Below are 144,179 nucleotides of genomic sequence, written 5' to 3'. Positions count from 1 at the left end.
AGCATGGAGCGGTGGCTACACGGCTGACAAATGGTTTAAAAATCCAAGACCAGAAAGCATGGAGCGGTGGCTACACGTTGAAATGGTTGCAATTTAAATACAGACCAGCGTGACCGACAGCGTGAGTTGAACATTACAAAATGGTAAGACCCTTGGAAACTCAACAGAGAAGAAAAAGACTAGACTAAGACATGGACCGCCTGCAGCTCTGCATGTAATGTAGTTTTGGAAACTCGACCGAAGACGAGAAAAGAAGAACATTTCCCTCTCAACACCGTGCGGGAAGTCTGATGTATCCAGTCTAACGAACACTCATGAACAAAAAGAGCCTACTACTACAACTGAGGACATTGTGACTTCTGGTGGACAACCAGAGACTTACACAACCAGAGACTTCTGTCGAACTGACTCCCCATAGACGGACCGGGCGATTTCAACAGAGAGATGACAAAGACATACGTGTAAATATGTGTCGCATTTCTAAATCTGAATGAGTGGTGGTTAGGGTGCTAAATATCCATATTTACGCTAAGTGTATTTTCCACATGTATGTACAATGGGTCACCTCTCTGTCTCTCCCACTCTTTCTTTCCCCACCCCTTTCATTGTGTAACAAGCCGTCATATCGGGTAAGTCCACTAGGGACTTTTCATTATATTATGTTAGTAATCAACGTATAATCTATCCTGTGAGTGTGTGTGTTTCTGAAATTCTGTGTGATTATTTAGTTCATCAGTAAATAAATGATTAAGCCAATTTGTGTATCGCTGAATCATCATTTAGACTAGAGTTCATGCAGATTTGAAGTCAACGATGTTCAGAATGAGACTGATGAGAGGTAATAATAATTAATGGATGACTAATATGATAACGATATATTCTGATATATTCTTGAGGCAATTCGGGAAACGGTAACTCATTAAACAAACTTTTTCCGTGGTGCCCCAAGATTGCTAATGAGTTAATTGTTACATGATTAATTTAATCACGTAATAATTAAACATTGTTAATTGATTTGATAAAATAATCGTCACCACATTAATGATAGTCACGTCACGACACGTCACTACAAATCTGCCTCTGACTTCACTGTAACATGAACGACATTGAAACAACAGGGGCTTTATTAGGAACTGCATCAGGAACTGCACCAAGCCTGTACCTTGCAGACCACTGAGCCCATGCTCCAGTCATGCTGCTCATTGTAGATGATGAGTGGCAGGGTCACGATGAACAGCAGATCTACCAACGCATTGCCACAGAGACCGAATGCACAGATGAAGGAATGGACGTAGGTCTGTATGACTATCTCCATATCACGGTTGATATTCAGGTTACAGATATATTCTATTTCGCTTTCATCAGGATAACCGTCAGTGTAGTCTTTTGTGTAATAATAATCATATTCATCTGTTTGCGTCTCATTACGCACCTCCATGTTTATCACCTGTGGAGAAAAAATATATTTCTGCAGAAAATAGTAGGCCTTCTATCATGATTTAGTTATTGAATGTCATGATGTACAATCAAGTCCATGACAAAAAAGAGAAGATATAAACATCACAGTAACTGTGAACTATTGTCTGTAGCTTCAATGTGATATGTCCTATTTTACACATACAGCAGTGAAAGTGTTCAACTGCGTAGCGCAAACCCTATTTACTGAGAAACCAACATGTCTGAGAGCTTGAGAACATCCGTTGGTTGTGAATGACCTCATTTTCTGTTGTGACCGAGAGTACATTAACCTTTCACGGCTACTAACCCCGGATCCGGGAGCACCCCCCACCCCCCACACACTGATTAGCATAGATAGCATAGCTTCACAAGTAGATAGTAGCATCTAAATATCATTAAATCACAAGTCCAAGACACCAGATGAAAGATACAGATCTTGTGAATAAAGCCACCATTTCAGATTTTTAAAATGTTTTACAGGGAAGACAAAATATGTAAATCTATTAGCTAAACACGTTAGCAAAATACACCACTATTCTAACTCCATCAGTTTCTTACTCCTTCAGGTGCTATCACCAATTCGGCTCAACTAAGATATTGATAGCCAATAACCTATAAAAAAAACCATCAGATGACAGTCTGATAACATATTCATGGTATAGGATAGTTTTTGTTAGAAAAAAGTGCATATTTCAGGTAGAAATCACAGTTTACAATTGCACCGACCATCACAAATCCACTAGAATTACTAGATAGAGCAACGTGTATGACCAATTTACTCATCATAAAACATTTCATAAAAATAGACAAAGCATAGCAATGGAAAGACCCAGTTCTTGTGATTTCAGACCATATTTCAGATTTTCTAAGCGTTTTTCAGCGAAAACACAATAAATCGATAAGTTAGCATACTACATGTTCCAACGTTACCAGAGCATCGATTCCAGCCAAAGAGCGCTATAACGTAATCACCGCCAAAAGATATTAATTTTTTCACTAACCTTCTCAGAATTCTTCCGATGACACTCCTGTAACATCATTTTACAACATACATATACAGTTTGTTCGAAAAGGTGCATATTTAGCCATACAAAACCGTGGTTACACAATAAAAATACTAGGAAATCAAGCCTCAATATGTCTGACGTCATCTATCAGAGTGATCTAGTTTAATTGAAAGCTAATCATATACTTGACTAAAAAATACAGGGTAGACAGGAATCGAAAGACAAATTAGTTCTTAATGCAACCGCTGATTTACATTTTTAAAATTATCCTTACTTTTCAATACAGGGTTCGCCAGGTGAAGCTATACCAAACAAAATGGCGAAATATGCGTTTAAAATATTTCGACAGAAACACGGTTTATCATATTAAATATTGCTTACTTTGAGCTGATCTTCCATCATATTCTTGGGCAATGTATCCTTTCTATGTTATAAACGTCTTTTGGTCGATAGATGTCCTCTGTCCTTCGAAATGTCCAGCACCAACGACCGACACCCTAAAACGTGTCCAAACTTTCAGAGTGCACAACAAAGAAATTCCTCAAAATCGCACTAAACGGATATACATTGCTATAAAACGGTTCAAATTAACTACATTATGATGTTTTTAACAACTATAACGACTGAAAACATGACCGGAGAAATTTTGCTGGTTAGAAAACGATTTGGAACGAGGCAGGTCCGATGGCCTTCACGCTTGAGGCGCACGTTGAGAAAGGGGGGTCTCTGTACATTTTGGGCTTTTATAATGGCTGGGAATATCCCATCGAGTTCATTGAAAACGTGATGACGTACAGACACCCAGAGGAAGACGTAGGCAGTGTCGGTTTCTTCATAGCATTCACTGTGGCCTTATAAACAGACCCCAGATCAGAGGTAAAAATTTCTGAAATCTGAACCCTGTCATGAAAAGTGCTGTAGAAATTGTTCTGTACCACTCAGAGACAAAATTTCAACTCCTATAGAAACTATAGACTGTTTTCTATCCAATAATAACAATAATATGCATATTGTACGATCAAGAATTTAGCACGAGGCAGTTTAATTTGGAGACACAAATATGCTAATGCGGAACAGCACCCCCTATAGTTGCAAGAAGTTTTTAAGGCACGTGTAGGTGTTTAACAACTGTATTTGTCTTATCTAAAGCACTGATCAGATCCTTATCAGACCCAAGGCTAGAGAAACTGAGACACATTGTACACAGCATCTCAGATCTGTTCCCACATCAACACTGAGAATACAGAGGAAGGTCTTAATGTGTCTTGTGGTGATGATAATGGACATGGGGTAGTGAATGGAGTACTATGTCTGCTTTAGTAAATATAGTGTACTGTTAGCCAATAATATTCCCTCCAATCACCAATAAGATCACACCATGTTATTGTTATTTTATTGTGTTACTTTTTATTATTCTTTACTTTAGTTTATTTAGTTAATATTTTCTTAACTCTTCTTGAGCTGCACTGTTGGTTAAGGGCTTGTAAGTAAGCATTTCACGGTCTACACTTGTTGTATTTGGCGCATGTGACAAATAAAGTTTGCTTTGATTTGACCATGCTTCATAGTAAGCACCTGTCAGGACTTTCTGTTCGAAAGCTTTGGCATCATATCATTTCTAACGTCTGAAACCCTACTTCTTCAAAGAGTATCTTAAATAATACATCCCAGTCTTATTCCCCCCCACACAAACAACCTTGCACTTGTCTTTTCCTACTAGTACTGACCTTTCTGATAACTTCTTTATTGAGGAAACTTGTACTTACTACTGTGATATGTGGTTGTCTCACCTTGCTATCTTAAGATGAATTAACTAACTGTAAGTTGCTTGGGATAAGAGCGTCTGCTAAAGGACTAAAATGGAAATGTCAAAATGTAACTTTTACTGAAAAGTTTATGCAAATCATCCCATGGCTTTGTATAATGTGCAATATTTTGGTGAAAAAGTGTACATGCACTCTTCCCCAACAGCAATAGTAGAGGTTTGGGAGGTATCCTCCCCACCAGCAATAGGTAATAGTAGAGGTTTGGGAGATATCCTCCCCACCAGCAATAGTAGAGGTTTGGGAGATATCCTCCCCACCAGCAATAGTAGAGGTTTGGGAGATATCCTCCCCACCAGCAATAGTAGAGGTTTGGGAGGTATCCTCCCCACCAGCAATAGGTAATAGTAGAGGTTTGGGAGGTAAATCTAGTGAATTCTATGTCATGTTACTGTGTCTTGCTGCTGCTTGCTTCACTCCTTAGCACAATCAGAATACAGAACCTATGTGGTTGGTTTATGCAAGAAGCTGTATGCAATGTTGGATATAGCAGGTTTTATGTATTATGCTTTATACTTTAAACATTATTTTGTGTTTTTCTCCATTTTTTTATTGCTATAATACTTTGAACACTACACAGTGCTTTATGCAATGAACTTGTCAAGAATACAACCTCAACTCTGAGTACATTATCAGTACTGAATCCATAGGCTTTAGTATCAATATGCATAGTAACAGTTCCACCACTATTGGTGGATGTGTACCTTCCTCATGGTGCAGGAAACTTCAGTCTGGGGGAAGACCCTCAAGTCTCTACAGTATCACTTTGTCTCTCTATACTAAGGCCCTATTCCCCCTACGATAGATAAAGGACAGTCTGAGGAGTGGATTGGCGAAAGAGATTTTTACTTAACATCCTTGCCTTGTCTTACCTTTCATTGTGGCTGTCAAGACAACATTCTTGGTCCTCAGCTCAAATTGACCGTAAATATCACAATAGCCAATAGACAGTAAGCACAAACTATTTAACAATCCAAGCAACTTTTCTTCTAAAACATATTACACTATTGAATAATTCAACTAAACCATTTTACACTCTTGAATAATGCAACAATTCACAAGCATGTCCTAGCACATTAAATTAGTCGACAATACACAGCAAACTCCTGCAAGCTAGCAAGATAGATAGCTAACTAACAACATGCTTCATGATCAAGTAATGTTAGTGTGGCAATAATTAACGTTTACCCCTCCCATAGTAACAAATATAAAAGTACAGAAACATTATCATACAGTGTTATTCCTATTATAATAATTGAGGTCTGTAAGGAATGGCCAAAAGGTTATTTGAGGAATGGCTGGGAGGTTATTAAGTATGGATACTAAATAGGTGTTGTTAAATAGGACGGTCGTTTTGTACAAATAGGATAACTTTTGGTTAATTGACAGGTGGTAAATTAGCCATAGACCCAATTCAATAAGACATACCTAAATAAAGTCCAAAGAGGATATAAACTATGCTTGGTGAGATAGGGAGGTAATTATATGCGAACAGGATAACTTAACCTATTCAATACTGAAATAAAGTCCAAAAAGGAGGAGAGGGAAGCCTAATATAGCGGGTGAGATCTAATGTCCAATCAAAAGACACCTCTATAGATAATGCTTCCAGAAAGGAGAAATACACACAGGTTAGCACATACACGTAGTGTGAGAATATACCATAGAACATAGCTATAGTAATTGGATAGCGGTAGAAAGAACACACACATAGAAGGTAAAAAGCACATACACATACTAGAGAGGAGACAGAAAAAGGATTGAGCGGCTGTAAAAGGAGACGGGACCCCAGGACAGGGGGCAGCGGTAGTTTTACAGTGGGCTGTAGACCGAGAGAGAGAGAGAGCGGACAGACAGGAGTCGAATATTTCTTGCTACTCTTGGGGAAATTGCAGGAAAGAGCAGGAAAGATTTTAAAAGGAAGGGAGAAAGTCGAGAAAAGTGGACAAGAGTCAAGAGAGAGTAAGGAGAGTCCTCGCTGGGGAAAAGCTTGGACCTTTAACTTCTTGACGCTAGGAGGCAGAATTTTTATGTTTGGAAAAATAACGTTCCCAATGTAAACGGCCTATTTCTCAGGCCCAGATGCTAGAATATGCATATAATTGACAGATTAGGATAGAAAACACTCTAAAGTTTCCAAAACTGTCAAAATATTGTCTGAGTAGGCCTCCCGGGTGGCGCAGTGGTCTAGGGCACTGCATCGCAGCGCTAGCTGTGCCACCAGAGTCTCTGGGTTCGCGCCCAGGCTCTGTCCCAGCCGGTTGCGACCGGGAGGTCCGTGGGACGACGCACAATTGGCCTAGCGTCGTCCGGGTTAGGGAGGGTTTGGCCGGTAGGGATATCCTTGTCTCATCGCGCTCCAGCGACTCCTGTGGCAGGGCGGGCGCAGTGCGCGCTAACTAAGGGGGCCAGGTGCACGGTGTTTCTCCTCCGACACATTGGTGCAGCTGGCTTCCGGGTTGGAGGCGCGCTGTGTTAAGAAGCAGTGCGGCTTGGTTGGGTTGTGCTTCGGAGGACGCATGGCTTTCGACCTTCGTCTCTCCCGAGCCCGTACGGGAGTTGTAGCGATGAGACAATATAGTAATTACTAGCGATTGGATACCACGAAAATTGGGGAGAAAAGGAGGTCAAATTTTTTTTTTTAAATAAAAAATATATATTGTCTGAGTTGTCAGGACCCAGTGTGAGAAACAGTCACTAATAGTCAGCAGAACCCAGAAGATGAGGCAGACACAGCAGTACTAGAGACGGTGGTTTAATCAAGGTAAAAGATCTTCAGGCAAAAAATATAAATCCACAACGTCAAAAGTAAAGCCAAGAGAAAAAATGAATAACCTCCAAAATACAATGAAAATCCACAAAATGGTAAGAACAGCAGGGAAAAACAAACCTCAAAAGACTAATAAAAAATAAACAAGAACAAAACCAGAGTACCTCAGGAAAATCCAACTAGAGAAATATATGTTCACAGCATGGCTGGGGCTGGGTGCTATCATACAAACACAGAGCAAAGAACTGAGGAACACTAAGGGTTTAAATACCTACAAGGAAATGAGGCACAGGTGCAAACAATAACTAGAACAAGGGAAAAACAAAAGGTTCAAAAAGGCGCAATGGGGGCATCTAGTGACCAAAACCTGAATAGTCCTGGCCAAAACCTGACAGAATCCCCCTCCTAGGAACGGCTCCTGACGTTCCTACCAGCCTTCTCAGGGTGGAGGGCCCTGAACTGACGAATGAGGTCAGGGTCCAGTATGTCTTTGGCAGGAACCCAGGAGCGCTCCTCGGGACCGTAGCCTTCCCAGTCCACCAGATACTGCCAGGACCGCTGCACCCGGCGGGAATCCAGTATCCGATGGACGGTATAAGCCGACTGGCCTCCGATGACACGGGGCGGAGGGGGAGGTCTGCCTGCCGGGATAAGGGGAGAAAAAACAACAGGTTTTAATAAAGAAATGTGAAACGTGGGATTAATCTTAAGGGATCTGGGTAAGTGCAGGCGAAAAGTAACGGGGTTCACTCTCCTGGCAACCTTAAAGGGACCGATGAATTTCTGGGACAGCTTGCGAGACTCCACCCGTAGCGGTAAATTCTTAGTTGAGAGCCATACTCTCTGGCGGAGGCGCAGGGTAGGCCCGGGACGGCGACGTCTGTTGGCTTGTCGTTGGTACCGCTGTGAGGAACGCAGAAGATTAAGACGGGCCTTCTTCCACGTAAGCCGACAGCGTCTGATGAACCTCAAGGCTGAAGGCACTCTGACTTCTGCCTCCTGGTCCGGGAACAATGGAGGAGCATAGCCAAACTGACACTCGTGCGGGGACATACCAGTGGAGGAGGAGCACAAGGTGTTGTGCGCGTACTCGGCCCAAACCATGAAGGACGACCATGTGGACGGGTTGTTGGAGACCATACATCTGAGGGTGGTTTCCAGCTCTTGATTCATCCTCTCGGTTTGGCCGTTGGACTCCGGATGGTACCCTGAAGATAGACTGGCAGTGGCCCCTATGAGTTGGCAGAAGGCCTTCCAAAACCTTGAGGCGAACTGGGGACCTCTGTCAGAAACCATATCTTGCGGAATGCCGAAGACTCGGAACACATGGTTAATCACCAACTCAGCCGTTTCCTTGGCAGAAGGTAATTTAGTCAAGGGGACGAACCTGGCCGCCTTAGAAAACCTGTCGATGATGACTAGGATAGTAGTATTACCATGGGACGGAGGAAGGCCAGTAATAAAGTCCAATGAGATATGGGACCAGGGTCGGTGGGGAATAGATAAAGGGTGAAGGAGTCCTTGAGGGCGCCGGTGAGAAGATTTGCCCTGGCAGCACACGGGACAGGCCTTGACGAAAGTGGCAACGTCTTCTTTTATGGTGGGCCACCAGAACTTACGCTGGATGAACTCCAAGGTGCGACCTACGCTCGGATGACAGGTGAGGCGAGAGGAGTGCCCCCACAGAAGGACCTGGGTCCTCGCTGCCTTGGGAACAAACAACCGATTGGCAGGACCTCCTTTAGGACCCGGTTCGATGGCTTGAGCTCGTTTCACGGTATCCTCAACTTGCCACGAGATCGGAGCCACGATCTTAGCGGCAGGAAGGACAGGCATGTCAGTATCTTCTCGAATGGCAGGAGCGTAGACTTGTGACAAGGCGTCCGGTTTGAGATTCTTCGACCCGGGTCTATAGGTGAGGATAAACTGGAATCGATTGAAGAAAAGAGACCATCGAGCTTGTCTGGATTTCAACCGCTTCGCCTGCTTGATATACTCCAGATTTTTGTGGTCCGTAAGCACTTGAAACGGTTGAGAAGCCCCCTCGAGCCAGTGTCTCCATTCCTTCAATGCCATCTTAACCGCTAGGAGTTCACGATCCCCCACATCGTAGTTCCTCTCGGCCGGGGTAAGCCGGTGAGAGAAGAAGGCGCAAGGGTGAAGCCTCTTGTCTTCACCCCTCTGAGACAGGACAGCTCCAACACCAACCTCTGATGCGTCTACCTCCACCACAAAAGGTTAATCCGCCGTCGGTAGTGTCAGGATGGGAGCAGAGAGGATGCGCTGCTTGAGTCCTTGGAAGGCCGTCTCAGCTTCTTCTCCCCACAGAAACCTTGCGTTGCCACCCTTGGTTAAAGCTGAGAGAGGGGCTGCCACCAAGCTGAAGTTCTTGATGAACTTGCGGTAAAAGTTAGTGAAGCCCAGGAAACGCTGAACTTCCTTAACGGACTTGGGGGTGGGCCAATCCGCTACCGCCCCTACCTTCCTGGGGTCCATCTGGACTCGACCGGGTTCCACTACAAATCCCAGGAATTGTACTCGGGAGGAATGGAATTCACATTTTTCCGGCTTAACGTACAAATGGCTGTCTAGGAGGCGTTTGAGTACTTGTCTGACATGCTTAGTGTGTTCTTGAAGGGAGCTCGAAAAGATGAGGATGTCATCCAAGTAAACAAACACGAAGATGTTAAGCATATCCCTAAGCACATCGTTTATGAGCGCTTGGAACACAGCCGGGGCGTTGGTCAGGCCGAAGGGCATCACCAAGTATTCGTAGTGACCAGTAGGCGTGTTGAAAGCGGTCTTCCACTCGTCACCGGGTCTGATCCGCACAAGATGGTATGCGTTCCGCAGGTCAAGCTTAGTGAAGACAACTGCTTCCTGGAGCAGCTCAAAGGCTGTGGCCATAAGGGGTAGCGGGTACGGACGGTTATGGCATTGAGTCCCCGGTAGTCGATGCAAGGACGTAATCCACCGTCTTTTTTGGCCACAAAGAAAAACCCTGCTCCCGCCGGCGAGGTGGATGGACGCATGAGGCCTGCTGCCAGAGCGTCCTTGATGTAGGTATCCATAGCAGCTCGTTCGGGAGGAGATAGGGAAAAGATCCGACCCCTGGGGGGGCAGGTGCCCGGAAACAGGTCGATGGGGCAATCGTAAGGTCTATGGGGTGGTAGTCTGGTGGCCCTCTGTTTGCTAAATACCGGTTTGAGGTCATGGTAACACTCGGGAACTCGGGACAGGTCGATGGATTCTAGAGACTCGGGAGGGGAACTCGGGGAACTCGGGAAGATACAAGTGGCTTGGCACGTAGGACCCCACTGCTTGATAGTGCCCACAGACCAGTCGATGTGAGGGTTATGGCTGTGAAGCCAGGGGTATCCAAGGACGAGTGGGAACTCGGAACAGGAGATCAGATGAAAGTTCATCACTTCCTGGTGTTGGGAAACTGAAAGTCGCAAGGGGGTAGTGACACGAGTGACAAGTCCAGATCCCAAAGGGCTTCCATCCAACGTAGTAACCCTAATGGGGTCACTTAGAGGTTCAGAGGGAACGCCATTCTCCTTCGCCCAGACACCATCCATGAAGTTACCTGCGGCTACAGAGTCTACCAAGGCTTGAAGGGGAAGCTCGTGGTTGTCCCAGGAAAGGGTGACTGGAATGAGCAGGCGGGAGCTGGATGGATGGGAGGAGGTTATGTTTCCCGTTACAGTCCTCCCAGGCCTGCACATTGGGCTTGTGCGTTTCCCTGGAGCCCGGGACACGTGGAGTAGAAATGGCCCGGATTGCCGCAATATAGACAGCATCGCTCCCTCATCCGGCGGTCTCTCTCAGCCTGGGAGATGCGTCCAACCTGCATGGGTTCCGGTGGAGCCAGCGAGGATAAAGGTGGAGACTCGGAGCTGGGACCGATAGGAGCTAGGTTGAGAGGTCTACGGTTGAGCTCTCTCTCTCTCAGACGCTGGTCTATGCGCGAGGCCAACTTGATCAGGGACTCGAGGTTGTCCGGAGGTTCCCGAGTGGCCAGTTCATCTTGGATGGTGTCGGAAAGACCCTTCAAAAAGCACACTGTGAGCGCCTCGTCGTTCCAGCCACTCGCTGCTGCCACCGTGCGGAACTGGATGGCATAGTCCGTCACGCTGCGCCGACCTTGGCGGAGAGTCAGGAGCTGTTTGGCTGAGTCAGGGCCGCTGGTAGGACCTTGAAACACTCGCTTGAATTCTTCAGCAAAGGTAGAGTAGCTGGCACAGCAGGGACTTTGGGCACCCCACACAGCAGTAGCCCAGGCTAGGGCTTTTTCCGACAGCAGGGTGATGATATATGCTATCTTGGACCGGTCGGTGGGAAACGACGAGGGTTGCAGCTCGAAGGAGAGAGAACATTGGGTGAAAAACCCCTTACAAACACTCGGATCACCTGAGAACCGTTGGGGAGGCGGCAGACGAGGTTCAGCCAGGGGGTTAACTGCCACGGGCACTTGAATCTGATGTACTGGGGCAGAAGCGGTTGCCGGGGAAAGTTGATCAGAAATCTGCTTTATGGAAGTCAGCATCTTCGACAGAAGTTGAGAATGTCTAGCCATTAAGGCCTCTTGCTGAACCAGAGCAGCTTCGTGGCGTTGGACAGTCCCCTCGTGGTGGGACAGCATGGGAAGAAAATCCTGGGTACTGGCTGCCTCTGGGTTCATTTTAATGGCTCTGTGTTTCTGTCAGGACCCGGTGTGAGGAACAGTCACTAATAGTCGGCAGAACAAGGGAAAAACAAAAGGTTCAAAAAGGCGCAATGGGGGCATCTAGTGACCAAAACCTGAATAGTCCTGGCCAAAACCTGACATGAGTATAACAGACCTGATTTTGCAGGCGAAAACCTAAGGAAATCCAAACCGGAAGTGCCTCTTATTTTGAAAAATCCCTGTTCCATTGCCTGCCTATCCTCCATTGAAAGGGATATCAAACAGATTCCTTTTCCAATGGCTTCCACAGGTTGTGAACAGTCTTTAGACAGACATAGTTTCAAGCTTTTATTCTGAAAAATGAGCGAGATTTATCAAATTGCGTCAGTGTCCTTGATTAGTTCTTGCGTGCGAAAGTTGTAGCTCTACATTTTATTTCTGTCTTGTATTGAATTACTTTATGCTCTACAGGTGAATTACAGGAGAAGGTGATTCACTCAATCCAGTCCTTGAGGAGAATAGATGGGAAGCATCCCCGTTGGGAGGGGCCATACCAAGTACTCCTGGTGACAGCCTTCGCGGTGAGAATAGCTGAAAGAGCTACCGGGGCTCATATCACACATTGCAAGAGGGTAAGACACACTGACACTGTCGAACAATCAGAGTTAGGAGAAGAACCGAATACCAACAGGGTTCGGGGCTTACCTCTCTAACGGAGATTCCCTGACCCCGCCCTATCCTCCCTGTGTGCATTCATAGAAGTGAAAGTGTGGGCTGGCATATGTTCTCCGGGAAAGGGTGGGGCCTTACAGGAGTGCTGATTGGTCTGAGCTGTCTTATTGTGGGAGCCATCGTCCTAATAAACCATGACCCATCCGAGATGGAAGAAGGTGAAGGTGAGGGTTTTGGACTGTAATCCGGAACGAGAGAAAAATTGCTTTAAAGGTACGAATTACCATTAAAAACGTAAAGGAAGAGGATCTTGGGTTATGGTATGTTGGATTTGATCAGGTTTCAGTTGATACTATAGTACCATTCCGGGTAGAAGAGGTTAGGGCCGGTGATAGTTCTACAGCCAGACAGAATACAAGCAGAGCCCCTGACGAAACAGCTACTGACCGTGGAGTCGTCCAGAGCCAAGGACCGGTGCGGATAGTTCAGACGAAAGATCTTAAGGAAGTGATTGAGGTGGAAACTGGTTATGGGGATTCTAACCTATGATTAGAATGGATTTAGTATACAGCCAGATCAGTAGCGAAATAAGAATGTTATGCCTGCGCCACAACAAAACCTCAGTTGACAACCATTCCCTTTCCATGTGATGGTATTGATGCACCCAGGGAAATGGCCTGTATGGTAAAGCTGTTCATGAGGGCAGGGAAGCCGGACAATGACAGTTGCATTGATCTGCATTATCTGTATCCCCATGTGCCCATTACATCCAGACTTCCCCTTTCACAGTTACAGGAGGACATTATTATTGTATGGCTCGATACGTCACACACAGATGGGACGTAGGGGAAGTAAGAACATGCAATAGGACAGAGAATGTTACAACCGACAAGACAATGAGGGACCTGACTGGGTTTTTGAGTTCCGAGGACTTTAGTAAGATAAAAAGGCCTAGAGCGGATGTCTGGTGGTTGTGTGGAGGTATGAAGCTGTGGCCTAACCTTCCAACAAATTGGACCGGTATTTGTGCACTAGTGCAGTTAGGCATGCCCTTCACCCTTATCAAACACAAAGACCTAGGGCCAGGTAGAAGAGAAAGGAGGAGTGTTCCGTCAGGATCTTTTGAGTTTACATAGAGTTTAATAGAGTTTACATTGATAGCATTGGGTGTATGAGGTTCGGAGCAGAATGTTGTACTTTCATCCCCGATAACACAGCTCCAGACGGATCAGTGACCAAGGCCCTGGCTGGTTTAACCACCTTAGCTCACGAAATAGCAGAAAACTCTGGGGTGGATACTTCTCTGACGAGTTGGTTTGACAGTATGTTTGGAAAATGAAAAAATGTCATGATCACTGTGTTGTGGGCAACCTTCACCTGTGTGACTGTGTTAGTTTTGTGCGGATGTTGTTTGATTCCGTGTGTGAGAGGTCTCATTTCCAGGACTCTGGAGAAATCGATGACACAACAGATGGTGAGATACGGACCGATTCCGAGCTCTGACCAGTGGAATGATGAATGCATGCCCCCAGACCTAGTAGATGGACTTCACTTACGAGGAGCCTATGTTAGATGGGACCATTTTTTTATGTTTAGGTTCCTTCTTGTTTTGATGTTTAGACTGTTTTTTTTATGAAGATTATAGCGAAAATCCTGACAAGAAGAGTTATAATTGGATATAGGCCTGGAGCAGTTGATGAGTATCTGATGTAAATACATGTATTGGTTTTGTTTATTCCTGTATAACATTTATGATTCCATATGGCGTTTGATGTATCAGTGTGTATTATTTAGTCATTAAGGGTGGATTGATAAGGGAATTATATGCTTCATGGTAATGACTAAAAATATTCCACCCTGAAACCATATAATTGTATGAAATGTATTAGAATCATACATCTATAATCTGATGTTTGTAGTTTTAGTCAGAATTAGAACAAGGACTTTTTGTTCCTTTTTAGTATGTAAGCAGGGTGCAAGTGTGAAACAAATGATAAGAGGAGATATCGACAGATAAGCTGTACTACTGTGTTCCTTACAGGACATTCTGTCCCCACCCAGGGAGGGGAGAAACATTGGGCTTGTAGTAGATTATATAACAGATGGCAGGCAATGTATGAGTAGGAGAAGACTTGTGAACTATATTGTCATTGTCTCTGAGAGGAGGAGGGACATTTATGATGAAATGAGAGGTATATAAACCAATGTACAGGAAATGATAAGCAGAGCTCTCGTAAATAAACATTCTGACTATTGTAGACTGGCATCTACAATAGACTTTTCTCTCTGCTACCGCACAGCAAGTGGTACCGTTGCACCAAGTCTGGATCAACAGGACCTTGAACAGCTTCTATAATCAGTACTCAGGATAACTTATTCTGAAACATTAAATGGATAAACATGCAAAACATACTGTCAACGGTTTACCCAACTGCATATAAAACATTGACAAAGACTGCTAAATAGTTTTTTTATTTTATTTTATTTTTTATTGTTTTAAGGTGTGGATCAGCTTAATATTGCGGAAAGAATGTTGCTTCCATCAATGTAATTGTCTGCATAATTTCCAATCCCCCATATTTTTTGGGTAAATATATCCATACACGCATGCATACATATACACATATATACTGTGGCAAACCTCAAGGTAAGTCCAAAACAGTCCAGCTCATACACGGTAAATCCAGCCAATATATATTGTCTCTTTCTCTATGGTTCATAGATCCTTCCACCCTCTCTCTCTCTCTTCCTGGTTTGTCTTGACCCTTTATCTGTGGGTCGGCTCCACCTTCTGAGGGTTCCCCTTGCTTCTGGGAATTGTAGTTTTGGCAGTCGGCCATTTTGTGATCTGTAGTTCTGATCGGGGTGGCCATTTTAGTGATCGGACAGAGCCCGTTTATTAGTTTTGCTCTCACATATCTGCCATTTATCACTCGACCCCCTTCGTTGCCACACATCTCCCCCTCTGGATCCGACCCCCTAGGTCGGGCTACCGCAGCAAAATATGCGCGCATGCGGGATAACCCATCCACATTTCCCATTTCCTTCCCTGCTCTGTGTTTCAAGTCAAAGTGAATTGGTTGGAGACTCAAGAACCACCGCATCACCCGAGCGTTCTTCTCTTTAGCCCTATGCATCCAGGTGAGTGGGGCATGGTCACTAATGAGGGTGAAGTGGCGCCCCAGCAGGTAGTATTTCAGACTTTCTAGAGCCCACTTTACTGCCATCGCCTCTTTCTCAACGACTGAGTAGTTAGTTTCCCGTGGTTCCAGCTTCCTGCTTAAAAACAGAATGGGGTGTTCCACCCCTTCTACCTCTTGGGATAACACTGCTCCCAAGCCGACCTCTGAGGCATTCGTCTGAACCACGAACTCTCTCTCAAAGTCTGGTACCACCAGCACTGGATTACAGCAGAGAGCCTCCTGTAATGTCATAAATGCTTTGGTGGCCCTTTCATCCCAATTGACCATGTTTGGCCCTCTGGCTCTAGTCATGTCGGTGAGTGGGGCGGCCACTGTGGCATAACTTGGGATGAACTTCCGGTAGTAACCGGTCAGCCCTAGGAAGGCTCGAACCTGCTTCTTATTTACTGATTTCGGCTATTCTCTAATTGCCTCCACCTTCTTACGTTGGGGTTTGATTAACCCTCTTCCCACGGTGTATCCCAGATACTCTGTTTCCTCTAACCTCACGTAACACTTGGCAGGATTCGCCTTGAGCCCTGCCTTTCTAAGGGCGTTTAACACTGCCTGTACCCGGGGTAAGTGGGATGGTTCCAATCTGGGCTGTAGATCCCCACGTCATCTAAATAAGCTGCGGCGTATGCTTGGTATTGTTTTAGGACCTTGTCCATTAGCTGTTGAAAGGTGGCTGGGGCCCCGTGTAAGCCGAATGGCATGACGGTGTATTGAAACAAACCGTCAGGGGTTGCAAAGGCTGTCTTTTCTTTGGCCCTGGGGGTCAGAAGAATTTGCCAGTACCCTTTGGTCAGGTCCAGGGTCATAATGTACCGAGCTTTACCAATTTTCTCCAGTAGTTCGTCTACTCGGGGCATGGGGTAGGCATCAAACCTGGAGATTTAATTTACCTTCCGAAAGTCATTACAGAACCGCAAAGACCCATCGGGCTTGGAGACCATCACAATTGGGCTAGACCACTCACTATGTGACTCTTCGATCACTGCAGCTGTCAACATTTTCTCCGTCTCTACTCTAATTGCGGCCTGTCGAGCCTCGGGTACCCGACACATCTCTGTTTTTCTTGATCAGGGTCTTTACTTCCTGTACTTGTACTGGGGATAGAGTAGGTGAAATATTTACTTCTGCTGTCTCCTGAGTGTGTGTGGGGTACGTGATCATTAGTGTTTCTCTCTCTCTCCATGCTTTTAACTCCCGGGTGTTTCTCTCTTGCTCTTCTCTGAGAAGCTGGTTGGTGCGGTGCTGGACCTGTAACATGTCCTGATACATTCTCATTGCATCCTGATTAGCTATTTGGTGAGCTCTAGTTGCCTCTTGTTGGGCGGCCGCCGCTTGTTACAGGGCCTGTATGGCTCCCTCCATACTCATTTTCCTGAGAAACTGTCCTAACCAAACAAAGCCACAAAATAATTCTAACCTGACTCCCCTTTGGAATGCTAACTGAATTTTTTTTTAATACTTAACCAGCGGTATGGTTAGTCCATGTTCCCTCATTCTCCACCACGTGTGGCAAACCTCTTCATGGTTAGGAGCGTTTGTCACAAATTAAGTGGGAAACTGTCACCAAAATCACCCCAGAGTGAGAGTTCTTTCGAACAGGATAGTACCTGTGTGTTTGTTTCTCCGTCCTGGTCCACCCAGGCCACAGGCAAGGTCAAGGATAGCAGGGTTCGGTACACAAATCGGGTTCTCGGTAGGTCCAGGTCCAGGTCCATTTATCACTCGACCCCCTTCGTTGCCACAATACATACACATACCTATATAGACATAAATACTTTAAAAAAGAATATACCTTTATTATTATTCCGCGCAAACCCTACCACCAATCCCCCAATTGGAGTAAACTAATAAACACTTCGGCTTTTACCTCTAATTTATACATCTAATACACTTTTTTTCAGACACAGTAGTACAATAGTTCTCTCTTGTTTGTTCTTAGTCCTTCCTCTATTTCTGATGTCCATCCAGTTTGATTTCTATTTGTAACTGTGCTATTTCACAAAAGTTCCGAACCTATATACATTTTACAGATCCCGTATGTTTTACATTGTTTATCTTGTTATTAGTCCCACCCTTCAGCTCCATTCAACCCCTCCCATCTATCTCTCAACATCATCCATTTCGGATTTCTATTTGCCATATATTTTTCAACTGTGCTGTTATGCTTCACTAAATAATTGAACCTTCCTATTCTCATAGATTCTACAGATTGTAAATTAAAAATAACATTTTTGCTAAAATATTTTTTATATTATTGATTGATTGACTATGGCTTTTCAAATCACCCAGTATTGCTATCTGTAGCGTTAGTTCTAGGCAAATGTTGCAATTCTTCAGCCATTCCTGGACCTGTGAGCAAAAACGAGCTACATATGGAGAATACCAAAATAAATGATCTAATGACTCTGCCTCCTCACAGCAGAATCTGCAGATCTGGGAAGATTGTATCCCCCATATATATAACATTCTATTGGTTGCAAGAATTTTGTATAGTAATTTAAATTGAAAAATTTGACGTTTTGAATCCGTCGTTGTTTTGCGTATCAATTCATAAACCATGTGCCATGGAATGGGTACATCGAAAATCTCTTCCCAACTATTTAGCAATTTATATGGCACAGATGTCAGTTTTTTGGTCCTTATATGAAATTGGTATATGTTTTTATTTATCACACTTTTCTTTAACCATTTATGTTCTTTAATACAGGGCCGACTTACAAGTTCCTTCGTTTTTTCCCCTTCTACTTGCCTCTTCCATTTTTGTGGTAATGCTGCAATTAATTGGTTGTAATTTTGGGTAGAGCAGACATTTCCATATGTCTGTGTTAGCTGCATGCGTGACATAACTCCACCAGTCCTATTTATGATATCATTCACTAAAATTATACCATTTTTTTTTAATTCTTTGAAAAATACAGTTTTTTTAATCAATTAGTATATTTGAATTTAACCACAATATTTGTTGTATTATTTGTTCTGTCTTTTCAGGTGGATTAAACTGAAATTGCAACCAACTTTCTAAGGCTTATTTAAAAAATAAAGATATTTTGGAGATTATTTCCTTTTCAAACAACGAAAGTGAGCAGGTGTAATCTGAATAAAGGGAAAAAGGCCCTTCTTGAACATAGGATGAGACATTCGTACCAATTTACTAGAGAACCAGTTTGGATTAAAGTATAACTTTTGTATGACTGATGCCTTTAGTGAGAGGTCTAATGCTTTAATATTTAATCATTTCTGCCCTCCGAATTCATATTCGTTATATAAATAGGCCCTTTTAATTTTATCTGGCTTGCCGTTCCAAATAAAATGGAATATTTTTTGTTCATATAATTTAAAAAGCAGGTCACTAGGTGTAGGCAAAACCATAAGCAAATAGGTAAACTGTGATATGACTAAAAAGTTAATCAGGGTGATTTTTCCACAAATAGACAGGTATTTTCCTTTCCATGGTAGCAAGATCTTATCTATTTTTGCTAACTTTCTATAAAGATTTATTGGATTGAGATCATTTCTTTCTTTTGGGATTTGTATACCGAGTATGTCCACATCTCCGTCCGACCATTTAATTGGTAAACTACATGGTAATGTAAAATTTGCATTTTTTAGTGATCCAATACGTAATATGGTACATTTATCATAATTTGGTTTTAATCCAGAGAGGATAGCAAAAGTATTTAGATCCTCTGTGAGGCCGTGGAGAGACTCTAATTGTGGTTTTAAAAGAAAACATGAATCATCAGCGTACAATGACACCTTAGTTTTTAAGCCACAGATTTCTAATCCCTTAATATTATTGTTTGATCTAATCTTAACAGCTAACATTTCGATGGCAATAATAAATAGATATGCCGATAGTGGACAACCTTGTTTTACTCCTCTAGATAGTTTAAGACTTTCTGAGATGTAGCCATTATTTACTATTTTACACCTAGGGTTACTATACATAACTTTAACCCATTTTATAAGAGATTCCCCAAAATTGAAATATTCTAGGCATTATATATAAACTCCAGTCGTACTTTATCAAAAGCCTTTTCAAAATCAGCTATGAAAACCAGACCTGGTGTCCCCGATATTTCATAGTATTCTATTGTTTCCAGTACTTATCTTATATTATCTCCAATGTACCGTCCATGTAAAAAACCTGTCTGATTAGGATGAATCATATCTGACAATACTTTTTTAACTCTATGCGCCAAGCATTTTGCCAGGATTTTTGCATCACAACACTGAAGTGTAAGAGGTCTCCAATTTTTTAAATGGACTGGATCTTTACATATACCACTTGGGTCCTGTTTCAGTAATAATGATATCAGACCTTCTTGTTGCATGTCTGATAATCTACCATTTATATAGGAGTGGTTAAAACATGCTAATAATGGTCCTTTGAGTATATCAAAAAAAAGTTTTGTATACTTCCACTGGTATGCCATCCAGCCCTGGAGTTTTCCCATCCTTAAAGGCCCCAATTGCATCAAGCAGTTCCTCCTCTGTTATTTGGCCTTCACATGAGTCTTTCTGTACAGATGTTAATTTTACATTATTATTAGGGAAAAAATCCATACAATTAGTTTCAGTTAGTGGAGATGGAGGAGCCTGAAACGAAAACATATTCTTAAAGTACTTTACTTCCTCTTTCAAAATATCATTTGGTGAATCATGCGTGACTTCATCATTTGTAACAAGTTTTAATATTTTTTTTTGGTAGCATTTCTATATTGAAGATTGAAAAAGAATTTGGTGAATTTTTCCCCATATTCCATCCAGTTCGCTTTATTTTATAATATATTACACTGGATCTTTCTTGAAGAAGTTCCTCCATTTCTTTTGGTTTTTCCTCTAACTTATTCTGTGCCTCTATGGTACCGTTTTTATTGCTATCTAACTGTACTGTTAGTCCTTCAATTTCATTTGTTAATATGGACTCTTGATCTAAATTGCTTTTGTTTTATAGATGAGTACTGAATTGCATGGCCTCTAAAGGCACACTTAAAAGTGTCCCATACAATACGGGGATCTGCTGTACCTATGTTATGTCTGAAAAAGTCAGTTATAAATTCTTCTGTCCTAGTTCTAAACAATGTATCATCTAGTAGACTCATCTAGTAGATTAAATTTCCAATATCCTCACCCACGTGGAAATTCTGTAAGACTAATATATATATGCCAATTATGTGATGATCCGACCGCATTCTGTCCCCTATCAACACTTTTTAAACTTTTGGTGCCAGAGAGAATGGCATAAGAAAGTAGTCAAGACGACTAGCTTGATTAAGCCTCCGCCATGTATATCTCACTAGGTCAGGGTATTTAAGTCTCCATATATCCACTAATTCCAATATATCCATGACATTCATGATTTCCTTAAGTGCCTGAGGGTGATAGTTTGTAGTGTGATTTCCTTTCCGGTCCATAGAGGTATTTAAGACCGTATTAAAATCTCCCACCATAATAATAGAGTCTAATGTTGCTTGTAGAGTTGATCAATTCTTATATATATTTTCAAAGAAGCTTGGATCATCATTATTCGGACCGTATAGGTTAATAAGCCATATCTGTTTATTGTCCAATAACATATTTAAAATAATCCATCTACCTTGAGGATCTGTTTGGACAATTTGCACATTTGGATCAAAAATATTGTTAATTAAAACCATCACTCCTTTTGAATTTCTTTGCCCATGGGAGAAATACATTCGCCCCCCCAGTTCTTTTTCCACAAAACTTCATCTAAAACTGTTGAATGGGTTTCCTGTAAACAATAGATATTATATTCCTTCTCTTTTAGCCAGGTAAATACTGATCGTCTTTTCTTATTATCTGCTAAGCCATTACAATTGTAACTGGCTATACTTATTTCACCACTTACCATAATGAGACACACCTTTCAATTATTTTTATCAAAATATATGTTTGTAAACGTACCATAAAAAAGTAACATGATGATTGAGTGTCTATATAGCTTGTCGTGGCAGAATCAGATTTAGCTAAGTAACATAGTGTGATGTTATTTTCATCATATGCTTGTGAGATACTTGTCATTAGAATCTTCTGAGCTAGGGATTGGTAACTTGGGGCCAGAGAGGGGAGAGGTCAGGCTTGTCTTCATATGTCAATGTATCTGTTAAACCATGTGGTGCTAAGTAGAATATTAGAAGGGGAGGAGGACAGAGTGGAACGTTGGTTTCTTATGGGAACGTTGTTTGTAACTATTCCTAAACCATGGGATGGAGTTATTAATTGGGGAACCAGTTAGTTATCTCATACAATGTCTGTACGCCAGTCACTCCCTACTTTTCTCACAGGGGGAAGGAGTTTGGCCGTGTTTGGAACCATTGTATGTCCCCTCTGAAGTTGCCCTTATCTTGACCTAGTATTTGACCTAAGGGGCTCACTGTCTGATTTTGAGTTTGTCCAGGTTTGGGAATATCTAGAAATGACAATTGATACAGTGAGGGAAAAAAGTATTTGATCCCCTGCTGATTTTGTACGTTTGCCCACTGACAAAGAAATGATCAGTCTATAATTTTAATGGTAGGTTTATTTGAACAGTGAGAGACAGAATATCAACCAAAAAATCCAGAAAAACGCATGTCAAAAATGTTATGAATTGATTTGCATTTTAATGAGGGAAATAAATATTTGACCCCTCTGCAAAACATGACTTAGTACTTGGTGGAAAAACCCTTGTTGGCAATCACAGAGGTCAGACGTTTCTTGTAGTTGGCCACCAGGTTTGCACACATCTCAGGAGGGATTTTGTCCCACTCCTCTTTGCAGATCTTCTTCAAGTCATTAAGGTTTCGAGGTTGACGTTTGGCAACTCGAACCTTCAGCTCCCTCCACAGATTTTCTATGGGATTAAGGTCTGGAGACTGGCTAGGCCACTCCAGGACCTTAATGTGCTTCTTCTTGAGCCACTCCTTTGTTGCCTTGGCCGTGTGTTTTGGGTCATTGTCATGCTGGAATAACCATCCACGACCCATTTTCAATACCCTGGCTGAGGGAAGGAGGTTTTCACCCAAGATTTGACGGTACATGGCCCCGTCCATCGTCCCTTTGATGCGGTGAAGTTGTCCTGTCCCCTTAGCAGAAAAACACCCCCAAAGCATAATGTTTCCACCTCCATGTTTGACGGTGGGGATGGTGTTCTTGGGGTCATAGGCAGCATTCCTCCTCCTCCAAACACGGCAAGTTGAGTTGATGCCAAAGAACTCCATTTTGGTCTCATCTGACCACAACACGTTCACCCAGTTGTCCTCTGAATCATTCAGATGTTCATTGGCAAACTTCAGACGGGCATGTATATGTGCTTTCTTGAGCAGGGGGACCTTGCGGGCGCTGCAGGATTTCAGTCCTTCACGGCGTAGTGTGTTACCAATTGTTTTCTTGATGACTATGGTCCCAGCTGCCTTGAGATCATTGACAAGATCCTCCTGTGTAGTTCTGGGCTGATTCCTCACCGTTCTCATGATCATTGCAACTCCACGAGGTGAGATCTTGCATGGAGCCCCAGGCTGAGGGAGATTGACAGTTCTTTTGTGTTTCTTCCATTTGCGAATAATCGCAGAAACTGTAGTCACCTTCTCACCAAGCTGCTTGGCGATGGTCTTGTAGCCCATTCCAGCCTTGTGTAGGTCTACAATCTTGTCCCTGACATCCTTGGAGAGCTCTTTGGTCTTGGCCATGGTGGAGAGTTTGGAATCTGATTGATTGATTGCTTCTGTAGACAGGAATCTTTTATACAGGTAAGAAACTGACTCCCTTTAAGAGTGTGCTCCTAATCTCAGCTCGTTACCTGTATGAAAGACACCTGGGAGCCAGAAATCTTTCTGATTGAGAGGGGGTCAAATACTTATTTCCCTCATTAAAATGCAAATCAATTTATAACATTTTTGACGTGCGTTTTTCTGGATATTTTTGTTGTTATTCTGTCTCTCACTGTTCAAATAAACCTACCATTAAAATTATAGACTGATCATTTCTTTGTCAGTGGGCAAATGTACAAAATCAGCAGGGGATCAAATACTTTTTTCCCTCACTGTATATGCCATTGGATGAGGTAATGGTTGGTAGACAGTGAAGTACCAAGCATGAGATTTAAACCTTGTCTTGGGAGATCAAACTGAACGATGATTTATAGCTGATGCTGTCTAGCGATAGGATACTCCTCTTTCGGGTAAAGGATTCTTTGTAAGTTGAGAGGGGTGTATCTTGGCTATAAATGAAACTAAGAATTGTTTTGTAAGGACTCTCAGAGAATTCATTTATAGACACTGAATTGATCTGAGAGTCATTAAAGGGCTTTGGTGAAGCTTGTATATATATTAAAGATGGAATATATAATTTAACTCTGACTTGTGTGTGGTTGGCTCTCTCTCTCTCTTTATTGAGTAATACAGGAAATTACCACGACAAGCTGTACCATGATATTTGCATTGCTACTAAGTAAACCTCCAATTGGTCCCTACTATTCCACCCGCTAAAAGCCCTCCTCATCCCGAGTTGGGTTGTCATCCCAATGCCCGGCAGACCACCCTCGACCCCCTGTATCCCATAGCCCTGAACCGACTGGGATCCATCCTTTGAAAAGAGCACACAGTGTCATTTACCGAATTGAAGTAGATCAACTGCCAAATGCATTTCCAGCGCCCTCACCTCGATTTGTATTATATATAGCTGTGGATCATCCTCTATTGTCCCTAACATTTTTACTCCTTCGCAACAGATACACACATACACCCACACACACACACACACTCAACCCTTACCCCCCACACAACCATAAGCTCTCTTTCTCAACAATTGCACCATCCTAGATCCCAACTCAAGATAGGTCTTGATTTACAAATGCATTTACAGTTGCAGCTGCATGAGAAGGCCTGCAAGACCGCGTACAAAAAAATGGGCAGAAATTTAGAGATTTTATTAGCCATTGTCACATCCTAGATGATGGAGGTCAAATCTACACCTTTTACCCGAAACACCCACAATACAGTCACCCGCATTGACCATATTCCCAAGCATCTCCATGCAGTCCAACTTTGATTTTGACCCACTAGGGTCACAATAATATACCCCCTCTCTGAATGTCTGAGTGTGACCCCCTCCCCATGGGTTACTGCAGCTAGTGTTGCCAGCACTGCCACTGCCTGGGTGGGGGCACCCCACCGGAATCCCCACCGGCTAGGTACAAGGTCATCAAGGTTCTCGTTAGCAACTTTGAGAATTTACTTGTGTAGTATGCTCTCCCTTTAGGGGGCTTTGGCTTTGCAGGACCAACCCTGCCAAGCAGGCTCAGAATCTTGAGGGGGCAGTGCTGCTCTTGGTCTCTGACCTCATTTTGGCTGCATACAGACCGCTTACAGCAGGCACATAAAACAGTTAGGGACTTCTCCTTAGTATCTGGGTCATTCAGGTGGGTGTCTAGGGTATAGGGTCATGGACCGTACCATTAAAATAGGATCATAAATAAATAATTAGATATAATATATTTTAAAAATGTTGTTCCCCATGATAGGACAATAATACATCAAATGTATAATTTATTTTAAAACTGTTCCACCATGATAGGACAATAAATAAGACGTATAATTCATTATAAAAGTATATCCATCATCTGAACAACATTGAAAGCCCTCTCATACCCCAGCTCACAGCAATACATTGGCTCTGGGATATACAACCATTTCATTACTCACTCACTCAACTTTCCAAACATAACAAATAAAATCAAAAATAAACACACACCACACCATCCACACATACTGTGCCTTCCGTTTACTTAGTTGTTATCTTCACTATGTTGAATTAGTGCTTGTGTGTTCAATTAGTTATATGTGAAGATATATAGAAAATATATATTTGTTATTGTATTGTTACAATCCATAACCGGGCTAGAATTCTGTTTATTTTCCTCATCTATGAGAACTTTGTAATTGTTTTAATAACCATGGATTAGTCTTTGTGTCTCTGAACAACTGGTTATCAATATATAGTTTATCAACAACGAGAGGTACTCGTTTCGCTTTTAATCTATTTTCTTTGAAAATTGGATAGAACTTTACGCCGTTCTGCAATTTTCCTTCGGAAACTGATCATTCATGCCAATTTTGGTCCCAGCAAGTCTTTTACCCAGGCTTTTAACCATTATTTTATCTTTAAATGAAGCAAATTTGGTAACGATTGGGCGTTCATACCTTTGGCCTCTCTGTCCGAAGTGGTGTACACGTTCAAGTTGGATTTTGTCGATAGCTTTGCGTGGGATCTGAAGCGCTGTAAGGAGGAACTCTCTAACTACAGATTCAGGAACTTCCCCTTCTTTCTCCTGGATACCTGTAAGTACCAGATTATCTCTCATGGATCTAGTTTGTATGTCCAGTAAGGCTTCCCTCAGAACGGTGTTCTCCTTTTTAATTTCATTCATTTTGGTTTCAATCTTATTGACTGTCCCTTTTAGCTTGTGTGTTTCCTTCTCCAATGTCGCAGCTTTTTCATCACTCATCTCGAGGCTTGCCTTCAACTCTTTTATATCCTTACTAATTAATTCAAGTATACCCAATTTGTCATTTATTGATTTTAACAGATCGGTTTCGACCTTTAACATTCCTGGTGGTGAAAATATTAAATCGTCTGTGTCTGTAGAAGAGTCACGTTTTCGTTTTGAAATCGGTTCCCCTGTCTTACTCTCCGTCATGTTTGGGTGTTGCTTGTTTTTGTAATATTTGTCAATAAATGTCTCTAGTCTTAAGATTTGTTTTGTGTTATTATCCAGATTGAAGGTTATCACCCACCAGATTATGTAGTGCTAATATTTTAGGCTAACTTGCCGATATTGAATATTACGTTTTATCTTGAGGTGCTCTACATAACTTTGTTCAGTCCGCCATTACCTTTACATCCGCCTGCTAAATAGTTAGTCTGGGTAGCTATTAAGTATTTAACTATCTGCATTGACCCATTTAGCACTAACTATTTTGACTCGCTGCTGCTACTGTTTATCCAACCTGCAGTTGAAGTCGGAAGTTTACATACACCTTAGCCAAATACATTTAAGCTCAGTTTTTCACAATTCCTTACATTTAATCCAAGTAAAAATTCCCTGTCTTAGGTTAGTTAGGATCACCACTTTATTTTAAGAATGTGAAATGTCAGAATAATAGTAGAGAGAATGATTTATTTCAGCACATTCCCAGTGGGTCAGAAGTTTACATACACTCAATTAGTCTTTGGTAGCATTGCCTTTAAAAATGGTTTAACTTGGGTCAAACATTTCGGGTAGCCTTCCACAAGCTTCCCACAATAAGTTGGGTGAATTTTGGCCCATTCCTCCTGACAGAGCTGGTGTAACTGAGTCAGGTTTGTAGGCTTCCTTCCTCGCACACGCTTTTTCAGTTCTGCCCACAAATTTTCTATGAGTTTGAGGTCAGGGCTTTGTGATGGCCTCTCCAATACCTTGCCTTTGTTGTCCCAAAGCCATTTTGCAACAACTTTGGAAGTATGCTTGGGGTCATTGCCCATCTATTTTGTGAAGTGCACCAGTCCCTCCTGCAGCAAAGCACCCCACAACATGATGCTGCCACCCCCGTGCTTCACAGTTGGGATAGTGTTCTTCGGCTTGCAAGCATCCCCCTTTTTCCTCCAAACATAAAGATGGCCAAACAGTTCTATTTTTGTTTCATCAGACCAGAGGACATTTCTCCAAAAAGTACGATATTTGTCCCCCTGTGCAGTTGCAAACCGTAGTCTGGCTTTTTTATGGCAGTTTTGGAGCAGTGGCTTCTTTTTTGCTGAGCGGTCTTTCAGTTTATGTCGATTTAGGAGTCGTTTTACTGTGGATATAGATACTTTTGTACCTGTTTCCTCCAGCATCTTCACAAGGTCCTTTGCTGTTGTTCTGGGAATGATTTCCACTTTTCGCACTAAAGTACATTCATCTCCAGGAGACAGAACGCGTCTCCTTCCTGAGCAGTATGACGGCTGCTTGGTCCCATGGCGTTTATACGTGCGTACTATTGTTTGTACAGATGAACATGGTACCTTCAGGTGTTTGGAAATTGTTCACAAGGATGAACCAGATTTGTGGAGGTCTACAATTTTTTTTCTGAGGTCTTGGCTGATTTCTTTAGATTTTCCCTAATTACTTGTGTCATGCACAAAGTAGATGTCCTAACCAACTTGCCAAAACTATTGTCACGACTTCCGCCGAAGTTGGCTCCCCTGCCTGTTCGGGCGGTGCTCGGCGGTCGTCGTCACCGTCCTACTAGCCGCCACCGATCCCTTTTTCGTTTGTCTGTTTGTTTTGTCTTATTAGTTCCACCTGTGTTTCTGTTGTTTTCGGTTAATGAGCTCCCCTATATTTAGTAGGTAGACCCGCCCTTGTTTTGTGCGGGATTGTCTTTATTTTGTTACGTGTGTGCATTGTAGGCTGAGGTGTATTTTCTTTCTTTCACTTGACACCCTGTGGTTTTTGGGTTGTCACGTTATATGTCCGCGCCCTGTATTTGCTTATATTTTATGTTTGCTGCGCCCACCTAGTTCCTGCACCCACCTAGTCCCGCGTGACAACTATAGTTTGTTATCAAGAATTTTGTGGAGTGGTTGAAAAACAAGTTTTAATGACTAAGTGTATGTAAACTTCCGACTTCAACTGTACATACCTCAATTACATTGTACCCCTGCACATAGAATTGGCACTAGTACCTCATGTATATAGTCAGGCTATCGTTACTCATTGTGTATTTATTCCTTGTGTTATTGTTTTTCTATTATTTAAAAAAATGTCTCTCTGCATAAGTAATCATTTCACTGTTAGTCTACACCTGTTATTTACTAAGCATGTGAGTTGCTTCTTTCCTGGACATCGGTAGCTCAGTGCAGTCAAGCAAAAACTACACCGTTGAGGTTTAAAGATATGATGACAATTTCAGAATGTAACAGGCTTTTACTTCAATTTCATCAGGTTAAAACTCAATAAAGCAAGTCTCAAAAAGAAGAAAAATGTCTGTACATTTCAGCTGTTTCAAAAACATTGCCCAACTATTACATGTTTTCACTGCTGGCTCATCGAGACAACAGGAGACAACTGTTTTCATTGCCCTGCTTAGAGGGGGGCAACTGTCAGGTTATTCTCCTGTGCTTCCTCCGGATGTAGCGGTTGAGTTGTGACAAGTTCGCAACTTTACATTGCAGTAAAATGTGTAGTCAAGGTTATTTTTGCGAAAAGTCTAGTTAGTGTGAAGACCCTCTAATTCTTGTAAATCATCATAGGGAGTTATGTGAAAAATGTACCTTTGTGTTCAAGGGGGCCCTAACAACACATGTTGCATACAATGGTTTCAGCAGTGTCTTTTACACTCGATCAAGATTCTTGATTTTTTGTGATTTTGATCTTTGTGAACTCAAATCCAGTCTTATGTAGGTCAGAAAAGGGGACCAACTGTAACAGTGTCCCTTTCCTGCAGTCACTTACCAAAACCGCCCTTTTTGGCCCCAAAGGGGGATTATTAATAATTTTCATAATGAATCAAATAAAAAAATAACCCATGGAAATCTGGTGTTTCAGTCTTCTGTGATGTACTGTACAGTGGGGAGAACAAGTATTTGATACACTGCCGATTTTGCAGGTTTTCCTACTTACAAAGCATGTAGAGGTCTGTAATTTTTATCATAGGTACACTTCAACTATGAGAGAAGGAATCTAAAACAAAAATCCAGAAAATCACATTGTATGATTTTTAAGTAATTAATTTGCATTTTATTGCATGACATAAGTATTTGATACATCAGAAAAGCAGAACTTAATATTTGGTACAGAAACCTTTGTTTGCAATTACAGAGATCATACGTTTCCTGTAGTTCTTGACTAGGTTTGCACACACTGCAGCAGGGATTTTGGCCCACTCCTCCCTACAGATCTTCTCCAGATCCTTCAGGTTTCGGGGCTGTCGCTGGGCAATACGGACTTTCAGCTCCCTCCAAAGATTTTCTATTGGGTTCAGGTCTGGAGACTGGCTAGGCCACTCCAGGACCTTGAGATGCTTCTTACGGAGCCACTCCTTAGTTGCCATGGCTGTGTGCTTCGTGTCGTTGTCATGCTGGAAGACCCAGCCACGACCCATCTTCAATGCTCTTACTGAGGGAAGGAGGTTGTTGGCCAAGATCTCGCGATACATGGCCCCATCCATCCTCCCCTCAATACGGTGCAGTCGTCCTGTCCCCTTTGCAGAAAAGCATCCCCAAAGAATGATGTTTCCACCTCCATGCTTCACGGTTGGGATGGTATTCTTGGGGTTGTACTCATCCTTCTTCTTCCTCCAAACACGGCGAGTGGAGTTAGACCAAAAAGCTCTATTTTTGTCTCATCAGACCACATGACCTTCTCCCATTCCTCCTCTGGATCATCCAGATGGTCATTGGCAAACTTCAGACGGGCCTGGACATGCACTGGCTTAAGCAGGGGGACCTTGCGTGCGCTGCAGGATTTTAATCCATGACGGCGTAGTGTGTTACTAATGGTTTTCTTTGAGACTGTGGTCCCAGCTCTCTTCAGGTCATTGACCAGGTCCTGCCGTGTAGTTCTGGGCTGATCCCTCACCTTCCTCATGATCATTGATGCCCCACGAGGTGAAATCTTGCATGGAGCCCCAGACCGAGGGTGATTGACCGTCATCTTGAACTTCTTCCATTTTCTAATAATTGCGCCAACAGTTGTTTCCTTCTCACCAAGCTGCTTGCCTATTGTCCTGTAGCCCATCCCAGCCTTGTGCAGGTCTACAATTTTATCCCTGATGTCCTTACACAGCTCTCTGGTCTTGGCCATTGTGGAGAGGTTGGAATCTGTTTGATTGAGTGTGTGGACAGGTGTCTTTTATACAGGTAACGAGTTCAAACAGGTGCAGTTAATACAGGTAATGAGTGGAGAACAGGAGGGCTTTTTAAAGAAAAACTAACAGGTCTGTGAGAGCCGGAATTCTTACTGGTTGGTAGGTGATCAAATACTTATGTCATGCAATAAAATGCAAATTAATTATTTAAAAATCATACAATGTGATTTTCTGGATTTTTGTTTTAGATTCCGTCTCTCACAGTTGAAGTGTACCTATGATAAAAATGACAGACCTCTACATGCTTTGTAAGTAGGAAAACCTGCAAAATCGGCAGTGTATCAAATACTTGTTCTCCCCACTGTATATAACGTGTAATATTGGGATGCAAACTCAAAATTGAATACATTTCAACTCTATATCTGTCACATTGGTATGAAGAGTTGGGAGACAGGCACAGGAATGTATAATAGGGGTTTTTATTACCCCAAATTACAGCGTGCCATGTAAAGGCACGGGGACGAAGACCAGGGATCCGTGACAGTACCCCCGCCTGTGCAGCGCAACGACACCGGCCTCGAGGACGATCACAGGAACGCAGTGCGGGCCGATCAGGACCTGATGCAGCTGCCGAAGATGCGTCGTCATTGGACGGGCCAGTTGCCGCTGCCGAAGTTGCGGCGGCGTCAGATGGACCATTAGCAGTGGCGTCGGATGGGCCATTCCCGCTGTCTCCCTTATTGGTCGATTATTCTATCACGTCAGTATGAATGATTTGGGAGACAGGCGCAGGAATGCGTAATAGGATTTTTTATTTCACCCAAATTACGGTGTGCCGTGTAAAGGCACGGGACGAAGACCAAACAAACACTATACAAAACACAGGGTTGAAACCCAAACAAAAGAGCGAGGAATACCTCAAATAAATACACAATCGCACAATGATTATCACAGGGGACAAAAACCGTAATCATCTGCACAATACAAGTGGCACAAAAGCCAAAACAACACTCCACAGGTACTCACACGCACCAAGGGACATTGTAACAATAATCTACAGCCCAATGGAACCAAAGGGCACACTTATACAAGTACTAATCAGTGGGAATAGGGGACAGGTGTGCGTAATGAAAGTTCCCGGAGGGATCCGTGACATTATCTGACATGGTACAGGTGTCTTCTTTTTTTAAGCCCATAACCATGTGTGTGAGGTGTATAAGTTTGTTTCAAAGTAGATTTGTTTAAGACTACCAAGAATCACTCTGTGTGACCCTGATTTAGCCTACTGTAGTAATTAACCAACAGCTACATAGCCACCTAAACAATGCTGCTCACAGCTCAGCTCGAAGACAGTTTCATGTCTACAGATATTGTTCTCTTAGGAAGATAAGAGGTGAACTGTGTGACTGAAAAGCTCAAAGCATTTTCTATCCTCTTGGAGTCTGTTGTACTGCTATATAGCACATTTTCGATTCTTCTGCCATATTTATATTTATAGTTTATAGTGCATATAATACACTGTGATGGAATTTATACCTCATATAATACACCATATGATATCACTGATTGTCATGAGAACCTGAAATCAGTCAAAAATACCCTATTCACAATGAGTGCGTATCTCAAGCAGCCTACGGATGCTGTGACTGTCTATATGATTAGATTTGGTTGAAGTGTGTCATCATTAGGGTTGATTAGATGTTTAAGAGCATTACAGGTGGCGTCTGTGACACAAATACTGTAGACCTTCTCCTATTACGAATTCATTCCAATTATATCCCGCAGTTGTACAGCTGTGTTGTCGTCTCCACTTTTAGCTTCCCTTCCTCCACTCTATCTATGCCTATTGACTCTGCTCATCCTCGAACGCTTTCATGTGGAAACTTAGTCTGAAGTTGTTTGATTTTCTCTTACCCTACTCTAATTTTGCTCAAACGAAAACTCAATTTGTCGTTGAAAAGTGTCTTACCTGAAAAGCTTATAAATATAATAAAAAAACAGGATGTTAAGAAAATAAAGTGGAAGGTCTTAATGTGTCTTGTAGGGATTATGGGCACAGAGAAGGGAGAGTACTATGCTTGCATTTGTAAATGGGATCTTGTTTTTGTGTAGTACCTGTTAGCATTGCATTTGCTTCACGTTGTGTACTTACATTATTCATGGCGGATGGAAAACAGGGTGGTGCGGCAGGTGCCGCTTCTCATACGAATGCTGTTATTTTATCTAAAACATCAGGTGTACCCCGACCGCCGCTAAGTAAATCATGCAAAGAGTTAAAGCGCAACTATGTGTTTTATCTCCAGTACTTTGCCATGATTGTCAGTTATGTAGCTGCTCTACTGATAATCTCAGTGCGTCCTTGCTGGGATGACACAATCAGTCTACTACCGGAGAATACCAACACTAAACACATTGGTTCACCGTTCCACGGGAGCGGACAGCACACAGCACACCATAATGTTCTGAATAATGGCCAAGTCTACCTCGCTCCCTATTCCACTGAACCGCTTAGGCGTAACAAACACAAGTCCAACATTTTTCGGAAACTTTTAAACTACCTGTTCACTACCCTCCTACTCTCCGGGGATGTGCAACTCAATCCTGGGCCTAACATCACCGAGCCAGCGATACTCACCAGAGTGGAAAGCAGTGGATGGCCTTGTCCACTGATCGTTGCAGCTGTGGAAGTGGGTGAGTGCTATGGTCCAATGGTTTCTCTCGACTCACCCGGCTCCAGGATAGATTTTGACTCTTCATACATACCCAAGTCGCTATATGCGATCCCTGACTCAGCTTCTGGTACGCAAGCTGTTTTAATTAGTTCCCCGCATCCAGTGCAGGCGGGAGGGATTGTTAATTGCGCTACCGAACTGCCCCTAATCAAAACGAAACAAAACGGCCTAAACCCAGCCGTCAGAAAACACAGAAAATTTAACTTTTTTCAATGTGTCAATCACTCTCGAGTCATCTGGGACCCACGAACTGAGCCCAAGGGACTACTAGGGGGGCACTTGAACATTCGTAGAGTCATTCCAAAAAGTGATCAAATTCTACATCTACTCAGACTCCAACCTTGACTTGCTCTGCCTCTCAGAGACATGGCTCCATAAAAACTTTCCATATGCTGCTTTGATTGTGCCTAGCTACAATGTTTTCAGGAGAGACAGGATTGAAGGAAGAGGAGGGGGTGTGATGATTTATATCAAAGAACATATCCGATGTAAACAAATTGAGTGGTCATGTGATAATGTACTACAATGTATTGGCTGAACTTTACACTGTCTCCCCAAATGTCTTTTACCCTTATTGGAATGTATAGGCCACCTTCCACCAAAAATGTGTTTTTTGATCAGTTTAATAACATGCTTAGGGAATGTGATTTTGGGAAAGAGGTCATCTTAATGGGAGATTTTAATATTAATTATGAAGACAAGTCTAGTAGGAAAACCCTCAAACGGATCACTAATACTTTTGACCTTACACAGCTAGTTAAAGGGCCAACCAGGGTGACTTGTTGCTCTAAAACACAGATTGATTTGGTGTTCAGTAATAAACCAGAGAGAGTGACTAAATCATTCAATATGGTTACTGGGCTATCTGATCATAATCTGACACTTATAGCCAGAAAGCTGTCTAAGAGCAGGTTTAACTTTTACTGCCTCAGAAACCCGGATCCGGGAGCACCCCCCACCCCCCACACACTGATTAGCATAGATAGCATAGCTTCAGAAGTAGATAGTAGCATCTAAATATCATTAAATCACAAGTCCAAGACACCAGATGAAAGATACAGATCTTGTGAATAAAGCCACCATTTCAGATTTTTAAAATGTTTTACAGGGAAGACAAAATATGTAAATCTATTAGCTAAACACGTTAGCAAAATACACCACTATTCTAACTCCATCAGTTTCTTACTCCTTCAGGTGCTATCACCAATTCGGCTCAACTAAGATATTGATAGCCAATAACCTATAAAAAAAACCATCAGATGACAGTCTGATAACATATTCATGGTATAGGATAGTTTTTGTTAGAAAAAAGTGCATATTTCAGGTAGAAATCACAGTTTACAATTGCACCGACCATCACAAATCCACTAGAATTACTAGATAGAGCAACGTGTATGACCAATTTACTCATCATAAAACATTTCATAAAAATAGACAAAGCATAGCAATGGAAAGACCCAGTTCTTGTGATTTCAGACCATATTTCAGATTTTCTAAGCGTTTTTCAGCGAAAACACAATAAATCGATAAGTTAGCATACTACATGTTCCAACGTTACCAGAGCATCGATTCCAGCCAAAGAGCGCTATAACGTAACCACCGCCAAAAGATATTAATTTTTTCACTAACCTTCTCAGAATTCTTCCGATGACACTCCTGTAACATCATTTTACAACATACATATACAGTTTGTTCGAAAAGGTGCATATTTAGCCATACAAAACCGTGGTTACACAATGAAAATACTAGGAAATCAAGCCTCAATATGTCTGACGTCATCTATCAGAGTGATCTAGTTTAATTAAAAGCTAATCATATACTTGACTAAAAAATACAGGGTTGACAGGAATCGAAAGACAAATTAGTTCTTAATGCAACCGCTGATTTACATTTTTTAAATTATCCTTACTTTTCAATACAGGGTTGGCCAAGTGAAGCTATACCAAACAAAATGGCGATGTATGCGTTTAAAATATTTCGACAGAAACACGGTTTATCATATTAAATATTGCTTACTTTGAGCTGATCTTCCATCATATTCTTGGGCAATGTATCCTTTCTATGTTATAAACGTCTTTTGGTCGATAGATGTCCTCTGTCCTTCGAAATGTCCATCACCAACGACCGACACCCTAAAGCGTGTCCAAACTTTCAGAGTGCACGACAAAGAAATTCCTCAAAATCGCACTAAACGGATATAAATTGATATAAAACGGTTAAAATTCACTACATTATGATGTTTTTAACAACTATAACGACTGAAAACATGACCGGAGAAATACTGCTGGTTAGAAAACGATTTGGAACGAGGCAGGTCCGATGGCCTTCACGCTTGAGGCGCACGTTGAGAAAGAGGGGTCTCTGTACATTTTTGTCATTTATAATGGCTGTGAACGTCCCATAGACTTCATTGAAAACGTGATGACGTACAGACACCCAGAGGAAGACGTAGGTAGTGTCGGTTTCTTCATAGCATTCACTGTGGCCTTATAAACAGACCCCAGATCAGAGGTAAAAATTTCTGAAATCTGAACCCTGTCATGAAAAGTGCTGTAGAAATTGTTCTGTACCACTCAGAGACAAAATTTCAACTCCTATAGAAACTATAGACTGTTTTCTATCCAATAATAACAATAATATGCATATTGTACGATCAAGAATTGAGTACGAGGCAGTTTAATTTGGAAATGTAAAAAAAAAAATAATGCTAACAGCTCCCCCTATTGACAAAAGGTTAACCTCTCTACTGTTAGAAAGCCGGATCAACTAAGAATACGAAATTAAAGGAATTAACTGGAATGATCTCTTGTCCGATACAGACGTGGAAGCTGATAGTCAGGGTTTTCTATCCACAATCCAGACTACAATAAATGGTTTCCTAAAGAAAATCAAATCCAAACCTGGCCAAAAGAGCACTCTTCCTTGGCTAAATGGAGAAATCTGGAAATTGATGAAAGAACAAGATTATGCTCTAAAAATAGCCCTAAGATCCAAATTAGAGCATGACAGACGTAGGTTTACCATGTTGAGAAATAAGGTGATGAAAGAAATCAGACAGGCCAAGGCAAACTTTTTTATTAACATAATTGGTGAAGCAAAGGGAAATTCTAAATTGATCTGGGAGAATCTAAAAAAGTTAACAGGGAAAGACCATAGTAACACTGCAAAAAGACTAAAAATCATGGTGAATAACAATCTAACACAGGATGCAGTCGAAATAGCAATAGCCTTCAATTCCTACTTTATTGACTCTGTCAGGGTACTGACACAGAACCCCTCCACTGGTTTCTTGGGCTCAGTGCCAGTGTATGACACTCAACCTGTCTTCATCATAAGGGAGCCCAATAGCCATCATCACTGTTACATCCTCAGAAAGCATGAGCTCCTGAGTTGGGAAAATCTTGTGCAATACACCGACGCATGTCTTGTATTCAAGATCCTAAATGGCCTGGCTCCCCCTCCACTCAGTATTTTTGTTAAACAGAAAACCCAAATATATGGCAGCAGATCCACAAGGTCTGCCATGAGAGGTGACTGTATAGCACCTTTAGTAAATCCGCTTTCTCTGTGAGAGCTTCCCATGTCTGGAATACACTGCCATCAGACACACATAACTGCACCACATATCACACTTTCACAAAATGCTTGAAGACATGGCTAAAGTTCCATCAGATTGTGAACATAATCCTTAGCTGTGTATTGCCGCTTTCCATGTTGTCTGTTGTCTGTAGCTTGTGAGGTGTGGAAACACTTTGTTGCTTTTATGAATTTTGTCTTACTGCTTTTTGTTCTATGTTGCTCTGTCTGTATGCTACGTCGTGCTTGTCCTATGTTGCTCTGTCTGTATGCTATGTCTTGCTTGTCCTATGTTGCTCTGCGTGTGCTCACTGCTCAATGGTTGTTTATATTGTAATTGTTTTTAATAACCTGCCCAGGGACTACGGTTGAAAATTAGCCGGCTGGCTAAAACCGGCACTTTTACTGAAACGTTGATTAAAGTGCACTGTCCCTGTAAAAATAAAATAAATTCAACTCAACTCAAATACAGTATACTGTATTCCAAGGCTTCAGGGGAGAGTGGGGTAAGTTTAAGCATTTTTTAAATTCAGCATCACTCCGTCAAGGGAAATATAGTATTATTTCTACCAAAGATATCTACATATATTTCAGGATGTTGTGTATCCCTGGAAATAACCTGAATTCATGTAACCATTACAGTTATGAAAACATAGCTTATCCCCAAAAAAGTGTTCTCTTGATACAACTTATAGGGTAAATTGAGCCGCGGGACAGAGTGTGCAAAGCTTTGAAGATTCTCAAATATAAAATATATGTTGGTTTAACACTTTTTTGGTTACTAAATGATCCCATGTGCTATTTTATAGTTTTGATGTCTTCACTTTTATAATACAATGTAGAAAATAGTACAAATAAAGAAAAACCCTTGAATGAGTGTCGTGGCTGAATCAGAATTAGTTAGGTAACATAGATAAATAAGATGTTTTATTTTATTCTTGTCATTAGAATGTCTTCTTTTGGACTATACTGTTGGCAGTTGCAGTTATCCCTTCTCAGCTAGGGCTTAGTCACTTGGGGCCCAGAGAGGGGAGAGGTCAGGCTTGTCTTCATATGTCAATGTATCTGTTAAACCATGTGATGCTATGAAGAATATCAGAAGGGGAGGAGGACAGAATGGAGGCTTGTCTTCTTATGGGAATGTGTCTGTAACTATTGTATGTCCCCTCTGAGGTTGCCCGTATCTTGACCTAGTATGTGACCTAAGAGGCTCACTGTCTTTTCTGATCTTGTCCAGGGGGGGGTGTTTTTGAGATGGGCGTATCTAGAATTGACAATTGATATATGCCATTGGATGAGGTAATGTTTTGGTACCAAGCACGAGATTAGAACCTCGGTTAAAGAGACCAAACTGAACGATAATTTATAGCTAATGCTATGAATTATGGGATACTCCTCTTTCAAGTAAAAGGTCCTTTGTGAACTGTTCCTGAGATCTGTGTTTCGTCATGTGAGTTGAGATGGGTGTGTCTTGGCTATAAATGATACTAAGAATTGTTTTGTAGGGACTCTCAGAGAATTCATTTATAGACACTGAATTGATCTGAGAGTCAAAAAGGGCTATGGTGAAGCTCATATATAATTAAAGATGGACTTTATAATTTAACTCTGACTTGTGTGTGGTTGGCTCTCTCATCATTGAGTAATACAGGAAATTACCACGACATGAGTAGTTGTGTCCAAACTTTTGACTGGTACTGTATATATATTTTTTAACAATACAAATTACACATACAAACGACAACATCAGACAAGCATCAACTACATCACACCTGCTCAGACCCACATGCTCACACCGCCATCTCCAGCTCCTGCATCACTCTCCACCATATTGCCTCAAACTGCACCATTTTGTATCTCTCCGTAGCCCACACACTTTCATTTGGAAAGCTCCCCTTTGCCACCAAATTACTTTTACTGAAAGACTGGTTTATGCAAAACATCCCATGGAACTAGTGAATTCTTATTTGTATTTTAGAGTTATTTTTAAGAGAGATGAGATCTGTTCTAGACAAATACATTTACTTTAAAGACACAGAGCATCATTGTATTCTATTAGATTGCATCCAGTTAAGTTTTATCCTATTGTTTTTATGTTTTAGTAATTCTTGGCTATATTTTGACAAAAAGCAGTATCATGCTGTGAAACAAATTGGCATTGATAAGTGTCGTGGTAATTTCCTGTATTACTAAATGAGGAGAGTTTACAAACTACACACCAGTCAGAGTTATACTAAGCGATTAATTTTATTGCTTTTCTGACTTTCGTGACCATGCTAATTTGGGGCTAGCTGTTCTAGCATTGATTGATACACTCACAAAAGCTTGGATTTCTTTCGCTGTAAAGCATATTTTCAAAATTAAACTTAATCTTTAATTATATGAGCTTCACCATAGCCCTTTGACTCTCAGATCAATTCAGTGTCTATAAATTAATTCTGAGAGTCCTTACAAAAGAATACTAGTATCTTTTATAGCCAAGATACACCCCTCTCAACTCACATGACGAACCACAGATCTCAGGAACTTCACAAAGGGCCTTTTACTTGAGAGAGGAGTATCCCATAGCCAGATAGCATTAGCTATAAATTATCGTTCAGTTTGGTCTCTAAGACGAGGTTCTAATCTCGTTCTTGGTACTTCATAGTACGAAAACATTACCTCATCCAATGGCATATATCAATTGTCAACTTTAGATACTCCCATCTCAAATTACACCCCATTCCTGGACAAGCTCACTGAGGGGAGTGAGCCTCTAGATCATATACTATGAAAGATAAGTGCAACATCAGAGGGGTAATACAATGGTTCCAGACACTGCCATACTCCTCCCCCCAATGGGAAAAGGAGGGAGTGACTGGAGTACAGACATTGTGGAGCCAAGGGACAATTGGTTCCCCCTTAATCATCCTTTCACATGGTTTAACAGATACATTCACATATGAAGACAATGTTCCATTCTGACCTCTTCCTTTCTGATATTCTGCATATTACCAGACATGTAAAAGACAAGCCTGACCTCTCCCCTCTCTGGGCCCCAAGTGACTGAGCCCTAGCTGAGAAGGGAAAAGTGCAACGGTCAACAGTATAGTCCAAAGGGAGACATTCTAATGACAAGTATCTCACATAAGCATATTATGTATATAAAACATCTTATTTATCTATGTTACCCAACTAATTCTGATTCATCCCCAACATAAGCAAAGAGAAATATTGGACATTAGAGCAATTTCAATACATAATGATCAGCATCCAAATTACAAATACCATGTACTGTAGCTACAGCATCAAACAAATGCTCATATTGAATATAACAGTCACTACTGGACTTCCTGTAGTTGGAGGCAATCTCAACCTACTCTCATCTTCACATGGTGAACGAGGAGCCATTCTCGTTGTTGGATCCGTCAGTGGACTTGCGAGCTGGGATATAGAGGTCAGAGGTCATGCGTGAGGAGCGACCCGAGGGGTAGATGTACTTCCTGCCCAGGCACCACAGATCCGCCAGGATCTTCCTGAAGTGGTTCCTGAACTTGACCCCGATGAAGGCGTACAGGATGGGGTTGAGGCAGCAGTGGAGGTAGGCCACGCTCCTGGTGGTGGTGAGGGTGGTGAGGATGACCTTCTCCCCCTCACACCCCCTCTCGTGGAACAGAGCCACTGTGTGGTAGAGCAGGGCCATGTTGTAGGGCAAGTGGCACACGATGAAGACCACGACCACAGCTAGGATCACACGCACTGCCTTAAGTGAGAGAAGAAACAACAAGATAAACTTAATTGACCCTATAAGAAACATTGACTGTATTCTTATAATGAAACATTCTAATTCTATGACTGGAACTTTGGTGGATACTGGAACCTTGTGCCTCTGGGTGCTGTGGGCCCTCAGGAGGGTCCAGATGATGCTGGCATAACAGAGGACCATGACCAGGATGGGCAGGAAGAACCCCATGGTCATCTGCAGACTGGGTACCAGCACCTTTATCAGCCGGGCGGTCTTGTTACTTTCAAACTGCACCTGGCACACGGCTATAGTCTCTCCCAACCTGTTGGTCTCCTCAACCCGCTTGTTGTAGATGACTGTGGGGATAGACAGGGCTATGGCCAGAGCCCAGATGGCTGTGCAGATGAGGCGGCTGTAGATCAGGGCCCGGGAGCGGAGGCCGAAGGAGCGCCTGGCCTGGACGATGGAGATGTATCGGTCTCCACTGATGCAGGCCAGCAGGAGCATGCCACTGTACAGGTTGATGCTGTAGGCTCCTCGTAGGGCCTTAGAGAATGAAGAACATATTCTTATAATTCCATGCAATGTGGACATCTGCCTCTGACTTCACTGTAACATGAACAACATTGAAACTTCAGGAGCTATATTAGGAACTGCATCAGGAACTGCACCAAGCCTGTACCTTGCAGACCACTGAGCCCATGCTCCAGTCATGCTGCTCATTGTAGATGATGAGTGGCAGGGTCACGATGAACAGCAGATCTGCTACAGCCACGTTCAGAAGGTACACATCCGTCATGGTCTTGGCTTTCTTGTAGAAGGCATATGTGACAATCACCAACGCATTGCCACAGAGACCGAATGCACAGATGAAGGAATGGACGTAGGTCTGTATGACTATCTCCATATCACGGTTGATATTCAGGTTACAGATATATTCTATTTCGCTTTCATCAGGATAACCGTCAGTGTAGTCTTTTGTGTAATAATAATCATATTCATCTGTTTGCGTCTCATTATGCACCTCCATGTTTATCACCTGTGGAGAAAAAATATATTTCTGCAGAAAATAGTAGGCCTTCTATCATGATTTAGTTATTGAATGTCATGATGTACAATCAAGTCCATGACAAAAAAGAGAAGATATAAACATCACAGTAACTGTGAACTATTGTCTGTAGCTTCAATGTGACATGTCCTATTTTACACATACAGCAGTGAAAGTGTTCAACTGCGTAGCGCAAACCCTATTTACTGAGAAACCAACATGTCTGAGAGCTTGAGAACATCCGTTGGTTGTGAATGACCTCATTTTCTGTTGTGACCGAGAGTACATCAAGGCACGTGTAGGTGTTTAACAACTGTATTTGTCTTATCTAAAGCACTGATCAGATCCTTATCAGACCCAAGGCTAGAGAAACTAAGACACATTGTACACAGTATCTCAGATGTGTACCCACATCAACACCGATGTGACTAAAACAGGTCAACATGATGCCAGTGAAGCCTGCTTGTTGCATACAGATGAGACAAGCACATTGAGAATCAGCTCCCACAGGGTATTATCATGACTGTCATGACTTTTGTTTGATAAGAATGATAAACATGACCGAAAAGACAAATTGTGTAAAGCATTGTAAACTACACTATATTACGCACGTACTGTAGCTATTTATAAGGGATAATAGTCAAATATCTGTGGAGATGTACAGTGACATACTGTATGAGGAACAATCTGACTGCTGTGTGATATTGTCATGCTACCACTCATATGTTACACACGTGCTATGTTAAAAGACACTACCCTGTCTTTCACTCAATACATGTTCCTGTTTCATACTTAGCTTCCCAACCACACTCTAAATCTCACTGACAGCCATTTAAATGAAATGAATTGCAATATTCTCTGTGCTCAGTGTCACAATAGTGCTGGTCCACAGTGTGAAGACATTCATCTCTCAATCATCTAAGATCGGTTACGAATGAATGTGCTCATAGTGCTCAAGGATCTGCTCGTGCCTTGGAATGTAATGTGATTAATTGCAGATCCTCTTCAAATAATACAAATAATACATGGGACTTATACAGTATAGAGCTTTTCAAGGACCAAAAATTGCTTTACAACCATAGAAACAAAACAATAATCTGAGCTCTAAACGAGAGGTGGGACCAAGTCACTATTATTCGAGTCACAAGCAAGTCACAAGGTCCAAGTCCGAAGTAGAACAGGTCAAGTCCAAGTCGTGCAAGTTTTTTCAAGTCCAGTCTCAATTTAAAAAATACATATTTGTGCAATTATTTGTTCAACTACAAATCTTTGTCTTTTTATTGAGGCTACCAGACAGCCCTTTTCATTATTTTGTCCTCAACACCTTTGGATTATGTAATTGTAAAATATAGACCTTGTAGCTGTGGTAAGGGCCTGTAATCAGCAGAAGGCAGGGCAGGTTGAAGTGCTGAGTGTAGATTTATTTCCAGGTCTTGGTGATCCAATGGTGAAAGTGTCATTTATCCAAAATATACAAGTAGATTTACCAAATATTCACGGATATACACGGGCAATAGCCCAAAATAAATAACCTCTGTGTCATATACAGTGGGGAGAACAAGTATTTGATACACTGACAATTTTGCAGGTTTTCCTACTTACAAAGCATGTAGAGGTCTGTAATTTTTATCATAGGTACACTTCAACTGTGAGAGAAGGAATCTAAAACAAAAATCCAGAAAATCACATTGTATGACTTTTAATTAATTAATTTGCATTTTATTGCATGACATAAGTATTTGATACATCAGAAAAGCAGAACTGAATATTTGGTACAGAAACCTTAGTTTGCAATTACAGAGATCATACGTTTCCTGTAGTTCTTGACCAGGTTTGCACACACTGCAGCAGGGATTTTGGCCCACTCCTCCATACAGACCTTCTCCAGATCCTTCAGGTTTCGGGGCTGTCGCTGGGCAATACGGACTTTCGGCTCCCTCCAAAGATTTTCTATTGGGTTCAGGTCTGGAGACTGGCTAGGCCACTCCAGGACCTTGAGATGCTTCTTACGGAGCCACTCCTTAGTTGCCCTGGCTGTGTGTTTCGGGTCGTTGTCATGCTGGAAGACCCAGCCACGACCCATCTTCAATGCTCTTACTGAGGGAAGGAGGTTGTTGGTCAAGATCTCGCGATACATGGCCCCATCCATCCTCCCTTCAATACGGTGCAGTCGTCCTGTCCCCTTTGCAGAAAAGCATCCCCAAAGAATGATGTTTCCACCTCCATGCTTCACGGTTGGGATGGTGTTCTTGGGGTTGTACTCATCCTTCTATTCCTCCAAACACGGCGAGTGGAGTTTAGAGCAAAAAGCTCTATTTTTGTCTCATCAGACCACATGACCTTCTCCCATTCCTCCTCTGGATCATCCAGATGGTCATTGGCAAACTTCAGACGGGCCTGGACATGCGCTGGCTTGAGCAGGGGGACCTTGCGTGCGCTGCAGGATTTTAATCCATGACGGCGTAGTGTGTTACTAATGGTTTTCTTTGAGACTGTGGTCCCAGCTCTCTTCAGGTCATTGACCAGGTCCTGCCGTGTAGTTCTGGGCTGATCCCTCACATTCCTCATGATCATTGATGCCCCACGAGGTGAGATCTTGCATGGAGCCCCAGACCGAGGGTGATTGACCGTCATCTTGAACTTCTTCCATTTTCTAATAATTGTGCCAACAGTTGTTGCCTTCTCACCAAGCTGCTTGGCTATTGTCCTGTAGCCCATCCCAGCCTTGTACAGGTCTACAATTTATCCCTGATGTCCTTACACAGCTCTCTGGTCTTGGCCATTGTGGAGAGGTTGGAGTCTGTTTGATTGAGTGTGTGGACAGGTGTCTTTTATACAGGTAACGAGTTCAAACAGGTGCAGTTAATACAGGTAATGAGTGGAGAACAGGAGGGCTTCTTAAAGAAAAACTAACAGGTCTGTGAGAGCCGGAATTCTTACTGGTTGGTAGGTGATCAAATACTTATGTCATGCAATAAAATGCAAATTAATTACTTAAAAATCATACAATGTGATTTTCTGGATTTTTGTTTTAGATTCCGTCTCTCACAGTTGAAGTGTACCTATGATAAAAATGACAGACCTCTACATGCTTTGTAAGTAGGAAAACCTGCAAAATCGGCAGTGTATCAAATACTTGTTCTCCCCACTGTATGTATATACATACATACACATACAGACTTCTTTTAGAATACACCTTTATTATTCCCCAAACCCTACCACCCCTCCCCCAATTGGAGTAAACTAGTAAACATTCTACCTTCAGTTCATACATACTTTACACATTTTACAGACACAATCTATGTTACAATAGTTATATTTTGTTTGTTTTTAGTCCTTCCTCTCTTTCTGATGTCCATCCAGTTTGATGTCTATTTGTAACTGTGTTATTTCACAACATTTCTGAACCTATATACATTTTACAGACCCCGTATGTTTTACATTGGTTACCTTGATATTAGTCCCACCCTTCAGCTCCATTCAACCCCTCCCATCTCTCTCTCAACACCATCTATTTTGGATTTCTATTTGCCATATATTTCTCAACTGTGCCGTGATGCTTCACAAAAGTACTGAACCTTTCTATTCTCATAGCTTCTACAGATTGTAAATTAAAGATAATTTTTTTTGCTAAAGTAATTATTATATTATTGATCGATTGACTATGACTTTTCAAATCACCCAGTATTGGTATCTGCAGCGTTAGTTCTAGATAAATGTTGCAACTCTTCAGGCATTCCTGGACCTGTGACCAAAAAACGAGCTACATATGGACAGTACCAAAATAAATGATCTAATGACTGTACCTCCTCACAGCAGAATCTGCAGACCTGGGAAGATTGTATCCCCCATATATATAACATTCTATTGGTTGCAAGAATTTTGTATAATAATTTTAATTAAAACATTTTGAATCCGGCATCGTTTTGCGTGTCAATTCATAAACCATGTGCCATGGAATCGGTACATCGAAAATCTTTTCCCAACTATTTAGCAATTTATATGGCACAGCTGTTAATTTTTTGGTCCTTTAAATGAAATTGGTATATATTTTTATTTATCACAAATTTCTTTAAGAATTTTTGGTCTTTAATGCAGGGCCGACATACAAGTTCCTTACTTTTTCCCCCTTTCACTTGGTAATGCTGCAATTAGTTGGTTGCAATTTTGACATTTCGACATGTCTGTGTTAGTTGCGTGTGTAACATAACTCCACCAGTCCTATTTATGATATCATTTACAGAAATTATAATTTTTAAAAATATTTTAACAAAAAAAATGTTTTATCAATGAGTATATTTCAGTTTAACCACAATATTTGTTGTTTCATTTGTTATGTCTTTTCAGGTGTATTAAACTGAAATTGCAACCATCTTTCTAAGGCTTGTTTAAAAAATAACGATATTTTGGAGATGATTTCGTTTTCAAATAATGGAAAGTGAGCAGTTGTAATCTGAATAAAGGGAAAAAGGCCCTTCTTGAACATGGGTTGAGACATTCTTACTAATTTACTAGAGAACCATTCCGGATACAAGTATAACTTTTGTATGACTGATGCCTTTACTGAGAGGTCTAATGCTTTAATATTTAATATTTTCTGCCATCTGAATTCATATTCGTTATATAAATAGGCCCTATTCATTTTGTCTGGCTTGCCATTCCAAATAAAATGGAATATTTTTTGTTCATATAATTTAAAAAGCAGGTCACTAGGTGTGGGCAAAATCATAAGCAAATAGGTAAACTGTGATATGACTAAAAAGTTAATCAGGGTGATTTTTCCACAGACAGGTATTTTCCTTTCCATGGTAGCAAGATCTTATCTATTTTTGCTAACTTTCTATTCAAATGTATTGGAGTGAGATCATTTCTTTCTTCTGGGATATGTATGTAAATCTTTTGTCTTGATGGTTCACCACCCTCTGGCACACATACACAATCCATGTCTCAATTGTCTGCCCCAAAGCTTAAAAATCCTTCTTTAACCTGTCTCCTCCCCTTGATCTACACAGACTGAAGGGGATCATACAGTAGCTTTCACCTGGATTCCCCTGGTCAGCCTATGTAATGGAAAGTCAGCTAACGTTAGCCACCAAGCTAGAATTCATAACATACGTTTTGCAAATTTGCGAACATATGATACGAATCGTAATTTGTAACATATCATACAAAATGGGTAATGTAAGTCCACAAATTAATACATACCATACAAAACGCAACATATAATGCTAAATGGTGTGTCCCGGATTTAGGTACAGAATAATATGAAATGCTCTGAAACCAGGTTGCAGGCTCAAGGAAGGGAAAGCCTGTGGTGTGTCAGTGTATGAGTGAGCGAGCAGGTGTTGTGCATGTGTGTGTGAGAAATAACAATATTTTGGTTCGTCAAAGGTTTTACAAGCCTCATTCATTACTAGACATTATTTCAGATGTAACTAAGAACCAGTTTATATCAAATACACTTCATAAGTTATCAGTACATACCTGTAGACAAGCCCTTGTTGATGAAAAATGTTCTGGTCAGGTTAAGCCCAAAATAAAGCCTTCTAAATCAAATAAGGCAAAGCCTGATCAATCTTGTAAGCTAGGATGCCCAGATATATTAACTTGATTTGAGAGTACTCTTGTTAGGCTATAGTCTCAGATATCCCAGACATTAGAGCAATGTAAGCTAGCATTGGTATATTGCCTGATGCAACGGTCTGTCTACAGAGACTAGTTTGGCTACCTTACGATCTCTGCAGACAGAAGTTACTGTGTGTGGCGGTCAGGATAGAGAGGTTCAGTGTGGTTGGTTGTTTTTTCTCCTGGGAGGTGGAAACCTCACAGTGCCACAGCTACTAGCTTCTGCACAGATTATCTTATCTCTGTTTATCTGATCTCTCTTTTTTGATCTCCTCTCCTGCACATCTACGTCCCACCTGTGTTCAAAGATACATAGGCTTTTATGTAATGCCTACACACACCCACTGACATCTTCATATTCAAATCAAACGTTCAATTGGTAGTTTGAGCATTTTCAGTTCCACATGAAAATGAATTGACTTTTGAATTGACATACATGAACCCTTAGGCCCAACATTCTAGGCATAAGGTCTGAAAGGATATGATGGGAATAGGCACTATGACAATAGCTCCACCTTGCCCTCTGACAGGTTCAATAGAGTTTTTACCACATTGCTTGTACTTATAGTATTAACCTCTTAGATGTTAAGTTGTCTATTTGGGAGACTTTGAGTGGTTCTGGACCGGTTCAGACGTATATTTCGGTGTACAATGCACTCGGTGAACTTCACAGGGTCCAGTGCCTTATAGCAGTGGTTCTCAAACCTCTTCTCAGGGAACCCCTAGATGTTTCACAATTGTGTTGTAGCCCTGAAGTAGCTCACCTGATTCACATAGTCAAGGGCTTGACAAATTGAATTGTGTGCTATCTGTGGAATAAATCAAATACATGAAACATCTGGGGGTCGTTGAGGAAAGGTTTGAGAACCACCGCCTTATAGTGCCAGAAGGACTCATCTGTCTGCACTCCGCTACCAGTCTGTCTGCAGAGCAGACTTGAAGTGTCAGGTTTCACAGCCATAGGGAGTGATGTGTCCAGTGGCGACCCGTATTTCAGGGCAGGTGGGGCAGAGCCCCACTTGTTTTGAGCCCCACATTTTTAGGAATAAATATATTTTTTTGGGGGGGGGGGCTTCGCTGTTTTGCATGTTATTTTGGCATTAATACGTGTCACATATCAGTTTGCAAACAATGTAAAAAATATATATATATCATTGAGTTAATAAAGCCGCATACAAACATGGTCTCTTTTTTGTTTTCTTGAGTAAGGCAGCTCCAAAATGCAGGTGTTTCAGCCTAGCTCAGTGCTTTCTGTGGTGGTGGGGCGAGCCAGCAAAAAATAGGAGCATTGCGCCGTGATTGGCTCAATGTTCTGTCACTCATGGGAACACTACGTCGTCACCAAGTTTACATCCTCAGTAAAGGTAGACATCCAAAATTTCCGCCCTTTGGGTCCTGCCATAGAGTAATATTACAAGTGCCCTTCCAAGAAGGCTCAAGGTCATTGACCACAGATAAAATTACATAAAACCACATTATATGTACAGTAGCTTTGATTGGACTGATCATGTCAACATCTTACTTTCAAAGTCTTAGCTAGCAGTCATTATCATGAATCAAGTCGACAATCTCCTGCCAAATCATTTTTAATCACTGTCATATGAAGAGAAATAATGAAGAGGGGATTATAGATAAAACGTATCGGTGCTCATCGGCCTTTGGACATAAAGATTACACAACAAGTTGGAAATTGCAAATTCAACAATGAGTCATTTGGAAGGAATCAGTGGCGAACTGCAAGCATTGCAAAGCAACCCGTAGCCTGTTATTCAATGGAGTGGCTGTGTGTTTTTTTCTTCGGAGTTCCCACCATAAATCCAGGGAATGCCAGACTTTGATGATAAAGTTTAATGACAAAATTTGCCCACAAAGGACTGCCGCGCCACCTTCATGTTTAAGTGAGCACATCACAAGCCAAGGTGAGTCCAAAAATGTCTTGTATGCTGCTGCATAAATTATGTAATATGCAAGGGAGATATGTATACTGTAGCTAAGAAAGTAATACTAAGTGTATGCTGTGTAGTAAGCTGTTTGTAGCACATGTGCCTCACCCTAATAATTTGGTCTATTTTCACCTCCTAATTTCACCTAACGTTACTGTTCTGACTCGGTGGTGCTGCACATGTACTGTAGTCTATAACCTGTTTTTGAGAAATGTCATCATCTAATATTGTAAGAGGTTTTATTGCGTGCTTATATGCCCCCTTTATTTATCCTACGGTTCTGACTTGGTGTACAGGGAAAAAACTGTTAGAGCAGCCCATGTTCTGCAATCTGTCGCTGTACAATTCAAAAGTGCTGAATACATAGTTATATTGACTACGTCCGTCTTACTGTAGATCGCTCATTAATGTCTTAATCTAAATTACGGAATGCCTCTTATCCGCTCATCGTTCCCTTATGCCATAGTTTGTACACCTCAATTGTCAGTAGAAACCACATTTGTTTATGCAAGTCAGCCATGTCAGCTTTGTTTTAAAAAAAGGCAGTAAATGAGGCTGAATTAATTGTTTTGCTGCCAGACAAGGCTCTGCTGATAGCCAGGTGTAGCAGTGGTAAGGATTCACTCCATGGTGCTGGAAGGAAAGCTCTGCTGTTGGGGACAGTTTTATGTAGGCCCTAACAGTTTGTGGGCACCGCTTGTCGCCGTTATAGTGCAATTAATGTATTATTTAGTGTTGTGTTGTGTTGTGTAGTGTCTTTTCTGGCATGCATAAATGTGGGGACTTTGCCCCACAAGGATTTACATGCTAAAATCGCCACTGGATGTGTCACATTTTCTGGCCTATCCAGACAAATAATTGATTTCCTCCGCCTCTGAGCGACAGAGCCGAGGCAGGGAGATGGCATTTTAAATCATCCCCTAAAGTGAATAGGGTTGGGGGCTAGAGGTCGATTTGGATTGTTTCATGCCATTGTAGTTCGTGTGGATGAGAAATTGGTCCTCTGGTTCTTCCAGATCTCAATTGTATTCTGCCATGTGAATAAATGTCAATTTGATCTTGAACATCTCAAATATGGCCAGCAGGGAGGGCCAACATGCATAAAATGCAACTATTGAGACAGGTTTTGCCCAGTGATTTGCCTTTTATGCCACAAAATGCCCACTTGACACAGTTATGATGGATATAGCATAGCCTACATTTTTATGTGAGACACAAAGTATACAATTTTCTTCTTGTCCAAATAAAACACCCTTTATAACTGAAATATTTTGATATTGTATTGGCATAGGCCTACAAGTAAAGGACAAAAAAAAGTTTGCCTACTATTTGCAGTATTGAGTGCCAGCGTCAGCCAGATATGTGGATACAGCTCTGCTTGAGCAATGTGTGATTCATGTATGAAAATGAATCATCATAATTAGTTTTGGTTTTGTATACAATGACGTATATATACATCATTGGTTGTCACTGTGACAAATATGAGCACCCTTTACCTGTAGCTGCGGATGGCTCTGAAAGTGAACAAAAGAAAGGATACCTGTGTGCTGGAACCCTTTTAGAAACCGGAAGACGACACTCCGCAGTAAAGGAGTTAAGAGATTTAGGAGTTCCACTGAGACAGACTTTTATCACCTGCACTCCCTGCGCATTTGCAAATGCGCTCTTGGCCACTTGGCATGCGTTTTTTTTTTATCTTGCTATAGCTTGCAAATAGTCTGCGTGGATCGGTTCAATCAACTTTTTGTGTTTCTTATTTCGATTTCTGTATAATATTTTCAATTCAATGTATTATCGACTTCATTGAAAAGCATAATTTCGGGCAACCATGAGTAAATCTGGAACATTTAAAATAAAGAATTTGTTTCATAAAACAAAGTCACTTGATAAAGTAAACAAGGACGGTGGAAATAATACATTTAAAGATGCAACTTCATATGTAGATGGAGAGCCTGCAAGCCCTTTACCGTCGAGTCGCGGACTTGTCAGCCCAAAAGATGGGACGTTTCCCGGTGATATTCTACCTACAATCCCACCGAACGAGGAGAAAAAGAAGAAGAAACGGTTCCTGTCCATTAAGCTCAAGAAGAAACGCTCCAAGGACTCGGGGAGCATCGACGACCCATTGTTCTGTACCGGTGCCGACGAGCTCGACAGCTTCAGCAGTAACATGTAAATTATAATCTTTGTGAAAAATTGTGGGGACTGGGGTAGGCCTATTATCACCTTGATTAGTTGAACAGGATACACTATTTATGTAGGTAGCCTAGCTCTTGCACTTAAAGGTAAGACATAAACTAGATAGGCCTACCTATCCTAATTTGCCCCAGTGTTTCATGCCATTATGACAGAATGGATGGCATATCTTACCCTGTAGTGTTATCTGCATTGATACCTGTCAGTGCCAGCTTGGTGCTCAAATGTAGGCCACAATTTAGGCTATGATACAGGTAGGCCTACCTCAGGCAGAGTTATACTTCTGACAACAAATCAAATTGACTGATTTTAACAGTATGATTATTTGCCTTAAAGCTCACCTCCATATTCAATAATAGGGGATTTTATTGAAAAACAGGCTATTTGCAATAAGAGATGTGATTAAGAATATATTTAATCAATAAGGCCTGAGATGGTGTAGTATATGGCCAATATACCAAGGCTAAGGGCTGTTCTTAAGCACGACGCAACGTAGAGTGCCTGGATACAGCCCATAGCCGTGGTATAATGGCCATATTCCACAAACCCCTGAGGTGCCGTATTGCTATTATAAACTGGTTAACAACGTAATTAAAAATAAATGTTTTGTCATACCTTTGGTATACGGTCTTGAACCACCCAGTTTATAATATGTTTTAAATCCCTGTATAGTTGTCACAGATCTTCTATTGACTGACTGTCTTGTATGGGGAGCAATTATTATAAGAGCTGGCTACTTTAATGTATAAATGCATCATAATCTGCAGTGTTACAACAGCTAGTGTGTGTGTGTGTGTGTGTGTGTGTGTGTGTGTGTGTGTGTGTGTGTGTGTGTGTGTGTGTGTGTGTGTGTGTGTTAGCAATGTTGTTGGGATTGGCTACTGGATTTCAACAGAAATGGGCCTATCCGATATGATGGGCTGGATAAAGCGTGAATTCTTGCCAACTGCTTAATTTTCACGCAAAACAATGAGTCATAAGGAGTTGGCAAGATAGCACAAGCATATCTGTGATCAGGCCAGGTAATATGCAGTTAGGGTGTAATTCTCCACCTGCACTCTCCCATTTGTACTCTCATAGAGATAAAGTGAGCTCCTCAAATACTTACTGTATGTACATATTATAGTATAATAGATTACAGTCCCAGTTAATCCTGTATTTCAGTCGGGCCTACAATACATAACAACTCTATGGTATTCCAGGTAACACTATAGCTAATACTGTAACAAACCACCACTAGACCAGGCATATGTTTCTCAAGTTAAACTCATTCCTCCAATTATGGTCCCACGTGCGTTACTGCACTGGAGGTGTTTGTCGACTGAATGCGTTTTGATGTATTCATGTCGTTCTAAACGCAGAGCAGAGTGTATCTTTTCCCTTGTGGCAGTTTGCATAGGTAAACCAGTGAGGTGTCGAGTTCCTGCTCGTCTAGTCTGGTCTTGCTCAGGTTTTGGTCACTGTTGAAGGGAGACAAGTTTGATCTGAAGTTTGGGTCCTGACCGACATCCTTCCATCTGTGAGACATAATGGGGAATATAACAGCAAGCAGCAGCAGTATAACGACGGGAAAGACAATAACAAGGTGTGAGAAGGGTAACGGGGTAAATTAGGTGAACATTTAAATGGGAAGCTTATGTTAATCCAGGGTTATCCAACCATCTTCCTGGAGAGCTACCCTCCTGTAGGTTTTTGCTCCAACCCTGGTTGTAGTTATCCTGATTCAGTTTATCCTCCAGCTAATTAGAATCAGTTAGATTCGCTCCATCCTGCTAGATTAGGGTTGGAGTGAAAAACCTAGAAGAGAGTAGCTCCCAAGGAACAGGGTTGGATAGCCCTGTGTTAAACTGTGTTTTATTGTTTGTTTGCTCTTAAATGGTTTGAGTGGATTTAAGTGTCCAGTCTGTCATTTTAACAGCCTGGATGGGGTTGAGGAAATGTGTCTCAACGTATTTTGAAGCTATACATGGTTTATCACATGACATAAACAGCCATGACATCTGCTAATTGTTCATGACGGTTATTTGATGATTATGTCATCCTTATGGCGGCGGTAATGTTTTCAGGTAAAGTGTTACCGACACAACGTGGAGTGCCTGGACACAGCCTTTAGCCGTGGTATATCGGCCATATATCACAAACCCCAGAGGAGCCTTATTGCTATTATTAACTGGTTACCAACCTAATTAGAGCAGTAAAAATAAAGGTTTTGTCATACCTGTGTTATACAGTCTGATATACCACAGCTTTCATGGAATCAGCATTCAGGGCTCGAACCACCCAGTTTATAATATTCAAAAATCAATGGGTACCGTATATCATTGAAATGACCATTGAACACTAACAGCACTAACAGCACTAACAACTAACAACAGTCACTGTCACACTTGCATCTATGCAACCTGGATGTCTGTGTTACTATGTGGTGTAAATACTATTACTTTCAAAGAGCTATAGACTCTCCTCGTGGCTATATTCAAGTGTACTGCACATGTTTTCCATTATAAACCAAATTCCATAACACACCCCAACAACTCTCCCTACTAGATGATGACAGTCAACCATAACCTAACTGGGTTCCACTGTCAGACAGATACATTATAAATCCTTATGGTGGGACTCTCACGAATATGGTGCTATCCAGTGTAATTGGCCTGGCAAGTACGCATGCGTTAATTCAAAGAAAGTGTTGTGTCCTTCTACACATGTTATGTTTTAGCATTGAACTTTGACTACTGACTAATCCGGTGTGATGATGATGATGTAGTGTGGATCATATACCTGGCTGAGGAGGTGGCCTGGCCAGCCTTACATCATATTTGAATAGTGGATCAGAAACCTGTTGCACCCGTAGGCCCATGCAGTGCAATCATATCAACCTGAGCTCAGTGATGTGTGATCCCTGCAGGCCAGACGGGGAGGAATATGACTCACACGCACAAACGCACGCATGCACACACTCGTTCAGCAAATTACATTTGAGACAGAAGACGTTTTCAGAGTCCCTGTAAATGTACGCTAACAGATCCTATCTGTTCTTGAGGTTAGAGGAGAGCTGCTGTAATTTTTTATTGCAGTGACCACCAGTTTGTGACTGTCATCACAGATTGTCAGGTAGACTTACCTTCTGTTCTGTGTTTGTTTGTTCATCGTCGGTCAAAGATCGGGTAAATTGGGTAAATTCCCAATCTGGCCCTCAACCATCACGGTCACCTAATAATCCCCAGTTTACAATTGGCTCATTCATCCCCCTCCTCTCCCCTGTAACTATTCCCCAGGTCGTTGCTGCAAATGAGAACGTGTTCTCAGTCAACTTACCTGGTAAAATAACGGTAAAATAAAAATAAAAAAATAAAAAGAAACACAGACCATTCAGTTTACGTACAGTAACATATCTCTGTTCAGATATGTTTTCAGAGATATGTTTTAAATTCCTAAACCTTCTACCGTACTCTGTCAACAACACCCTTATACAAACAAACCTATTTAATAGCACCCTAGTACTGTTCTGTATTCTCAATCATCAGGTATAAGTGTCACACTCGTTTTTCTCCACTATGAATTGCAAGGCTTTAGGCTCAAAATAGTTGTCAATACAAGGTTTCAAATGGTCCTCAGCTGAAATTCTATACATAGCAGTTAAAGGAACGGGATATGTAATGATTTTGGATTGTAGCACAGTTGCCAGACCGAAAGCCAGAAAGGTGTAGCTCGTGGCTCCAGCATGCTTGAATGTATGGTTTTGGATTACCAAAGACATGTCACATACTATACCAGTGCACTGTGCCACAGGCCCTCATGCATCCATCCAAATGTTAGCATCATTAACTTGATAATCCATGTCCTTCAGTGGTTCCACTATCATTTCTTCAACAAAACAAGCACCCTTTCATTTTTCTGCCCCTCATACTGGAATTATAAGACCGAACACCAATCCAAAACAGAGTGCCACACACTCATAATGTTGAATAGTGGGAAGGGATGTATCTGTTTTAGATATGACCCATATAGTCAGTTTGCACAGTTTGACCAAACATTCACAGCCTTACAGCTTGGATAAATTATCTGCTTATCATACTATCGAACTGATGGATTGCTTTCAGTAATGTACTGTAAATGGTGTTTTGTGACAGAAAGGGGACACTCTGATTGTGGTGCAGTTGCTCTCGTTCTGTGCTTTGTGAGTTTTGAGTTACGGCATCTTGTTTATGTTCCTGTCTTTTATATTTCCAAGCCTGCGGCTAATTGGAATTGGACCAGTACTGCACTGTGTATCCAGTTGAAGTTTTGGACAGACGTAACATAATAGCAGACCATGAATTAAAGTAATTTAGTTTCATTTATTTTATGTAGGCCTTCTCCCCCAGCATGCTTGCTTCACTGACACAATGACATTGTATCAAAACTTCTGGTTATGATCAATGTTCCCTCAAGTTTTTTGGCACTGAGCACAAACTTGAACGTTGTGAAAATTCTGTGCAACTTCCAGCTTGCGTTTACTGTGAACACTTTTTTGTACCCACAGTTACAGTTTCAGACAGTGGTCAAGTAGACTACTATGGATGATTATGGATGATTATAATGTAGGCCTACCAGAGTGGCCTACAGTTCCATCAAAAACAATGGAGAAAATGCATCCCATAACATGGAAATAGCCATTCTATCATTCAGCCTACAGTAGCAGCCAATGTTTGGTGTTCAACATAGGTCTACATTCCATGAGACTTTTGAAAAAACATGCAGGGCTTGACATTAACCTGTTTATCCACTTGTCCTTCAGAGAAGGAGGTGACTGAACATGTTGTTGTGTTTGATGCAAGAAACCACTTTACAAAATAGAACGGATTATTATTCCCATACCATTATGACAGAGAATCAGACAAATTGTGCTACCCTCTGGCTATTGGCTACTTAGCTTATTTTAGCCTGTCTCAAAATACAACACTGCCCCTTTAAAACAAAAAAAATGCACTTTACCTGACTTGTTTTTCAGAGGTCTAGAAATGCACATGTTTTGTGCTCTTGTTGGAAGCAATCCCTCCCCCATTGCTGACAACAACTGATATATAACTGGGCTAAAAACTCTCTAACTAGCAAAGGATATGAACAAATGTGCACACGTGGCTACATGCAGCCCTCGCTTTGGTCTCAAAACAATCTACTCACGACGGCTCATGCTGTAAACACAGCCCATTTCAAAGTGAATGGCACAGATGCATTATGGCAATGGTCTATTTGCATAGGCCTACTGCTGTTATGGCGCAACGGTCTGTGTAGAGAACAGGACTGAGTCCTGCCTGTCAATGCGATAGAATCCTACTCCGATGTGTTCTGCCTGCAACCACATCTCTTGCAGCATTAGTTTTGTTTCGGTATGTTGCGTTGAAAGTGGCTAATATTGCGTTGATTCGATCACAATTTCCACAGTAAAGGGACATGTTGATAGTGTTAGCTAAGAGGGAAAACTCTAGAAAGTTCAATCTCGTGCTTATCTGCAGAGGTTGATATTTCTTCTGCACAGCAGTCCCTGGGGCGCTGCTCTCCTACGCATCTGCTGAGCTTAGAGGGAACATTGGCTGTGGGCCTTACAGACAAGTCTCTATCAGTATCGTTGAGCGTGCTACTGCTCTATATTCCTAGTAGGCTCTGTACTGACAGGACCTCCAATATGATGTGTAACAGCCAGGTTATGGTGAGTGCCTGGGGGAGGGTGTAGACAGGGCCAAGCAGGTTGTATGATAAATGAGAAGTGGATTCTAACACAACACCTGTGGTTTCCCTTCACACTGTAGGATTTGCTCCTACACTCCTACGCTGTAGCTTATAGGTCTACCTGTGCTCCTGATTAACACACGCAAGGTTATGGTATGGTTATGACCCATTTACAATGGGTTTGTATAGTAACAACTGGAAGGATGGTCCTCTTTGTGACACTAATATCGTTGTTTCCTACTGATGGTTAAAGTAGTCTGCTCTCAAATCCCCAAATGATCTTCTATGGGTGTGTGTATACCGGTCGTCTTTGTCTGGTGTCTTCATTATCTACAACTGAAAGGATAGTTGTTTTAAGCAAAGAGTAGGCTGTGCCCCTGGACAACTAGCTATACATGGCCATTGGCCAAAGTACAATTGACCTACCTGTTTATGTTTACCAAGGTTTCAACTACCTTTCTTTTGCTTATTTGCTGAAGATTTCCTAGGAGATACATTCCAGTTTAGTTCCCTGAAGTTAATGTTATGTGTTATTCTACCTGTAGGAGATTTCCATGGTTAAGACTGTGATCATGTGATTCATATATGAATGAATTGTGAGTTTGGATGTTTTGATGTTATTGTTTATTGGTTTTGTGGGAATGTGGCATTTCAGGGACAGATTGTATGAAATCAGTTGTCTCCTGTTGAAGCGGACACATACAGTATCTGTAGTAAAGGGTTATTTGCATTTCTGTTGATGGAGTTTGCCATGGGAACTCAGAACAATAAACAGATGTAGCCTTACTGCCAAATGCTGCAGATCAGAGCAGAGTCAGTCTATTAGTTGTCTGTAACCGGCTCCCTGCTTTCCCTTTGATCCCAGCTCGCCCGGAGAGAGTGCTTGTATGAAACTTCTTGTAAAGCGAAAAGAAAGATGCCATACTGTTTGACTGATAATATTGTGGTGAGACGCACCACGCAGACACAGTCACGAAGCTCATCAGCTGACACGTTTCAATCATAGAAATAGAATATGTAGATGAACCATTATCACCCTCTCTGTATAGACATACTCGATTGCTCTAGGTCCAATCCATTTTTCTCTTATTTAAACATTCCTTGCTCGATGATTCATATGACTTTTCTTTACCAGATAAATCTGTATAAATCTTCTCCGATGTGACATAATTTATTTCACTACCTGTTGGTTCCGTGTTCTCTAGATCATCAGAGTCACTCCAGTGGAATGCACTTAGCAAGCAAAGCTTTGACAAATAGTTTCCTACTTTTGGACCATTAGATAAGACATTGATTCACCATTCTGTCCATATCAGCCCTTTTGACATCATCCCCAACTGACAGACAGTATTGCAGTCTGGATTCCTAAACAGTAAAACTCTTACATATGGCACAAAGCCTGTCAGTGGAGAGATTGAAGGACTGTTGTCAAAAGCATAAAAAAGCACAATCGGTCATGGCAAATGTTGAGGGGAGTCTTATCTGTCCTGTCCTAGGTATTGAGCATTATCATATTGAGCGCTTGTGTGAGTTTGAGTGGATTAAGAGAGAGTAACAGACAGCCCTGCAGGTAGAGACAGAGTAGAGGGTGAGGTCGGAGAGAGGGAGCAAAAAGAGGGATAGAATGAGGAAGGGGATGGGGTGAGGTTGGAGTGAGGGATGGGTGGGAGGAGTGAGTGAGTGAGAGGGAGGAGTTGCGAGGAGTGGGAATGAGGAAGTGGGACAGTGGACATTGGGACAGTCTCCATGAGCTCAAGATGTGTAAAGCATATCGCCCAGTGCTTTTCAAAGGGTTGGGAGATGTGTTTGGACTTTAACTGTCATGGCTGACTGGTTCTGGAGTCTAGAGAACTAGAAACCTTAAAAACTAGTCTGCAGTTGTCACGCCCTGACCTTAGTTCCTTTTTTATGTCTCTATTTTGGTTTGGTCAGGGCGTGAGTTGGGGTGGGCATTCTATGTTTTGCATTCTATGTTTTGTATTTCTTTGTTGTTTGGCCGGGTGTGGTTAAATGTGTTGTTTGCCTAGTTCCTTTATGCTTTATTTAAAAATACATACAGAAAAGAAAAGGTTAACAACCATTTAAACCCAATGACTGAGCAAGGTCACAGTTACCATATCACAACTATCCCTCTGAGTGACAGTATGTTGGTCCCTGTTCTATTGGTCTTCATTGTTTCCCCTCCCTACACTTCCCTATGTTGACAGATGTCTCTCTACACCTCCAGGTAAAATGGATGCTTTAGGCATCACTCCATCCCCAACACATAATCACTGACACAATCACAGTGCCGACAAGGCCGGATGTAGCCTAGAGTTTTTTTACTGACACTGATGGGTATTTTGTAGGTTGTGTTGTTGTATCTCGTCAAGGCCAAAACTTGATTTTGAGACAATGAATCAAGGCTTTGCTTTTCAATGGTCAATTCAATTCAACTTAGTACACCTGTTTTACCCTACCAATCGTCATCCAAAGTAAAAGGTTGTATTACTTTATATGTTTCATGTACGGAAGCGTATTAGGGCCAAGTGAAGAGACATTTGATTTATGTAATCAGTAGCGTAATTTTGGATTACCAGAACTCAGTAATGTAATCTGATTACATTCTGTTACTTTTAGATTACTTTCCCCTTAAGTGGCATTAGAAGAAGACAAAAATGTATGTTACCAATTGAATGACATCTATTGCAGGATAATTCAATGTTAAAGTTTACATAGCTAGCCATGTATGGATGTTACATTTTCCGTTATGGGTTGGTTATATAGGCATTTTCTAACACATCGCTTTTTACTACATATAATAATAAGATTAAATTATATCTTTACATTAGAAACCAAAGTCTGTCAGAATTCCAGTCATTCCAATAAATGTTATACCCCTTGATCTTCAAGAAAAGGACTTAGAAATATGGAAGTATAGATTAGCCAAATTGTTTTACCTGAGCATGACCCCAAAACTAAGGCCTTATTAGCCAGCCCTGCTCTGTTGTTTATGATTTTGTTGTCATGGAGGACTGATTCGAGTTGAAAAATAAATGCTGCGCTCATGGAATGGCATGCTTTGAGCACTACTGAAAAGTGCTATTTACAAAATGAATGCCATATGCTGCATTTGCTATAGGCCTGTTGTTTACCTTTTTGTTGGTGACACTTTGATATCTTGATAATATGCAGCTGTTTTAAAGGGCAAATCCACAGGTAAAACAATAAAAAAAACGGTCGCCCCGCCTCTGTTTTGGTAAAAAGCTGAGGAATGGGCCTGTAAAAATATAACCATTCTCAGATTAATAGACAGAGCTATGGATGCAAGGACTGACCATCCATGATATAACAACGATTGTTTTAACCATGTTATGAGGCTATACAGTGTTTGTTACATTTACAATGTTTGCAAACATTGGATTAAAACAAGCCTATATTTTAGGTTCTCATGAAGTGCGACAGTTGAACTCAACTCATGAGACATTTATACGTTTTCTTCTTCAAGAATCAATGCATAGACATTATATCATTTATAAATCCAAAAATGGATGTGGCAGCTACTGATTGCCCCTTTAATTAAGTCTATCAAAAGTGTGCAAGTTTGAGCATGTGTCCGTTACGCCTATGGATTTTTTTCTTGTATCAGCATGAATTAGATTGAGCAATTAAAGCCCAACTTTTATTCCATAGGCTTGGATCCGCACCATGCAGCTGTTACACAAGCACATTTTTCACTCACTGGCTGTCTACTAGTTTCAAAAGCAGTGATTGATAGGCATCTTAAACTTCTTGAATTCAACCATTGTTGGGTTCAGATACACATTCAGATTTGTGAACAGCCATCCACAACAACCACAATCCGTAAAGCTCAAATAGCTAAATGAGAGATCAGCAGTGTGATTCACATCAATGCGCTATGATATAAATAATAAGTGTTATCCGTATCGCCGTAGACCACACCACTGCTGTCATCCTTACCTCCAAGCGTTAATTCAAGTTGGATAATCTTTGGATGCTGACAGCAGTCGCACCATTGGAAGACATAACTTGGCATGTAGCCTACAAAAGCCTATTCCTGCTCTTTTCCCGCTATCCATCAAACACATCTGGTGTGTCATCATAGTGGTCTGACTTGTGGTCAGACTCGCTCAGGTGTCACAAACTTAAGTGTCAAAGATTTTGTTTTGCAAACATCCTTTCTGAATTTTAAAGTAATCCTCAAAGAAATCATCTAGTTTTTCAAAAGTATTTGTAATCTGATTACCATATTTTTGCTGGTAACATAACGGATTACAGTTACCGTTTTTTTGTAATCCAATACTCCCCAACCCTGGTCTTTTCAGAAGGAGGAACCACATGGACTTGGATTAGGTATTTTGAGTATGTGTAGTTATATAGGTAGAGATGGGTGGGTTGTGTGTGTATGCATCTGTGTGTGTATGGGGGGGTAAAACGTAGGGGCAAAACAGACAAATGGTCATCAATCTAATGATCTAATACACTTGTTTAAACAGGCGTCGCTGCACACACACGCACTCATACACACACACACACACACACACCAAGTTTCCCCCTGGCAACTTCAGACTGGATGGATTCTCCTTTTCTTGAAATAATCATTGATCTAAATATTGATCTATTAGATCAATGATCAATAAAGAAATAATCACTTATCTGACATGACTTGGTTGGTAGCCTAGCGTAAAATCTCCTTACACGTATCCATCTATCGGTGATGTTTTCAAGGATGTTTTCAAGGATGTTCAAGGATGTTATCCCAAAACAGGGGCATAGTGTCCGTTATGCTGTAGGCTATGCATTAGGCTCAGCTATACCACTAACTTAGGCTACCACTTGTTCACCTCATACAAACTAGTGGCTAGTCCTGTTAGGTTATAATAATGGTCTGTAAAATTGCTTTCTTAGATGGGGATTTAACCTGCCTCCCTGCCCCGTGGCTATGCAAGTTCCATGACAGGGGTTTGGGTGCAGCCCTTGAGCAAGACAGGGACGCGCAATCCTTCTCAGTGCAATCCGTGACTTATATTCACAAGATAATAAGCATAGGCCTATGAGACTACTTCAGTGGATGTGTACAACACCATGCCATTACACACACATTTGTAAGTTAAACTTTCGTATTGACACATAGGCAGCTGACCTAGCTGCCACTCTCTACAATACTATGCAAGGTGTTGGCATACGCAGGGGATTGGGAACATCGTAGCAAATTGTGTGTGTGATTTTGGTTTTACTATCCTTGTGGTGACCAGAAGTCCTTTACAAGGATAGTAAAACATGGACAAGTCTGAGAAGTGGGGACATTTCGCAAAATACTATTTTAGGTTTAGGGTTAGAATTAGGGTTAGGGTAAGGAGTTAGGGTTAAGGTTTAGGGGTTAGGGAAAATAGGATTTTGAATCAATTGTTTGGTCCCCACAAGGATAGTAAAACAAATGTGTGTGTGTGTGTTCATTCAGAGTGGTTACATTTCCCCAGCCCAGCCCTCAAAAGTGTTGCTGCTCCTGATGCCTAGATAAGGGACTGTAAAACATGGAAAGTATCCAGCTTTGCTGTGACTCAGGTGACTCTCGTGTGTGCGTGGGCTTATGTGAATACTTGACTGGGTGTTATTGACAGGGAGTGTTTTCTCCACTTTGAGACAGGCCTTTCTGTCAAGTTTGGAGGACTTTGATTGATATGATAATTAAAAGATCTACCTAAGATCCTCCATCCCACCTGGCTTCATTGTTTCCATTCTAGAGTAACATCAGGAGCCCCATTTATACCTGAATCTAACATGTATCCTTTGCCCTGGTCTTGTCCACATTCTGATTGTCCCCACATTTTTAGACAGCTGTAGACGTGTAAAAGACGCATTGTGATCAGATTGTGATCAGATCTTCCTGGCCTCCCCAGGAAGTAGTCGAGCACACATTGTGTCTGGATATTTTGCAGGTGTAGACAGATTTGGGCAGTGAAACCATTTAACCATTTATCATTATCCCATCTAAAATCCTTGACAGGTGGTGGCGCACTACTGACTTATGACATCAAGTCTTAAAATAAAGAAATATAATTTAGAAAAAATATCCGTCAAATATTTTGCATTTGGGGAGACTACGAAATCTGCTCACAACGCGGATACAGTGGACAGATAAGAGACACATCTTAATACCATGTGTAGACGCTTTTCTGAAAACGTGGGCACAATCAGCACAAGACAGAGGACGCATGTTTGTGCCTGTTATAAACAAGGCGAGGGGGTGTGAATGCAGTCTGTCTCTACAGTATGTATGCAGCAATTTGGTGCTCCAGGTTCAACTAGACGAGAATAAGTGACTGTCACCTGCAAAGTTGAAGTTTAGATAACCTGTTGGTCTATTGGTCTGTTTTCAGTCCAGTCAATGGAATGTGGCTGGTACTGTCTGAGACTAGACATACAAACTGTTACAACTGACCCAGATTCAGCTTTAGCTTGTTAAAATGCCAGATTAGCTGGTGGCATGTGACAATGATCTGACTTTGGAATATAGCACTTAACATTAAAGGTGTAGCTCTTGTTATTTTTACATCCAAAGCCAATGCAATGCGATCTGGGCCAGCGTATTATAGGTGTGTGTGCGTGTGCTACACATCCTGTTATTTGTGCATGTGTGTCTGTGTGTGTGTGTGCGCATGACTTTCGAAAGACTATTGACCCTGTCAATACAGTTCCTATCATTCTGCAAACCATGCACAGTAGCAGGATATTCATGTAATGTGTGATGGCGTGTGTGGAGTGAGGGAGTGTTTCTGTTGTTTGAGGGGACTGGTTAGAAGTCAATAAGTATTCTAGCTTCTTTTGGGCAAACACAGTCTTTCTAGAGGACAATAATGCAAACATAACCCTGCTTTGAACCTCACCCCCCCTGAACACACGCACTGTATATACAAAGACAAAATCACACACCGTACGTACTGTATACACACAGACACACAGAGTGGTATTCAATAAAGACCTAGGGATCACGCTGACACCAGTCATCTTCTGGGGAAATAAAGCTATCTTTGTTGTGCTGCAGTGAATAAAGGACTTATTGCAACATACAGACCTGCCTGTTTGAACGAGATGTGTTTCCTAGCCCTTCCCCCTTGGTTTTACTAAGAACCAGTCTAATTTCTCTGCCGCCAACAGTTATCCCAAGAACTGTTGTATTGCTTCAATTCTGTCAGAAATCACTCAACTGTGACTGTGACAATTAAGTCCTAACTGTGTGAGTAACATTTTGTATTAGTCGCATCGGACTGAGCTGCACATTCTACATGCTCACCTCACTCTAAACGTCCTGTATTTTAGGCTAGGATTTGGCTAGGATTTGGTCAAACAGTAATGTGCATTATCCTCATTCTTTACTGTAATGAAAGTCGCTCCGCTGCCCCTGTACCTGTTTCACTGGAGCTTACTTCTGTGATGATCAAACCACACTCCCTCTCCCCACTCGCTCCAGGATAAAAAAAAAAAAAATCTGATTGTAGGCTATAACATTTCAAAATCCAACTGCGGGGAAAACATAGCTTTGGAGGCAACTTATGTTGTCACTGTTGAAGAGAGAATATTCTCAGCTTTCTGTAGGTATAATTTAATATTGAGCTCTATAGCAATTATTTTACAACTAAGATATTTGATATGGCTTTGAGAAGTATTTGTAGGACATTACATTTACTGTTAGATTATTTAATGGCGACCAGCAGTGGGTATTATGTTTAGAGTTAATTATCTAGCTACCCAGCTAGCACATAATGTTCTGAGAAACATATGTTTCTTATAGCTTGGTGAGAGTGTGGTTGTCCTACAGTTATTTTGCAGGATAGTTGCTTGGCTTTGGAACATTCTCAGCACATTGAAGGAACTTGAGAAAATAATGGCATTTTCTTGTTATTTCATTACTTTAACAGAACGTTTCCTAAACGTTCAAACATGGTTACATTTTATACAATTTTGGTAATGTTCTAAGAACGTTCTCCAACTTCTTTGACATTGGGAATATTCTCAAATTTCAGAGAACGTAAAGAAACAATGTTCTTCTGTGAGAATTTCAATATTTCAGTAAAACGTTTCCTACAGGTTTCCTCATGGTTCTATCTAAAGTAATGTTCTCAAATTGTTTTAAGAAAGTTAAGAAACAACGTTCTTCTGTGGGTACGTTTACTACAGGCTTCTTCGTGGTTCTATTTAGAGTAATGTTCTCAAATTGTTCTGAGAACATTAAGAAAACTTTCCATTAAAAAAAAACAAGAAAACTTCCGTAATGTTCAGAGTTCCATTTTTTAAATTTAAAAACATATACTGTACACTGTTCTCAGCATCAACAAAACTCTCTCTATCCTCTATGTTGTTAAGTGTGTTCAGCTGTGTTTGCCGCGCCCACACATTGGCCACACCTGGTCTTAATGAGCGCTTGTTTCCTTTGAAATAGGGTCTGTTTGAATAGACTGAAATAAACAGCTTTGTATGAGTTATAAAAACATGGCATGGTAGCCCCATCCTGGTGGAGCAGTGGACTTATTCCATGGATAGAGAACAGAAGAAGATCATAGGTTTGAATCTCACATGCCACAATAAAAAATAAATGTGTTTGCATGATTAATGCCCAAGCAAATACATTTCTATGTGTCCTATCTGTGCTTTGAGTTCAAAACAGTTAACCCAAACTAAGCTAGCAGTGTTGTTAAAAGTCTTATTGAAACATGTTCTCAGAACATTATTTAATTACCTTCAAATAACCTGTAATTTCCATTCTCAGAACGTTATTAAAACCTCCCAGGAAAGTTCCCTGGATTTTAGGTTGCACCTCAAAATATCTTGAATCATGACATTGAATGCCACTTCAGAAGTCTATTAAACCTCTTAATAAAGCATAGCAAAAAAATAATTGGTGTCATCAAATCATGGGCTGGTGCAACCAACTGAAAAAGTTAGTCTGGAGCCCTGAAACTCATATAGTACATTGCTATTCTGGACCAAAGCTCTGTCTTTCAGCTTTCTGCTAAACTATACATAGTTGCGTAATGTACAGTATGCTAGCACAGAGTGCTATATAATGTTTAATGTTCATATTCTCTGTCTATTAAACGTAAACACATGCATCATTCAGCTACCATTGTAAGCTGCTGTCCAAACCAGAGGCGTTTAAGAGTGTTTTGGAGTTTGCATTAGATTGGGCCTGGCAAAAACAAACGTATCTTTCACCAATAGCCACTGGTGAGTCACCCAGCCAGCCCCACTCATAACTTGTAGAATAGTGTTTGAGGCCTTGACTTCTCTCCATCCCTTGTTTGACTTTATGAAGTCCCACAGGGTCCAGATGTTTTTTACATACGTATGTTTATTAAAACATGTTTGTGTGTTTGTTTCTGTGTGATGAGTGATGCGATTCATGTGACTGTTTTGAAAACCTAGGCAAGTTGGCATTGTCATGGCATCGCACTGTGCCAAGCTGCAAGCTGTGCCAAGCTGTCCAGTGTGTGTGTGTGTGCATGCGTGATACACTGCCTTTTTGACAAAACAGCTGTGCTGTGTTGCCATTGTAAGTGTATCGTGTGAACATGCCCAGAAAACTAGTGGGAGTGACCAAAGGTATTGCATAACAGTTCATTGAACTTCCATTATGTCTAAAACATTGTACAACAGTTACATTAATGCTAGTGTTACAGGAAAGCTTATTCAAACTGTTAATGTTACACTCTTAGAAAACTATGTTCCAAATAGCTTCTTCTGCTGTCCCCATAGGATAACCCTTTTTGGTTCCAGGTAGAACCATTTTGGGTTCCATGTAGGACCCTCTGTGGAAAGGGTTCTACATGGAAGCCAAAAGGGTTCTACCTTGAACCAACAAGGGTTTTTCAAAGGGTTCTCCTATGGGACAGCCGGTTTTAGAAAGCACATTTTTTTCCTACGAGTCTACCCGGTTCCTCTTGTTATGCAAAATTGTGCCTGATCTGAAGACGCGCTATCTCCACAGCTCTGTACTGTGTGGGTGACATCAGTTGGCATGGCGTTACAAGAGGAACTGCCGGCGCCGAAAAGAGATGGCCGCCTCGCTTCGCGTTCCTTGGAAAATATGCAGTATTTTGTTTTTTTATGTGTTATTTCTTACATCGGTACCCCAGGTAATCTTAGGTTTCATTACATACAGTCGGGAGGAACTACTGAATATACGATTAACGTCAACTCATCATCGTTCCTACCAGGAATATGACTTTCCCGAAACGGATCCAGTGTTTTGCCTTCCACCCAATACAATGGATCTGATCCCAGCCGGCGACCCTGTGCGACGCCGTAAAAGGGGCAAACGAGGCGGTCTCGTGGTCAGGCTTCGGAGACGGGCACATCGCGCTCCACTCCCTAGCATACTACTCGCCAATGTCCAGTCTCTTGACAATAAGGTTGATGAAATCCGAGCACGGGTAGCATTCCAGAGAGACATCAGGGATTGCAACGTGCTCTGCTTCACGGAAACATGGCTAACTCAAGAGACGCTAACGGAGTCGGTGCAGCCAGCTGGTTTCTTCATGCATCGCGCCGACAGAAACAAACATCTTTCTGGTAAGAAGAGGGGCGGGGGGGTATGCCTTATGATTAACGAGACGTGGTGTGATCATCATAACAACACACAGGAACTCAAGTCATTCTGTTCACCTGATCTAGAACTCCTCACAATCAAATGTCGACCGCATTATCTACCAAGGGAATTCTCTTCAATCATAATCACAGCCGTATATATTCCCCCCCAAGCAGACACATCGATGGCCCTGAACGAACTTTATCTGACTCTTTGTAAACTGGAAACCACACACCCTGAGGCTGCATTCATCGTAGCTGGGGATTTTAACAAGGCTAATCTAAAAACAAAACTCCCTAAATTCTATCAGCATATCGATTGTGCTACCAGGGCTGGAAAAACCCTAGATCATTGTTATACTAATTTCCGCGACGCATATAAGGCCCTCCCCCGCCCCCCTTTCGGAAAAAGCTGACCACGACTCCATTTTGTTGATTCCAGCCTACAAACAGAAACTAAAACAACAAGCTCCCGCGCTCAGGTCTGTTCAACGCTGGTCCGACCAATCTGAATCCACGCTTCAAGACTGCTTCGATCACGCGGATTGGAATATGTTCCGCATTGCGTCCAACAACAATATTGACGAATATGCTGATTCGGTGAGCGAGTTCATTAGGAAGTGCATTGACGATGTCGTACCCACAGCAACGATTAAAACATTCCCAAACCAGAAACCGTGGATTGACGGCAGCATTCGCGTGAAACTGAAAGCGCGAACCACTGCTTTTAACCAGGGCAAGGTGACCGGAAGCATGACCGAATACAAACAGTGTAGCTATTCTCTCCGCAAGGCAATCAAACAGGCTAAGTCCCAGTACAGAGACAAAATCGAGTCGCAATTCAACAGCTCAGACACAAGAGGTATGTGGCAGGGTCTACAGTCAATCACGGATTACAAAAAGAAAACCAGCCCCGTCGCGGACCAGGATGTCTTGCTCCCAGACAGGCTAAACAACTTTTTTGCCCGCTTTGAGGACAATACAGTGCCACTGACACGGCCCCCTACCAAAACCTGCGGGCTCTCCTTCACTGCAGCCGAGGTGAGTAAAACATTTAAACGTGTTAACCCTCGCAAGGCTGCAGGCCCAGACGGCATTCCCAGCCGCGTCCTCAGAGCATGCGCAGACCAGCTGGCTGGTGTGTTTACGGACATATTCAATCAATCCTTATCCCAGTCTGCTGTTCCCACATGCTTCAAGAGGGCCACCATTGTTCCTGTTCCCAAGAAAGCTAAGGTAACTGAGCTAAACGACTACCGCCCCGTAGCACTCACTTCCGTCATCATGAAGTGCTTTGAGAGACTAGTCAAGGACCATATCACCTCCACCCTACCGGACACCCTAGACCCACTCCAATTTGCTTACCGACCCAATAGGTCCACAGACGACGCAATCGCAACCACACTGCACACTGCCCTAACCCATCTGGACAAGAGGAATACCCATGTGAGAATGCTGTTCATCGATTACAGCTCAGCATTTAACACCATAGTACCCTCCAAACTCGTCATCAAGCTTGAGACCCTGGGTCTCGACCCCGCCCTGTGCAACTGGGTCCTGGACTTCCTGACGGGCCGCCCCCAGGTGGTGAGGGTAGGTAACAACATCTCCACCCCGCTGATCCTTAACACTGGGGCCCCACAAGGGTGCGTTCTGAGCCCTCTCCTGTACTCCCTGTTCACCCACGACTGCGTGGCCATGCACGCCTCCAACTCAATCATCAAGTTTGCGGACGACACTACAGTGGTAGGCTTGATTACCAACAACGACGAGACGGCCTACAGGGAGGAGGTGAGGGCCCTCGGAGTGTGGTGTCAGGAAAATAACCTCACACTCAACGTCAACAAAACAAAGGAGATGATTGTGGACTTCAGGAAACAGCAGAGGGAGCACCCCCCTATCCACATCGACGGGTCAGTAGTGGAGAAGGTGGAAAGTTTTAAGTTCCTCGGTGTACACATCACGGACAAACTGAATTGGTCCACCCACACAGACAGCGTTGTGAAGAAGGCGCAGCAGCGCCTCTTCAACCTCAGGAGGCTGAAGAAATTCGGCTTGTCACCAAAAGCACTCACAAACTTCTACAGATGCACAATCGAGAGCATCCTGTCGGGCTGTATCACCGCCTGGTACGGCAACTGCTCCGCCCACAACCGTAAGGCTCTCCAGAGGGTAGTGAGGTCTGCAGAACGCACCACCGGGGGCAAACTACCTGCCCTCCAGGACACCTACACCACCCGATGTCACAGGAAGGCCATAAAGATCATCAAGGACAACAACCACCCAAGCCACTGCCTGTTCACCCCGCTATCATCCAGAAGGCGAGGTCAGTACAGGTGCATCAAAGCAGGGACCGAGAGACTGAAAAACAGCTTCTATCTCAAGGCCATCAGACTGTTAAACAGCCACCACTAACATTTAGCGGCCGCTGCCAACATACTGACTCAACTCCAGCCACTTTAAAAATGGGAATTGATGGAAATTATGTAAAAATGTACCACTAGCTACTTTAAACAATGCCACTTAATATAATGTTTACATACCCTACATTACCCATCTCATATGTATATACTGTACTCTATATCATCTACTGCATCTTGCCATCTTTATGTAATACATGTACCACTAGCCACTTTAAACTATGCCACTTTATGTTTACATACCCTACAGTACTCATCTCATATGTATATACCGTACTCTATACCATCTACTGCATCTTGCCATGCCGTTCTGTACCACCACTCATTCATATATCTTTATGTACATATTCTTTATCCCTTTACACTTGTGTGTGTGTATAAGGTAGTAGTTGTGGAATTGTTAGGTTAGATTACTTGTTGGTTATTACTGCATTGTCGGAACTAGAAGCACAAGCATTTCGCTACACTCGCATTAACATCTGCTAACCATGTGTATGTGACTAATAAAATTTGATTTGATTTGCCCCTCCCTACCTTCAGGCTATGCTCAAACCCTACACTCCAAACCGAGCACTCCGTTCTGCCACCTCAGGTCTCTTGGCCCTCCCACCCCTACAGAAGGTCTGCTCCCGCTCAGCCCAGTCCAAGCTCTTCTCTGTCCTGGCACCCCGATGGTGGAATCAACTTTCCCCTGAAGCTAGGACAGCAGAGTCCCTGCCCATCTCCCGAAAACATCTGAAAAACTACCTCCTCAAGCAGTATCTTAAATAACCTTGTTCCTCACCTCGACCCCCCCCGCATTTTTTAAATCAAATTAATTAAAAATTAACACTTAACCAGCACTTGCACTTGACACCCCTCTCCCCCCTCTCCCCCTTCTATCTCTGATTCTACTGACAGCTACATTATTGAGGAAGAATGTACTTTCTATGCTTGTGATATGTGGTTGTCCCTCCTAGCTATCTTAAGATGAATGCGCTAACTGTAAGTTGCTCTGGATAAGAGCGTCTGCTAAATGACTAAAATGTAAATGTAACAGAGAAAGACTCCATGCAGGTTGGAGCTGGTTGGTTTGGGCCTTGGCTTTGTGTCAAGAGTCTGCAAACTGCAAAATTATTAATGGTTTCTGTGGTCTTTAAATTAACTTAGAGTGCATCATTGTTGCATTGGATAGGCCTATGTAATGAATAGTGAATATGCATTATTTAACTAATGAAAGCAATTAGCATTCATATGTATTGTCATCCTTTCAGATCTATTCATATCAAGCCGTGTATGTGAGATATCATGCTCTGCCAGACGTCTTCACGTAGACGCGAAGAGAATGCATCTGCGCTGGATGCTTCCTCCGTGGAAGTCTTGCAAACTCAGCATCATTTTGCAGAAAACAAATTAATAATCAACACCATTCATGCATGATGTCTCATGAATTAAAAACATCCCTGGTTCATTCCCAATTCATGGCTCATAGACTGAATGTTGTGGCACACCTTTCTGCACAGTTTACCCAACGTCACTGTACCAGTAAATCATTAACAAAAGAGACTGGCTTCAAAGTGTTGGCAAAGTTGGCGTGACCAGGGTAACTAAACATATGTCATGGGGAAACAATAGATTCTGTAGAATGGCAGTATGATGTTTTATTATTATTCTGTATGACTCATCAGTCAACTTTGAAGTCAGGAAAATGTAATCTGATGGTATAGATGGTATAATAAAGCCAGAAGATGCTGGTCAGTGATACCAGCTATCTTGGAACAAACATAGCGCCCTCTTGTGGTGAAAAATTCACATGACCAGCCATTTTCACTTGGCAAGGGTTTAGGTGGCTGAAACTTCCCGAACGTAGAAGGTAAAAAAGTGAATAGTGTAGACCATTATCGTATTGATTGATGTGAAAAGTGTTTCTCTAGGTACTGGATTAATCTTCAACATTGCTGAATTATTTCTGAACATTTCACTCCTCTTAAAACACCCCTGATGTTGCACATGTATCTACAATGGAATGCGGTTGACCATTCTGCATTCGGGGAGTGATTACCATAGCTCACTATTATGGGACGCCACAGTGGGTGAGCTAGCCTAATTATTTCGGAACATTTCACCCCTCTTAAAACACCCCTGGTGTTGCACACGTATCTACAGTATCTACAGAGGAATGCTGTTGACCATTCTGCATTCGGGGAGTGATGACCATAGCTCACTATTATGGGTATAGTGATGACAGGCAAAACCTCCTGAAAGCAGACCAGTGCCTCATCACACGCATGTCCCAGAATCCACGCTGTCTATTCTAACTGCTGCACACACACATTGGTGTGACTAAGCCGTGTGGAGTGAATGTCGTCTGACCAGTGTCCCAGTTCTCTCTGCTATAATTGTTGTTGTTGTCGTCTGCCGAGCATGATGAAGGTGTCAACACTTACAATTAATGCTCTAATGGACTCACCTCATTTGGAGGCAGGAAATGTGTTTGGTTGTGTTTGTTCCTGCACTGCAGTACATGTATGTACACAGTGTGTGAAGAGAACAACAGATGCCATAGTTGAAACAGGAAACACAAGGGTTGGATAAGTTGATGTTTAAGAAAACCATACTTTTCTGTTTTACAGGTGATGTTATTTTCAGAGGGTCAAGCAGTCATGGGAGGTGACAGGACTTTTGTACCTTTCATTTTGACAAGGTCATATAACATTAATGTGATAACAACAACATATGGGTGGGTGGGACAATCAGCCATGCCATGGGTCTGTGAATGTGTGTGACAGATTGTGGGTCAAAGGATAAGGATATGAAAGAAAAGAAAGAAAGAGAGGCTGAGCGAGTAGGGTGATAGGAACAAAGTTACATGTTATCAGTGGCAATGGGTGAGAAGATCTGCCTGCTCTAAGCCTAACAGTACCTATCTTTCTCTCTCTGTGACAGGAGTTTTGATCAACTGAGTGTGTCGACAGAGTACAGCGTCAACAGCACCAGGACGGAGAGAGACAGGGACGCCACCTCCATGTTCAGCTTCGACATGTCATCCTTCAACAGCCTCAGCCCCACCAAGTCCAGAAATAAGGTACGTCACAATATAGTAGAGTACAATAGGAGTACTCTTTTGTGTTGTGGAGAACTAATCAGGAAATATCCATTATATACTGTATCTGAATTATTGTACTTTCAAACCACCCCCTCTTTACCTTCTGTGAGGACAATCTGGACTCCTTTAGGATTTTTTTATTTAATTTATTAGGATCCCCTTTAGCCGACGCCAATGGCTCCAGCTAGCCTTAGGACAGACTCATCTAAGAGTGATGTTGAGATGAATGATGAAATGTGACTATAGTATACGTAGTGGCTAATCATACTGTACCATACATGTTTATCATAGTTCTACAATTGTCCAAAGTACGTGTCAAACATAGAGGACTTTCAGAGAGGTTGGATTAATATCCAACCCACTTGGTAACACTTGATAAAAAATCATTTGAGAGTGACAGAATCTGTCTCTTAGCTTAGAGACATTTACCCCATACTACTGATTGTTACTGCTTGCACTGAGCCTGGCTGATAAGTCATATAAAAAGGGTGCGTAGGAGGGCAGTATTGACTCACTTTGCAGGGCATCAGCTGCAGGAGAGGTAGTGTGGTTATAGGACGCATTCCAGACACACAAATCCTCCGCAGAATGTCTTTACAATGTCCAAGGAAATTCATATTGATTGTGTCATTTGCACATTTGCACAGATTGTGTCAATTACACCTGTAGTGTAATTGATTTTAACTGCCCGTAAACATTTTATGCAGCAACTGAAATTCTTCAGACAGACCCCTCAATATAAGTTTATGACTCCGTTTATACTAAAGCTTTGCATTACGCAATATTTGGGTTTGGAATAACAATCTATATGAGCATTTTCTTCAATGCCTGGAGGTATTGAGATGAATGTAAGACTGATTGTTCTTTTTCAGCATCCTGTCAAATTGCATACAAATCATTAAGGGGCGAAGGGTAAAATTCAAAGATGTCATACATATCCTAGGTGAAATGGCATGCTAGAAATGATTCTTTCGGATTGAATTTCTTACTGTGTTATTCTCCATTGTCACAGACTTGTCCAACCTGTTCTCCAACCTGGAGTAATTAATGGGGTAGGATTCACTCTGTGTTCTATTAATATTCATCCAACTTTTACAAGTACATAATTGAGCACGTTCAGCCATTCAAGAAGAATTAGGTTTTTCCTGGAAACCTGGTTACTGGGGTAGACTTTTATTTCTATGCCAGGCATACAATTTGGAACATAAACTGGAGTACAGTACTGTAACCACAAAGTCTGTGGTTTCTCCTTTCATGTGTTTCCTGACCTGTCTGAGGCCATTTGGAAACAAAGGAACAATGAGCTCTGTTTCAACAGGATTTTGTATTAGGTAAAAGTCCTGTTGAGATCCAGACTCTTCTCTGTTAAACCATTTCGACTACTGAATGAAGGATGTGCACAGGTCCATATGAAACAATACCAGCAAATCATTCAACTTGTGTCAGTTTAGAGGGAAAGGGTCAAAATGTGTGTCCTTGCATGTGTCAGAGTTGGTCAAAACATTTATACTGTACACAACTGAAACATGCTGCGATTTGCAAGTATGCAAATGTCCATACTGTGTTACGTACAACCACAGGAGATGTATTATTTCCTTGTCTCAGTCCAACTGAAAGTAATAATACCATAGCTCTCATGTCTATGGTATTATTATATTGATAAAGAGGTTTCCAGACTACTTACTTGCTTAGTTTGATTGAGGAAGGAAGGGTGGGGTTGTTAGGCAGACATCCGTGTCCATATATTCTCATTGGATCATTCATTCCTGTGAGTTGTTTGCTCTGTGAAAGCTCTTTCACAATAGCCTATATGCTGCACTGTACTTGGCAGTACAAATTGATTTATGCCCTGAAGCGATGTACTGTAGTTTGTTTGATAGTCTACTCAAGGCTAGACATATACAGATACACACATACATCACACACAGACTGTCGGTCTCTCTGTGAAGGTCATTTTTTCCCCCACATCGTTGGATTTGGCGGCGTTATGGCTCTTATCCCAGCTTAGCAGGAAGTAGAAAGCTGATAAACATGAACTTTTTGCAGCTGATATGCGAGTAGTCAACTGGGCTGGAGTGGTGCAGTATATGGTCAGTATGTTGGGATTCTAAAGAAAGGAAATCTACCGGTTAAATCCCAGCAAGTGTCACTAAAATGGTATGCAGCGATCTCCTTTTTTTGTGTTAGTGTGTATTATCTTTTGTTATGATCTGTATCCTGTTCCAGCCTGTACTAGGAAACAGACAGAGTGTGCTGTGCTTTTCTATGTATGCTACTGTGTCACCTGTGTTTTTATCTAGTCAACTTTTATGAGCTGTTTATGTTTTATTGATTCGATGGAACCCAGGTCTCCCTGGAAAACAGTGGCAAGTGTTACTGAATGGACTATCCTGGCTAAATGAAACAAGCAGACCATGTCGTTATTGACTTACCTGGCTAAGTATAGTTTGAATAAGACAGAAATATATTGTATTTGCTTTTAGATATGATATTTAATCCAATGATACTGTATAGATCTTATTACAAACTAGTATTATTTGATGACCCTCCCATTCCTAGTTTGCCTCGTTGGTTCTCATTCCACCTATCCCGCAGTGGGTTTTAATACCTGTGGTTACTGACTTGTGGGCATCGCAGAAATGTTCCTGTAATGTTCTATCCTTCCAATGTTGTCATTACCCAGGTGCTGTAGCAACCTGATCATGTTCAACCTGGCTGTTAGTAGAAAGACATCTTCACTATTCAGCTTGGCTGGTGTTTGATTTTGACAAGAATATTTACCTAATCTTCGAGGTTATAGTTAAGGATATTAGGGTAAATGTACTAAATTATATCAAGGACTGAAAGAAGTGAGATGAGACCCAACCTCTGGCTATTTGTATAGCTGTGCCAAAAACAACAGGTGTGTCTGTTCTCCATCTGGGTATTTATTTTTCATTTTTTTGTCTCTCTGTCTCCTCCCAGAGCTCGGAGGGAATGTTTAACCGCATCAGCAGTTTATTTTCCACCAAGAAGAAGAAGAGCCGGAGTGGTTCACTCTCAGTAGGCTCAGAGGATGGATCCTGGCTGGGTCCTGGCTCTCCCATCTCTCCCTCGTCCCCTGGTTCTCCTCTCTCTCCCCACCAGAAGGACGGGCCGAGGACCACCACTACCCAGAAAGAGGGGGAGGTAGTGGAAGCGGGAGCTGGGCCAGTGCTGGAGAGTCTGTCGGAACTCCAAGCGAAGGGGTCAGTGTTCAGTAGCAGCTCCAGCCCTAGTACATCCTTCCAAGCCTCTCTGGTGGTGGCGGACACAGAGGACCTGCCGTTTGCAGACAGTGACAGCAGCGGCCGGGGCAGCGTGAGGGAGGTGCAGGTGTGCAGGATCAGCCGGGCGGAAGCAGAGTCAGACGGAGAGGCAGACAGGAATTCTGGGAATCTGACTCCCACGAACTTGTCCCCCTCCGGAGCAGAGCAAGCCCCAGAGCTCGGCCTCACTAAGGACGTGGTGGAGGAGGTGAGCAGGAGGCTGCAGGTATATCTGAAGGAACAAACCACTGTGAAAGACGGAGAGGGGTTGGAGTGGGGCGGCCCAGTGATCCAAAACACCCTCAGGTCGTTTGAGCTCTCTCAATCTCACCTTAAGACTGACGTCATCTCTCTCGGCATCGAGTCTAAAAAGACCTCTCTGAAAACATCTGTTGGAGGGAAGGGGAGTTACCTGCTGGGAGTGACTCTAGGCTCTCAGTCTCACACCCCGTCCTCCTCAGACCCACAGCCAGAGGGTGAGGAGGGAGAGAACAGCCCAGCTATGGGGAAGAAGAACAGGAGAAGGGCTCTGAAACCCACCAGCATCAGCTCGGCTGAAACAGCTCCCCCCAGCCAGATGACGTTACCTGGGGGAGAGGGGACGAGGCGGGACTCACCTGCGAAGCTACACAAACCTGTGTGGGTGGAAACACACCTGGGAGAAGAGCCCATACCTGTGACTGTGGCCCCTGTGGAGTACACTGATACTGCCAGTGTCCTGGCCACTGTAACCCTTTCAGCGGTATCCGGTGGCAGAGAGCCAGAGCTGGCTGTATCCACAGCACCGGTCTCCAAGGACTCCGAAACAAACACAGCCCGGCCAGAGGCGACCAGTCCAGCCACAGACTCCGAGTGCAGCCTCCCTCTAGAGGATCAGACGGCCCTGAGCAAAGAGGAAAAGCGCAGGAGTGTGAAACTGTCCCACAGTGAGAAGCTTTTCACTAAGAAGGTGTATGTGAGCCCTGAGCCCAGTTTTGATGGGGATGAGCAGACAGAGAGAGAGCTGGAAAAGAATGACATCGTAGACTTGGCTTCAAAGATTCCTCAGAAGTCTGAGGTGAAACTGTAAGTGTCTTTATTTCACTTTTTTGGGAGTCTTTTTAATGGGCACTTTGATCCTTGAGATGGAGACAGAGAGAGAGAGGTGTGCAACCTAACCTGTGTATTCCCATGTCTTTTTGTGCCAAAGGAGAACAATAAGAACAGTTGGTTACACAGCTGAAAAACTCCTGCGTCATTAAAATGTTCACCTACAGTACTAATACTTTACTTTGACTGAATGATACTGACAAGACTACTGTATGTACGGTAGGCCATTGACTATACAGTACAACAATATCTTATGAATTCGTCACAATATACTGTGCACAGTCAGTCAGTCTTTACATCCGAGTCAATAGGCTACCCTAAATTGTTAAGAGTCTGCTGTTGAGCAAGAAAAAAAAATCAGGGGAACCATTTCAATATTGTAGTATACTATAAATCATGATGCAGCAGTTATTTGAATAATGCAACAAGTAAAGTCATGAGCAACTGTTCCTTTTATCAAGCTAATAAGAATTTTGTTAAATTATGCTAGCAACGACCATGACAGCTTCAGATGTAGGATCTTTATTTGAGCCAGTTTGCTACAGCAGGAAAATAATCCTGCAGCAACAGGAAATATGAATTATTATGTGGATTATAATGAATTTACATTTTTGGTAGGGCAAATCAAGTCTGACATTTTAAAGTGGAAATTCCAAACTTTAGAAGCCTTTTCATACCTCAAATACACTACAGGTTTGCATTTGCTGCTGTGCAGGAACATTCTCAGCAACAAAAGAGTGATCAAATTAATATCCTACATTTGTACCACTGATGCAAAGCCTATTATCTTAACAATATGGTTAAGATTGTTAACTGTGTCCTCTGGCACAGGGGATTCTGAAGAGAAAATATCATAAATGTTCAGCCCAACCAAGATTGTCTTAAAACAACTGTAATTTTACTGTAACATTTCACACTAGTTATTTTGGAGGCCACTTTACTGGAGTAAGAAGAAGTTTGTAAACAGAACATTCATCGTAGATAAAGATAAATATAATATATATTGCATGAGATGTAACCTGCTAATTAAAATCACTGAAAGAAAAGAAAAAAATAGTTTGTTCATATGAGCTGTTGTTATATTTCAATCAAAATGGAGGGCATCTCAAACTGGGCACTCATTGGTTCATTCAACATTGCTTCCACGTCATTTCAATGAAATTACTTTAAACCAATGTGGAATACACATCTGTGACCACTGGGCTGAGTTTACTTCAGGCGTTATTTCCATCCTGAAAGATGACTCATGACAAAAGTTACTCTGAAGGTGACCACAAGTCACTCACTTTGTTTGACTAAAAGGGTTACTGAATAGAAACAATACAATGCTGATAAAAGTAAGGCATGCCATTCTGATATCCATCTTTCAGATGTAGTATTGTCACAAGGAATATGTATTTAGTTGTATCCTATTCAGGTGGAATAGCCTGTCTTTAGATTAAAACTATTGTTATACTGTACCTCAATGGAATCAAATTTCTACTGTTCTACTGATACCCGAGGGGATGTTCTGCATTGCTGGACGTTTTAATTAAGAGCAGTTTAGAAAAATCTGTTTTGTCAAGTTACACAGAGCAGAAAGATTTATTTCAGTTTCAATTTGCACTTATGGCTGTTGCTAAAGGCTGTTTTTCTTTATCTGAAGAATGTGTTTATATATTTTAAAGTTGAATGTATAAATCAGGTAGCATCAATGTCATGTTACCTGAGTTTAACAAGCACACCTGTTTGTGGTGACAAGTTTATTCTGCACACTAAATTGTTTTCCCCTCCTCCCCTCAAAGTTAACCTTTTACTGCAGTGGGCTAAATCAGGATCACGCAGAGTGATTCTTGGTAGTCTTAAACAAATCTACTTTAAAACAAACTTATACACCTCACACACATGGTTATGGGCTTAAAAAAAGAAGACACCTGTACCATGTCAGATATAGAGGTGAAATGTGTTCCATTTCACCATTCTACCCATGAGGCGAAAGAGGGAGCTTTTGGTCACTGACTGCAGGAAAGGGCTACTCACTATTTTTCTATCTTTTCTCTCCAGGCTGCCAAGCCTCAAAAAGGTGAATGTAAATCTCAAGGAACCAAACAATGACTGTATCATCTCTGTGGGAGAGATAACTGAGGGTACAGACTTTGACCTAAGCCACCATGAGCCCAAAGCTGTAGACAGTTCCCCAACCCCAGATCTGGATGAGGCCTCTCCAACCACAACCATGCCAGGACGCAAAACACAGCCTAACACTGGGGGTTCAGGGGTTAGAGGTCAGGGGATGCCCCAGGTCACCCCGTCTAAATCAGGGGATAAAGTAGGACATGTTGCCAGTCGGTTAAAGAGCCCATCTCCTTCTGTTGGACCCAAGTCCAAAGCTGGCCTGGGCATGGCTAAGGGAAAGGGTCTCACAGATGGTGGAAAGTCGGGGGTTTCTAGTGAGGCTCCATCGCAAAGGACAACTAAAGATGGCGGCGAGAAAACAGAGGTTATGCCGTCTACATCAAAGGGTCAACTCACTGCAGGAAAAACAGAGGTCACCGACAGCCCCAAGTCGAGAATCCCCAAAAAGTCATTATCAGAATCTGCATCGAAACCCCCAGTATCACCAGACACAACCTCAGTGGTTGATGTTTCAGAGGTTGTGCCTGTGGCTGTTTCCAAACAACAGAAAACTCCTGAACCTAAACATTTAATGATGAAAACAGGCACAAAGCCTATTGTTGAGGAGGTGAATGGAGTGGGTTCAGGAGAAAAACAAACTTCTGTGCCTGTTAAGTCAGAAGAGGTCTCACCTACTAAAATACCACTCATGTCACCTGTGAAGTTCAGCAAAGACAAGAGCAAAGAGAGTTCAGATAAGGTTAACCTGGTCAATGGACTGGAGAATGACCCAGAGGACAACACTACCACTGCCAAAACAAGGGAACCCAAAGATGTGAAAAAACAGACTCCCACACACCCAGACAGCAACAACAGCAGCATGATACCAAAGAGTCGGTTACCCAAAGCCCCTGACAACTCTTCGGTCAGAAAGGCGAAAAATGGCAAACCCCAAACCATCGACACAGGCAGTAAAAAGACCAAAACCACTGAGAGAGCATCAGGTGTCAATAGTAGGCCTTCCACACCAACCAGTCCACAGCAGCAGGAGCTTCCCAGCCCAGAGGAAAGGCCCACAGATGAGACCCTGATCCCTGAACCTGAGAAGGGTAAGACAAATGTGTCATGAATTTTAAACATGCGGTATTGATAAGATTCTCTGCTGGCTTATGGCATCTGTCTAGCTAACACACTTTAGCTGTGTGTTTAGTAGTGGTAATGTTTCAGAATTGTTTAATTGCTTTGATGGACTTGAGGTATTGTACATTTCACATATTTTATAGAGGGATAGCTCTCATTTTGCATCGTATGATTAAAAACGAACCAACACACCGTTATACGAATTGTCTGACTAACTAATGTATCACCAACAGGAAGCAAGCTGCCTTGCCCTTTGCCAACAAACTTGTCCCAACAGCCCTCTAATAAGAGCACTCCACACGACGATGGTGACACACCCACCTCTCCCGCACTGGTACCAACCAAGTCAGAGAAACCTGCCTTCCTTAGACTGAAGAAGCAGAGTAACATCACATCTCCCACCACGAACAAGACTGCTGAGGATGCTGGGAGTTTGAAAAGTCCAGTGAAAGATCCAAGTGATTCTGTAACTGTGGCTAGCAAGCTTCCGATGTTGCGTCAGAAAACCCCCCCTAAAGGAAAACGCAGCAAACCCCTTAAGAAATTTGAGCAAACTGTGAACTCTGAAACACTATCTGAAACACAATCTACATCTGTACAAGATCATGTGTCGCTGATCACAGATAACTCTCCGATAGAAGATCAACAAACCAAACCAGTAACAGGCTCCTCACTAGTAGCAGACTGTAGCACTGAGCTTGTAAAATATCAAACAGATAAACCAGCAATCACTGGAACGACGGAATCACTGAAGGGCAGCAGTAGTAGTACACCTGAAACAAAACTGGATGCAAAATCTGAAATTGCACAAGAAAAATCCCTGTCAGTCAGAACTATCTCTACTACACAGAAACATCAAACCAAACCACCCTTAGATCTCTCATCAGAGATTGACAGTGACTATGTGGAAGCCTTAACAGATACACCACAGCTGCTGACAGGTAATGTAGAGCCAGGTGTCGTTGTGGAGAAACGCCCATCTGAACCAAGCCCCATTGTGTCTGCCTCAGGCACACCTACCCATGAGGAAGTAATAGATACATCTACCAAGCCTGCAGTTACTGACCGCATTCATACTGACACTGACACCCGAACCAATCAGAAGAGTAATGAGAGCAAGGACAATACCTCTACAGCATCAGAGAAGCTCATATCTGGTGCTGGAGAGGAAATAGGTAGTACGAATCAGCCTGTGGCAAATGGCCTGGATGAAGCTAAGGAAAGCTCACCCAAAAATGCCTCCACTGTGGTTGAAAGTGGAGATAGTCACAATATGGCAACACAGCCACATCTGATTGGCTTGGAGGAAAGATCACAGGCACTAGCTAATGTTCAAACCCCAGATATAGTACCTATTGTTAATGCCATAGTTTCTGATATATCCATAGTTTCTAGGAAAGAGAGTGAAGTACAGAAGGAGGGAGAGCCAGTGAAGGTCTCAGATATTCTAACAAAGGGTGGGATTGTTCAGAAAACAGTTGAAAATGGAGAGGCCCAACTGAACAAAGAGGTTCCTTCACTGACACATAATTTGGCAAATGCACATAGGCAGCCACACAAAGGAAAGAAACAAGAGGACAAACCCCATGAGGCAGCCAATAAGAGTACCATAACTAAGATGGACGCAAAACAGGAATCAAAGTCCATAACCACAAAGGCTAAGGAAAAGAAGGAGAAGGTGACAAAACAAGAAGATAGACCAAGTGAAGGAGTGACTAAAAACACAGTCTTTAAGATATTAAACACAAAACAGGAATCAAAAACCATAAGCACAAAATCTCAGGATGAGAAGGTATTGGTCCTCAAAGAAACCCCTAAAACTAGAAAAGCAACCCCCAATACTGAACTGCCTCTTCAGCCGCCAACTTCTCTGAAGCACCCCTCTCCCCTTAAACCTCTCCCTTTGAAACAGGCCTCTCCCTCCAGCTGGTTAGATGTGGAGCACAGATCCAAGCGGGAGCAGAAGAGGGAGACCAAGAGGAGGCTGGACTGTTCAGCCAGCGAGGATGAGAGTCTGGCTGAGTCTGACGATGTGGAGGACTTCATCAGAAGCATAAAGGAACTGGGCACCCCCTTTTCCCTGCCCTCCAAGAGGCACCACAGTCATCCCAAGACCCCCTCACCCCCCTTTGCTCTGCCCGCCATCAAGGAGGACCGCTTCGAGAACCCCTTTGATGCTGAGGGCTTTCAGTTTGGCCTGAAGAAGAGGACGAAGGATAAAGTAACCCCGGCCATGTTGATAAAGAAACAACCTCACAGGGAGGAGAAGACACAGACAAGACAGAATAGAGCAGAGGGTAGCCTTCTCTACAAAGCTCTCCAGTCTCCATCTAGAGCCCTGAGAAAACCAGAGTATCAAACTGACAGTAAGGATGGAGAGGTGGAAGTGAAGGTAGAAGTGAAGAGGGAGGTAGAGAAGGAAGAGGAGCAAGGGAAAGGAGAAGAAACCGGGCAGCTCTCGTCGCGGCTTGGAAGGATGTCCATACTGTCCAAATTGTTGAGTTCCCCCAAGACTTCCGGAAAGGGCAACGGGGATCCTTCCTCCTCAGTCTCTAATGGTGCTCCTCCTTCTCTTACAACCCAGGGCACAGTGCCAGGAAGGGCGGGCGGGAGCGGTATGGATCCAGGCCTGCTTGTGGGTGTGGGTGCAGCTTGTGAGTCAATAATCAGTCCCTCTTCATCTCCTTCTTTGCCCTCATTCACTGAGCTAAAGCTACCAGATCACCTGGAGAAATATCTCAGGAAAGACAAAGGAGCTTCACAGAGTAATGTTACACAGAGTGCTTTGGTTAGTACTGTAATGGACCTAGGTCAGGGTGCTGGACTTCCTCCTCTAAATGTGGGCGTAAATGGACTTACGTTAGGACATCTTTCAGCCGATAACCACCTCCCACAGGCCCCTCTGAATGGTCTTACAGCCAACACAAAGGTAAGAGTCTCAGATGACTGCATGAAACCAACTGACAGTTTGGGTTTTTGCATTGTTGCTGTGTCTACCTTATTTTATTTATCTGTCTAAAATCTCTTTAGCCAGGTAGGGCAGACCGGGGTTGGTTTTCTCACAGGTTGGTCAATTTATGTCAGGATGACAAAACATTGAAGTGACGGGAATTTGTGTTCTTCTTCATAGGTAAAAAAAAATATTAGAAAAAGATCCTTGTATCCTGTATCCAACAGTTAAGTTTGTTGAAAAGTTCTTATTTCGGAGTTCCTAGGCCATGTGGTAACTAGCGTCTTAATTAGCCGGTGGTTGGGGATGGTTGTCACATGGAATGTGGGGTTGGTTGTCACTATCAACTCCGTTATAACAAATCCCAAGCTCTTTTGTGCTTGTGATATAAAAAGTTCCCTTCGTTGCCTCTCTCTCACACACATTTTTTTCAGTCACAAATGTACTCAAAATGTCACATGAAATTCTCACGGCATAAAATGCTGAATTTTGTTAGGAATATTGTTCGATCAAAGAAAGGCCTGGCTATTTCTAAGACTATTTATGCTATATTGCTTCATTTGCTGTTACAAAAGGAAGATGCTACTAGCAAACAACCACCAGCATACTGTGTGACATCTAACCCCGTGATGGGTCTGGTTGTCACAAGTAGTCAGAGTATTTGATGGCTTATGTTGGGGTAAGATATTAGGATAAAAATTGATCCCATTTTAACCCAAGACCTTGGTCTTTCTCCGAATATTGAAAATAGTATTGTATGATACACTGGTGCTGAGAAATACGCACAAGAGTAAAAAGTGTGACACCAACCCCGGTCTCCCCTACTTTGACTAGATTTAGAAGTTATTTTACATAGAGACAATACAGAAGTGAATGATTAAGACACACACTACCGGTCAAAAGATTTAGAACACCTACTCATTCAAGGGTTTTTCTTTATTTTTACTATTTTCTACATTGTAGAATAATAGTGAAGACATCAAAACTATAAAATAGCACATGGGATCATTTAGTAACCAAAAAAGTGTTAAACAAATCAAAATATATTTATATTTGAGTTTCTTCAAATAGCCACCCTTTGCCTTGATGACAGCTTTGCACACTCTTGGCATTCTCTCAACCAGCTTCACCTGGAATGCTTTTCCAACAGTCTTGAAGGAATTCCCACATATGCTAAGCACTTGTTGGCTGCTTTTCCTTCACTCTGCGGTCCGACTCATCCCAAACCATCTCAATTGGGTTGAGGTCAGGGCATTGTGGAGGCCAGATCATCTGATGCAGCACTCCATCACTCTCTTTCTTGGTAAAATAGCCCTTACACAGCCTGGAGGTGTGTTGGGTCATTGTCCTATTGAAAAACAAATGATAGTCCCACTAAGCCCAAACCAGATGCAATGGCGTATCACTGCAGAATTCTGTAGTAGCCATGCTGGTTAAGTGTGCCTTGAATTCTAAATAAATCACTGACCGTGTCACCAGCAAAGCACCCCCACACCATAACACTTCCTTCTCCATGCTTTACGGTGGGAAATACACATGCGGAGATCATCCGTTCACCCACACCCTGTCTCACAAAGACATGGTGGTTGGAACCAAAAAGGCTGGTAACTCTAATGAACTTGTCCTCTGCAGCAGAGGTAACTCTGGGTCTTCCATTCCTGTGGTGGTCCTCATGAGAGCCATTTTCATCATAGCGCTTAATGGTTTTTGCGACTGGACTTGAAGAAACTTTCAAAGTTATTGAAATTTTCCGAAATGACTAACCGTCTTTCTCTTTGCTTATTAGAGCTGTTCTTGCCATAATATGGACTTGGTCTTTTACCAATTAGGGCTATCTTCTGTATACCACCCCTACCTTGTCACAGCACAACTGATTGGCTCAAATGATTAAGAAGGGAAGAATTTACACAAATTAACTTTTAAGAAGGCACACCTGTTAATTGAAATGCATTCCAGGTGACTACCTCATGAAGCTTGTTGAGAGAATGCCAAGAGTGTGCAAAGCTGTCATCAAGGCAAGGGGTGGCTATTTGAAGAATCTCAAATATAAAATATATTTTGATTTGTTTAAAACTTTTTTTGGTTACTACATGATTCCATATGTGTTGTTTCATAGTTGTGATGTCTTCACTATTATTTTACAATGTAGAAAATAGTAAAAAATAAAGAAAAATTAGTAGGTGTTCTAAAACTTTTGACCGTTTAGTATAGCTATGGTTGTCTCTACCTGCTTCTATTATATTCGCTCAGTACCATCACTGCTTTACTGCTTCAATCTGATATTTCACTTTAACAACTGAATGCGTTTTGACCTGCAAGGCATTATTTTATGGGCTGGGCAGGTCCTTCAGAAACGGTTCACCTTGTACAAAGTCCTGGCAGTGACAGTATTATCTATCCCCAGGGCAACACATCACTAAATCACCTCAGGTCTATCTTTTTCTTTTGGAATGTTGAAATCCATTCACAAGTTTTAGATCTTTACAAGTTATGTCTCTTAGAAACAAGCCATACATTGTTTACAAGGAAAGACTAGAAGAAAAGGCATTCTTCACAATAAATGTTTCATATACGTCCAGAACGACCTCATTTTGTGCACCAGTTTTTATCAACATGCGAATAGCCCTACTTCTCTCATGCTGTTCTGTTTATATGAGCCAGATGCCATGATTGCCATCTTACTTCTTTCCCAGCAAGCAGTGGGTGTAGACCAACAATGTTTTTTTCTTACACACCAAATACCGTGTAGATGACTAACTATTGATGTTTTTAAGCTGGCAAATATTTAACTGCTAGTCTTTTGAGTTATTTTTATCTGGAGGCGGTCCATAGTTTTGTCGGGAGTACAGGAAATACACAGGATACTTCTGCTTTTCCACCCCCCAGTCCCTCAGAAGAAAATGAAAGACAGCATGCTCTCTTTCCCTTTGCAGATTCCAGAAGCGAGAGGGTTTCATAAACGGCCTGGGAAGGTACAGTTGACTTTACATTAAACTAGCTATCCAATATCCAGTGTTTTACAGTAACACACTGATGTTATAATATGATGCAAGGTATACACCTCGTGGTGTTTTGGAGAGTTCTAAATGATTTACTCTCATATACTTTTTCTTATTGTATGCTGATAATCTGGAAAGATATTTAATAAAACAACATCTGCAGTATTCAATTCTATTTTACACACTAAAAACAAATGGTTCTATATAGTGCCAAATAAGGGCTATTTGGCTCGTAACGATAGTGGATCCCATTTTGGTGTTACATAGAACCGTTTTTTAAAGGTTCTATAAGTAACCATGCGCATAATGTTCTAAATGGAACCTTTATGGTGATTTAAAGAACCATTTCCTAAGGTTTTATAAAGAACCAATAAATAAAGGTTCTATATAGCACCAAAAAGGGTTCTGCTATCGTTATAACCCTTTTTGGTGCTATATAAAACCGTTTTGAATGGTTCTTTACAGAACCTTTATGGAGAATGGTTTTATAAAGAAACATTCTCAATCTACAAAACCTTTGAAGAACCATCAGGATTTTTTATTCTGGTTAGCCATAATATATTGTAAAAAAACATAGGTGTCCTTATTGTGTTAATGACAAGTTGAATCAGGTGTGCTAGCTCTGGAACGGCTGGGTGTCCCTGAGGAGAGAATTCAGAACCACTCATTTAGACAACAGTTCTCAATTGACGCAAGGCCATACGTGAGTTTTTCACAAGGCACCATCACTGGCCATAGTCATATTTAATATGTAACAGATTAGATCAACTGGAATGACACTCACGGTTGCGCAAAAAGATATGGGTGCAAACCACACCCCAAAATATTCTAATGAGCCACCGCCCCTACACTTTAATTATCACTAAAACAGGAAATAACCCTTTTCTGAACTGCAAAAAACCATTGAAGGGCTCAAAGGGTTCTTTGAGTCATTATGGTTCCACATAGAACAATCACCCTTCTCAAAGAACCCTTGAGGAACCCTCTTTTCTTAGTGTGTTTAAGAAGTTACAAGTGGCCATGATACAACCACCAAGTGTCACATGTAATGACCATGAGATATACTTACTGTCAATCTCTACTTCCTGTTGTAGATAGTGCTCCATGAGCAGGCTCAGTTTGAAGGAGAGGCCTACGAGGTGTTTGGTGACGTGGAGGATGCCTCCATGATGAAGCTGTCTCCTATCATCTCAGTCAGGGTCATCAGGGGATGGTAAGACTGTTTGTGGGGGACAACATTCTTCCCTCGTTCCCTTACTCTTTATTCCATCAATAAATGCTTAGATTAATAAAAATCTCACACACATAAAAATCTTATTAACTTGACACAATCCTTTATGAATTGATGAATGTCTCATATTAACGAAGCATGACAGCAACTCTAAACATATTGTCACTGTTATGAACATCTCTGTGTGTCATCACTTCCTGTCTGTGTAGCTGGCTGCTATATGAGAAGCCAGGGTTCCAGGGGCGGACCATCGCCTTGGAGGAGGGCCCCATGGAGCTGGTCAACGTGTGGGCAGAGGAGGTGACATCAGGGGCACTGGACCAGATGGATCAGCCTGTCCCAACTTCACCCATGATCATCGGATCCATCCGCCTGGCAGTGAGGGACTACAGTTTACCTCAGATTGACCTGTACACTGAGGTGAATGGTCTGGGGAGGATGTCATCATTCTGTGACGACACCATCGAGATCTGTTCCTATGGGAACATACAGAACACCGGCTCCATCAAGGTCCACTCTGGAGTGTAAGTTCTACCCTCATACCAACAAGGTTGAAGGTTCAAATCATAGTCCAGATATTGCTTTAATATTAAATTGAATCCAGTATACTGTACTACATCGCCCCAGCAGGCTTGCTATTGCTCAAACGCGTGTTGAAATGGATGAAACAGTTTGCAAACTATCATTTTGCATGTTCACTCACTATTTTGTGTATGCGTTATTGTTGGCAACTCTTCTCATAGACGGAGCTTACGTCACTTTAGATATACCGTGTCATATGAAATACACAATAAGGCCTGAGAGTGTATTGGTCTGGCATCTTCTCTTTCCTCAGTGGAATGCAGGCTGGCCTGTTTGTTTGTCGGAGTGACTTAAACCTGCAGTTAGATGTTTTCACTCAGTCACACAAACTATTGTTGTTTTCTATATACAGTAGTTACCTTGGTGATTTTATATACAGTATGTGACCGACCGGCTCGATTCGGTCTAATGTAGCAAAATTTGAAAGGGTGCTTTTTACATTGGATAAAAGTAGAGACTCAGAGCTAGAAAATTGTATTTCATACACTACAGTTGAGGAACAAGGGGAAAGTAATTCTGCTTTAAAAGTTGACAAACTTGTAACCTCACTTTTGAGAAAATGGCCTTTGAATGTTTTGGTACACTTACTGGAGACCTCTTTGTCTACACCCATTCAGCATCGTTCACACCCTTTTAAGCTTTAGCCCAACCCATCTCTTTAAGGGTTGATCCAAGCGTTCTGTCTTAACTACAGCAGTCAAGCACCCGAGCTAGCTGGCTAACGTTGGTTAGCTTGCTAGCTACTACCAGACACAAATGCGAGAACAGCTTACTCTGACCATTTTACTCGCTCTAGTAGAGCTGGTTAGGCTGTTTTTATGTTATCCAGAGCATAGTGTTGAGCGTTTGTAAATTTGTCAGTTATTCTGCGCTCTGGCACACTCAGATGAGAGTGCTCTGAAATCGGAGTAGATAGCCAGAACAAATTTACCAGCTACACCTATCAACAGTTGTTGTAATGACATCCTTACCATTCTATTGAAATTGTTACTTGCATAGTGGAGTCTTTTGTTAAGACATGTAGCTAGATAGCTAGCTAAACAATGAACCATAATCCCAACTCATGAACGTTACTACCCTGCATGATTCTGCAGGTAGCTAACCAACCAGGTTCAATGTTAGCTTGCTAACATTAGGCTATAACTAGCAAAGCAAATGGCTCTGAGATACGAATAATCACCCGTATGGATGGACGCTTCTCCCTCTCTCACGGATACCATGGTTGCCCTTAGTTTGAAGATGTAATCTGGAGACAGGTGTTTTCTCCATCTCCTTGGCTATCATACTCTAATTCCACTGATTTTAAAAATTCGGTCTTCCAGAAAGTGGAGAGCAACACTTATGCATTTCTACTATGCAATATATATATATATATTTTAAAAGCCGCATTAGACAGGATTACCTACACATAATGTTACTGACGAGCTCAAATAGACAGAAGTGAGCTACATGGCAGACCAATCAGAATTCATCTCTTGTCCAGCCCAGTCATTATCTCAGCAAATCATGACTAGCGGAAAGGTTACTCTCTTTTTCTGTGGCTAAACCAACTAGGCTCGTAATTTAACAATTTGTTTTCCTATTTACAGATGACATACATGTTTGTTATTAACCTTTCACGAGCCTCTACCCCGGGTCCGGGATCACCCCCCACCCCCCCCACACACTGATTAGCATAGCTAGCATAGCTTCACAAGTAGATAGTAGCATCTAAATATCATTAAATCACAAGTCCAAGACACCAGATGAAAGATACAGATCTTGTGAATAAAGCCACCATTTCAGATTTTTAAAATGTTTTACAGGGAAGACACAATATGTAAATCTATTAGCTAAACACGTTAGCAAAATACACCACTTTTCTAACTCCATCAGTTTCTTACTCCTTCAGGTGCTATCACCAATTCGGCTAAACTAAGATATTGATAGCCAATAACCTATAAAAAACCTCTTCAGATGACAGTCTGATAACATATTTATGGTATAGGATAGGTGTTGTTAGAAAAAAGTGCATATTTCAGGTAGAAATCACAGTTTACAATTGCACCGACCATCACAAATCGACTAGAATTACTAGATAGAGCAACGTGTATGACCAATTTACTCATCATAAAACATTTCATAAAAATAGACAAAGCATAGCAATGGAAAGACCCAGTTCTTGTGATTTCAGACCATATTTCAGATTTTCTAAGCGTTTTTCAGCGAAAACACAATAAATCGATAAGTTAGCATACCACATGTGCAAACGTTACCAGAGCATCGATTCCAGCCAAAGAGCGCTATAACGTAATCACCGCCAAAATATATTAATTTTTTCACTAACCTTCTCAGAATTCTTCAGATGACACTCCTGTAACATCATTTTACAACATACATATACAGTTTGTTCGAAAAGGTGCATATTTAGCCATACAAAACCGTGGTTACACAATAAAAATACTAGGAAATCAAGCCTCAATATGTCTGACGTCATCTATCAGAGTGATCTAGTTTAATTGAAAGCTAATCATATACTTGACTAAAAAATACAGGGTTGACAGGAATCGAAAGACAAATTAGTTCTTAATGCAACCGCTGACTTACATTTTTAAAATTATCCTTACTTTTCAATACAGGGTTCGCCAAGTGACGCGATAACAAACAAAATGGCGAAATATGCGTTTAAAATATTTCGACAGAACAACGATTTATCATATTAAATATTGGTTACTTTGAGCTGTTCTTCCATCAGATTCTTGGGCAATGTATCCTTTCTATGTTATAAACGTCTTTTGGTCGATAGATGTCCTCTGTCCTTCGAAATGTCCACCACCAACGACCGACACCCCGAAACGTTTCCAAAGCTAAAAAGGGCACGACAAAGAAATTCCTCAAAATCGCACTAAACGGATATAAATTGCTATAAAACGGTTCAAATTAACTACATTATGATGTTTTTAACAACTATAACGACTGAAAACATGACCGGAGAAATCTAACTAGTTAAACAACGATTTGGAATGAGGCAGGTCCGATGCCCATCTTGCTTGTGGCGCGCGGAGAGAGAGAAAGGTAGTCCCACGTTTTGTGGTTTTATATGGGCTGGGATTGTGCAATAGACTCCATTCAAAACGTGATGACGTACAGACACCCAGAGGAAGACGTAGGCAGTGTCGGTTTCTTCATAGCATTCACTGTCGCCTTAAAAACAGACTCCAGATCAGGGGTAAAAATTTCTGAAATCTGACCCCTGTCATGAAAAGTGCTGTAGATATTGTTCTGTACCACTCAGAGACAAAATTCCAACTTCTATAGAAACTAGAAGGTGTTTTCTATCCAATAATAACAATAATATGCATATTGTACGATCAAGAATTTAGCACGAGGCAGTTTAATTTGGAGACCCAAATATGCTAATGCAGAACAGCACCCCCTATAGTTGCAAGAAGTTAAGACACATGAAGTTCACATTTTCCAGAAGGCATTTCTGCCAAAAAACGCATTTTGATCAAAATAAAAAAAAGTTTGCGTTCAAATGGCTCTCCTGTGAAGTAGTGACGTGCAACATACGTCTAGTTTCCTGAAACGAGTCACATATATCGTCATTTTAGATATAGTTTAGGATATCTACTCATGTCTGTCTTCTCAGGTGTGAAGGAGAATCACGGGGCTAACACCCTGAACTTGTATTGGGATTTTTTATTTTTATTAATATTTACATGGGAGCTGAAAAACAAAGGTGTGATGTACATCACTTAGTGTCTAATCTTTGTATGCGGTGCGTGTGTGTGTGTGTGGGCCTTTTCCCCGTCCTGTAGCTGGCTGGTGTATGGTGACCCAGAGTTTGGGGGTCTGCTAGCGGTGTTGGAGGTGGGAGAGTATCCCTGTCCAGAGGCCTGGGGATTCCCTCAGCCCTTCATCGGATCTCTGAAACCCCTCAAAATGGTATCATTATGGCATTCTTACTTATTTTCTGAAAATCACTTTCTCCCATATAGCTTCTACTGTTTTATCTTTATGATGTTAAAAGCCTACTGTGTGGTTTTCCGTGTCTTACAGGGTGGGATAAAGGTGGAGCATTCTAATGAAGTAAAGGTACGTTTCCCCTCTGTGAATTCTTCTGTTTTATAGCTATTTCCATGGCCATTCATATTTACATCAATGTTTAAGGATGAAAAAAATAAACATACAGTCAGTGAATGACAGTGGGAAGTTTCAACAACTGCAAGAGCCTCTTATCACAAAACTCATAATAACCAAAGGCTTGTAAAATGTTATTCCTGTGACATGGCTGAAGACAAGCTATGATATGATGACATGGCATATTATTATAGCACCGCTGCCATCCTAAATCCTCTGCCTTATCAAATCTGTCCGTTGTGAATCAGACAGACAGGCCTGTTGTTGCAGGTGAATTGGCCAGTGACTAGTGAGAGAACTATGTGTGCACTGGCAGCTCTATGGACACATGGCACCAGTGTGCTGTCTCTGCATGCTCTCACTCTCTCTGTCTAACCCAGAAGACAGGCCTGTGGTTACCAGTAGAGCTGTTTGTTTAGGTCAAGTTCAATAGTCAATCTAAAATGTAGAAATATGCAAGCACAGTTTATGCATTTCAAGAGGCTGATAATGTAGTTTTCTGGCCCAGTATGTGCTGAACATTTGTGTATCCATTCAAGCATATGATTGATTTATAGGTAAGGAAAAAGTACCACGTAGCCATCTGGGCTTAAATTACACTGACAGACAGGCAGTGGTGAAATACAGTATGTTTTGGCCAGATGGCACAGGGCCTAGGGAGCTGGAATCTGTGGTATGAGGAGCATGCAGCCCTGGCATGGGGATGGGGACGGCATGGAGAACACTGCCCACCTCAGCACATCAGCCTAAACTTGAACCCCTTCTCTCCCCCTCAGGCTCTGGTGTTCGAGAGGCCGTGCTTCGAGGGCAAGTGTGTGGAGATTGACGATGATGTGTACGACTTCAGAGAGGGAGGAGATGAGGAAGATGGGGGGGAGGAGGAGGAAGAAGGGAATCCAGTCAAAAGGAAGACATTGTGTTCTGTGGGATCCCTCAAGATCCTCAGAGGACTGTACGTACTTGTGGTTGATCTCAGCTGAGATACTGTACAGTAAGGGATAGTATTGTAGAATTGTGTATCTTATCTAACTATGTAATGACCCCCTTCTGCCCATATTAACCTATCATAACACAGATTAACAGGATATTAATTCTGTACTGTATTGAGTTGTATGTACACGAACATCACCCTCCTGATTGTCCCTGTAGCTGGGTGGGCTATGATGAGCTTGACTTTGAGGGTCACCAGTATCTCCTGGAGGAGGGGGAGTACCCTGACTGGAGGGAGTGGGGAGGCTACGGAGATCAGCTCCTGTCACTACGCCCTGTATGCACTGTAAGTATTGCAACTCTATTCAGAGCTATGTGAACATGACCATGGTTTAAATCTGTTTCATCTATTTCCGACCTGTCTTTGATTGGTTTTGATGATTCAAAGTATGAATGGTCAGGAAGTTGAAAAGATGGGTCTACTTTGATCTTGTTAATCCAGAGGGGCCATTTGAATGGTGTTTGTGTGTACATTCCCTGTGTTGTAGGACTTCCTGTCTCCCCATGTGAAGCTGTTCAGTGAGAGGGACTTTGGGGAGAGAGGGGTTCACATGGACCTGCTGGGGCCTGTCACTAACATGGAGGACACCTGCTGTGGCCCCAAGATGCAGTCCATCAATGTCCAGGGTGGAGTGTAAGTCAAATTCTCTGACAGTCCTATGTAGCAGGCCTTGCATCTACTGAAACGCGGTGTCACAACTGCACCAAGGCTTGGGCTTGCTGTGCTAGAGATATATAGGTGTGTCTCTCCTATCCTCTTTCTTCTTATTGCAAGCTTTTAATGAACACACACTCACATACAGCACTGGAGGGCACAAACATGAAAGAGGTGTGTGAATGTCACGCTTAGTAAAGTAATACTGAAGGTTAGACAATGGGTGGAGGAATGAGAGTGCTCTCTAGGGCTTTATATTCTAAAAGATGAGATTAGGGTGTAAAGGCACAGTACTGGAGTCAATATTAAAACTCTATGAGCTTTGTACGTTTTTCGAAAGGGAGTGGCCATGTTCCAGACATGAATTGAATCACCTTCAGCTTCGTTGGCTATTAGCAGGATGGATGCCGGTGCTTTTTTGTATATGGTATATTCAGTTGTCTCAGTGGTTCATAAGCTATCACAAAAATCTCTGTGTTAGAATGAAATTAGAACTTTCACTTCCATTTTAATGTATCTTCCCAAACTATTTAGTTATGTAGGGCCAGATTTTGACCCGAGTTAAGTGCGTGTAAATGGAACAAAATTCCCTTTTTATGCACTTTTCTTTCTATGCGTACTCTGACCTTGAACTTAAGCATGAGAATAGCATGCTATTCTCACATAGTTAGATCTAAGAAATCAAGGTGTGGCAGAGGTGTATTCTGAACTTTACTTAATTCTCTAATAATTCTACCACATTTACACCACCATTCTCCATGCACTGTAATTTGCAACTTCATAAGAGTTATTGATAAGGGCCAGGTAAATGAGTAATCCGTTTGGATAGGGGAATTGTAAATATAGGCCTAAATAACACTTGTTTTGCATCTATTTGACCTTATAATCGCTGGAGACTAATGTGAAACCAGTCGTATGGCAGCAAACTGAAGTATATCAAGCATATCCCACAGTAAAGTTTATGAAATGCTGTGCCATTATGCAGAATTTTTTGTGTACAGCCTTTTAACATGCAGGGATGGGCACTCTCGAATGTCTTAATTATAGGTTACCTCGATTTTCTCTGTCTCCTATTTCTATCATGTTAAATATTAGCCACTTTCATTATCAACCGTCAGTAGGCCTAATAACCACACATATTTAACTGCCAATTTACTGTTAGTTCCCTTCAGTTGGTGTAGCCTACATTATCATTCCATTCAATTACATTGTTTTGTTTACCTTAGTTTGCTTCCTCTGTAAACGCCATTACGGTTGTGTGGTTGTTGCGGAGGATCATTAGTAACAGTTGATAATAAAAAAATATATGTAGGCTAATTAAAACGTTATTGAGCGGAGCGCAGACCAAGCCGTAACCGTTTGAACCCGACACATAGCACAATACTTGGCCGTGTCATCACACTGTTCCATGGTTAGTGCAGGCAAAACATAAGTGTATAGTACTATTGTACACTATTCTCCCTATTATAATTATATGTTCACTAACCTTCCAACATTACCATGGGTTATTTTCAGAATGAATCAAACCACTGTTTTCTTTATTTCGTGTATAAAGGCTCCCCAAACCAGTTTCTAGGATTCATAAATACTTTCCTAAACCTAAATAACCTACAAGATCAGAGTATTTATAAATCTACCAATTCCTGCTGAAACGGAGTTGAGTATGCAAATATTTAAATGTCTTTCATTAATTGATCCCTACTATTCTGAACCTGTTCTCTCGAGTCTGTTGCCAAAATTCCTACTATAAGGTACACCGTATTTAAAAGGATGGCTTAAGATACATGTACTGAAAACTCCCAGAGAAAAACTGTTGGCAAGTGGGAGGGATGTATTCAGAGCGTGCAAGGTAGCCACACCTGCAGAGCGCATTACCCGACTGAATAAGCTAAGTCTGAATACCAAATGCTGAGGAGTGCGTAGGAAAGGCGTACATTCTTAAAACGGAATCGGCCTCGTAGAGCATAATCCTACATCTTATGTAGTTCAGAATGAACAACTGAATGAGGATAACCCTTACATAATCTCTTCATACCCTTCTACTGTTTACTCACTAATTGTTTTATAGCCTTTCAAAATGCCAGGGCGGTTTGTTTGGTTAGTATGGAGCTACAGCTAGTGATATAGACATCTAATGCCAGGGCTGGTGGTTTGGTAGTAATATAATGGAGTTACAGCTAGTGATTTAAGTTATAAATAAAATCAAACTTTATTTGTCACATGTGCCGAAAACACTTACTTACAAGCCCTTAACCAACAGTGCAGTTCAAGAAGAGTTAAGAAAATATTTACTAAATAAACTAAAGTAAAAAATAATAAAAAGTAACACAGTACAATAACGAGGCTATATACAGGGGGTACCGGTACCATGTCAGTGTGTAGGGGTACAGGTTAGTCGAGGTAATTTGTACATGTAGGTAGGGGTGAAGTGACTATGCACAGATAATAAACAGCGAGTAGCAGCAGTGTACAAAACAAATGGGGGGGGGGGTGTCAATGTAAATAGTCCGGTGGCCATTTGATTAATTGTTCAGCACTCTTATGGCTTGGGGGTAGAAGCTGTTAAGGAGCCTTTTGGTCCTAGACTTGGTGCTCCGGTACCGCTTGCCGTGCGGTAGCAGAGAAAACAGTCTATGACTTGGGTGACTGGAGTCTCTGACAATTTTCTGGGCTTTCCTCTGACACCGCCTATTATATAGGTCCTGGATGGCAGGAAGCTTGGCCCCAGTGATGTACTGGGCCGTACGCACTACCCTCTGTAGCGCCTTACGGTCAGATGCCGAGCAGTTGCCATGCCAGGCGGAGATGCAACCGGTCAGGATGCTCTTGATGGTGCAGCTGTATAACTTTTTGACGATCTGGGGACCCATGCCAAATCTTTTCAGTCTCCTGAGGGGGAAAAGGTTTTGTCGTGCCCTCTTCACAACTGTCTTGGTGTGTTTGGACCATGATAGTTCTTTGGTGAACTATCACGGTCAATGTTATTGGGAGCTTGTTCGACCCGCCCTTTCCTGTAGTCCACCATCAGCTACAGGGCGGTAATCATTTAGGCAGGTTACTTGGGCACAGGGACTATGGTGGTCTGCTTGAAACATGTAGGTATTACAGACTCGGTCAGGGAGAGGTTGAAAATGTCAGTGAAGTTAGAGGACTAGAGACTACAGTCAAATGATAAGGCCTATAATGATCATATTCAGACTACCTGTTTAAAGTTTATGTAATACGGGAGGAAATGATGCTATTTACAACATGTTTATATTGTAACATTTTACCGTATTATGGGGTGTCCTACTGTAAGTGTTAATTTACCAGTTCCAACCTGTTGTGTGCTCTAAACAGGTGGGTTGCCTTTGAGAACCCAATGTTCTCCGGAGAGCTCTACGTTCTAGAGAAAGGCCTCTACGGAAGCCCAGAGGACTGGGGAGGACAGAACCTCAAGATCTCCTCACTGCAGCCAGTTTTCCAGGTAAACATGTCCAATAACTTTTAATGGGTGGACTAGGGAAAGCCGTTGTAAAGTAATAATCACAGTAGTAACCCCTTTATAGTATCATACTTTATCATACTAAGTTTTTACTTGCATGACAGTGATAAGTTATGAGGTTGGTGAGGATACTTTGAAATTGTTTATCCAGTGACGATAAAGAATGTAATCCATCATTTTCTTTATTACTTTCAGGATAACCTGGGTGGATCAAGCAAGTTCAAGGTAAAGTCAGATAGTGATAAACAAATAGTATTAACTATCTTAACATAGTCAATTAGTGTATGGGAGTGATTATACCATCAGTTTGCATGAAGAGTAGCCTACGTGCAGTGGTATAGTGGAGGGTATAAGCAGGTTTACGCCGTATACCCACTTATTTTTCAGTGGGCATTGCGTGTACTCACTTCTTAATCCCCATGATGCGTATGAAAGTAGTGGAGTGGAGATATACCCCGAATCAATTACAAGGCTGGTGGACCAGATCAGAATGTTTAGCGTAAAATGTTGCTGAACGAATATTTCTTCACATTTTCAGCACAGCAATGTGCACACGGCGGTAGACCTAGAACGGTGCAAATGTTCCAGAATGCAATTTGCGGGAAAACACTGTTCTAAAATCCATACCACACGTGTGAGCGGTTTCATGGACCGAGTTGGAAATATCTGTTAGAAATGTAGAGAGGGGAGATCTAAAGATGCAACAACGATCATGGGTTACTAAAATGACTAGGATAATGCCTTTAGCTGCTAAACAATGAAAGAAAGTTAAAAGAGAACCAATAGAACAGGAGAAAGCATATGAGGACGTCTTTATAAAATAATTGGCTCGAAGTTTCTATGGTGGGATTTTAGCTACAGGCTACTTTGAAGCATGCCTCATAATATGAAGTAAAACGTCCAGGTTTTAAACAATTAAGGAACATGGAAAAATATAGCGATGCTAATGATAGGCCTAGCCGTCTTCTGGTAGATCAGGTGTCAAACTCATTCCACAGCGGCCGAGTGTCTGTGGGTTTTTGCTCCACCCTTGTACTTGATTGATGAATTAAGGTCACTAATTAGTAAGGAACTTCCCTAACCTGGTTGTCTAGGTCTTAATTGAAAGAAGAAGAAAAAAAACACAGACACTCGGCCTTCCATGGAATGAGTTTGACACCCCTGTGGTAGATGGGAAAGTCTTTCCCAAAAATCTTCTCAATCAAATGTTAACTAGCTACAAAGTAGCCTATGCTTACCTGGCAGAATTATATTATTCGCGTCAATCCTGTGGACATTTGTTTTGCAAACTCCATCTCATGTGCTACAAAAAAACACTACTAACCAAACAACAGTGCTAGGTGCCCGAGCATTTGAATTAAAGGGTAACTACACAATATATATATATATTTTTTTAAACGATTATATTTTCCCCAGACCTCAAAAGTGGTGTGCTGATGTGGTTTAAGCATTGTTGTGGTCTTAGAACATCCAATTTTGTAGTTTTACTATTAAACCTGTGAATTTCAGACTTGGTTGACAGCATCATTTATCTGTTTCAATTGTAGGCCTACTATTAGACTACTGCACAGTACAGCTTGGGTTGGCCTAACTGTGAAAGACCAATATGGATTTATAATTTTAGGTCATTCAGACTGTATGTCACTGTTTCTCATAGAATTCTTCACACAGGGCACCTTTGCTTAGGGCCGCTGAGGAAATTTTTGGCAAAATTAGAGTATACCCACTTCTCCAGCCACCACTACCTACCTGTAATCGACTGTACATTATGGCGGCCCTGTCTCATGTCAGTCTCCGGTGTATGTACTGTAGGTCCAGCTGTTCTCAGAGCCTGGGTTCCAGGGCAGAGTGGTGGTACTGGAGGACAGTGTGGTATCCCTGGAGGAAGACTTCTCCCCTGGCTCCTGTAGAGTACTGGCTGGGAGGTGAGCAAAAAAATCTGCTTTAAATGCAGCATGTAAACATCAATACTGTACCTTTTACTGTGCCTTTTGATAGGAAAAAAATACTGAAAGTGTAGGCTTTCCTTTTCTGTTGACGAAGTTGTCCAAATGCCCTCTGAACACTCAAAGAGGACTTAGTACTGGAGAGAGCTATGTTGACTGTGTGCCTCTATGTTATGTTCCAGCTGGGTGGCATATGAGGGATCCCAGTTCACAGAGCACATGTTTGTCCTGGAGGAGGGAGATTACCCCAACACTGAGTCAATGGGCTGTCTGGGTCCTGACTCTACCATCCGCTCCATACAGACCATCAGCCATGTGAGTAGAGTGGGTTATGAGCGTTGGCATGGGTTACACGTGTACAGTATTTGTAAACCTAAGTCATGTCTGTGTAAAGTGACTGCATATCTTAGAGATGTCCTGTACCTACAATACCACAATGATGTATAAGCTCACGTTTTTACCCACCCTCCCCTTCCCCCTTGTCTCTCCAGGAGTTCTCCCTCCCGTCCATAACGCTGTTCAGTAAGGTTGGCTGTAGAGGCCGTAGGGTGGTGCTGACGGGAGAGACGGTGAACCTGCAGCTGGCTGGGGTGGACAGACGCATACGCTCCCTGGTGATCCACGGAGGAATGTAAGTCATACCTGGAGAGATTTGACCGTTTTTATTAGACGATTAAAAACAAACATTAACATTTTAAAGAGAGAGTTTCATTTACAATTCATCTTGGTTGGTTGAAGCACTGTCTAAGCACCTAATAAACCATCAACCAGGCCTCTATTTAATCTGTATCCCTGATACAGATTGATGCAGACTGCGCAATATAAATGTAAAGGTCATTTCCGTTTGAGCCGACATGTGCAGCGTTTACAGTGAATGCAGTCTCCGCTAACGCGGGAACATTGCCTTTAAATTTCAATCGCACAGTAAAGCTGAACTTCCTCGATACGGATTGAATAGAGCCCATAGTTTTGCTGGGCTATTGTAAACTGAAACGGTGTAGGAAGGTTGATTGTTTACATTTGAGGTGTGTCAGAGATTTTGTATAAGAAGACCAACTGACTGTGTTGGATTGATTTCTCCTGTCCTACAGTTGGGTGTTGTATGAGGGTAGTAACCACCGGGGCCGTCAGATCCTGCTACTGCCAAGCCAACTGGATGATTGGTGTAAGTTCAGCAGCTGGCCGCGAATCGGATCCCTGCGACCACTATTGCAGGTATGAAAGCGGGGCATGGTTCCATTTTAGATTCACATATTGCTGTCTATCCAATACAGTTTTCCCTATAACTAAACAACAGTCAATGGATTGCATCCTAACATGAGATCTGTGTACGCAACTCAACTTTTGCACTAATCTCATTTTGCCATCACTGCATGAATTACCCCATAATGCAAATAATATGCAGCCACCTCAAGTTAGGATTTGGATAATGACCACTGTCGGGTGAGAAGATCTCTAATCTAGCCTAGTCAAGCTAATGTTAAGTGTGTTGTTTGCCTATTGCCCTCTACAGAAGCAGGTGTACTTCCGTTTGCGGAGCAGGGAGACGGGCTATGTGATGACCCTGTCAGGGCCTCTGGATGAAATCAAGCTTTTGCGTGTGCAGGCCCTGGAGGAGACAGGGGGAGTGGACCAGATCTGGATCTACCGTGACGGAGTCCTACGCTGCAAGGTACTTCATGGGCTCAAGCCTTTGCACTGAATCATCATTTCCACTCATTCCATCGCCACCAACTTCAAGTGTTGCAGAACTGGCTTCCTCGTTCTTTCAACATAGTTTCATATCACGTGTTGAGCATATCCCAGTGCAATTGTCAATTATCTCTCATTTAAAATCAAATGAAACTTTATCTGTACCATGCTTGTCAGTTTGTATTCATACAGAATCCACCCACATCTGAACCCATATTCTCTGTCTCTATAGCTGGTGGAGGACTGTTGCCTGCAGACATCAGGGAGCATTATCATGGCGGGCAGCAGGCTGAGTGTGTCTCCTCCGGAGCCAGAGATAGACAACCAGCTGTGGAGCATTACCCCAGACGGCCTGGTCCGATGCCACCTCAAACCTGACCTGGTGCTGGAGATTAAAGGTCAGATCAGTTCTTCTGCTCTCTCTCAGCTAGCCCTACTATCATTAGCTAAGAGCTACAAAGATAGGAGCTCTGGCGTTCAGCTCAGTCCCCATAGTTATAGTCTGGCTCCTTCTGGTGGTAGGTTTAGGAAGTGTAGTTCTTTGTATTATCCATATGTTGCCACGTCCTCAAGCTATTGAATAGGTAGCCTGCACCAAACCTAAAGATACAGTCTCAAACTTTTGTATCATTTCAGCCAGTAGTTTTGAAAGCGGTGCTCACGAGACAAACGTGGTTCCCGTTTTGTGTACTACGTCATCCATTTCATATGATATTTTACGTCCTGACCACTTTTTTTTTGCAATTCATATAGTATGTTACACATTTGTTGTGCTTAAGATCCTGGAGTGCACCTTTAACTGCATTGTCTTCTTTTCACAGGTGGACAAAGTTATGACAAAACTCAAGTGATTCTCAATACATTTGATGAGAGAAAACACACCCAAAGATGGTCTTTGGAGATCCTGTAATGGAATGTCCATCTGGCCCTTGCCCTTCCACAGCAGCTCAGCTCTGTGATGCAGCTCCACCATGGGGCCCATACTCTTGCTTCTTGATGAAGTTTCTCCATGGGCCTTAGTGCTCTTTGATGCTGGTCTGCAGTGGGCCTCCAAAACATTCTGCAACATTTGTTGAGCTTGAGAGCAGAAATTCCAAACTGTCTTTGTGAAATACAACCATAAACCAGTGATCTACTCTCTGAAGACAAAACTACACACGGCTATAGAACAATCTATCGAGCAAGGAGCACAGCATTTTACTTTGAGGACTTGATTGATTCTGTACAAATACCACAATTCATTTGTTCACTTACCTCTCATTGGTATGCTCAAATAATAACTGTTTGGGAATGTGCTAGTGTCTCTCCTGTATTCATATCATTTACAATGACTTAAGCCCTGTGTTGATGCTGATTTTATCCACAAATCTCTTTTCTATGGTACTTTACCAGTCAATTACTGAGATCTGTTTTCTTACAACAATGTTGCAAATGTATATCCTTTTCAGCACACTTATTGTTCTATGGTCACAGATTCTTCATGTCATAGATGAACACTCCTTACATTCTCCAAATAATGTTTTTTCATGTCTTTTGAAGTCAACTTAATATTTTTCTACAGACATCACTGCACAGTACATTAGCTTCTGCAGGTGTATAGATTTTGTTGAATGACTAAATATCAATTTCAACACTGTGCTACAGTATCATGCTAACCACGGTCTTGTAAATATGTCATCAAAATGCTGTTACATCTACAAAAAAAATGGTTTCCTTGATTGGTGTTACTATGGCGAAGAATCTCAATTACACTTTCAATGAAGATCACAAGGTCAAGGACTTGAATACGTTTTACTTATCACATAGCTACAACAGGCAGCCTCTTCTCAGACAGACACACAGTCATAGCCTTAGCACAGACGATCATAAAGGATAATTTCTCATAATGGATGCCTAAGGATTTCGCTGGTTACTCGGATGAGTCCTCTCCGCTGCTGATCTTGACCACAGTCTTCCCCCGAGCGTGTCCCTTCTCTACCTTCAGCATGGCCTGGGGCACCTGGGAGAAGGTAAACTCCTCCTCCACCACCGCACGGATCTGCAGGAACAGGAAGTGCGGTCACAGGAAGTTTAAAAAAAATCAAAAACAAACCTGACTTTAGACATGTGTGAAGGGGAAAAGGTCGGGATTCACTCAAAGGCTTGTTGTCGACAAGTGCATTGCACTTACCTTCAAAATAAAATGTATACTTTAGCCAAAATCTCTGCAGCACTTAGCATGAATTGATCTCCACAAACATCTGAGAAATTGCCTTTAAAAGGCGCATTATTGGTAGTGCAGTGCACAGTTCTGCAACGGGCCTTTGAATGAATCCCGGCCAAATTGATCTTCCAAAAAAGAAAATGAATAACAGAAAAAGTTGAGTCAGATATGGTGCATCTGTCGGCACAGTAGCCTACATTGAAAAATAGAGAGGATGGCTGTGATGATGATTAGGCCACCGGTTCCTCTTCTACACAGAATGACCTGATCCTTACCTCTGTGTGGATTGAAGATAACCTATAACTGAAGTGGTGAGGATGTACTGACATCTTTCACAAAACTACGACGTACACCAACACTGTACACAACAGCACCCTGTTCAGCCTAAGATGCTCTCATCATGTAGGTGTATTGTATATTTGAAAATGAGTTTTACTTTAAACATGAAAAAATGACATCATTGACACAGTATATCGCATAGTCTGTTGCTAACCTAACATTGTAATGAGTCAACACACACCTTTGCATCCTGTTGTGTTTGCTGTCATGACAACCAACTGTAGAGGATCTGGTGACCAGGCCAGGCTGAAGCTAGCCATCACCGTTTTATCAGAACAGAATGGAACCATGATGTCATTGTGGAACGCTTCCATAAAACCCAGGCAGGCCATCAAGAGACAGGAATCTGTCCCGCTTCCAGGCTGGGGAGTGGACCCGGGGGCTGACAAAGGGCCCGGATTAAGGGCCTAGCACCAAGATTACACTGGCATTCCATCTTGGCCGGTCAGGACAGCCCCGACATAGCAGGTGATTATCTGGTCTGACCATACCAAACCCAGCCTGCCTCACTGTCTGTCTGACAAAGGAGAACGGGAGGTGTGTGTAGTGTACGTGTGTTTGTGTGAATTCAGCCAATTGATGGCTGAAGCGTACCGATTAATTCCTCCACTTGGCCAAGGGGGTCATAAAACCCCATCTATTGACAAATATAATGTGGCACTCGGATGTAATGGTGCCACTATTGACCAATATATTTTCACCCTTGAATCAATAGGCGCAATATGATATTACCTAACCATATCAAAGGGATATTTCAGGATTATCTACTTCCCCAGAGTCAGCTGAAATCGTGGAAACCATTTTCATGTCTCTGTGTAAAGTATTAAGGAAGGCAGAGGTATTTCGTGAGCCAACGCTAACTAGCAATTGCGCAATGACAAAGTCTATGGGTATCTGCTAACATGCTAGAAATAATTTCATGGCTGTCTTCAGCTTTACAAAAACTCTGTATAGAGTAATGAAGTGGGTGCCCACTGACCTGCTGGGAGACACACATACACTCACAGTGAAGTGTGTCACATCCCCCCTTTGGGCAAAGACCCATCCAGGTCTTTTGTACATCTCACTCACCCTTTTATGTCAACACAGGCAGAGATGATCAAGTCACAACCATCTGCTCCACTATAGGTCCTAGATAAGACTATGGCTTAGTTACCTACTGTCTGTCTGCTGAGAGAGTGAGTGAGCGTTCACCTGTGTCTAATTCTCTGTGGTTGTAATTCTGAATTTTTTTAGGGCACCCCTACTTCCCGCAGCTACATGTACGGTTCAGAATATTAGGGAATAAAAGAAAGCCATCTAAATATGCATATTTGTCACCCTGAAAATGTCCACATTCAGTTCTTCAACCCATGGTAATGTTGGAAGGTTAGTGAGCATAGAATTATAATAGGCAGAATAGTGTAGAATGACCTTGTCTATTGCCTGCACTAACCATGGGGTTCAAACTGTTATGACTTGGTCTGGGCTCCGCTCCATAAAGATTGAAATTAGCCTACATGTATTTGATTATTTTTATATTTTAAACTGTTACTAATGATCCTCAGCTACAACCACACAGCAGTGACGTGTTAACAGAGGAAGCAAATGAAAGTAAATGAAACAATGGAAATAAATGGAATTATAATGTAGGCTATACCAACTGAAGGAAACAAACAGTAAATTGAGAGTTGAATATGTGGTTATTAGGCCTACTTACGGTCGATACTGACAGTGGCTAATATTTAACATGAAAGAAATGTTAATAATTAGTACTACTGTTTATTGACTGATCAGATAAGACTCTTTCATTCAATTGGACCACAATCATCTCCACCCCTAAATAGGGATGGCACTAAAATCAGGTCATAAAAGAACAACACAGAGATTGGAAAATACATTTGCAATTCAGCTTCGTTGCATTCTTCTAAACGGAGAGTCATATTCAGACCATGAACTGCCTGATGATCTTCATGCTAGTGGCTCTTTTAGTCATTGCTTGTAAGTCAAATCAAATTCATTCTTAAAAAGGCAGTATATGTGCAACAGCTCCTCTAACTCAGCTTCGATTATACAGTTGAACAGATTTTTATTTTTTTTACTGTTTTTGTAAAATGTAAAAACTATAAACTGTAAAAACTATTTTAAAAACTTGATAAATGTGCTATAATGGTAGGAAATAATGAGATTGACATTTTTCTGGTAATTCCAGGTGGAATACAAGAGGCATCTGCATCTCTACACTTATGTTTCATTAGTGGGGGTGGGTGCAGAAACCTTCGTTTGTGCCTTGCTTCTGGTGGTACTAACATTGGAAAAATGGGATGTACATGGCCGAATGTGTAAGTTTATCAATGACTTGATAAATCAGAAATGTAGCGTCCCATTATGAATTTCAAATACATTCCAATTACTGTATGCATAGCAGTAATATCAGACTGGACTCACGTTTGCTATTTTACGTAAATCTTTGCTCCTCAAATAACTATATGGAACGTTTTGTATCGTTACTAAAAACAGAAGATTACTTAGTGGAGGGTGGAGGGGGTGACTGGTGGGGGTGGGAGGGGGTGACGGGAGGGGGTGACTGGTGGGGGTGGGTGGGTGGCGTATACTGCGACCGAGTAGCAACCCTAAGGTTGCGTGTTCGATATGCGTCCGCGACAAGTGTAGCATTACCCTTCCCCTAACCCAATTCACCTTTTATTAAATTCTTCTAACCTTTTGTTGTTTTCGTTCTACGTACATTTTCTCCTAACCACCAACGTAAATTCTCACTGTAATTATTCTTTGTTGTTAGACGCAACCAGCAATTTGGTCTCCGAGAAAGATCTCTATTACTATAAGTCCTCCCAAGACAAATGATAAGATACACCATCCAATTCGTATGCTATTGTACGGACGGGTACGACCTATGATACTATACCTCCTCTAATTCGTATGATATAGTATATTGCATTGACCACTATTCCATTCATAACGTAATGTAACGTAACGTAAATAGCAAGGCTCGTGCAAGCCGGAACATCTCACAGGGGCACGTTTATTTGTCACATGCTCAAGTACAGTGAAATGCTTAATAACTTGCAAGCAGTACCCAACAGTGCAGTATTTAATATATAAAAAAGTATAACTAATGAGGAAAAGATAAGAAAAATACCAGTGGTGTAAAGTACTTAAGTAAAAATACTTTAAAGTACTACTTATGTAGTTTTTTGGGGTATCTGTACTTTACTATTTATCCAATTTGTAAGTCGCTCTGGATAAGAGCGTCTGCTAAATGACTTAAATGTAAATGTAAATGTACTTTACTACATTCCTAGATTTTTTAAACTTTTTACTCCATACATTTCCCTGACAACCAAAAGTACTCGTTACATTTTGAATGCTTAGCAGGACAGGAAAATTGTCAAATTCAAGCAATTATCAAGAGAACACGTGGTCATGCCTATTGCCTCTGGCCTGGCAGACTCACAAAACACAAATTAATCTTTTGTAAATAATGTCTGAGTTGGAGTGTGACCCTGGCTAAAAACAAGAAAACGGTGTTGTCTGCTAATATAAGGAATTTTAAATGATTTATACCTGTACTTTTGATACTTAAGTATACTTAAAACCAAATACTTTTAGACTGTTACTCAAGTAGTATTTTACTGGCTGACTTTCACTATTACTTGAGTAATTTTCATTAAAAAGGTATCTATACTTTTACTCAAGTATGACAATTGGGTACTTTTTCATCCACTGACAAATACACAAGAAATAAGAGAGGAAGCTATATGCAGGGTAAATTTGGCACGGCAGGTGGTTAGAGCGTTGGGCCAGTTACCGAAAGGTTGCTGGATTGATTCCCCGAGCTGACAAGGTAAAAATCTGTTGTTCTGCCCCTGAACAAGGCAGTTAACCCACTGTTCCCCAGTAGGCCGTCATTGTAAATAAGAATGTGTTCTTAATTGACTTTCCTAGTTAAATAAAGGTTAAATAAAAAGGGATTGGTGTATTTGAGGTACAGTACATGACCAAAAGTATGTGGAGACCTGCTCATTGAACATCTCATTCCAAAATCAGGGCATTAATATGGAGTTTGTCCCCCCTTTGCTGCTATAACAGCCTCTACTCTTCTGGGAAGGCTTTCCACTAGATGTTGGAACAGGGACTTGCTTCCATTCAGCCACAAGAACATTGGTGAGTTCGGTCACTGATGTTGAGTTTTAGGCCCGCCTAGTAGTCGGCGTTCCTATTCATTCCAAAGGTGTCAGATGGAGTTGAGGTCAGGGATCTGTTCAGGCCAGTCAAGTTCTTCCACACCGATCTCGACAAACCATTTATTTTTTGTTGTATTTTATCCCCAATTTCGATCTTGTCTCATCGTTGCAAACCCCAACGGGCTCGGGAGGCAACGGTCGAGTCAGGCGTCCTCCAAAACATGACACGCCAAACCGCGCTTCTTAACACCCGCCTGCTTAACCCGGAAGCCAGCGGCACCAATGGGTCGGAGGAAACACCGCTCACCTGACGACCAAGGTCAGCCTACAGGTGCCAGACCCGTCACAAGGAGACGCTAGAGTGCGATGAGCAAGTAAAGTCATTGTTGTGGAGTTAAGATTTCCCTTCACTGGAACTAAGGGGCCTAGTCCAAACCATGAAAAACAGCCCGAGACCATTATTCCTCCTCCACCAAACTTTACAGTTGGCACTATGCAGTTGGGCTGGTAGCGTTCTCCTGGCATCCGCCAAACCCAGATTCGTCCGTCGGACTGCCAGATGGTGAAGCGTGATTCATCACTCCAGAGAATGCGTTTCCACTGCTTCAGAGTCTAACGACGGCGAGCTTTACACCACTCCAGCCGACACTTGGCATTGAGCATGGTGATCTTAGGCTTGTGTGTGGCTGCTCGGCCATGGAGACCCATTTCATGAAGCTCCCGACAAACAGTTCTAGTTGCTTCCAGGGGCACCTTGGACGATTTTTACATGATACGCACTTCTGCACTCGGCGGTGCCATTCTTTGAGCTTGTGTGGCCTACCGATTCGCGGCGGAGCCGTTGTTGCTCCTAGACATTTCCACTTCACAATAACAGCACTTACAGTTGACCGGGGCAGCTCTAGCAGGGCAGACATTTGACAAACTCACTTGTTGGAAAGGTGGCATCCTATGACAGTGCCACGTTGAAAGTCACTGAGCTCTTCAGTACGGCCATTTTACTGTCAATGTTTGTCTATGGAGATTGCATGACTGTGTGCTCGATTCTATACACCTGTCAGCAACGGGTGTGGCTGAAATAGTCAAATCCACTCATTTGAAGGGGTGTCCACATACTTTTGTATATAGTGTAGATATGTACATGTAGGCAGGGATTAGGATAAAGTAACTGGCAGGAGAAATCATAATAATAAGAGTAAACTGTATGGCAGCAGCATAGGTGGTGGGTGTGTGTATTGTGCAAGAGTGGCAGTGTAGGCGTGATAGGCGGATTTACATGTAAACATGGATGAAAAGTGACTGGTAGCAGGAATACATAAATACTTAAGGTAATATACTAATGGTAATATATACATTGGCAATAAACAGTATGTGAACCCTTTGGAATGACCTGGATTTCTGCATAAATTGGTCATAAAATAGACAAACACTTAAACTAATAACACACAGATTATTGTATTTTTCTTGTCTATATTGAATACATCATTTAAACATTCACAGTGTAGGTTGGAAAAAGTATGTGACCCCTAGGCTAAGGACTTCTCCAAAAGCTAATTGGAGTCAGCTAACCTGGAGTCCAATCAATGAGACGAGATTGGAGATGTTGGCTAGAGCTGCCTTGCCCTATAAAAAAAAAACTCACAAAATTTGAGTTTGCTATTCATAAGAAGCATTGCCTGATGTGAACCATGCCTGGAACAAAACAGATCTCAGAAGACCTAAGATTAAGAATTGTTGACTTGCATAAAGCTGGAAAGGGTTAGAAAAGTATCTCTAAAAGCCTTGATGTTCATCAGTCTACGGTAAGACAAATTGTCTATAAATCGAGTAGGTTCAGCACTGTTGCTACTCTCCCTAGGAGTGGCCATCCTGCAAAGATGATTGCAAGAGCACAACGCAGAATGCTCAATGAGGTTAAGAAGAATCCTAGAGTGTCAGCCAAAGACTTACAGAAATCTCTGGAACATGCTAACATCTCTGTTAACGAGTCTATGATACGTAAACACTAAACAAGAATGGTGTAAATGGGAGGACACCACGGAAGAAGCCACTGCTGTCCAAAAAAAAACATTGCTGCACGTCTGAAGTTCATAGAAAAGCACCTGGATGTTCCACAGGGCTACTGGCAAAATATTATGTGGACAGATAACTACATTTGAGTTGTGTGGAGAAAAAAAGGCACAGCACACCAACATCAAACTGTATAGTCTGGTGGAGAGAGCATCATGGTTTGGGGCTGCTTTGCTGCCTCAGGGCCTGGACAGCTTGCTATCATCGACGGAAAAATTATTTCCCAAGTTTATCAAGACATTTTGTAAGGCTATCTGGGGCGGCAGATAGCCTGGCGGGTAGGAGCATTGGGCCAGTAACCGAAAGGTTGCTGGATCGAATCCCCAAGCTGGCAAGGTAAAAAAAAAATGGTCGTTCTGCCCCTGATCAAGGCATTTAACCCACTGTTCCCCGGGCGCCGAAGACGTGGATGTCGATTAAGGCAGCCCTCCGCACCTCTCTGACTCAGAGAGGTTGGGTTAAATGCGGAAGACACATTTCAGTTGAATGCATTCAGTTGTACAACTGACTAGGTATCCCCCTTTCCCTATCTGTCCACCAGTTGAAGCTCAACAGGACAACGACCCAAAACACAGAAGTAAATCAATAACAGAATGACTTCAACAGAAGAAAATACGCCTTCTGGAGTCCTGACCTCAACCCGATTGAGATGCTGTGGCATGACATCGAGAGCGGTTCACACCAGACATCCCAAGAATATTGCTGAGCTGAAACAATTTTGTAAAGAAGAACAGTCCAAAATTCCCCCTGACCGTTGTGCAGGTCTGATCCGCAACTACAGAAAACGTTTGGTTGAGGTTATTGCTGCCAAAGGAGGTCCAACCAGTTATTAAATCCAAGGGTTCACATACTTTTTACAGCCTGCACTGTGAATGTTTACACAATGTGTTCAATAAAGACATGAAAACGTATAATCGTTTGAGTGTTAGTTTAAGCACACTGTGTTTGTCTATTGTTGTGACTTATATGAAGATCAAATGAGATTTTATGACCAATTTATGCAGAAATCCAGGTAATTCCAAAGGTTTCACATACTTTTGTAAACTGAGTAAACAGTAATATAAACAGGAGTAATAGTGGATATAATGAACAAAAATATAAATGAAACATGCAACAATTTCAAAGATTTTACTGAGTTACAGTTCAAATCAGGAAATCATTCAATTAAAATACATTTGCTTGGCCCTAATCTATGGATTTCAAATGACTGGGAATACAGATATGCATCGGTTGGTCAAAGATACCTTGAAAAAAAATGGGCCTGAGGATCTCGTTATGGTATTTCTGTGCATTCAAATTTCTATCGATAAAAATGCAATTGTGTTGGTTGTCCGTAGCTTATGCCTGCCCATACCATAACCCCAACACCACCATGGGGCACTCTGTTCACAACGTTGACATCAGCAAACCGCTCGCCCACACAACGCCATACACGTGGTCTTGTGAGGCCGGTTGGACGTACTGCCAAATCCTCTAAAAACAACATTGGAGGCGGCTTATGGTAGAGAAATGAACATGAAATTCTCTGGCAACAGCTCTGGTGGACATTCCTGCAGTCAGCATGCCAATTGCACGCTCCCTCAAAACTTGAGACATCTGTGGCATTGTGTTGTGTGACAAAACTGCACATTTTAGAGTAGCCTTTTATTGCCCCCAGCACAAGCTGCACCTGTGTAATGATCATGCCGTTTAATCAGCTTCTTGATTTGCCACACCTGTCAGGTGGATGGATTATCTTGGCAAAGGAGAAATGCTCACAAACAGGGATTTAAACAAATTTGTGAACACAATTTGAAAGCATTTCTTGGATCTTTTATTTCAGCTCATGAAACATGGGACCAACACTTTACATGTTGCGTTTATATTTTTGTTCAGTGTCGATAGATACTAATGTTAATGGCAATCAATAATCAATGAACAGCAGCATAGTGGTAGTAATAAATCTAATCAATAATCAATTTAGCAGAAGCGTAGGAGAAGCCTATCTTCTAATTCTGTAGCGTGAGGCAGCTTGAAGTACAAGTACAGCCCCCACAGGACGCTAGTCTATCATAGGGCCTTTCCCCCAATCAATATCCTTAACGCTGAGTGCCAAGCAAAGACGGATTGGTTCACATTTTTACTGTCTTTGGTATGACTCGGCCGGGCATCGAACTCCCAACCTTCCAATCTCAGGGCGGACACTAACCACAAGGCCACTGAGTTGGTCGTAAAGTAATGTATCATACCAAATAGAGGGGAACAGATTTATGTACCAAATCTCTAGAATTTCCAGAGGCCAGGTTGGTAATATTCAATGTTTTATATACAGCTATAAATGTTGGTGTTGCGTATTTTTCCAAACCAAATCTATTGGATGCTTTCCCTTTCAGATGCTGTAAATGATACCGGCCAGAGTCTTGACAATGGCCACTGAGGATCCCATGGAACATTCACCAAGAGTAGGGACTAGGGGGTGTTAACCCCTGTGTCTTGCCCAGATGCCCAACTGGCAACTCCTACTGAATTGATTCCTGTTTGACCCTTTTGTCATGATTTGTACTTCCCTTTTGCAGAATAAAATTGCAATGAGAAAACACTATTTGTTCCATTTTCAATTACACAACACTATATCACAACAACCTTTGAAAGGTATTCACACATGCTTTCTTGCGACACATGAAATAGACCTACAATATGATGCTATGCCTTGACCTGGAGTACTGGTCCCACTTTCATTGTATAGCTGATATACTTTAAAGCCTAAAAGTGCAGTAAAACTGATGCTACGAGGGCTCCCGAATAGCGCAGCAGTTTAAGGCACTGCATTTCAGTGCTAGAGTCGTCACTACAGACCCTGGCTCGATCCCTGGCCATGATTGGGAGTCCCATAGGGAGGCGCACAATTGGCCCAGCGTCATCTGGGTTTGGCCGGTGTAGGCCGTCGTTGTAAATAAGAATTTGTTCTTAACCGACTTGCCTAGTTAAATATAGGGTCAATTTAAATAAAATAAAAATGTTTTAAATACAATAGTATAGAGCCAGGCTATGATATGGCACTGTGCGATAACACAAATAAGTGTTCTGAAGCGGGGCAAGTTTTACAGATGAATTTCCTTCCCTCTTTGAGAGAAAACTGCTACATTCGGAGTTGCACATAGCTGCACTCCTCACCAAGTCAACAGCCTTCACCTATCCGTCATTCAGAATGCCTTCGTATGGGAATAGCGATCCCGGTTACAGCAGCATGGCGGCCAGCGCAGGCCCCAGGCTCTGAATCAGTCTGGGTGGTTCTGAGACCCACTGTTGATGCTGAAGCCCAAACCAGAAGAATCCAAATAGCAGCCCATGTCCAAGGAGGGACTAAGGCTTGTGACTGGGGGACCAGGGTGGAGGAAGGTGCATTCCAGCCTGTTGCTGCTCTTCTGGCTACGTTGCCCTCGGCCAGTTCCGCCACATCTTCTTTGGTGGCAGAGGACACTGTTCTTCCGCCCTGCAGCCAGCCTCCTTCATGGACATAGAGATCGCCAGACCAGTGGGCTCCCGAGTGGCGCAGTGGTCTAAGGCACTGCATCTCAGTGCAAGAGGCATCACTGCAGTCCCTGGTTCGAATCCAGGCTGCATCACATCCGGCCGTGATTGGGAGTCCCATAGGGTGGCGCACAATTGGCCCAGCGTCGTCCAGGTTTGGCCCGGGTAGGCAGTCATTGTAAATAAGAATTTGTTCTTCACTGACTAGCTAAACAAAGGTTAAATAAATGTTTTAAAAATCAGTATGCCCTACCTGAAGTCCCTTGGGGTAGGGGGGTCAGATTCTGGAGAGTTGTGTTCTAGAAGTTCAGTTCAGAGGACGATGACAGGAAAGTGATGATGAGAAAGACAGGAGTCTCTACCTGCCCTGATGGGCTCCCAACATCTCATTGGTGGATTTAGATGTGAGGTCACTGCAGCCACACACAAATCACTTCCTGTCCGGACAGGAAGTGGCCCTTGCCATGGAGACACATGCAAACACTCCAGGGAGACATTTTGCAGAGTCTGATTGTGGGCAGTGGTGAAGCATCACAGGGGCTGCAGAGGCTACTCATGTTTCTGGTGATGACACTACCTGGAACACCTGTTGTCAAATACAGCAAAGAACTCAGCCCTTAACAGAGCATGTCTGTAGAGGGCAGGGCACATTATCAGACCAGACCAAATGGACAGGGGGATCCACAGGGGGGAAAAGGGGAAACTCAAAAGCTCCAGCTTGGATCTCTTCCTCTCCCTCAGTCACTCCCGGTCTAGAGAGGAAACCCTCCTTTTTGGCAGCTTCAACTTCCAACACTTCCTCCATCCCCTTCTCCTCCTCCACCTTTTACCAAGCCCTGCCATCACCCCATCCTGGCCTTCCTACACTCCTGGGGCTGTGTTCACTTCCTGGTTTGTGACCAGCTCGAGTTTGGACTGCCTGGGCCCCAACTCCCTGGAAACACAGAGGCTTCAGCCACAGAAGGGCGTCGTCATCAAACTATATGTTTCTGGCAGCTAAGTCAGCCTACTGGACTTTGATTTCATGGACTATAAATAATGTACATAATGTACATTCTACAGTGAAATTGTATCATTTGACTTCAAATTGTGTTTTTTCATTAGCATTCTTACAAATCACCTTCCTTGTTGTTGTGAGAGATCGTATTTGGCAGTAAGTGTTTTGCCAAGGCCAAAACTGCCATATAAAGAACGTGGTTCAATTCTGTTAATTCCTTCAACATTTACATTTCTCTTAGTTTGATTCAGATTACAAAAGTCAGGTTACAAGTCAAGTGGAACAGAGGTTTTCATCAAATCCAAAGACCATGAACCGTCACATTCTCTGTTAGTCTTTGTAAGTATTCAACATTTCTTGGATGGTTGCATAGTTTATTATTATACTAATAACCATTCAGTCAGGATGCTTTCAGCACCTGTTATTCAGCTTGATTACTCTTATAAAAGGGTAAACAGCTGGTGGCTCAACTGAGAAAGTAAACGCCAAGACTGAACAGTACCTTTCCTGCATCCACCATCTCGCTGATGTCATCCAGGGCAAGTCCGTTGGGTGCAAACATCCCCCAGCGATAGTGCACTCCCTTGGATAAATGCTAGGAGCGACAAAGGATAAAAAGGGAGATGAACAAGGTTTTGTACACTCAAATAAAACAAAGACATTGATGTTGGTGTTGTTGTCCACCCATACACAGACTGTTGGTGTTGTTGTCCACCCATACACAGACTGTTGGTGTTGTTGTCCACCCATACACAGACTGTTGGTGTTGTTGTCCACCCATACAGACTTAAATGCAGATTCTTAAGTAAAGATATATGTCTCAGATGTACTATATATAAACTTAAACAAACTACAAACTTCACATACAAATTTATCAGTCCATAATTAGGTTGAGATTATTACCAGTTTATAAATCACTCCTAACTAGTGGCCTGTAAAATAGAAACATGCATATGCAGATGAGCAACTTTGTCTGAATCTCTGGTTACATTTGCCTTCGTTGCATGTGGTATATCCGTGGTTTATAATGCTCTTCATTACAAATGCATTGGTTTTATTATTCTGCTGTCGATCACTCACTATACCATTGTGAGGCAGTGTTGGCACACAAAAGGCAAGACACCAACCCACACAGACAACGGCATCCCTGGCTGTATCAACAACTGCCTTCTATCCTAGACACCATACACACAAAGCACTTTTTTTTTTTTATGAGGTGACATTTTAACCCAAAGAGGACTGTCTAATTGTCAAAGTTTGTCAGGCGACAGGGCGTGGAGCGCCCCTCTTTCATGAAGGCATTCCCTATCCATTATTTTTCCCAGCATCGAGATGGGATTCCCGGCCACATTCCAAATGGAAAAAGGAGATGGCTGAGTGCTAGGGTTTGTGGGTGGTGTCTCAAGGGGGGCGTGGTCCAGGAGAAGGTTCCTCAACATAAAGCATCTAGGGAGATTATATTTTAAATGAGGACAACTTCGACTGGCAAACCGGTTGTCTGCACTTTAGTTCTGATTACACTGTGCGTGCACTATGAGCACTAAGAGTTTGCGGAGAAAGAAATGTTGGAACTGAGAGGTTGGGTTATTTCCTGTCTTAACCCACAGACTACATCCGTCATTCATTACTTTCCACTTTTGAGTTATTGCATTCAGTGCTTTATTCTACCGGTGACCAATCTTCTGCTCCATTGCCACATACAAACCACAGTTAACAGAGTTGCAATGGTTGGATGGAGAAAGAGATGTTTAGGAGAGCCACTGTGTGTGTGTGTGTGTGTGTGTGTGTGTGTGTGTGTGAATAAGATAACCTCGGTTCCTTTGGAACTCATTTTGACACCTAACAAACCAGGTGAACATACACTGTCTGTGTTAGTAATAGTCAAACAAAATACGCCTCCAAAGTATCTAACCACCAAACGGTAAACATTTAAACATTTAAACATGAACCAAATCTATGTCTTGGAAATGAGAGATCATACGTTTTAGAGAGCGGAGAGAGACATTAAGGGATAGAGGGGAGAAAGAGGGGGAGACCAGTGGGTGTTCAAAAAGTGATAGACAGTATGGGGTGTTGATAAAGTGTGTTGATTTAACTTCCCCCATATCTTCTATATTCTAGCCAAGGTCTGACACGTTCTACTGTCAACACTGTCCCGGGACAAACCCCATGGTACAACTCCACCGTGCCACTCTACCTATAGTGGGGGAGAATAACGGTGCATGTTTCCATGGGGTTCCCCCAAACCATGTCTTCACACACCCACCTTGTCTTCAGTTTCTATTTCCCCAGAGTCAATGTTTTTCCATTTATGTTACTAGATACTATTACAGTACTGATAAAGTGAGAACCTTATGGCACTGGAGTACAATGTGTTCCAAGTCCTACTTCAGCCTAGAAGTTCTACAGTATTCCAGCAGTGCTGTATTCAATGAATGCAATCCGCACATCACAGTTCTGGTTCTCCCTGATAAGACTCACTTAAACATAGAGTTATCTGTAGTTCTATGGGTATTGTGTGGTGAGTGGGAGTAAGAAGAAGACACTTGGCACGCACAAAGCCTCAAATGCATTGCACATATTGCGGTCTGTACACCACAAAATGCCAACAGGATGCCAGTGTCACTCTGTCGGGGTGAGATGACAAGCAAGGGGAGTGAGATGGGTTTTTGCTTTATAAGGGGACACTGCAGATGTCTTGTAAGTGCTTTACCGCACATGTTCAAGGCAGAGGTCTTATACAGTACCAGTCAAAAGTTTGGACACACTCATTCAAGGGTTTTTCTGAATTTGTACTATTTTCTACATTGTAGAATAACAGTGAAGACATCACAACTATGAAATAACACATATGGAATCTTGTAGTAACCAAAAAAGTGATAACAAACTAATCAAAATATATTTTATATTTGAGATTCATCAAAGTAGCCACCTTTTGCCTTGATGACAGCTTTGCACACTCTTGGCATTCTTTCAACCAGCTTCATGAGGTAGTCACCTGGAATGCATTTCAATTAACAGGTGTGCCTTGTTAAAAGTTAATTTGTGGAATTTCTTTCCTTCTTAATGTTTTTGAGCTAATCAGTTGTGTTGTGACAAGGTAATGGTGGTATAGAGAAGATAGCCCTGTTTGGTAAAAGACCAAGTCCATATTATAGCAAGAACAGCTCAAATAAGCAAAGACAAATGACAGTCCATCATTACTTTATGACATGAAGGTCAGTCAATACGGAACATTTCAAGACCTTTGAAAGTTTCTTCAAGTGCAGTCGCAAAAACCATCAAGCGCTATCATGAAACTGGCCCTCATGAGGACCACCACAGGAAAGGAAAACCCAGAGTTACCTCTGCTGCAGAGGACAAGTTCAGTAGAGTTACCAGCCTCAGAAACTGTAGCCCAAAATAAATGCTTCACACATCTCAACATCAACTGTTCAGATGAGAATGCATGAATCAGGCCTTCGTGGTCAAATTGCTGCAAAGAAACCACTATTAAAGGACACCAATAATAAGAAGAGACTTGCTTGGGCCAAGAAACACAAGCAATGGAAATCTGTCCTTTGGTCCGATGAGTCCAAATGTGTGATTTTTGGTTCCAACTGCCATGTCTTTGTGAGATGCAGAGTAGGTGAACAGATGATCTCCGCATGTGTGGTTCCCACCGTGAAGCACGGAGGAGGAGGTGTGATGGTCCTTTGCTGATGACACTGTCAGTGATTTATTTATCAGACAAGGCACACTTAACCAGCATGGCTACCATAACATTCTGCAGCGATATGCCATCCCATCTGCTTGCGCTTAGTGGGACTATCATTTGTTTTTCAAAAGGAAAATGACCCAAAACACACCTCCAGGCTGTGTAAGGACTATTTGACCAAGATGGAGAGTGATGGAGTGCTGCATCAGATGATCTGGCCTCCACAATCACCCGACCTCAACCCAATTGAGATGGTTTGGGATGAATTGGACTGCAAAGTGAAGGAAAAGCAGCCAAAAAGTGCTCAGCATATGTGGGAACTCCTTCAAGACTGTTGGAAAAGCATTCCAGGTGAAGCTGGTTGAGAGAATGCTAAGAGTGTGCAAAGCTGTCATCAGTGCAAAGAGTGGCTACCTTGAAGCATCTATAATAAAAAAATATATTTTGATTTGTTTTGACTTTTTTGGTTACTACATGATTCCATATGTTTTATTTCATAGTGTTGATGTATTCAATATTATACTACAATGTATAAAATAGTAAAAATTTATAAAATCCTTTAAATGAGTAGGTGTGTCCAAACTTTTGACAGGTTTGATGGTTCTGTGATCACCTGTATAAATAAAGGACACAGAAAATTAAATACAGAAATGCTGCCACAGTTACCTTGAGGGCCTTGGATGCCACGGTGACCCCGGTCTGGAGCATTCCATCAGCGATACCTAGCCGGTCAGTGTTACAGAGGAAGGGCGTTACCAGTGTTACATACTTGGCGCCGCACCACGGCTTCAGCAGGCCCAGCGCCCAGCTCTCTGTGTCCCCGCCCACATTATCCAGAACCAGATCAAACCTAGGACAGGGGGGAGAGGTAGAGAGAGATGGAGAGAGAGTTCATTTCGTTATATGGAGAGTCATTTTCCCACACACCAATGAGAGTTGACTGTGGCTATGAGAGAGATGTGCCCAAGCCTTGCAGCAAACTGACCAATGGGGAACACTCCTCATCCTATTCAGATAAATGCCACCATGGAGGTTTTAAAGTGTGTCTGCATGTGCTTCTGTGTGTCTGCATGTGCTTCTGTGTGACAAGGGAAAAGGTGAGTGTGTTCGTGGGCGGGCTCACTTTTCCAGCGCCCTCAGGGGCACCTCAACAGGCCCAGCTGTGTAGTCCACCACGTGATCCGCCCCTAGACCCCTCACCAGCCGCTCGGCATTCTGGGAGCAGGTTACTGTCACATGGGCTCCCCAGGCCTTGAGCATCTGAGACGAGAAAACGGGATCTACATCATCATCACACTCTTTGCGGGTACCTGGAATGATGTTGATAATATCAGTAAGACTTGTGTAATAGAAGTGAGCGAGGGTGCAGCCGGTACACATATCATCTCTTATAACAGGAGAGATCAGATGAACCAGCACTGAATCCCTCATGTAAGATACAAGTGCAGATTGAGGTCACAGCAAAAGGCTGAAGTGGCACACTAGGACACCCGATCCAAGACGAGTGTATAACATCACTGACATAATTATAAACAGCTGTCCATGGAACAGAACTTAGATAATATAATTGTTTGTTTATTATCAAGGATCTTTCTTTTCCACCATTGTTTTGTATTATGACCATGCAGCTATCGTCACTGCGATGTGGTTTGAATACCTAAGATTGAAAGTAAAACAGAGTCACATTGAAGATGAAGTCATGAATCTACAGAATGAGAGCATCATGGTTATCATCAGCCGCATAATCACCTGTATGGAAAATGTTCCGACTCCTCCTGAACCTCCCAGGATCAGAATGCTGTATGAGGACGAAAAACACCGGATTAAAACACAGAAGTAAACACAGAATCATAATGGAGACAAAAGTATGTCCTTCACTAATCCAGGTTTTTGTGTTTGACTTTGATGTACATTTCACGTGTGTACAAAACACACATTTAACTGAGTGTACAAAACATTAGGAACACCTGCCCAATATTGAGTTGCATCCCCTTTCGCCCTCAGAACAGCTTCAATTCGTTGAGGCATGGACTCTACAAGGTGTCGAAAGCGTTCCACAGGGATGCTGGCCCATGTTGACTCCAATGCTTCCCACAGTTTCGTCAAGTTGACTGGATGTCCTTTGGGTGGTGGACCATTTTTGATTCACACGGGAAACGTGAAAAACATAGCAACTTTGCAGTTCTTGACACACTCAAACCAGTGCACCAGGCACCCTTACCAAACCCTGTTCAAAGGCATTAAATATTTTGTCTTGCCCATTCACCCTCTGAATGTCACACATACACAATCCATGTCTCAATTGTCTCAAGGCTTAAAAATAATTCTTTAACCTGTCTCCTCCCCTTCATCTATACAGATTAAAGTCGATTTAACAACTGAAATCAATAAAGGATCATATCTTTCCCCTGGATTCACCTGGCCAGTCTGTCATGGAAAGAGCAGGTGTTCCTAATGTTTTGTACACTCAGTGTTTATCAAAGTTGTACACAAAAATGTGTCCAATTGTTCTATATGTTGCATGTGAACCAGGTGCTTCAGAGTCCAGTGCCATTCCAACCACTGATGAAGCCCGTTTCCAAAGAACCAACCTCGCCCACAGTACAATTCCCTCCACATGCTCATTACCCACAGGCCTCATAGAGACAGGATTTTTATGAAATAACCAAGTTGAATACTGAACTAGATCAAAGACACGAGAAGTATTTTATATGAATATGGACAACAGCATAGGTTAGAAGGGGAAAGAGACAACTTGAACTCAAAGTGGCAGGAAACGTGTGTGTGTGTGTGTGTGTGTGTGTATGTGTGTGAGAGAGAGTGTGCATGTGTGTACTTGCCGTTTCTTGGCACAGTTGTCCTTGTTGAGGCCTCCTGTGTTGACTAGGGCAGACCAGGCTGTGGCAGCCACGTAAGGAACAGCCGCCGCCTCTATGTGACTCAGACATTTGGGCTTTTTGGACACCTGACACGGACACAAAATGGCACACTCAGAAGTAGGTCACAAATATCTGTCCATATGTCAAAAGGTTGAGGTAAGGATTAGGGGGAAGAGAAATCTGATCCGAGATCAACTTCCACCTTGAGCCTGACAAACCTCCCACCAAACCTGTCACTATCTGAAACGGTTCAGTAATCACCCATTAAAAGTGATGCATTATGATGCCACGTAAAAGCTGACTAATCTGTCTGCAGTCCTAATTTCTCCTCCTCTTCACATAGAAAGGGCAGCGTTTCCCCTAAATGCATTTAGCAGGGGCGCACCGCCACATTATTTATACATACAGTACCAGTCAAAAGTTTGGACACACCATTCAAGGGTTTTTCTTTATTTTTACTATTTTCTACATTGTAGAATAATAGTGAAGACATCAAAACTATGAAATAACACATTTGGAATTATGAAGTAACCAAAAGTGTTAAACAAATCAAAATATATTTATATTTGAGTTTCTTCAAATAGCCACCCTTTGGCTTGATGAAAGCTTTACACACTCTTGGCATTCTCTCAACCAACTTCACCTGGAATGCTTTTCCAACAGTCTTGAAGGAGTTCCCACATATGCTTAGCACTTGTTGGCTGCTTTTCATTCAATTGGGTTGAGGTTGGGTGATTGTAGAGGCCAGGTCATCTGAAGCAGCACTCCATCACTCTCCTTCTTGGTCAAATAGCCCTTACACAGTCTGGAGGTGTGTTGGGTCATTATTGAAAAACAAATGGCTTGTTGTAGCCATGCTGGTTAAGTGTGCCTTGAAATCTAAATAAATCACAGACAGTGTCACCAGCAAAGCACCCCCACACCTCCTTCTCTGTGCTTCACGGTGGGAACCACACATGCGGAGATCATCCGTTCACCTACTCTGCATCTCACAAAGACATGGCAGTTGGAACCAAAAATCACACATTTGGACTCATCAGACCAAAGGACAGATTTCCATTGCTTGTGTTTCTTGGCCCAAGCAAGTATCTTCTTATTATTGGTGTCCTTTAGTAGTGGTTTCTTTGCAGCAATTTGACCATGAAGGCCTGATTCATGCATTCTCCTCTGAACAGTTGATGTTGAGATGTGTGAAGCATTTATTTGGGCTGCAATTTCTGAGGCTGGAAAGTCTACTGAACTTATCCTCTGCGGCAGAGGTAACTCTGGGTCTTCCTTTCCTGTGGCGGTCCTCATGAGGGTCAGTTTCATCATAATGCTTGATGGTTTTTGTGATTGCACTTGAAGAAACTTTCAAAGTTCTTGAAATGTTCCGTATTGACTGACCTTCATGTCTTAAAGTAATGATGGACTGCAATTTCTCTTTGCTTATTTGAGCTGTTCTTGCCATAATATGGACTTGGTATTTTACCAAATAGGGCTGTCTTCTGTATACCACCCCTACCTTGTCACAACACAACTGATTGGCTCAAACAGATTAAGAAGGAAAGAAATTCCACAAATTAACTTTTAACAAGGCAATTGAAATACCTTGCAATTGAAATGCATTCCAGGTGACTACCTCATTAAGTTGGTTGAGAGAACGCCAAGAGTTAATAATGGAGCATTATTTTTTTTATTTTTTTTAATAGTTGAGAACTAACAATGACCTAAATCGGGGAGAATATAAAATTTAAAAAATGTCATGTTTGACAGAACACGGAATAAGCCATGGGAAAATGTGTTGAACTGCAGGAAATTAGCTTTAAAACTGCACATTTTCTCTCAGCCCCATAAATAAATGCATAGAATTTCAGGAAACTATCTTTGAAACTGTGAAATGTTGTCTCTGCCCCATGGAAAAATGTGTAGAATTGCAGGAAATTAGCTTTACAATTTTGAAATGTAAAGAGCACCTCTAAAACCACTCTATTGGCCACACCCACACTTATCAAAGGGGAAACACTGAAGCCATTAATGACCATGCCTCACTGATCAGCAACCACACTGCCTGCAGCTTTTCTTCTCAAATCTGAGACCAATTGTAGTCTATCCCAAAAGTCCATTCCAGCCTAGCCACATAATTTAGCTCACAAGAGATACCTAGTATTGCCTATACCAAGGTATCCAAACACTACTGTGCATTGTCTCTTGAACATGCAAGAGAAAGCAGAGTATCCCTGGTAGTGGTAAAGAAAGTGAGATTTAAAAAATATATAGTAGTTCAACTGAAATGTTAACTACTCGTACACATATTTGCATGTACAATGTAGAAATAAGCAAACAGTGGTTTTGGTAATAAATAAATAAATACAACATAAACAGGTCAGAAACAAAACAGTACCTCATTTGCACTCAACACCACAAACTCAGCCAGGCTGCCTTGTTTCCATGGGGGAATGGCCGCCCACACCTGAGAAGAAAAAATACAACAATGGCTTAACCAACCATGCACTAGTATGACCCTGCATGGTTGGCACAGATTCAAATATTGTGACATTTTTTATTCTCTGTTTGGATATACACTATATACACAAAAGTATGTGGACACCCCTTCAAATTAGTGGTTTCTCCTATTTCAGCCACACCCGTTGCTGACAGGTGTTTAAAATCGAGCACATAGCCAAGCAATCTCCATAGATAAACATTGTCAGTAGAATGGCCTTACTTAAGAGCTCAGTGACTTTCAACATGGCACCGTCATAGGATGCCACCTTTCCAACATGTCAGTTCGTCAAATTTCTGCCCTGTGAGAGCTGCCCCGGTCAACTGTAAGTGCTGTTATTGTGAATTGGAAACGAAATATTTAGAAGCAACAACGGCTCAGCCACGAAGTGGTAAGACACACAGAAAGGGACCACCGAGTGCTGAAGCGCTTAGCGCATAAAAATCATCTGTCCTCGTTTGCAACACACACTACAGATTTCCAAACTGCCTCTGGAAGCAACGTCAGCGCAAGAACTGTTCGTTGGGAGCTTAATCAAATGGGTTTCCATGGCCGAGCAGCCACACACAAGCCTAGGATTACCATAAGCAATGCCAAGCGTCGGCTGGAGTGGTGTAATGCTCGCCACCATTGGACTCTGAAGCAGTGGAAAGCATTCTCTGGAGTGTTGAATCCCGCTTCACCATCTGGCAGTCCAACGAACTAATCTGGTTTTGGTGGATGCCAGGAGAACGCTACCTGCCCCAATGCATAGTGCCAACTGTAAAGTTTGGTGGAGGAGGAATAATGGTCTGGGGCTGTTTTTCATGGTTCGGGCTAGGCCCCTTAGTTCCAGTAAAGGGAAATATTAATGCTACAGCATACAATGACATTGTAGACGATTCTGTGCTTCCAACTTTGTGGCAACAGTTTGGGGAAGGCCCTTTCCTGTTTCATCATGACAATGCCCCCGTGCACAAAGCAAGGTCCATACAGAAATGGTTTGTAGAGACTGCCCTGCAGAGCCCCAACCTCAACCCCATCGAACACCTTTGAGATTAATTGGAACGCCGACTGCGAGCCAGGTCTAATCGCCCAACCTCACTAAAGCTAGCGGCTGAATGGAAGCAACTCCCCGTAGCGATGTTCCAACATCTTGTGGACAGCCTTCCCAGAAGAGTGGAGGCTGTTATAGCAGTAAAGGGAGGACCAACTCCATATCAACGCCTATGATTTTGGAATGAGATGTTCAACGAGCAGGTGTCCACATACTCTTGGTCATGTAGTGTATGTTATATTTACATCCATTTGATGGGATAGTGTTTCACTGCAAGCCACAGGCCCACCTACTGGGGAACCAGGCCCACCCAATCAGATAAAAAAATTAAAAGATGATGCTCTACTTGTCAGTGAGGGGATTAGATTAATCTGGCCCGGGCACCCAGGTAGGTATGTTTTACACCAGGTGAAAGATGATTGTATTCGTTTTGAAACCGGGCTGCCTCCCGGGCGCGAGCCAGGTGCCCTGTTCAAAGCCCACGGCGAAGTTGGCTCAAAACCAAAGTGACGTAATTAAGCACGAGGAGTAATATTCTGTAGCATTCTGTGTTTTCACATGCAAAAGTGATTGCTTTGGATAAAAACGCTTTATCTGCCTTAACAATGAAAACTAGTTTGAAACGAAGCACCATGCTACCTTGTTGACAACATGACCGAGTGGCGCAGATTACTGTTCCATTTGAGAAGGGCTCTCCTCCGTCACGGCTTTTGCTTGTTCACGTCACGGGCCATAGACCGGTACTCAGCATAATCGAATCCGCCCAGTGTTCCAAACAGGACATTATTTGTCTTTTTACCTAAACATGCAAACACCATCAGATAGAATTCATAGCAAGCAGTGCAGTGCACTGGAATGACATTCACTCTCTTGGGATGGGTGGCTGAAAACAACTAACTGTAAGTCACACCCCCATTAAGCCACGAATATGACTGTATTGATAAATACAATATGTCACTGTGATTCTATGGCTATATGCACCATGCCACTGCCTACTTCATTTATTAATTTAGCAAACAAGACAGCTCATAATCCAGTGCTTCTATCAGTCAACACAGCTATATTTTAGCTTTAATTATCTTTAAATATGCAACATTTTCACTCAGCCTCATGGAAAAACTTTGTAGAATAGCATGAGATTAGCTATGAAACTGCACATGTTCCTCTCTGCCCCAAGGCAAAATCTGTAGAATTGAAGGAAATTAGCTTTAAAACAGTAACATTTTCTCTCAGCCTCATAGCAAAATGTGTAGAATAGCATGAGATTAGCTATCAAACTGCACATGTTTCTCTCTGCCCCGTGGCAAAATGTGTAGAATTGCAGGTTAGATGTATATTTTTTGACCCACCCATCAACCAATTAATGGCTACGCTACTGCCCCAAGGGGGTGCAATTAAATGTAACATTATACAATGAGCTACTCCACATCTCAGCTGCACTTGGATTAAGTAAACAAAGCACTAACAGAGAGCCAAAAAACAGACAGCCCCTCATTGTCATAACATGCTACAATGACATGACTTTATGAAGAGGCACTGTGGAGCCACATTGTATTTATACTATAAGTCACACACACACACACACACACACACACACACACACACACACACACACACACACACACACACACACACACACACACACACACACACACACACACACACACACACGCACAGACAGACAGAAAGTGTCGCCCTATTCTACTGGGGCCTGTGTTTGTGTTACCTCATCCCCCTCTTTAAAGTAGGCTGGTGTCACATCCAGACCACACTCCATGATGACTCCGGACATATCTCGGCCCAGAATGAGGGGGAACTCACTGCCCGACTGCTTGATGTTCAGGGGATCTCTCTTCATGGCCATAGTGGCAGCCCCATACCCGCCTGAGAAGGCAGAAACAACACAGAAATTAGGCCTAACCAAATTAGAAATAACCACAAAAACAGTCCACGTGGAGACGTGTGGATTCAGTTATGAACAGAGGCCACAATGATGAGAACACAGATTAACTGGCAAGATCATCACTGAATATGCCGAGAGGTAACCATGAAGAAGTCCAGGCACCCTACCTCCTCAAAGAGCACATATAGGCCTAGCTGTGGTTTACCAGTCGCTGAGTGGTGGGAGCGGGTAAGGAGTTTGATGATTCACAATTCAACCACGCGTTGCGTCAGTCTACTTTCCCTTTGCGTCAGAAGAGCTTAACTCGTTACCTGGTGTGATCCATTATGCCCACATAGCTCTCACTCACACAGACCATATTTGAATGGCAAAAAAAACAGATGCTCAGTCAACTCTGAATGAGAGCAGTTTAGACTGAGGGATGTTGAATTTCCTTTTCACTAGTGGTGTGCGCACAAATGTGAAAATGTCTTGCATCTGTCTTCATATAGGTATAGGAGCTCCACAATACGGTTGAGCTGATATTCTATAAGAGGAACAGGAGCTTAAGCAGTAGAACATTTGAGGTGCTGGTACTCAGCTCCGGTGAGCTCCTGCCCAAGTCAAGCACAGGCTATATGTAAAATATCTGATAGTCTATGTTCGCTAAGAACTGAAGGTTATAGGAAAACCACTGACATGAACAATGAAAAGGTAGCCTATAAAAAAAGTTACATCACGGGAATCAAACGAGCTAGAAGACCACATATCTTTATCAGGCACCAACCTCTCATGCTGACGTCAATGGGGTTTAGACCTGCGGCATGAACTTGAACGACGACTTCATTCGGATAGTTGACGATTGGGAAGCTGGCGTTTTTAGTGAACCGTAGGACATCATTGCTGCCGTATCTATCGATAACCCAAGCAGGCATTATTGTCATACGGCTGTTTGAGGTGTTGAACAGTCTCCTCTGATCTCCATGGACCAATGTTTTCACACATGGTGCTCTACTGTGAAGGAGACACGACCACCAACTGCAAGCCAACTGTCTCAAATGAAGCATGATTATCTCCAGATATCAATTGTCAATGCACTTTCTCTTCAATCGTGTACTCTGCACATTATTTATCAAGCCATGCACGCGACTACAATTAGCTCAATGACTGATATCTAATATTTCCATTCATTAGACAATACAATGGGAAAAGTTGCAGATACTATAGTTTTTACAGTCTGGAAGGAGAGTGTTCACTTAGCTCTGCACTTAATACTGCTTCCTCGTCTACTGCTGGCAGCGTCTGACAGCTTCTACTCAACCAATGGTAATGCGGTTTACTCATCCCCCATCCAATCACAAAGCACGATGTTGGGATTCCAGAAGCGAAACAAACATGGCAGCCTCCTGTCGCTGAAGGTTGCTGTAGATTTTCCAGGTTGTTTTGGCCCATGACATAGAAAGTATGCTGAGCTTGTCTATAAGAGAGGTACGTTTAATCAACTTGTTGCCAGTAACATGAGCTAATTTGTATTTGGCGTACTTTATTGGCAATAACGACTAGTCTGCTAGTTGCAATGTAATGTAGCTAGCTAACGTTAGCTACCTAGCTACACATATCAACTGATGCAAAGCCTTAAACTCTGGGAGTTAGTTGGCTAGCTACAGTAACACATATATAACATCAATGTATTATTCCACATCCCCACAGAGACATGGTTAAAGTTGAATGGCACAGATTTCCAACCATTTCAGCACTGTACTGTATAGTCATGTTGATTCAGCAACCATAATGTTCACAAAATGGAAATGATTGTGATTATTATAGAATTATACACATTTCACATTATTTGACAGGTGTCCTTGGCTCTGCGGGAAGGTAGGATCTCCCCCACGGAACTGTGTCGAAAATGCCTGAACCGCATCAAGAAAACTCACTATCTCAATGCTTACATCACTGTGACAGAGGAGCTTGCATTGAAACAGGCACAGGAGGCTGAGAGTAGGCTCCTCAAAGGTGTGTACTTCCTATCCGTCTGTATCTGTTTGTTTCTGTGTGCTGTATGTGCATGTTTTGTACAGTGCAGATTATGATCAGGTCTTGCCTTATTATCTTTCTTTCCTACAGGTGCACCTAAAGGTCCACTGGATGGGATCCCCTTTGCTGTGAAGGACAACTTCTGCACAGAGAACATCAAGACCACTTGTGCCTCCAAAATGCTGAAAGGTATGTCCCCCTAATATCTAAAAAAGGGATTCATTGCTCCTCATTTGAGTTGTGCACATTGATAATCCTAATCCCCTGCTGTCTGTTTTGTAGACTACACTCCTCCATACAGTGCTACAGTGGTTCAGAAGCTCCTTGATCAGGGTGCTGTTCTCATGGGGAAAACTAACCTGGATGAGTTTGCAATGGGGTAAGCCTCTTAAACACATTTCAAGAACTATACATGCACTAAGAACTATATTTATTTGCAGAATTACTAGAGTATTATCATCTTCTGGCCTTCATTTACATCCCTCCCTCCATCCTTCTCCAGTGCAGGCAGTACTGACAGTGCTTTTGGACCTGTCCGGAACCCCTGGAGCTATGCCGCCCCTTACAGAGAGCAGACTGGGACTGAAATGGACTCTGACTGGGTCATCACTGGAGGCAGCTCTGGAGGAAGTGCTGCAGCCGTGGCCTCTCTCACCAGCTTCTTGTGAGTCTGCAGACCCAGGGCTGCGTTCAAGAGCTTTGGACTGTTCCAAACTGAAATGACAATTTAAACACACAAATTATTTATTGTTTCCTTGTTCTGGCACTTGCAGCTCTTTAGGGTCGGATACAGGTGGCTCCACCCGTAACCCAGGGGCATTGTGTGGTGTTGTGGCCCTGAAGCCCACCTACGGCCTAGTGTCCAGACATGGCCTCATCCCCCTGGTCAACTCCATGGACGTCCCAGGCATCATAACCAGAAGTGTCCATGACGCAGCTACAGTCCTGGATATTCTCCAAGGCCATGATGTCAAAGACTCTACTACCATAACCCATAACCCCTCCACACTGACACACCTATTTGATGACTTTGATGTCAGGAACATCTGTGTGGGCATTCCCAAGGTGAGCTTTCCCTATTCTCCCAGTAGGATCAGGCTTCTCTGCTCATTCCAGTGGTTTAACGTGGAGATTGTTGTTCTAGTTGTGTTGTGTGTCCTTTCCCTCATCGTCAGGAGTACCACGCCCCAGGTCTGTCCCAGGAAACCCTGGCCCAGTGGAGCCGTGTGGCGGACATGTTTGAGCGGGCGGGGGCACGGGTGGAGCAGGTGTCCCTTCCCCACACCCAGCACTCCATCGTCTGCTACCACGTCCTATGCCACACCGAGGTGGCATCCAACATGGCACGCTTTGACGGGCTGGAATATGGTACAAACCAGGTTTCAATATTTAATGCCTTGCGCTGAAAATGCTTTTCTAATTGCCGCTTATGGATTAAGTTGTATTGAATTGAGTGGTTCGATCTCTCTGACTGTCTGGCTATGCTCATTGTTTGATGATCTATGGTGTGAATTTATATAGCTCAGTAAATGCAAGACGAAGGTAATTTGATTTGAAAGCCCAACAAAGTGAAGTTTTCCTTAACATTTCATTTATTGTAAATGCCCTATAGCCAGCAAAGCCCATGATGGCCGCCTCTGTTTGTTTTCATTATTGCTGTGTGTGTAGGGAGGCAGGTAGCCTAGCGGTTACAGCGTTTGGGCAGTAACCAATAGCTTGCTGGATCGAATACCTGAGACGACAAGGTGAAACATCGGTTGAGGTGCCCTTTAGCAAGGCACTTGACCCTAATTTGCTGAGAAAGGACATGCCACTATGGCTGACCCTGTAAAACAACACATTTCATTGCACCTATCCGATATATGTGACAATAAAACATATACAAAAAAACAACAACATAATATTTATTTACAAGTGATTTGTCATTGTAAAGCAAGATTGATATGATATTATTTGTGAATTGTTCTCCACAGGCCACCGTAGTGGGATCGACAGTTCAACAGAGGCCATGTACAGCACCACTCGCCACGAGGGATTCAATGATGTTGTACGAGGAAGAATCCTCTCCGGGAACTACTTCCTGCTCAGACAGTAAGATACATCAGACACATTTTCAGTAAAAAAAAAAATGTTTTTAATTTCAATAGCTTATTTATAGCTAATATATAAAAAAATACTTCACATTTCTACTACTGTAAGATCAGTGATCATGTTGGGGATGGAAGCAGAAATTAGAGTTTTTGGACAAAAATTAAGATCTCTCACAGGTTGCCTCCCTCAGGAACTACGAGCACTACTTTGTGAAGGCCCAGCAGGTGCGGCGGCTAATAGCGGAGGACTTCAAGCGAGTGTTCAGCTCTGGTGTTGACGTGCTGCTCACGCCCACCACACTGAGTGACGCCATGCGCTACACGGATTTCATGCAGGAAGACAACCGCACACGCAGTGCCCAGGAGGACATTTTTACACAGCCTGTCAACATGGCAGGTACTGAGGAAACATACACTCCCCCGACACTTCAAGGGAAATAATATGTTAATCTTTTAACTCTCCCTTTTCAAAGGAATTGGGTTGGAATTCATAGTTCGGTCAACCCATTGATTTAGAAATCAGATTAAGGTCTATCTCAAACAGTTAATCTCCAAAAGTAAACCGATCACTTTGAGGGCAGTTAAAGTTTCACCCGTCTTTTATCCCCGCAGCCACTGATCTTCAGACAACCTTACCCTCCCAACCTTTCTCCCTTCTCACATTTACCCCTTCAACTCTCTATTTCTGCCCCAGGGCTCCCTGCTGTTTCCGTGCCAACAGCATTATCAAACAGAGGCCTTCCCATTGGCCTGCAGCTGATAGGCCCCGCCCTCCAGGACAGGAAGCTACTGACGGTAGCCCAGTGGATAGAGCAGAAGGTGGGCTTTCCCCCCATCCGTTACCTTGGAGATGCCGGAGAAGGGGAGATGGGTGAGGAGGTCCATGAGAGAGAGAAGACCTCCGTTGTATGAGGAGAAACATGGACACTAAACTAATGATACAGACCTACTCAGATGGATGATGGTCAAGGAAACGACACTCAGAAAAAGGTATTTTCTGGTTACTTTTCCAGGGTACTACCAACGAATAAACCCACTTAAAGTGATGCTCCAGAACTTTTGTATAATTTCAGCCAGTAGTTTTTCACAAGTGCTCACGGGCCTGAAGGAAAATCTATCCATTGCTTCACATACAGTACAGTTCAATTTGTAATGTTAATAAAGGAACACCATGAAATGTTGCTCCCTTGTGTTTGAAGATAAACAAACTGTTTCAGTAGTATTTGATTTGTACAGAGAACCCTTTCACATGTGTCATTAGGAGCATGTTTACACATCTGTCTGATCATAATGGCCATTATAAATTAGACTTTATCTTGTGAAATGTGTACTTAAAAGCAACTGCTGTGTGTCTGCAGAGTTTTCAGGCTTTTATCAATATTTGTACTTGGAACAAAAGAACACACCACTTTCCATACACAGTGCAGATAGTACAACTTTAAAAGGGAATTGTAATCTTATATACTAATGTTTTCCTTATCAGAATATGTTTTGATAACTTTGAGAATGGTTGTTAATTTGTGCAGTTCCAAGCAATACTCATGAGAGGGTTGTGAGGAGACTAGTTTGCCTTAGGTTAGATTACCATACCCTGAGGCACGGTTAGTCACATGGCACAACAAACAGAGTAAAAAGTCTGGTATAGCTAATTTTGGCCCCTAAAGGTTACGTTTAGGATTGGGTGTAGTATAATCTAGGCCCGTATTCACAAAGTCTCAGTGTAGGAGTGATAATATAGGATTGGTTTTGCCTATTAGATCTTTAGGGGGGAATTCAGACCTGAACTGTATTCCCTTTTTATGCACTTTTCTTTCTAAGTGTATTCTGGCCTTGAATTTACTCTTGGGGAAAAGCCAGTGCCAGCAAGGTATGTGTTTGAAGTGGAGATCAAATGTAGGTCTGGGGGAGGCGTGTCTACAGATACTCTGACCTTGACTTAATTCCCTCATAATTCCACCACCTTTACGTTCTAGTGGGAAAACATTTAAAAAATATCCAATAGAAATAACAACATTCTCCATGCACTGTAATTTACTAATTGATGAGTAGGAACAGTTGAAGTCGGAAGTTTAAAAGACACCTTCTTCAAAAGGTCCTTTGCTGTTGTTCTGGGATTGATTTGCACTTTTCGCACGAAAGTACGATCATCTCTAGGAGACCGAACGCGTCTCCTTCCTGAGTGGTATGACGGCTGCGTGATCCCATGGTGTTTATAATTGCGTACTATTGTTTGTACAGATGAACGTGGTACCTTCAGGCATTTGGAAATTGCTCCCAAGGATGAACCAGACTTGTGGAGGTCTCCAATTTTTTTTCTGAGGTCTTGGCTGATTTTTTTTGATTTTCCCATGATGTCAAGCAAAGAGGCACTGAGTTTGAAGGTAGGCCTTGAAATACATCCACAGGTACACCTCCAATTGACTCAAATTATGTCAATTAGCCTATCAAAAGCTTCTAAAGCCATGATATAATTTTCTGGAATTTTCCAAGCTGTTTAAAGGCTTAATGTATGTAAACTTCTGACCCACTGGAATTGTAATACAGTGAATTATAAGTGAAATAATCTGTCTGTAAACTATTTTGGGAAAAATGACTTGTGTCATGCACAAAATCGATGTCCTAACCGACTTGCCAAAACTATAGTTTGTTAACAAGAAATGTGTGGAGTGGTTGAAAAACTAGTTTTAATGACTCCAACCTAAGTGTATGTAAACTTCCGACTTCAACTGTAAATGAGTCATCCGTTTGGATAAGGGATTGTAAATATAAATGACAATTCTTTTAGATCTATTTTACCTCATGGTTGCTGGAGACAAATGTGAAACCAGTCATATTTCAGCAAACTGAAAAGTATGACAACATGACAGGTATGTTGGCCTCTTTTCCACAGTGGAGTACAAATAGCTGTATTTATTCAGAATTGTAATTGTAGGCCTATGGCTTTATAATTTGTAGGGCTGAAATTTGGAGACCCAAGCCTAGGCTGTAGCCTATGGAAACATGTGCGCACTGACAAACCTGTGTGCGCTGACAGCATACAAGTTATGCAATCATTTCGGACATGTGACGTATTTGAATCAATATGTTGTTTACACCTGGAGCCTGGGCATGGTTCATGACAAGTGGACCATTGTCATCAAAGTTCTGTAATTAGTGAAGATTTAGCGTAGATTTGAAGGGCTATAATTCAACCCCTATTGTACACTTTTCTCACCTTACAATATTTCATGAATTGAAGAATTGAATATGACAACTTTCAGGATGACTCAAACCAGTGGATTTTTATTCCCCTATATATGTTGTGTGTAAACGAGCCACACCTGCAAATCCCGTTACGAACCTGCATACGGTAAATCTGAATACCAACTATTAAGAAGTCTTCAAATCAAAACCTGCAAAAATGAAATAGATTTCCGAAGTCTGAATCGGGCTCTATCAGACTTAAGAAATGTACCCTTTCTTACCCACACCCTTCCTACACACTTCTCAGTAGTTGTATTTAGACTTACCTTATGCAGGTGCGTAATGGGCTTTGCAGGCGTGGCTCGCTTGCGCACTGAATTAATGTAATTCTACCACTGAAAACCCTCCCACTTGCTGGCCAACAGATTTTCTTGGAGTTTTCATTCAATAGCGTTTTCAGAAGATTTCTCTAAAGCCATCCCTTTATGTATTTTTTTTCTCTGGACAGACTCACTAGAATATATGGAGAGAGCAGTCCTGATTATTTGGAGAGAGCAGTTCTGAATATATGGAGAGAGCAGTTCTGAATATATGGAGAGAGCAGTTCTGAATATATGGAGAGCGCAGTTCTGATTATTTGGAGAGAGCAGTTCTGAATATATGGAGAGAGCAGTTCTGAATATATGGGGAGAGCAGTTCTGAATATATGGAGAGAGCAGTTCTGAATATATGGAGAGAGCAGTTCTGAATGTATGGAGAGAGCAGTTCTGAATATATGGGGGAGAGCAGTTCTGAATGTATGGAGAGAGCAGTTCTGAATGTATGGAGGGAGCAGTTCTGAATATATGGGGGAGAGCAGTTCTGAATATATGGAGAGAGCAGTTCTGAATATATGGGGAGAGCAGTTCTGAATATATGGAGAAAGCAGTTCTGAATATATGGAGAAAGCAGTTCTGAATATATGGAGAGAGCAGTTCTGAATATATGGGGAGAGCAGTTCTGAATATTTGGAGAGAACAGTTCTGAATATATGGGAAGAGCAGTTCTGAATATATGGGGAGAGCAGTTCTGAATATATGGGGGAGAGCAGTTCTGAATATATGGAGAAAGCAGTTCTGAATATATGGAGAAAGCAGTTCTGAATATATGGGGAGAGCAGTTCTGAATATATGGGGGAGAGCAGTTCTGAATATATGGGGGAGAGCAGTTCTGAATATATGGGGGAGAGCAGTTCTGAATATATGGGGGAGAGCAGTTCTGAATATATGGGGGAGAGCAGTTCTGAATATATGGGGGAGAGCAGTTCTGAATATATGGGAAGAGCAGTTCTGAATATATGGGGGGAGCAGTTCTGAATATATGGGATCAACGAAAGAAAGCCACACAGGTCTAAATACACGCATAGCCATCTCCTTTGCAGCACCAATTGGTAGATTTAAAAATACTCTGATCTTGTATATTATTTTAGGGTTAGGAAAGTATTTATGAATCATAAAAAAACAGGTTTGGAGATCCTTTACGCACAAAATATATTGGTGAATAAAAAATACAGTGGTTGGTTTTAGTCATCCTGAAAGTTGCCATATTCCATTCTTCAATCCATGAAATATTGGAAGGTGAGAAAAGTGTACAATAGGGGTTGAACAATAGTCCTATAAATCTACCCTAATAATCCTCACTAATCATGGAACTGTGATGACAACAGTCCAGTCATTGTGAAACTTTTGCCAGGCTACAGGTTTAAACTGCTGTGCATGGTGTGGGTGCAAAAAAATGTCTAAAATGCTATGAATATGCTTGAGTTGTATAGTGCTATTAAACCGGTAATTGTCCATTACTGTCTTATGTTCCTCTTCTCATAGCGCACAAAGGAGTGGTGTGCTGCTAACACGTTATCACTCTGGGCACCAGAGGCCTAGCTCAAGGTTGAAATCTTCTTGCAGCTGCATAGGCTTTAAAAAGTCACCACTCCCCTCTCTTAGACATGTGGGCTGTGAGGACTGGTGTACAATGCTTTAAGGAAGTGGAGCCAAATACCCCTTCTCTCTCATATAAAATTGCTTCCTTATAATGACTGTGTGTGACTCTGAAATGTTTTGTTTGCTCTCAGATTCATCTTGAATGTAACCTCCCTTGCAATTCTTGAATAAACTATTATTAACTGGATAATGAGCTCTCCCTGAGCCTTGGATTGACTTTTCCTCAACAATGGTCCATTGTTGCACAATTTGTAAGACGTTAGCATAATATGATCCACTATTGCTAGCGATCCTCAGGAACAACCACACGAACGTGACAGAGGAAAGGTAAACGAACGACGTAATGGAATGATGCAAAATATAAGGAAACAAAGTCAGTGGCAGTTCTAAATGTATGTGGGTTTAACTGACGTGGCTAATGTTTAACACGAGACAAATTGTTAAAAAAATACTGAAAAGTCCTGGGAAATGATTAAAACATATAAATCCTAACTCGGTAGGTTTGGCGCTATACTGCCATTTGCGTATGGCTAGAGAAGCCTATACTGTAACTTGGGCCTCAAAATTTCATCCCAAATTCTAAGGCCTGCATTTCATAAACTTCACTGTGGAAAAGGTGATGCACTACATTACCAAAAGTATGTGGACACATACTCGTTGAACATCTCATTCCAAAATCATGGGCATTAATATAGAGTTGGTCCCCCCTTTTTTTTCCTTTGCCCCTTTGCTCCCCAATTCTGGGAAGGCTGTCCACTAGATGTTGGAACATTGCTGCCGGGACTTGCTTCCATTCAGCCACAAGAACATTTGTGAGGTTGGGCACTAATGTAGGGCGGTTAGGCCTGGCTCACATTTGGCATTCCAATTCATCCCAAAGGTGTTTGACGGGGTTTAATGCCAGGATTCTGTGCAGGCCAGTCAAGTTCTTCCACGCCAATCTCAACAAACTATTTCTGTATGGACCTCACTTTGTATACAGGGACATTGTCATGCTGAAACAGGAAAGGGCCTTTCCCAAACTTTTGCCCAAAAGTTGGAAGAACATAATCATCTAGAATGTCATTGTATGCTGTAGTGTTAATATTTCCCTTCACTGGAACTAAGGGGCCCAGTGCAAACCATAACAACCAGCCCCAGAACATTATACCTCCTTCACCAAACTTTACAGTTGGCACTATGCATTGGGGCAGGTAGCGTTATCCTGGAATCCGCCAAACCAAGATTAATCCATCGGACTACCAAGGGGTGTTCACATACTTTTGTATATATAGTGTTGATATGCTTCAGTTTGCTGCCATATGACTGGTTTCACATTTGTGCCCAGCAATCATAAGGTAAAATAGATCTAAAACAATTGTCATTTATATTTACAATCCCCTTATCCAAATTGCTTACTCATTTACATAGCTCTTATCAATAGCTCTTCTCAATTTGTAAATTACAGTGCTTCGCTTCTCCCGAGTCCGTACGGGAGTTGCAGCGATGGTACAAGACTACCAATTGGATACCACAAAATTGGGGAGAAAAGGAGGTTAAAAAATAATAATTAAAAAAAAATAAAGGAATGGTGTTATTTATTTATATTGGAAAAAATAAAGTAGATATTGTTCCACAGCTTGCTCGACCTTATTCATTGTTTCATTGCTCGTAAAGGTCGTGAAATTATGAGGGAATTAAGTCAAGGTCAGAGTACGGTGTATCTGCAGACACACCTCCACCACACACCTTAATTTCTTTGATCTCCAAACCAAAAGAAAATGGGTGAATAGCATGCTATTTTCATGCATAAATTCAAGGTCAGAATACGCATGAAGAGAAAAGTGCATAAAAAGGGAATTACGTTCCATTTACACATGTATAATTGAGGTCGGAATTCCCCCCCATTTCTTCGAAGTTACAGAGCTGTAGTGTCAAATCACTAGTGACATGAATGCAGAGTCTCATTTCACTGTGTAGATGTTTTTGCACTGAAGGATACCCACACACACACTGACACATAAGGAAAAGGGAAAGGGGGATACCTAGTCAGTTGTACAACTGAATGCATTCAACTGAAATGTGTCTTCAGCATTTAACGCAACCCCTCTGAATCAGAGAGGTGCAGAGGGCTGCCTTAATCGACATCCACATAATAACACACGCAGAGGATTTTTTATTTAACCTTTATTTAACTAGACAAGTCAGTTAAGAACAAATTCTTATTTACAATGACGGCCTACCCTGGCCAAACCCTAACCCGGACGACACTGGGCCAATTGTGCACCGCTACGGGACTCCAAATCACGGCCGGTTGTGATACAGCCTGGAATCTAACCAGGGTCTGTAGTGACGCCTCTAGAGCTGAGATGCAGTGCCTTAGACCGCTGTGCCACTCTGGAGGATAACTCAGAGCCCTGCCTTTCCTCTTGTTACCTAAGTCATTCTCTCTCAAGTGGGTTTGTGTTGTATCCCCTCTGCTCTCTTTTACCCCTGTTCTCTTTAAAGCGCTCCCCATTTAATCCTGACCACACTACTCGTTACGCAAATGTCACTCGCACTCTACCGCAGTGACAGGCTGACAAAATCTCAACAGAGCTAGGACTCTCACACACACACACACAAAACCTCAGGACAGGCACACACACATGAATACACACATACATCCACATATATATATTTTTTTAAATTTAACCTTTATTTAACTAGGCAAGTCAGTTAAGAACACATTCTTATTGTCAATGACGGCCTACACCTACTTCCCCATCACATCCCCTCATCAGTGGACTCCAGGACAGCCCAAAGACATTTCATTTAATTGTATCCAAGTGCTGTGGGTATTGGTAAATTTATTCTATAACAGTAGACACAATGTTATGGCTTGTTTCCACAGTGATTGATCAATATCATGTACTTTACATGTGCAAATGACCTGCCAACACTCCTGTCCATGTGATTTGCATGCTATGACAGACAATATAAACTCAGCAAAAAAAGAAACCTCCCTTTTTCAAGACCCTGTCTTTCAAAGATAATTCGTAAAAATCCAAATAACTTCTCAAATCTTCATTGTAACGGGTATAAACACTGTTTCATATGCTTGTTCAATGAACCATAAACAATTAATGAACATGCACCTGTGGAACGGTCGTTAAGACACTAACAGCTTACAGACTGTAGTGTCGTGTCTTTGGCTATGCCGGATTAAGTGATATGACATGCTATTCTATAAAACTCTTTCTCTGTAATTAATATTACCTGATTGAGCTAATCATGTAAATGTAATTAACTAGAAAGTCGGGGCACCAGGAAATAGTGTTTATAGAGCAGTTATCTTCAGAATAAACTCTGAATGACCTAGTAATATTTTACATCAATAGCAGTCAATATTAATCGTTACCTTATTCCAGTCTCATCTGAAAATTGTAAATTCTTGGTTATCTTCACGAACACTGGCTAACAAGGTGAATCAGCAATTCAAAATTGGGTTTAATTATTTATTTACTAAATACCTAACTAATTACACAGAATTACATATACACAGAATGAATCATACATTGATTACAAGTTGTGTCATAAAGGAAAACGTCCCTAGCGGACGGAACAGATATGACAGCTGGTTACACAAAGAACGGGGGTTGGGTTTGAGTGAAAGAGCGGGAAGACTTGAGGAACAAAGGGAGAAGCTATGTTTCTATCGGGCCGTAGGCAGCTACTCTATCGTAAATACAGAATCTTATGCATTCTAAATTACCGCCCATTTGGAAAAGGAAAATGCAATAAATATTTACTCTGAGCTGCGCTTCAATAGGTTGGTGGTAGATGGAAGGCCGTTTTGCCCAACACAGTCCTTTGTCCTTTGAAGAGTGTCTCTGGTGGTGAACGGGATACGTTGTAGTGTTGTCGTTGTATGGTAGATGGGATACTCTGTCCGTTCTTTCCTAGCCCACGTTTACAGCGGCCGCTGCTAACTCAACGGCTAGGAGGTATCACTTCTGTAGTGAATAATAGTTAGAAGTTCATACCATTCGTAACCTAAGCTCACGATGAGGTTGGCTTCGTTCTGTAGTTATTATCTGAATCCTTCTGACATCGGACCGTCGCCCTAATGTACCCGGAACAGATAGTTACATTTTCGTCAAGGGCTTATATAGTGGAGGGAGAGAAGGGTGTGTTTCATAGTTTATAACCCATGTCTCTTCACAGGGGCGGGCCACTGATTGAGCAGAGCTCTAACTTTATGAAAACCCAAATCTCTCATTTGGAAGCTAAAATTACATTTAATCTTTTCACAAATAGTGTCATATTTAAACATTTAAATTGCACAACAATTCCATGTGAATCTGAAAACTAGAATGTGTAGACTTTCCCAGATTCGGTTTATGTTGTCCTATCATCAGTCATAATGTCTCAGATGACAACCGAACGGACATCATATTCATTAAGTACCAACGCATATTTTCAACTGGTTCTATTACCGAAATATGGTTCCTTTCCCCCCACTTGTTTGATGTTCCCAGACTCTCTATGTTTAACAAAGGCTATTCAAAAGTCCTTCAGTAGAGTCCGAGAGAGAGGGAAGGGAGAAAGGTATTTATGGGGGGGTCATAAACCTTACCCACAGGCCAACGTCATGACAGTAGGCAATAAAGGTCACAGTTATGAAAACGTAGGACACTAAAGAGGCCTTTCTACTGACTCTGAAAAACACCAAAAGAAAGACGCCCAGGGTCCCTGCTCATCTGCGTGAACGTGCCTTTGGCATGCTGCAAGGAGGCATGAGGACTGCAGATGTGGCCAGGGCAATAAATTGCAATATCCGTACTGTGAGATGTCTAAGATAGCACCACAGGGAGACAGGGCGGACAGCTGATCGTCCTCGCAGTGGCTGACTACGTGTAACAACACCTGCACAGGATCGGTACATCCGAACATCACACCTGCGGGACAGGTACAGGATAGCAACAACAACTGCCCAAGTTACACCAGGAACGCACAATCCCTCCATCAGTGCTCAGACTGTCCACAATAGTCTGAGAGAGGCTGGACTGAGGGCTTGTAGGCCTGTTGTAAGGCAGGTATCACCAGACATAACCGGCAGCAATGTCGCTGAACCAGACAGGACTGGCAAAAAGTGTTCTTCACTGACGAGTCGCGGTTTTGTCTCACCAGGGGTGATGGTCAGCCATGGCCAGCTAAGAGCCCGGATCTCAATCCCATTGAGCACATCTGGGACCTGTTGGATCGGAAGGTGAAGGCTAGGGCCATTCACCCAGAAATATCTGGGAACTTGCAGGTGCCTTGGTGGAAGAATGGGGTAACATCTTACAACAAGAACTGGGAAATCTGGTGCAGTCCATGAGGAGGAAATGCACAGCAGTACTTAATGCAGCTAGTGGCCACACCAGATACTGACTGTTACTTTTGATTTTGACCCCCCCCCCTTTGTTCACGGACACATTATTCCATTTATGTTAGTCACATGTCTATGGAACTTGTTCAGTTTGTCTCAGTTGTTGAATCTTGTTATGTTCATACAAATGTTTACACATGTTAAATGCAGTTGACAGTGAGAGGACGTTTCTTATTTTGCTGAGTTTATGACACAATGTACTTGAATAGATGGAAAACAGCTTTCACTTTATATCCTGCAATGAAAGTCTTGAATTCTCACAAATTAGATATTGATGAACAAAGTCATTTCCAAAAGGTGAGAGGAAATGGCACAATTTTGTGGGAAAGAGAAGAATGGACTTACGTAACTCAAATTAAGCTGATACAATAAGGCAAAAGTGTGCAAGGCAGACATTACTGGTCTGGTGGGAGAGGGACAAGCAAACAAATGGCCCTCAACAACTGCTGCGAATGAGCAGTCTCCACTGCACTTGTCCAAAGATTAGAATGGGTGACCATTGGCTCAACGCAGAATTCCAATTACGTGTACGCAGTCACCATACAATGCTCCCTCTGACATGCATACTTCATTCTCTGACATGCATACTTCATTCTCTGACATGCATACTTCATTCTCTGACATGCATACTTCATTCTCAGACATGCATACTTCATTCTCAGACATGCATACTTCATTCTCAGACATGCATACTTCATTCTCAGATGTGGTCTTTTGATTAACAGCACTCACACTCATGATTCAAAGCCCACGTGGACAATCTAATCCCATTCAGTCTCACACATGCAAGATACTTGATTGTTAATGTTATAATCATTGACCATACACCACAATAAACGAATCTACATTATTATTGACAGTATTACATTCCTGATTGTATGGGAAAATTAGAAAATAGCCATTTGACTGTTCTGGGAGGTGACTACTTTTACTGCAAGGAGAATGGAGAGACAAAAAACAATGACCACTTAGTCCCATATGTATATAACAAATCTTTCTCTCTGCATGGTGAAATTGGGGACTTTACATTGCAAAAATAACCGATGAACTTGATGTCTCCTTCCTGCTCATCCAAGTGGAAAACAGGTGAGGATGATAACCAGAACAGGGAAGTGTGTGTATGTGTGTCCTGTTTAAACTGGGGATTAGCGACACAGCGGGGCACTGTCCACATGATGGGATGCTGAATGTGGTTGTCCTACTCTTAATACAAAAATAAACTTTGGGTTGCATAAACAGCTAGGCCTATCTCTAAGGAAAATATCTGACGCTCCCCAAATGCAAATGAATGTAGTTGTTGCAATTTTAACCATGTTAACATAGTATACAGTACCAGTCAAAAGTTTGGACACACCTCCTCATTCAAGGGTTTTTCTTTATTTTTACTATTTGACCAGGGAGAGTGATGGAGTGCTGCATCAGATGACCTGACCTCCACAATCACCCGACCTCAACCCAATTGAGATGGTTTGGGATGAATTGGACCGCAGAGTGAAGGAAAAGCAGCCAACAGGAGCTCAATATATGTGGGAACTCCTTCAAGACTGTTGGAAAAGCATTCCAGGTGAAGCTGGTTGAGAGAATGCCAAGCGTGTGCAAAGCTGTCATCAAGGCAATGGGTGACTACTTTGAAGAATATCAAATATAAAATATATTTTGATTTGTTTAAAACTTTGTTGGTTACTACATGATTCCATATGTTATTTTATAGTTTTGATGTCTTCACTGTTATTCTACAATGTAGAAAATAGGAAAAATATAGAAAAACCCTTGAATGAGTAGGTGTGTCCAAACTTTTGACTGGTACTGTACATACAAACAAACAAACAAACACCAACATAGTGTGTGTTATTAGAGTGGTGGTGATGCAATACAGCCTTGCCAAGAAATGGCAAGGGCGCAGGCTGGGTTATCTTACAGCAATTGGCCAATAGCTGGACAGATATTTGATCTCTCCATTGTCCTGAGGGATTTGCTGTATACAGTGCCTTCAGAAAGTATTCACTGCCTTGTCTTTTTCCACATTTTGTTGTGTTACAGCCTGAATTTAAAAATATTTTTTTACACATTCATTAAAAATGAAAGCTGAAATGTCTTGTGTCAATAAGTATTCAACCCATTTGTTATGGCAAGCCTAAATAACTTCAGGAGTAAAAATGTTTCACATAATAAGTCACATAAAAGTTGCATGGAGTAACTGTGCAATAATAGTGTTTAACTTGATTTTGGAATGATTAACTCATCTCTGTACCCCACACATACAATTATCTGTAAGGTTCCTCAGTCAAGCAGTGAATTTCAAACACATATTCAAGCACAAAGACCAGGGAGGTTTCCAATGCCTCGCAAAGAAGGGCACCTATTGGTAGATGGGTACATTAGTCATGCTAGTCATCGGCAAGGACTGGGGAGTTTTTGGGGATAAAAATAAATGGAATAGAGCTAAGCACAGGCAAAATCCTAGAGAAAAACCTGCTTCAGTCTGCTTTCCAACAGACACTGGGAGACAAATTCACCTTTCAGCAGGACAATAACCTAAAACACAAGGCCAAATCTACACTGGAGTTGCTTACCAAGACAACATTGAATGTTGAATGAGTGGCCTAGTTACAGTTTTGACTTAAATCGACTTGAAAATCTATGTCAAGACTTGAAAATGGCTGTCTAGCAATGATCAACAAACAACGTGACAGAATACTTTGTGATGGCAGTGTATCTGCTTTGCTATCGCATGGTAAGAGCTGGTTCAGTTTCCCATTTCGATATGGATTCTGATTGCATGTGTCTGAGATTGTACACACGACGTGGGGAGAAGCTTAGTTTATAGGCGCTGTCCTCTTTCAATACAGATTTGGAACACACACAACTTTACCTGTGCCTGATAGT

General features: G+C 42.1%; 4 protein-coding genes across 5 annotated transcripts; 2 read left to right on the top strand and 2 right to left on the bottom strand.

Annotated features, from left to right (window-relative positions):
• Window positions 1-36,216: 36,216 nt before the first annotated feature.
• On the bottom strand, window positions 36,217-41,554 carry LOC139530653 (C-C chemokine receptor type 6-like). Its single transcript, XM_071327237.1, has 3 exons — window positions 41,139-41,554; window positions 40,592-41,002; window positions 36,217-40,474 (listed from the first exon to the last, which is right to left on the bottom strand). Exons 1-3 carry the CDS (start codon window positions 41,484-41,486, stop codon window positions 40,100-40,102), a joined length of 1,134 nt encoding a protein of 377 aa, XP_071183338.1. The 5' UTR covers window positions 41,487-41,554; the 3' UTR covers window positions 36,217-40,099.
• Window positions 41,555-50,633: 9,079 nt separating this feature from the next.
• On the top strand, window positions 50,634-102,625 carry LOC139530657 (beta/gamma crystallin domain-containing protein 1-like). 2 transcript variants are annotated; one of them, XM_071327243.1, is made up of 22 exons: window positions 50,634-51,244; window positions 72,910-73,048; window positions 76,034-77,421; window positions 79,489-80,648; window positions 80,913-83,608; window positions 86,563-86,601; window positions 87,723-87,841; window positions 88,069-88,383; window positions 92,242-92,368; window positions 92,483-92,518; window positions 93,340-93,515; window positions 93,713-93,839; window positions 94,042-94,187; window positions 97,548-97,674; window positions 97,888-97,917; window positions 99,505-99,617; window positions 99,821-99,953; window positions 100,130-100,269; window positions 100,730-100,853; window positions 101,152-101,310; window positions 101,563-101,728; window positions 102,152-102,625. In XM_071327243.1, the coding sequence occupies exons 1-22, from the start codon at window positions 50,901-50,903 to the stop codon at window positions 102,238-102,240; spliced, it is 7,893 nt and encodes a 2,630-aa protein (XP_071183344.1). In that variant the 5' UTR covers window positions 50,634-50,900; the 3' UTR covers window positions 102,241-102,625. The 2 variants fall into 2 exon arrangements, with proteins under 2 accessions (XP_071183344.1, XP_071183345.1); XM_071327244.1 differs by lacking the exons at window positions 50,634-51,244; window positions 72,910-73,048 and adding an exon at window positions 74,936-75,226.
• A 477-nt stretch (window positions 102,626-103,102) lies between these two features.
• rtn4ip1 (reticulon 4 interacting protein 1) lies at window positions 103,103-127,917 on the bottom strand. Its single transcript, XM_071327246.1, has 9 exons — window positions 127,400-127,917; window positions 126,457-126,614; window positions 123,593-123,661; window positions 121,171-121,295; window positions 120,080-120,128; window positions 119,454-119,590; window positions 118,997-119,180; window positions 115,136-115,228; window positions 103,103-103,368 (listed from the first exon to the last, which is right to left on the bottom strand). The coding sequence occupies exons 1-9, from the start codon at window positions 127,677-127,679 to the stop codon at window positions 103,240-103,242; spliced, it is 1,224 nt and encodes a 407-aa protein (XP_071183347.1). The 5' UTR covers window positions 127,680-127,917; the 3' UTR covers window positions 103,103-103,239.
• A 54-nt stretch (window positions 127,918-127,971) lies between these two features.
• On the top strand, window positions 127,972-131,947 carry qrsl1 (glutaminyl-tRNA amidotransferase subunit QRSL1). The gene is made up of 10 exons (XM_071327245.1): window positions 127,972-128,100; window positions 128,469-128,628; window positions 128,740-128,838; window positions 128,932-129,028; window positions 129,152-129,313; window positions 129,423-129,714; window positions 129,825-130,017; window positions 130,623-130,740; window positions 130,931-131,136; window positions 131,434-131,947. Exons 1-10 carry the CDS (start codon window positions 128,077-128,079, stop codon window positions 131,649-131,651), a joined length of 1,569 nt encoding a protein of 522 aa, XP_071183346.1. The 5' UTR covers window positions 127,972-128,076; the 3' UTR covers window positions 131,652-131,947.
• The last annotated feature ends 12,232 nt before the right edge of the window (window positions 131,948-144,179 follow it).

The sequence above is a fragment of the Salvelinus alpinus genome, chromosome 9 (genome assembly GCF_045679555.1).
Source record: "Salvelinus alpinus chromosome 9, SLU_Salpinus.1, whole genome shotgun sequence".
Classification (NCBI taxonomy): domain Eukaryota; kingdom Metazoa; phylum Chordata; class Actinopteri; order Salmoniformes; family Salmonidae; genus Salvelinus; species Salvelinus alpinus.
Note: the sequence above shows the minus strand (reverse complement) of the source record. Positions and strands in the feature narration are given on the sequence as shown.

Excerpts from the sequence above, each read along its gene's own strand:
- LOC139530653 (XM_071327237.1), bottom strand. The coding sequence starts at position 41,486 with ATGGAGGTGCATAATGAGACGCAAACAGATGAATATGATTATTATTAC. Across the intron at positions 41,003-41,138 it reads TGGGCTCAGTGGTCTGCAAG|GCCCTACGAGGAGCCTACAG; the intron begins GTACAGGCTTGG and ends TCATTCTCTAAG. Across the intron at positions 40,475-40,591 it reads ACAGCACCCAGAGGCACAAG|GCAGTGCGTGTGATCCTAGC; the intron begins GTTCCAGTATCC and ends CTCTCACTTAAG.
- LOC139530657 (XM_071327243.1), top strand. The coding sequence starts at position 50,901 with ATGAGTAAATCTGGAACATTTAAAATAAAGAATTTGTTTCATAAAACA. Across the intron at positions 77,422-79,488 it reads CAGAAGTCTGAGGTGAAACT|GCTGCCAAGCCTCAAAAAGG; the intron begins GTAAGTGTCTTT and ends TTTTCTCTCCAG. Across the intron at positions 80,649-80,912 it reads GATCCCTGAACCTGAGAAGG|GAAGCAAGCTGCCTTGCCCT; the intron begins GTAAGACAAATG and ends TATCACCAACAG.
- rtn4ip1 (XM_071327246.1), bottom strand. The coding sequence starts at position 127,679 with ATGCTTCATTTGAGACAGTTGGCTTGCAGTTGGTGGTCGTGTCTCCTT. Across the intron at positions 123,662-126,456 it reads ACTTTAAAGAGGGGGATGAG|GTGTGGGCGGCCATTCCCCC; the intron begins GTAACACAAACA and ends TTTTCTTCTCAG. Across the intron at positions 115,229-118,996 it reads TGGCATCCAAGGCCCTCAAG|CATTTATCCAAGGGAGTGCA; the intron begins GTAACTGTGGCA and ends TGTCGCTCCTAG.
- qrsl1 (XM_071327245.1), top strand. The coding sequence starts at position 128,077 with ATGCTGAGCTTGTCTATAAGAGAG. Across the intron at positions 129,029-129,151 it reads CTGGATGAGTTTGCAATGGG|TGCAGGCAGTACTGACAGTG; the intron begins GTAAGCCTCTTA and ends ATCCTTCTCCAG. Across the intron at positions 129,715-129,824 it reads TCTGTGTGGGCATTCCCAAG|GAGTACCACGCCCCAGGTCT; the intron begins GTGAGCTTTCCC and ends CCTCATCGTCAG.